Source organism: Serinus canaria, chromosome 17 (assembly GCF_022539315.1).
Source record: "Serinus canaria isolate serCan28SL12 chromosome 17, serCan2020, whole genome shotgun sequence".
Taxonomy (NCBI): domain Eukaryota; kingdom Metazoa; phylum Chordata; class Aves; order Passeriformes; family Fringillidae; genus Serinus; species Serinus canaria.
In genome coordinates this window covers 2,333,572-2,440,582 of record NC_066330.1, presented here as the reverse complement: position 1 = coordinate 2,440,582, position 107,011 = coordinate 2,333,572, and the positions used below count along the sequence as shown (strand labels likewise).

Below are 107,011 nucleotides of genomic sequence, written 5' to 3'. Positions count from 1 at the left end.
AATGAAAACGAAAAGGAAAGTGAATTGTTGCTGTTGTGAGAGTTTTGCTGCTGCTTCCCATTCCAGGCTGTCTTTGTCCAAGGTGGCATCTGCCCCTCCTCTGGTTTGTCCCGGCACAAACTGGGGCCGGGAGGCTCCAAACACCGAGTGCTGCAGCTCCAGTGTGCAGGCTGAGTTTGCCCTCTGCTGTTGGTTTATCAGACTGTGCCCTCCGATAACCCAAAACCTGGAGAACCTGAATGGTTACAGCCCAGATTTCAAATGCTTACACTTAAAAAATTGTGATGTTTAAAATAAGTGATACCCACAAAGAGGGAAAAGCTTCACCTGGGAAGTTGCTCCTGGTTGGGGTCACTTCCAGCTTAAGCAGTTTTTAAAAACATCAGTAAAAATCTGAGGCACACACACATGCAAAGAGTAAATAAAGGAGAGAGGTGATTTCACCTCTTACCTTCCCAGTCAATTGCATTCTTTCCAACTGTAGGAAATAGCACACAGAACATGCTCAGACAAGCCAGTATTTACACAGTAACTAGGAGCTGCAAAACTAATCAGAGAAGCAGCGGATGCCAGCAAAAAGCGTCTCCAGAAAAAACCCCAAACATATGTCTCCCTTCAAAAGAAAAATCTGCTTTTTCACAGCTACAAAGGATTGAAAACAAATTTTGTCATCAAATGTGGAGCTGTGCCAAATCACAGGCAGCCAGAAGAAAGCTTTGGCACGGAAAGAGCTTTGGTGAGTTCTGAGTTACTGGGAAACTGCTGAGATGGGACTGCTTTGGTGCTGGAGGGAAGGGAAGGTGACAGGAGATAGTGAAAAACCCTCTTTATTGAGACAAGTGTGTATTTTCATCAGCTTTCTGTGTGTTCCCAGCAAAAGATCACAATGCACAGGAAGTCACACCTTGCTGGGGAGAACTCAGGCAAAAGCTGCAGCATCAACACCCACCAGCTACAGCACAGAACAGCTCCCTGTGCTTCTCCTCTGAGGGTTCCTTCCCTAGAGATAAACTGATGTAAATGCAACGTTTTGTTTGCTAACTTTGGCAGGAAATACATGATGTGTTTAAAATAGTTTCTAAAAGATGAAGTGGGAGAAGGAAAAAGCAGGAAATTTAACCCAATTCCAGAACATTCTTACAAATTAATGACAAGAACAGACTTCACTTGTTATTTTTGCATCTGTTAAATATTTGTTTCTGAGGTGGTTTATTAGCTGGGAGCAGTTTCAGCTGCCAGCCTTTAATATTTATTTAATATTTATGGGCCAGGTTTTTGGGGGGATAGTCCCCAGTCAAAGTTGCTCTTTGAATTTAATAGTTAAGGAATATTTTTAACATTTTGACATTGACATAGTTTTGATGTGCTGTAGATGGCGAGAGGAACAAAGATGAAACAGCTTTGAGTGAGAAAAAGAGCCATGACATTCTTCCAGCCCAAAGGTAAATAATAACCTGAGTGTACAGCACTTGGGGGGTGATTTAAAATGTGGGATGCAGAACTTCAGAAAAAGTTTAGCACCTTACTGTTTATTATGGAAAAAAAGGATCAAAAGAGTCACCAAACAATTCCTCTCCCTGCTGTGACCAACAAGGCAGTGGAGGAAGGCAGTGTCTGGTATCAGTTCTCTGCCCATGCTCATAATTTCTCATATCAGATCACAATTTGCACTGCACTTCCCTAACATTATCTTCATTTGCCAGACTGCTGGTGGCAGGCAAAGTGCTGATTCTCTGGAGATGCTGAGGTCACACCAGAACATGAACAAACTCAGCAGTCACTCATATCAGTGTATTGACCAATTTAATAATTCCAACCCTACATACTGACCCTTGTTTCTCTTTTTCCAAAGAGAGAGAAGCTCTGCTGTTCTCTCCGCTGCTCACTCACAGACCTGTTTGCCTGGGAGCCCTGCTGTGATCTCTGGTCCATCCAGAATGTCCCCTCTGTCCCCCAGGACAGCCTCAGGACAGTGCAGTCCTGCCAGGAATTGGGCTGTGCATGGAAAAGGCTCAGCTGGGACGTGGGCACCTGCAAAGAGCCTGGACATCCCTAGAAGGGACAATTTCAGGGAGCTGGGAGATTCAAGAGGATTCCCAGCACAGAAGGAGAAATCTCCCTGCTGCCTGCATGGCCCACCTCGCTGCCCTGCAGGGAGCAGCTCCTGCTCCGTCCCATGTGGCAGCAGCACTCCCGTGCCCATGGTTCTCCTGCTTCCCACATCCCACCTGTCAGCAGCCAGCAAGGCCAGAGATCCAAGGCTGGAAGAGCTGTGGGTGAAAGCACCCCAAAATAAGTTAGAGCAACTCAAGAAGAGGATCCAGGAGCAGAAGAGAAAGCAGCAAGCAGCACCCCGGGAAGAGGAGCGCCTGATTTTTGCTAAGGACCCCCTGCCAAAGAGAGCCCTGAAAAGAAAGGTTTGCAGAGTGGCCTCTGCTCCTCCTGCTCCAGCTCACAGAGGTCAGTGGTGGTCTGGAATCTCTAGAGAAAGGCTGGAACTGGGTATTCCCTAGCAGTGCTTTGGCACAGCTGAATAACTTAGCAGAGATTCCACCCCTCCCTGTGGTATCTGGGGGACATCACCCATGTTCTTGTAATAAATCCATTTATTTCTGCAGGTCCAAACCTCCTTGTGCTGTACATCCCACCCTGCTCACTGACTCCACTAGATTTACTCTCCAGCACACACAAATTCATTTCCTCAAAATAGTAAAGAATTTGCTGCAAATCTCCCTTTTCCTCCCACATCCTTCCTTTTGCCACATATAAAATATGGAATAGGAGGCAGTACAGTAGTGAGGAGAGGCACCACAGGTATTTAAATCAGGAGTTGTGTAGTTCAGAGGCATTACAGGGGATTTAGCAGCTCATTCAGTGGAACTAGTGTGGATCTGAAAGCAAATATTATTAGCCCTTCTTATCCTGCTTTGCTGCTAAATTTGGGACTGAAGAACCATCCGTCTCCAGCTGTCACTTCAGTTTAGTGTGGTTCAGGATCTGGGACTGCTGGGAGCGAGGCGTGGGGTCGGGAGTGCCCGGGGCAGCCCCAGCCGGGGGGATTACTGAGGAACACGGCATGGGAGGAGCCGGGCTGAAAGGCTGCACCTAATAAATCTCATTGCTGTAATAGCATTAGTGTCAATTCACTGGGCACTGGCATCTCTGACACACCCTGCCAGCTTCCAGGGGTGCCTCCCTTGGATTTGCTTCCTGCCACATTTTGCAGGGATGCTGTGGTGCTGCCCTCAGGTCTGTGGCAGCCACGTGTCCCTTCCCAGCTGCATCAGGCAGCACTTTCTGTCACCAGTGCCTGCTGTTACCCCTCCTCAAGCCAGAAGCCAGAGCCACAGTCCAGGCTGAGCCTCCTGGGACATTCCCAAGGGAAGGCTTCTTCAGTTTGTTTCTAACCCAGATCATTTTATGTAACTGAGTGAGGGAACTGCCAGACAAACTGTTCCACTTGTGGGACACACACAGACTGAGGCTGGGGATCAACAGCTCCAGACACTCAGTTCAGCTGCATCTTGTTCACTGTGTCCGCCTGTCCCCTGCTACTGACAGGAGTGTGTCACAGCTGCTTTGCCAAGAGTTCCCTCTGCAGACACCTGGGAGCCCAGCGCTGCTCTCCACACATGCAGGAGCTCAGCTATTGAATCCCAGCATCTGCACAGCTCCTTGTAGCCAATGGCTCTCAAACACTTGTTTTTCTGGGTTTTAGTGCTCTGAACCCAGCTCTGTTCCCTTCTTGCCTCATGAAGAGCATAGAATACCAGGCAGAGAAGGATTTACCATCTCTGGACAAGGAAGGGATTATAAAAAAGCCCCAAAGATCCCAGGTTAGCAATGAGATATCATAACTGGGAACTTCCCCAACTATTCAGTGTTTGCTGTGCATGGAAAGGTCGGCCTGGATCTCCAAGGCACCAAGGGGAGGTGTCCCACTGCTCCCACAGGAGTTAGGGCAGGGCTGTTTCTTGTGTTGTATGGATGGACAAAGTCATGGCTAGAGCCTCAGGGATGGATCCAGGCCCCTGCTTCCTTTGCTGGGACATCTATACAACAAAAATTAAATAAAGAAGGAGTCCTGCATGTTTGGTGACCAGTTTCAATTAAAAGACTTCTGTTTTTGCATTCCAAGGGAATGGGGCTGGGATTGAAGTATTGGGTTCAGCAAGTTTGATTTTAGCTACACTAATTCTTTTCTGTGTTTTATTTTCACCTCCTGATTAAAGACCAAAGAGAGAGAAGCTCAGCATGGAGAATTCAAACAGAACACCAGAGGCAGCTTTCATCCAAGTCCTGTGTTCTGGAGAGAGCAGTGGCAGGGAAAGGTAAGGCTGAAAACCATGAGAAATTACAAGGGCTGATGGACAGAACTGCCTGCAGCAGTTGAATTCCACACCTGCCAGGATTAAAATTCATCAGAAATGAAAAATAAGTCATAGATCCTTAGTGGGAAGAGCTGTCTGTCACCTATTCAGTTCTGTTTCCCTAATGAATTAAGGGCGCCACCAAAGGCAGGGATTTCCTGGCCTGCCAAGCAGGGACTGAATGCAGGCAGTGAAAAGTCAGCTGAATTATCCAAGTCTCAATTGCTGCTTCTGTTTTATTTGACAGGTGTTTCTAAGGGCAGGTTGGAATTCCTGGTGTCATTTACCCACTTAATGCTATAGCTTTGCATAAAAATGGTCGCATTCAAATGTTGTGGGGAAGAAGTGGAAATGCTGTGGGTTGTACTTCATACCAGCCAAATTCCCAAGACACTTGTGTGTGAAGCAGAAAAAAAAATCCAAGCTCTCTAATCCAGATAGAATTATCAAGATAGTGTGCTGTAGTCCCTAAGTATGATTTAAAATTCATGAAATATGTAATAATTTCCTTCTCCCTCCTTTTTTTTTTTTTTTTTGTTTTAATGGATTGTTTGAAAAATGGCTTGCTCTTCCTCTGAGAGTGGGTCATAATAAGACCATGCCACGTGAAGCATTCATCATTGTAACTGCCAGTGTCATGGTGTCTTTATTGGCTATTAGTTTCTGTCACTGAAAGAGCCAAGGCAGGGCTACAAAGAGATGAATGAGGGGCAGAGGTCAGAGCCAGAGTACTCAGGAATTTGATGAATTATAAATTTGCTGTAGTTAACAAAAAATTAAGTCACCACAGCTATAAAATATTCATCTGCTCGTAGGTAGGGAAAAAACCCAGGAGAATATTTAAATCAAAAGAGTTTCTTCTATCAACTGTTCTCATCAGGAATGCAGACTGCTCATGAACTTTAGCATCATAGTTGCTGTAGTTAATGAACACAATACAGATAAAAAGAAGATTTAATTGAAATAAACAACATGGTGAGGCAAAGAGTGTTAGATCCACAAAATAATTTGTCTGGTGAGAAGAGATAAGGCAGGGTATAAAATAGATGCATTTTCAGTACTGCTAAAAACAAAGCCAAGTGACACAGCAAGGTGTTTCCTTAAAGACATGGATGGATCCCAGCTCTCCTGAGCCCAGCAAATTCTGGCAATTCCCTCTGTGCTCCTGCTGTGAACACCATGCACAGATCTGGTGATAATTCCTTCCAAAGGAAGTTCGTGGGATTCTAGGAAGTGACTTCAGCCCCACAGGGAGTGCAGCTCTTCCTTGTCTGAAAAGCATCATTCCCCCTGTGACACGATTCACAGGAGCTGCAGAGCATCTCAGAGGCTGCTGCAAATGAAGAATAAAAGCTGCTGGCTGTGACCCCTTCCGTGGCCATGGTACAGAGGAGAAGAGGTTGCCTTCCACTGTTCCCAAAACACAGAGGGGTCTCAGGGCAGTCCCACTGGCCCGTGAGTCTTTGGAAAGTCCTTTATGTCCAGCAGCTCCCCTGACCCTGACGTGCAGCACCATTGACTGAGAACTGAACCACACAAGCTGAGGCTGATTTCAGAGTAAAATCTTTCCTATTACAAACCCCCCTTTTTTAAAGTATTTTAATTGGGGGAGACTTGGTGGGGGGTAGAATTTCCATGCAAAACCCAACTAAGTACCTGTTCAGCCACCTTGTGCTGGAGGAGTATTTGCAATAAATACATAATTGTGGCAGTATTGGCATGCTGTGAATGCAATCTGAAATTATGAAGTAAAACAGTGATAAATGTTGTCTATTATGTGACACCATCTATTAAGCAAGAGTAATTTGTTTGTGTTGCATTCTGCACAGTTTATTTCTGCATTAGACATTGTCCCTCATCCTGTATTCTCCATTGATTCTTCCACACCACATCCTGCTGATTCTCACCGGTTTAAAAATGAATTAGTTTCCTCTGGTGAGTTTGAAGTAATCACTTCAAAGGAAGGAAAATTATAATTTTGTCATGCCCTTCTTTTCAGTTCTCAAATGTGCTGGTGCCCAGGAAGTCCTGACCTTTTCCCAGTGTTCTTTAGGCCTCTGGGAGTCAGTGATTTCTGAGTAAAACTTGTAAGACTGTGTGAACACACTACAAGTGTTCAATGATATTTTTGCTGATGGTAAACCTTAGGAAAGCACTGAACCTTCACATTTTACACTCATGAACTCCTCTGATTCATGGCCCTGGCAGCCTCCAAAGTTTGGGTGCTTTAAAAACTTTTTGTTATCAAAGTAGAACCAGTTTTTTATTTTAAACCTGCTCCGACTGAAACTTTTTAGATCTCCTCACACCTTGAGTGTGATTCCTGGAAATCACCATTAAATAGATTTGAATAAGAGAGTTAAAATAGTCTTTCAAAGACACGTGGGGCTTTAATAATTAAATACAAACTCTCTGTTTCAGGTGTGAATCTACCTGGTGTTTCTGCATGGAGAGAAGGTCAGAAGTTGTCTAGAAGACTGCTGGGTCCACCCCCTCCACTTCCACATTTGAGGAGCAGAACTGGAGAGCAGAGCACAGCAAAGATCTTTGGTAGAGCTGTCCTTCTACAGCACTGCCTGTTTTGGCACCCCCCCCAAAAAAAAAGGCTTTTTAAACCTAATTGAAACAAATTAAACCTAATTTAAACAAAAGCTTTCCAGGCCCTTCTGAGCACCTGAAATATGGCTCCTGAAATAACAATTGGCCACTGCAAACTTCAAATTCCACCTTTACAGGTTTATCCTCTCCCTTGACTATCACAGATTTTACAACAGACAATGCAAATAATCCTCAGAGCTGCATTAGGAAGCAGGCTGGGAAATGCACACTGTAGACACAGGAATTGTTACTCTCTGAAACAATTACATCACTGCTGTTTCCAAATCTTTCCCACAGAACCTTTGGAAGGAGGTCGAGGACTTGGGGCAATGCCAGTGGTGGAAAACAGCTCCAGAGTGAAGGGAAATGAGCCTGTGGGGAGGAGCCCTGGAGCCCAAAGCTCTGTGGTGGCTCCCAGCAAGGCTGGAAGGGGCAGCACTGCACCCACAGAGGGTACAAACCAAGCACTCAGGAACCTTCTCTTGCAAAGGCAGTCCTGTGAGGAAGACAGACATATCAGGCTCCCCAGAGATCCCCCAGTGAAACACCAGGGGATCCATTCTCCTTCCCCTGGAATTTCATCAAGGAAAGATGGAGCCAAGCCCAGCACCTCAGGAAGCTGCAGCAGAGGAAGAAGTGCATCTCCTCAGAGACAGAAAGAATCTGAGAAAGAAAACCTTATGCAACCTTCAAAGAGGAGGGCAAACCTTAAAAAACCTCACCCCTACAGCCCTGAAAGTGTTCAGGAATTTATGTATCGAAAAAAGGCAGAAAGAAAGAGAAAACTCCTCAAAGAGAAGAAGTCTTTGGCACAGGCTGCGGAGATGAAGAAGAGGAGGTTGCAAGAATTGTACAGGAGACAAAAAGAAGCTATTGGGAAGAAATCATGTCCTAATGAGATGTACAAACCTGTTGGGAAAACAGGTTCTGCCAAAGGAAATCCTCAGTGTGAGCTGGAGCAAGTAAGTCCTAAGGAGTGGCAGATTGAAACCCCTCCAATCTCAGTGCAGCATGTGCAGGACATGAAACATGTCATCCAAATGTTCTGAGAGAGAGAAAAATTTTTATCTAGAAAAGCAGAGCAATTAGCTTGCAATTATGGCATAAACTGCTGGGCTCGTTTGTAGGGCTGGAACCTTCAACTTCAGGCCAAAAACCTGGAAATCTCCAGTGCCTGAAAAGAACAGGTTTGCTGTGTTACATGAGCAAACTATTAGGTGGAATAAAAGCCAGACATTACCCTTCTGTTGCCAACTGTTGAGTGCTTACACTGCTGGGCTCTTCTCTTTCAGGAGCAAACCAGTGGGGGAGTATTGGAAAGGAGTTTCATGGCCTGGGTGGATGAAACATCCTCTCCTCTATCACCAGAAGATCACAGAGGCAGGTACTCAGACATAAAAGGCATCCTAGAAAGCCACTTTCTCAGCTCACACTGCAGACATCTCTCTCTTGTTTTTTCTTTTTTAACAGGAATCAACTCCTAGAAACAGCTCAATCACCTGAAAAAGGAGAAGCATCAGGTCTTCCAGCACCACTGGAATCTGAACACTGGTTTCTCAGTCCTCTGAAATGTGAAGACTTGAGGGACTGCTCTCCCCCAGCTCTGCATTCACCTCTGAACTTTTCTGTTCCTCAGAAAGATGCAAAACCTTTCTCCAAGGACTCATCTTTTGGACATTCTCCACAGAGAAGCAAACAGGATCAAGTGAGAGCCATCCACAGTCTGTCCAGGGAACTTGCAGAAAAGATTGACGTGGCGAGGAAGAGGCTGAGTGCAGCCAGCTGGGCTAAAGCCTCTGCTGACAAACAATCAACAGAGACAGCTCTGGACCTGCACAGTGATCCTCCTTCTGCCCCAGAACCTGAGACTTCCAGGGATAGGCAAGAGAGGACAATGACTGCACAAATGCCTCTGGACACCCCAGGTCCTGAAGTGCTTTGTGTGACATCCACCAGGGAATGCCGTGGACTGGGCAGGATTGGCCTGCTGGGCAGCACTGAGGGAGCAGCAGCCCTGGGCACACAGAGGGAAATGCCAACTCCTCTGCCTGGTGGGAATGCTGAGAGGGAAGAATTGCCCTGGATCACTCATAGTGCAGGACAGAGTCACCTCAGCCCTGCAGGAGAGCTGAGCAGCACCTTGCAAGGTAAATCCTTTCCACATGACACAACAGGGATGCTCAGGTGCCACTGCCCAGATTTTTCAAAGCTACAAGCAGGGGTTAAGCTTCATCTCCCCTTGGCTATTTATTGGAAATGTTGTGCCTTGGAAAATCCCTGAGCAGTGGTTCTCCTAGGTTTTACTTTCCTCCCCTCCCCTTGCACCTGTAAAGCTACATCTCATAATTTTATCTGTGGCTTTGCCACCAATTTTGGACATGTCACTTTCTGGTGCCTTTATAAAAGAATTATAAACCTAAGCCCATGTAGTTAAAAACCTGTGGATACAAAGAGCTGTAATGAAATGAAGTGCCCACAGGTAAGTAGGCAGTGAATAGATGCCAAAGCTTGGGCCATTTCATTTCTATGAAGAGCATATTTATTAAATGTCTTCATTTGTCTTTTTAAAAGGTTTCCCAGTGAATAAGGGCTCCAAGGTGGACATAAGTCTGTGGCATGAAAAGCCAATAACCAGCCCAGCCTCTCCAGCTCACACATTCCTCACTAGAAGGTAAAAAGTCTGGATATTTTATTCTCTGCTTAATGTGCCTTGCATGTATCTAAAATAAGGAGCACCAATTCAGCATGGAGCTAGACTCGGGGCAGTGGGTCTCCTAGACTTCCCTTTCCTCTCATTGCTTCTGTGAAATGACATTTCATCATTTTATCTGTGGCTTCACCACTGATTTTGGACACATCACTTCCCCTTCTGCTGCCTAGGTTTTCCCAGAAGTAAGACAGGAAAAATAAACCCGACCCCATGTAGTTGTAAATCTGGGGAAAACAAAGCTGGATGTATTATCCTTTACTGAATGTGCCACACAGACTTAAAATAAATAGCAGGAATGTGGATTCCCGGGAGCGGTGGATCCCTTGGAGTGGTTGGTGGATCCCGGGTTCGGTGGGTTCCTCAGGAGGGGTGGATCCCGTAGAGCAGTGCGTCCCCCTGGAGCGGTGGATTCTCGGGAGGGGTTGGTGGATCCCCTGGTGCGCTCCTGGAAGCGGTGGATCCCTGGGCTTGCTGGATCTCCCGGGGGCGGTGGATGCCCAGGTCCAGTCCATGAATCCCAGGTGACTCCGGTCGGTCGATCCCAGCTCCGGCCGGTGGATCCCGGGTGGTCCCGGCCGGTGGATCCCGGGTGGTCCCGTCCGGTGGATCCCGGTCCTTTCGGTGGATCCCGGGCCCGGTGGGTTCCCGGCCGCGCTGCCATGACGCTCTCTCGCCACCGGAGGGCGCCGCAGCCGCGGGCGCGGAGCGGGACGCAGCGAGCCCCGGGGTAAAGCCGCGGCCCCCTTCGGGCGGGGATTAATTAAAAAAATTAATTTCTAGTGATTGTTTTCACTCACTTTGCTACAAAAGCAGGTGAAAGAGTCCCAGCAGCTCTGTAGATTGTGTGCTGCACAGCAACACCTGCTCACACACAGCACCTTTCCTTGGGCAGCACATGTGTGATTATTGTGGAAAATTGGTTTGGTAGCAAGAAGTGTAGAAAAAATTATTACATCAATGTAGGTTGTTGTTAGCCTACGTTAATTAAATATTTAGAGAGAAACCCCTTTGAATTTGGCCCATCTTAGAGAGCAAACTGCCCCATTGAGTCCTCTCCGGTGACAGGGGAGACAGTGAAGGGACAATCATTAACTGCAGGTCAGAGCGTGTCCCTACCAGCCACAGAGAAGGACAAAGCCAGAGTTCCCACAGAGGCCACACGACTCTGCAGAGAAGAGAATAAATCCCCTGAGCCCTGGAAGATTAAATATGACCTGGACATGCTTTACCAAAGAAAGGACATGTGTGCAGCAAATTGGCCACCACGTCCCCAGTGTCCTGTTCAGAGACAAGGACAAGGAGCTGGTGCTGTGGGATCCAGAGTGCCCATGGAGCAGATCCAGGCAGGAATGGCCTGGATCTGCTCCATGGGCACTCTGATGGTGCCTGGGAATGAGCTGGCTGGGCCAAACTACCTGCAGCTAAATTTCTCCAGTGGGAAAAACAGTGTTTTTTCTCTTTTTAATTGAAGGTGGGATATTAGGCCCAGCATTCTTTTCAAGAAGATTGTTTACAGCTTTACAGTGTGAAGTAACCAGGAGGAAAATGAAAATTGGAGGGATAAGCCAGACAGATGAGCTTACCAAAGTTATGAGGAGTAATTACTGGAATTTCCTGGAGTTAAACCCCTGTTCTTTGTGCACAACCACCACACTCACAAAGGCTGGGCTGATCTCTGCTCCAAGAGATCAGTTGCAAGGATTATGGAGCTGCTCTGTCACAGAAGACAGCAAATGTATAAAACATGAGCAGCAGGCACTCCGAGTGTGCAGTGGAGACAGTCAGAGCTGTGTCTGCACTGCACCTTGGGGAGCACAGCCCCGCAACCATGGGCTCCATCACTCTTGTCCTGACACCACCCAAACTTACAGGAATGATGGTAGGTGCAGGATCCCCATGGCCCACTGGGAACAGCCCCCAGCTGTAAGGGACAAGCATCAAACCAAGGAGAAATAAGACAGATTGCACTGATCTGCTGAACAGTGCAATTACTGAGAAAGCAAAGCAGCCAGAGTCAAAAAGTCCTCAGAGCATCACCGAAAAAAACACCAATAAAACCTCTGAGACAATAAATCACAACCCTCTTGCAAGTGCTGCTTCAAAAGATGAGGAGAGCTACTTGCAGATAAAATATCGCTGTATTTAGAGATTAGAAGTGGAAAGTGTGGCTGTATTATGAAGGACTCCAGACTCATCTCCTGGTGGGCTGAGGGCTCCCTGTGATGCAAAGGCAGTGACAGCTGGGGGACAATATACAGGAAAGGGCACACCATGCCTAGCCCTTCCTTAGCTGCTGGTAAAGCACATAATTAATACAAAGGCTCAGAGTAGAAGCCTGTCTTTTGCCCTCAGATTTTATTTGTATATAATCTAGAGTCTGATTTTGCACCTCTCCTGAAGTCTGCACACTCATTGGAAGCAAAAGTGGATGAGTCCTTTGGCACACAGAGTGAGGCTCCCATGATCAAGTTATTCCTGAAGTTGGTCTGGTATCAACTGATTCACTACAGATCAAATCAGACCGAAAGTCACCAGATAAAGGAGCACCAGTGTGCTCTAAGGAGGTGACTGAGGAACTTTGAAGGGCTGTAATTTCTCCTTCTCCAGGAACATTTGCACTTTGAGTGCATGAACTCTCTGTGGGGAGTGTCAGCAGGCAGTGAAGGGAGCCTGCCTCTTAAGTTGCACACAAACTTCACAGGCTGTGCTAACAGGAGGGGTCCATGCTGTGTTCTTGGCCTTGTAAACCTGTTTCTATAGAGCTCTCACTGATGTAGCTAGAGTTGGGTTAGAAAATGTGATGGTAAAAGCAGCTGAGTTGGGTCTGTGCTCTGACTTCCACTGCTAAGGAGTTAGGAGTCCACATTTGGCTACAACAGCCCCAGTTCTGCCTCTCCAATAGCTCATCTGAACAAAGCCACCTGTTAAAACTGACTGTGTGCTGGCCTCATTCACAAACACAAAACATGCAGCGCTCCAAACCCAGCGCTCTTGAGCACGACCTTCTCCACAGCCAGTTTCAACAGCACATTTTGCTGTTTACATGTTTAATTATAGCTCTGAAAACAGCAGCTCATGTTCATGCAGGAAATCCTGCAGGTGCCTGTTTCCATAAGCAATGTTCCTATTTCATGCCTGGCTGCTCCCCTGTCTGCAGGGGCGGCTGGCAGAGGTTTGTTGCTGATGCAAATGACTCACTGATGGGAATTCTCCAAACTGCCAGAAAATGTGTGGGCAATTCCATCCTATTTTGTTTCTTTTGCCTCTATAAGTGGCTACACTCTCAAGAGTCAAAAAAAAATTATCCAGTTTTTGCTGTAAGTTCAGATTTGAAAGTGCTCTGGGTGGCTTCAGGGACTGGGATGGAGGGTGCTGGCTGGAGAGTCACCTGTTGGATCACAGCTCTGCCTCCTCCTGTGGACTCAGCAGTACTTTCTCTTCAGTGCAAACCCAAAGAGCCTCATCTGGGAGTTGTGGTGGTTTATGCAGAGCTGGCTGTGTCAGGCATTGCTAGCCCCTCCTGTGGAAACCCAGTGTTTTCTGTAGAATCTGCACTGATTTCCACTGATGTCCTTCCCAGGACACAAACCTCAGCATCAGTCTCCCCAAACAGAGGAGGCATTTCCCAAGAGCCAAAGAAAACAGTGCCTAAAAAACCATCACAAGACAATTGCAGAGACAAAACTCAGCACATTTAATCAATGAATATTAGAACTGCTTTGTAAGAAATCCCTGTTTCCTCTGTTCTTTCTCTCTCATGCACCTTTGCTCCTACTTTCTGAAGACTACATCCAAGACGCTTTAGTGGAAGCTGTACTAATCGTTTTAGCAGTTTCTGGGTCATGAAAAACAAAGAAAAGCTTATTAACGAGAAAAATGAAATAAGATTTCCCTAAGCTGATTGCTGATTAAAAAAAAAATTCACATTCATTTTTCTGTATAAAAAAGAAAACATCTGTCACCATTTCAGTGTCTCAGTGTCCCTGGATGTGGTTCAGCTGAGGCTTGATCAATAAATGCCCATTTTCACACCTTCTTTCTTAATCTTTTTAGTTAAGCTCACATAGTTGCAGACCAAAACCAAGTAAAATCAGTTAGCTGAGGTCTTTGTCTGTGAGACTTGGTGCTGAAAATGTTTTGAAATATTAAAGTATATGTATGACTCCCAGATCTTAGTTGGGCCACAGCCATGCTCAGCACAAGTCCCAGAAACACTAGAACAGAGTTCAGGACTTTGTGTTTCTAAACAGATTTCTTTGCCAAGGTTCAGAGCTGGATTGTGCAACCAAGTCCCAACAATGGCATGGATTGTACAATGCAGCCCCCATAAATTAAGCTTCCACACTGCAAGGTTGTTTGTATTTGCCACCAGGTTGAAAAATACCCAGCTCTTTCAGAGCAGCAACTAGAGTAGGTAGAAATGAGTGTTGTTAGCTTTCCTGACAGCATCAAGGTACCAGACAGGAGATTTTGTTCGTTGCCAGGTATGAATTCTCAAGGAGCCTTTTGTTTCCATTTGACAAAATGTAATAGTTCTGTTTAAATGAAATAACCTTTTTTTTTTGAAGTTCAAAAGATTGCTTTATACACATCTCAAAGCCATAGTAATTGTTGTTGTTACCTTGATGCAGCCCGCAGGGAGAACTCACGGCACGGAGGGATCAGTGTGGATGTGAGACTGTTTTGAAAGTTCAGAACCAAGAGGAAATGGCCAACCCATCTCCTGGAGAGAGCCTGAGGATCTGGGACAGCCTGAACTTCCAGCCCTCTGCCACTCTGAGCACTGGCAGCTTTGAGCAGGACTTGGGTAAGGTGGCATGTCCCAGAGGGTCACTCGGTGCCCTCCCAAAGTATTTCTTGTGCTGTGGCAATAGAACGAACAGTTCCTCATTGCAACAGAATTCTTGCTGATGGTTCTGGCTAGGGCTGAAAAATCTTCTGAAGTGAGGTTCTCTTCCAGATTTTGAAGATGAAAAAGGGTGGATGAAAAATCGTCCTCTCAATATTCATGCACAATCTAAGAGATTGTATGGAATTATTATTAAAATTGCATAAAATGCATAGAAGCTCTTTGCCTTTTCCATGCTGTGCTGTCACAGGTGTGAATTCAGCTCACAGTGACAGCTACGGGTGGAACAAACCCCATTTAGCTCAGAGACATTTCCAGCACCTCGTAGCTTTATCTGAAAGTCTCTGGAAGCCTTACAATTAACTCTTCATAATTACCCCATCTGAGCAGTGTGGGATATTTTCCTGCTTGGACAGGCCCTGGACATGAGCAGGGTGCAGGGGGAATGGAGGGATGTGCTGCAGGGTGCTGGGGGCTGGCCAGGGTGCAGCTTCTTGGCCACTTCTGCCGGGAGCAGAGGTTGGCACGGAAACAAGGGAAAGTTTGTGGCTGAAAGGGTTAAAAGCCGACCAGTAGCGTGCAGACCGCTCTGTCTGAAGAGATCTCTGCCTGCTCCCACCAAACAGGAGCAGATGGTGCATTGTTTTAAGGGCTTTTCCGAGACAAAAGAACAAGATCAGATAACCTTTCCTCAAAGAGGGTACTTACAAAAAGCCTTTGCTCTTATTAAGGATTCTTCATTGTTTTCCTCACAACATTTTATACATCATATTGGTTTTGGGGTGGTGGAGAAGTCAGCATTGTTTACTGTGCTCCTCCCTCCCCCCCAGGGACCAGGAGGGCATCTTAGACGACTGGGCAGCAAGGCTGTTGTCTGAAGTGTTTTACTCTAAGCGAAAGACAACCTATTTATTTACTATTAATAACTGAGGGCCTCAATTCTGCAAGGCCCAGCCACCCACTATTCACCCCAGGAACAAAAGGAGCTGCTGCCTCGTGTCTGTGCCAGGAGAAACCTTCCCATTCCCTGGGCACTTCCAGGAGCTGCCAGCCCAAAGCTGGACTGGAAGCAGAGCTCCCACCATGGCCACGCTGCTGCACAGGAGGCACAGAACTGTTGTGCTCAGCACAAAGTACATTTGAAATATGGGTCACAAGTGGCTCTGTCACCACCCAGAGCAGGGACAGGGCATTCAGACTTGAGGCTGATTGTCTGCTCAAGGCATCACCCAGCAGTTGGCTCTGCCCTTTCATGGGACACAGGAGTCACCGTGCACACGCAACATAATGAGGTGTAATTCTGCAACTGCTGCCAAATGCACATATTTACCTTTCAGAGGGACACACGTCACTTGACCACCCACTGCTGTGCCAAAGAAACATTTTCTGTAGTAAACACACTTGGTAAAATAACAAATTTCATTTCAAACATCTTAAAGCAGAGAGAAGTTCACAAAATATTTGTTTAGCACCTGGGGTAAGACAGTGAACTTGTCTTGAATTGTTGAATTTTCTCTTTAAACACAGCCTGTATAAAACCCAGAATTGCAAATCCTATAAGCTCATGCTGTGGTGAGCAAAAATTGTCTCCACAGGTAGTGTTGGGAAGTATTTCACATTGCACTTACATGAATTTCTCATCAGTTTAGGCACAAAACTTGGTACAAGCAATGAGCTGATAAGGAAGGGCTTTGCATATTGCACTACTATGTAAAATCCTTCTGTCATTCCTGCCCAGCCACCAGGGCTCTCCCACAGAGAGCTGAGGAGATGAACTGTACTCTCCTTGCTACTCCAGCATGTCCTCTGAATACAGCCCACAGAATCCAAATTTCTGTATTTCTATAAAATAAGAGAATGATTTTTTAAAATCCCAACATTTTGCCCATGCCCATTCCTACAGTCTAGGGAATGGCCTTTGAGCTGGATTGGACTGAATGAGCCAGAAATCTCATTTCATCAGACCAGACACTTTGTTTCCATTTTTTTTTTTGTATTTGAGAGATATCAACATTTAAGCTGAAACTAATTCTTTATAAAGTATTTTCTAAATGTTGAAGATTAATCATGGATAGTGCTTTAAAATAATTTTCACTAGGAAAGAAAATGGAATGCTTTCCATTGTTCTTGAAATGCAGAATTTTAACCTGAACTACAAGGAAAATGTATTTATATGTATCATCTTTCCCCTAAACTGCTGATTGACATATTTTCTTGTGTCACTAGAGGGAGCTGCCTTCTTGCTTCTAGAAGAGGGAGAAATTATTAAATTAGTGGAATAAGCACAGAAATGTATCAGCATGGCTTCAGTTAATTGTGCTCTGATGGAGAAGGTTGAGCTAAGGCAGCTCTGTGTTCCCCCCCAAATCTTGGCCGTGCTTTGTAATTTCCACAGCTCCAGTGAGCTCCAGGCCTGCCTTCAGCACCTCTGGAGTTGTCTGCAATGATGTTGTCACTGACTGAGAGAGTTTAGAATAACTGATGAGGAGCAGAAGGACTATTCCACAGAAATTCAGGATTCTGGTTAGGTCTGGGTTCAGGCCCAGCTCTGTTGCTCTCCTGAGCCAAGAGCTGCTCTGCAGTTCTGTGTGACAAGGGACAGCAGCAGGGTGAGGCACTGCCATGTGCTGCAACATCTGGCTGGGAGCTGAACTCAGGCCAGCCCTCCACACCAGAGGATTTAGACATAAATACAAAATATGCAGAGCACAGGAGCAGCACAGGCCACATTAATCCCCTTGTTTGGTAAGCAGCCATTCCTCAGTGCCAAGCAGGATACCAGACATGTTTAGAGAGGAAAGAAGGACCTGATCCAGCAGCTCTGGAAATACAGATTCTCCAAGGTACTCCAGAGTGCAGCTCAGCCCGGGGATTTCCTGAGGGAACAGGCAGAGCCTTCACATTAGAGTCTCTTGCTTGGGGATTGCTCGTGGCTTCCAGGTCTTGTGAAGGGCCAAACTGCCCTTTGTGATCAGAAGTTACCAAACCTCTTTTCTTCCTCCCCTTTTACCTGTCATCACTGTAGGTCCTTTCCTGCATAGAGATTGCTGAAGTCTGGGTGGTATTTCACCTTACCTGGAGAGCACCCTGAAATAATAAAGCATTTGAGATAAAGTGGTAATTTTGGAGAGGGGAAGGACTGCCCAAATGGGGGCTAATGGGGAAATTCCTTCTGGATCTGCTGCTCCACTCCACAGCAGCATTTCAGGACATTTTACACCCCATATTCTTATGCCTCCAGGCAATAATGCAGACAAAGTTGTGCTTACAGTTAAAGTTGCAACTATGTCTTTTTATAATAACTGGGTTGGTCTGATTGCTGACATGGGCAGAAAGAGAAAAAGCTGTCCTTGAGTAAAGCAGCAGTAAATGCTTCTGCCTTGCTTCAAGTGATTAGAAAAATGAGACTTTTAGCCGGGCTTTTTTAATTATATGTCAGGGAGATTCTACAGGGCTCTGCTGAGATTCTGCAGGTGCAGCGGAAAGTGATTTAATAAATAGCATTTTTTTCACAAGGCTGAGTGTATGCACATTGAAGCTATCTGGGTAGGCAGTAAATGCCATTCATCATCACCTAAAAGGACGTGAAGTTTAGCCAGATGGCATTTTCTTTAATGCAGGATGTTGCAACACAAGAAATGCATCTGGAAATAGCCACAATTAGGAAAATTACATTCAAAAGAAAAGAAAAGAGATAAGAGTGAACTTTTTAATCACTTTGAGGTCAATACCAGTGGTTGGGTTTTGGTCAGAATAACAAGAGCATTGTTCAGTTTGAGGCACAAATTGAACAGGTTTTAAATTATATCCTAATAGGTGATCATATTTCTGACTGGCCCAGATATTAGTATTAAAAGCTACCCAGACAACTTAGCATCAATAAATATAGCTTGGAACTTTTTTTGTAGAATGACCTTATTTGTTAGTATTGAAGGAGCTTCTGAAAGTGCTGTCTGTAGACCCACTGAGGAATTGTTCACGTGTATTTTCCTCTATTGCATTGCTTAAAACCATGAATAAAACTTCCCTGTACAAAACCCAGCTTTTTCATCCACTCCATTTTCCTAAATAGGTCATTGCACAAAATCATCTCTAGTTAACTATCAGCATTAAAGAGTCTGACTGAGTCCTCAACATTAGAAAGACTAGCTAAAATGAACATTCTTTCTAAAAATACGAACTCCTAATTTGGCATGTCTAGATAATTTAGTATGATTTTGCCTTTCCAAATCACCCTCCAAAACCAGGAAAGGTCCATTATCAAAAGAAAGGGTGAGATTTCTATCCAGTCTGTTGACACTGAAAAAGAGGGTGTTAAGAGGAGCTTTGTAGGAGAAGCCTCCTCCTCCTCCTCCACTGTAGGAGCAAAGTGAAATCTGCAATCAAACTGTTTATAAAAACAGAGCAGCATTCTAATAGAAAATCTGTACCATGCTCCAAGATTTAATATTTTATTTCACTTACACCCACATAAACACAAGCCCCATCTCTGCTCCTTCTGTGTTACAGACCCTTCAGTCTGTAAAACAAAAACAAACTCTGCGTGTCACGGGCTTATCCTGCACCATGGGGTAATTTGGATTCAGGTGACCTGAATAGAGACAGAGATTTTATCTCAAGTTTCCAAATCAAACCTATTTCTATTTATGACCCACACTTCCATTCTTTTATGACTCTGGTTGCTGTGACAGTGGCACAGCACAGAATAAACACAAAACCTGTTTGCATAAGCTGAGCAATTCATCTGAGAAGCTCAAGCAGCCAAGAACATTTCACTGGTAAACATAATATCAGCTGCATTGTCACACACAGGCAGGGGAGGTGCAGTGAGGAAGTAGCAGTGGAAAAGGTGAACCTGGTGCAAGAGAGGGAAAACTTGCCCACTTTAAAATGAAAGTTTTTTCCAGGGGTTTGTGTGCCCCTGTGACAAAAGAGAGAGGAAGCAGCCTGCATCCCAATGCAGATGGAGGGGATATGCAGGATGCTGTCTGAGTTCCCAAAAAGGTGACCTTTTTTCACTTGGGAAACCTTGTCACAAGTTTGGGAAGTTTTTCTTTTGTACCCAGTGGCTCTGATCCTGTTGGTGCAGCAAAGGAGCAGCAGGACCAAGAGTGACAATAAGTCACATTCTGAAATTCAGGCTTAGAATGGGAATTGTTCCTCATTCCTCTCTCCTTAAGTCCTGACAGTTCCCAATACTTGCAGGACTTTATGCTCACACATTTCTTGACATGCTGTAGGTACTGACATTTTCTTTCTACAGTTATGGTGGAAGAGGTAAATGTATGCAGAGAAATTATTTCAGTAATAAAGGCAGATGTCAGATTTGGGAGGCTTCCAAAAATAGGCCCAGGGAGGATTCAATAAGAAAATGCAGTTGGAACAATGTACACATTCCCCTTGTGATGATCCCTTAAACTTCTGCAGGTGAGGGAGATTTTGGTGGCACAGAGCTGGAGGACAAACACAGGAGACACCTGGACATTTTAAGACAAACCTCCTTACTACTGGCTCACAAACTGAAGGTCAGTGGGAAACCTGAGTAATGAGAAAAGGGAATTCCAGTTTTGCTATCCCAGGGAAAAGGTGCTCCCTATCCCCAGATTCAGGTGTGCTTAGGCCATAATCAGTTGGCATCAGCTGCCCTGAGTCAGGTTTATAAACCCTATGGACCATAAAGATGAGGTGCCAGGGCTCATTTGCTGTTTGGAGACCTCAGTGTAGCTCTTGTGGGTAAGAGGATGTTGCTGTACTTGCCCAGGGCAGCAGGATGTGGCAGGAGCTGGCTGTGCAGCTCCTGTCCTGCCCTTTGCCCCCCAGCCCTCAGGTGTTGTGTCACCTGGTTGAAGATACCATTTACAATGTGTCACTTCCTAACACAGCTCCAGCAGCAGCAGCAGAAACATCGGCTTTTGGTGCTGAGGGAGAAGGCAAAGCAAGAGGTTGAGGAAAGCCACAGGTTTTTGAGGGGCCTGCTGCAGCTCAGTTCTGAGGTAAGTTGTGATTTCAGACCCGGGGTTACACTTCTAAGCCCCAGCTCTCATGAGAGCAGTTCTAAACACGCAGCAATTTGTGAGCTGCTGTAGCACCTTACCCTCACATGCCCACAGAATTTTCTCCCAGCCCATTAATGAATCAACTCTCTAGGAATTGTTGGCATAGGAAAAGCATTATCTACAACCGGGGGCTTTCTAAAGAAGATGAGGAAATAAGGTTTAAAGGTTTTGCTTTTCAAATAGATCACTGAGGTGTGTGACAATTTTGGTGTGTGCAGGACAGCAGGAATTCCAAAGGCAGTGATCCTCCTGTGACAAGACCTGACCACACAGAGCAGACACAGAGAGGACACTGGCTGGGAGGTGACCTTGCTGCTGGCAGCTACAGGAGGTAGGATACAGTGAGGCACTCCAAGAATTTGGCTTGTGGTTTGACTATATTAATATTTTGGGGCACTAAAGTAATTGCTATATAGTATTTTAAACTCTGATTTATGCCCAAACTACAGTGTTAACACCTTTCCAATGTCGCGGGAGATCTTGCGCTTTTAAAAAAGTAGATACTCCTCTGAAACTTGTGTGAAAAGTATAATTTTCTTCATTTTGCTTTACTATCATACTGTGGACATAAATTAGAATATTGTATGTGTATTTTTTAACTTCCCTTGAAGTGGCATAAAGACTTGAGAATTGCTTCCAGGGTCTTATGGATGCAATTAGCAGAAAGGCACCTTTGCACAGGTAAAACTTTCAGTACCACATAAAAATGAGCAGCATTATGGTTCAATCTCCATGGAGGACTTGGCTGTGAAAGTAAGGAATTGAAATAATATTTCTGACTGCAGTAAGAAAATATTTCCTTTTTCTTACCCTCAGTAATCAAGAGATGGGTTTGCTGAGACACTCTGCATTGAAGATAGAAAGAGATCCCAATCCAGTGGATCCCAAAATATTGGGAGAAAGAAAACCTTTAGGAGGAGGAGGTTCATATTGCCCAGTGCTTCAAGGAGGTGAACATGGCTTTAAAGGAGTTAGTGGTACTGGGAAAATGCCTCATTCAACCTGGCCTGGAACACACTTTTCTAACTAATTTAAAAGTCTTTGACCTAAATATTTATGTTCATTAGGTATATTTAAACTATGACCATGTTCCTTTGTGCTGCTGGCCCTTCTAAGACAGTTGTGTTGGGAGCTGAGAGTTATTTACCCTGTTGATGGGCCCCTTTTTAAGTTTTTACCTGTTTGCCACGATTTCACTTGTAAGGGAAGTTGATGTCCATACCTTGCTCCTGGAAGTGAACAGCTGAGGGATGACTCCTCCAGCTCCTGATGAGGGCAGTGCATGGGCTCAGCTGGCAAATATTTGCCAAAGCATCTTGAGTTCAGAAATGGATGTTAACTTGTACTGGGGAGTTGTTTTTTGTGTCTTTTCCTTTCATATATTTTATTTTTGGTGACATTAACTCTTCGCCTTGGGGTCTCTGCCAGCAGATCACAGGCAGTCACAGCACAGCCATCACACCTCAAATCTGTTGTCACCTTGGGTGAATCTGCCCCATGGGGAGACCTGGGACAGCTCCGGGGACAGCAGTGACCAGGCCAGCTCCAACAGCCAGGTAACACCAGCTCCTGAAACAGTCTGAGGAGTGTTTCTCTCTCTGGGTTGGTTGGTTTTTTGGCTTTAGTCCCTCTATCAAGCTGTTCACCTGATGATGCCGATACTCTGCTCTGTCCCCAGCAGAGCACAGCCATTCCATGCTTCGGAGGTTCCAGCACCTTCCATGGTTCCAGCCTGGCCGTGGTGGAGCAGTGCCTGAGGGCAGAGGAGCTGCGGGCTCGGCACCAGGCAGTGCTCCTGCAGCTCCGGAGGAAGGCTCTGAGGGAGAGGGCCAGGGCCGAGTTGGCCTGGCTGGGCCATCACAGACGGTGAGGGCCACGGGGGCACCGCCGCTGGAGGCCTGCTAGGCCAGGACTGCTTTACCTCCTTTCAGGGGAACACAATAAATGTAAAACCTTCTTAGAAAGCAAGTAGCAAGTAAAAAAATTAAGAGAGAAAAGGAGCCTGCATGGTTTTAGTGTCTCCAGAGCAGAGTTGAGCTTCTATTGCAGCCTCCTCTGTGGTGGTGTGACGCATCAACCGTGCTGAGGAGCCCTCAGGGGTGGACAGTGAGGGGCGTCCCTCAGCGCTAATGAGGATAAGGAGCCCTTAGGGATGGTGAGGGGTGTCCCTCAGCACTGATGAGGATAAGGAGCCCTTAGGGGCAGTGAAGGGTGTCCCTCAGCACTGATGGGGATAAGGAGCCCTCGGGGATGGATGATGAGGGGTGTCCCTCAGCGCTAATGAGGATAACGAACCCTCAGGGACAGTGAGGGGCATCCGTCAGCACTGAACAGGCTGAGGAGCCCTTAGGGATGGATGATGAGGGGTGTCCCTCAGCACTGATGGGGATAACGAGCCCTCAGGGACAGTGAAGGATGTCCCTCAGCACTGATGGGGATAAGGAGCCCTCGGGGTGTCCCTCAGCACTGATGGGGATAAGGAGCCCTTAGGGACAGTGAAAGGTGTCCCTCAGCACTGATGAGGATAAGGAGCCATTAGGGACAGTGAAGGATGTCCCTCAGCACTGATGGGGATAAGGAGCCCTCGGGGATGGATGATGAGGGGTGTCCCTCAGCACTGATGAGGATAAGGAGCCCTCAGGGATGGATGACGAGGGGTGTCCCTCAGCACTGACCACACCGAGCCACTGTGAGGAACCCCCCAGTGCTCAGGAGACTCCATTTGCTTCAGGAGAGGTCCAGGCACCACAGCCCCAGGGTGGTGAGATGTTTTCAAGTCCATCAGAACTTTCTGCAGAGCCTTCCACACCTACAGCTGTTTTGAGAGCAGCTTTGCTCCCATCCCATCCAGAAATTCAAGGCATTTAATGATCTGACTCTCATCCTTGTGATCTCCAGTGTTCTGGAAAACCTGAAGGATAGTACAGGAGCCTCTGCCATGGCAGCAAAGCAGTACAAAATCCTGATGGAGCTGAAACGGGAGCAGGTAATGCAGCAGTGAGAGGAGCTGGCATTCATCTCATATCCACAGGGAGGTGTCTGGAGTTCCTGGAGCAAGTGGGGTTTGTGTTTAAAAAAAAAATCACCTTGCATCCATTATTCTGCGTGTTTCCTACATACCCACAGTGAGGTGGCTTTTATGCCAAAGTCAGCAGTCTGTAAATCTTGGATAAAAGAAAACATCTTTTTTTTCCCCTCTTCTGCTATCTCACTGTTATTGTGGATTTTTCTATTTATGCCATAACAAACAGGTCATATAATCTAGGTTTCCACTGATTTATGCTTGTGATGGTGAAATATATTAAATTAATCTGACAGCTAATTTTATAGTCTTGGTTATTCCACTATGCTAGGTTCATAATTACACTTGGTAGTCAGAAAATTTCTGTCCTGCTCCTTATGTAGTGAGAGCCTCTCATTTAAAAAAGGAATTCCTAGTGCAAACCACAAGCACCCTGTAGTTTTGAATGATCTGAAGACAATTTTTAAAGGTCTCACCACTTGACACACCATCAAAACATCCCTTTACCTGTCATCAGTTTTCACAGGTGAAGCCCCTGTTGAAAAATAAAACTGCAAATTTCTTATAAAAAAGGAAACTATTGTATTTTCAGGGTATTTTGGGATTAATAGTGCCCTATGTGAAGAAACATTATACATATTTTTAGGTATAGCTCTTCATTATCTGCACTCTGTTATGCTTCTTTCTTTTTGTGTAGGCAGAAATCCAGCACCTGAAAAACATCCACAGGGCAGCCCATCAAGAAAGGAAGCTTTTATTAAAGCAGCAGAGAGAAATCTTAATGATGCATCATTCAACAGCACAACTCCAGGAAAATCTGCACAGTTTGGCTGGGAAGCAGGAGGTTGTGAAGTCAGGGAGTCAAGACAATTGTGTCCAGCTAAAGCATAAAAAGAGCAAGAAATATGAGGGGTAAGTAAAACCTCTTAGTGATTGCTGAAGGTAAGACTGAATCCAGTGAAGATGGAGACAGGTATGGCCTAGATAATTGTGTGAGCTTTAGATACTCCAAAGAGGTAGTGAATGATGATAATTTTTTCCAACTTCTGTGTTCAAGCAGCTGATAAATCAAGGTCACTGCTTATCCTTCTGTCCCAAATGGCAAGTTCCTCAGGGCACCTTTAATGATGCCACACAACTGCTAATGATAGTTCATGCTTTCGTGGTGGCTTTTAACTACAAACCCAAACACTTTGCAACTATATATTAATTAAGCTTCACAATACCCATATGGAATGAGTTGAAATGTATTGATTGAATTGGGGAAATTCACTCCATTGTCACCCTCTGGCTCTGAGCCTCTGTGTCACTCAGCCCCTCAGAGCTGCTCTGTGCTTCACTGAGGATATAACCAGGGAAGGATTTTGTAATTCACAGGGCTAAATTTTGGGCTTAAACTGAAGCACAGAAGTGTCATGTAAAATCCTACAGTGAGCTATAATTCAGGAGTTTAGTCAGACTGAGAAATCCCCATCCTGCTGTTCCCCAGGAACATCCCTGTCTGCTTCCTGCTGGGCTGCAGGAGCTGAGCGGTGTGAATGAGAATCCCACAGCATCCACACTGCTCAGAACAAAAATCTAGTTTGCTTCAGGAAGAGAAAAAGCAGTTAAAGACATATATTTATCAATGTGAATTAAAACCCCCTTTCATTCAGTGTTACCCAGAGCTTTAGCAGGGTGGTGAGTCAGGTTTGTGCATTTACTTAAGTCCCCACAGGGGAAGGCTTTCAAATAAATCCCTGCATGGAACTGATCTATAATTCATGGTGTTATTGATTACAAGTCAAAGAAATCTTTAAAAGGTTTCTTGGCTGTGCTTTCACTTCTTATTACTGACAAGGCTGCTCGTAGGAGAACAGTGAATATTGGTGTCAGTCTGGAGCAGCCAGGGGCTGTGGAATCAAATGCACCCAAATTCTGGCTGATTGTCCATAGATCTCTGTCCTGTGTAGGAGTACAGAGGGGTGATTATGCTGTTTATCCACCTGCCATGGTATGTTCATATTTTATACTGATCAGGAGCAAAGCATTCCATGTCTAACTCTTTACAGCTTTTCTACTGAGAACAAGGAATCACTGGTACAACACCAGAAGCAGGTGAAGGAGTTGCCAGGTTTGGAGCAGTGCCTCAATGCTCAGGATGATGTTTTCTTACCTCTGGAACCTACAAATTCAGCTGGAATGGAACCTATAGCCACACTTCTTACAAGAAAAGGCCGAAAGTGTGTATTTCTGGTAAGGACCACCTCTGGAATTCCATTAATGCCTAAAGAAAGGGTGCCCCAGATTATATTGCCCTTAAAATAGGACCAGCACAGGACTCATTTGGCACTTAGGAACATGAAGTCAAAATAAGTGTGTTGGTTACATGCACTTTTTCCTTAAGACATTAACTCTGTCTCTTAAATGTTTACATTCTAGGAATCTGTGCTGGAGGAAAAGGCACTTCTTTCAAACCCTGATCCTGAAGATAATGAAGATATTAATCCATGTGGCAGAAAGAGCCCAGTGAAAGGCTTGGGGATGCTTCCTACTTGGTGTAACTTATGCCTGGTTCAGGAGGAAAATACTCTTGAAGGAACAGGTCAATCATATTTAATGCTATTATGTCCAATCTGTTTCAACTACTTCAATCAAATTTTAATCCAACAGAAAGAGAGACAATCTTCTCATTTATTACCAAAGTGTCTTGCTCACTATAGCCAATGTATAAATCACTGCTGGGCAAGATGGTGGGGATCTCTCAGGGGTTTATTAAGAGATATGATTATACTGCTTCCCCAGAACAAAATCATAACTTACTCTGATTGTGTCATTAACAATTTCCTCTCTTTTGATATGGTGTTTCAAGACTTTAAGGCTGTTCTTTTTAAAAGAACATACATCAGTTGAAGATAGACTTGGACAGGACATGCTGGAGTTATTTTTGTTTCCAGGTTTTATCCTCAGGTCATATTTCTTACTCTCAGTAGGATAGGTGAAAAATAAAACTGTCTGTTTATATATGAGTCAGTTATATCATTTACATAGTTCTGGGTATGCATAATTTCTGTAATATAAACATTTACATATTGTGGCAATATTTCCTATTTCTGTCGTTTTTCTAATGAACCATCTTTCTGTGTTTCATAGAACCATAGAATATCCTGATTTGGAAGGGACCACAAGGATCATAAAGTCCAACTCCTAATTTACTCCTAGATATCATAGTGAGGAGCATGATAGATCTGAGTGTCCTAAGTGATCTATCAGCAAGCTCTTCTATAAAATATTTTTCTATAAAGTGATGAATTAAAAAAATTTCTTTTAAATGTTCCAGTTAAAGAAGTGGAAGTGCCTGTTCCTTCTGAGATCCATCAGGTGGATGCCAGTCAGTGTTTGAAGCATTTGGACCATATTTCTCATGAAGCTTCTGATGAAGGAAATTTAAAAGCATTTTCTGATGGATCAACTTCCATGGAATCACTGTCCAAGTCAAATAACTACTTTTTGCAATATGAAAGTGCCAAATCAGACTCTTCTCACTCAGAATTTCAGAAAGTGTCTGCAGTTTGGATCAGCTTCTCAAAAAATTCCATTTCAGACCCAGAATTAGAGCTGAAACACGGAGAGGACACAGACATCAGTGTCCCAGAAGAGTTTGTCTGTGACAGTGCTGATGTGTTTGCTAATATCTCAAAAGAGATGCCAATAGCAATAAGAAATGGAAAGGAAACATCACCTAGTGACAAACACAATGAACATGAGCTGCCTGAAGATGACAGAGCTGAGACGTCATCCCTCTCCCAGAAATACCCTGGAGATATGTTGGGTCATGGCTGCACTGATCACCTGCTTTCCTTCATCCCAGCAGATGAAGCAATTGTTTCCAGAACCAAGTCAGCACATTTCTCCCAGTCAGAAAACCCTTCAGAGAGAGTGGATGAGCCACACCTGAGTGCCTCACAAAGCTGCAGCAGAAACAAGCCCTGTTCTCAGGAAATCCTAACACTGGGAAATGATGCAGCTGCCAGCCCTTCATGCACTGATGCAACCTCCAGCAGTGATAAGGGTCTCCCTCCAACTGACAAGGGTACCTTGTCGGAAATGCTATGTCCTGTGGGTGAAGTATTGTCCTCTGGAAGTGCTGACTTGCCATCCTCTAACAAAAAGGATTTGTCATTTCCAAGTGAAGATCTTCCTCCTCCCCCTTTAGGTGAAGATGCAATGAAAAATGGTGATCCTGCCTCCAGCATGGATGATTTCACATCTCCACTGGAACAAATGACAGGCTCAGAGTCTAGTCAGGGCATGGATGAAGATCTATTGCTGGAAATGGATGCATTACCCCCATTACCTGATAACACTGTGCCTGAAGAATTTCCCCTGCTCAGTACAGAGACAAGTGGTGCTTTTTCAGCTCAGGATGGTTGTCTCTCAGAACAATCTATTACAGCTCTTTCCAGCTGTTTATCAGAAAACCAGCATGGAGAACAGGAGATGCCTTTGCAGCATTTGGAGTTTCTGCCTGTGTCAAATACAGATTCTTCTGGTAGAAGTAAAAGTCCTGAATTCCCAATGAAACAATGCAAAATGTGTGAAAAGCTGCCCAGTGCTGAGGACAGTGATGACCCATTATCATCATTTGAAACTGGGGACAGAGTGTTGGTAAAGCAGAGCCAGCCTGGAACTCTGATGTTCAAAGGCCAGACTCATTTTGGCAGTGGCCACTGGGCTGGTGTAGCACTGGACAAAGCTGAAGGTCACAATGCTGGAACTTATGAAGGGGTGAAGTATTTTGAGTGTGCTCAGTACTGTGGGGTCTTTGTCAGACCTGATGAGATTTCACACCTGTTTGGGGTTAACAAAAATTGTTCCAGTTACATGGGGAATGAAGACTCTGACTCCTTCCATGATGATGACTCCCTCAAAGGAGACTGCAACTATTCTGAAGATGGTGTGCAGAGAGTGGGACTTGCAGAGGAGAAAGCAGAAGACACAAGCAGTGCAGGAGGTTCCGAAGTAAAAGAAAACCAGTCTGGATTACACCGGGCCTTGCTGTGTGGAAAAGGGCAAAAGCTTCCCCATTCCATTCAGTGTAACTGTACTGAATTCCTCTGTCAAATGAACTTAATGTGCTTGGGATCAGATAAAGAAAAACCAGAACTGGCACAAATAAAACAAACTATATTTGCAGATGCTCTTCCAAAGAAAAGCAAGACAGATGAGGTAAACACAAGCAAAAATATTTGTTGCTTGGTAGAGGATCAGAAAAGAATTAAACTTGCTGATGATATTGCAAGTGAACTCAGTGAAAAACTTCTGTTTGACATTTTAATTGCATTTTCTGAAACAGCTCAACACAAATATAAAAGTGCCTTTGAAAAAGACATGATGAATTATGGCAAAGGCCTGAGGCAAGAAGACAATCAGAAACCATTTCCCCTCAAAGAAAATTCAGTTGCTGCCTTATCTGAATCATCAGCAAAGGTTTCTGATGTTTTACTGGGTGATTTTGATACGCTTTGCATTCATGGCTGTCACACAGTAACAGACAGAATTGTAACTAAATTTATAGATGATGCAGTTAAAGAATATAAGAAGATTAAAAGAAAACACAGATCAAAAGCAGACAAGATACTTCATTTATCTCCAGAGACTTCTCCAACCACTTTGCCTGTAAGTACAGTGAGAAAGTTTTTATTTCAAGTGCTGGCCCTGAAGCTGGGTCTATAGAGGCAAGAATTTGTGTGGCCCAATTTTTCATCATCCATAGAAATTATATCAATGTTAGGAACCAGATTGCTCACTTCATGTGACCCATTCCTTATTTAAGGAATTATTCTGTAGCCATTAGATAGTACATGTATGGTCCAAACAAAGATAATGAGAGTTCTTTATTGGAATTGTTGATAATATATCAGTAAGCCTTTCTTTGAGCCCATGAATAAAATGGTTTTAAGTATAACCTTGATCAGTTGCTAATAATCTCAATACCTCTATGGAGGTATTGGGGTGAAAAATATGGATTATATCAGTCTTTTCTTTTTCTCTCTTGAAGCTCCTTTCAAAAATCCTTGATGCTGGTGTTTTTGGAAGCTCTGAAGATTTTGATCAGCCTAATTGTGACCAAAACATGCTGGTGAGACAGACACAAAAGCAACACTTGTACAAATTAGACCAGTGGCACTCAGCTCCTTGGAAGAAAACTGTGGAAGTTCCTCTTGTGATACCACATAACAGTTCTTATGTTAAAAATTTGTCTGCATATGCTGTGGAAGAATTATGGACCCCAGAGAACATGAAATCAAATTTCAGGAACATCAACGTGCCAAAGTACTTGGAATCTAGTGATCTCCCAGGGAATGATTTGGAAGCAGAAAGCAAGAGGATGTATAATCAGGTATTTTTAAAGCACTAACTGTTAATTAACTTTTGTCGTGTTCTGGAGGCTGAATCATATTAGCTAATATTTAATGTTATTCCAGTTGCTAACACTAAATATAACTAAAGGAACACTGAAAGGTACTACCCAGGAGTATTTTGCAATTTGCTGCAGAATAATTCCAGTAGAATAAATGTCCTTGCAGAGATTCCAGAGTTTTGCCAGAGTTCCACCATAAGCCCTTGGACGCCTGCCCCAGTGTCTGGTTTGGGTCTGTTCAGGGAAAGCCAAGTTCCATGGAAAGTGGGGACTGGAATCCAGTTTTCCTGACTTCAGTGTCCTGCTGAGTTTGTTACAGGTTATATTTGATTTGAGCCATGAGTTGCTGTGTGCAGAATATCAAGTGACTGCAAAGCCAAATATGCTCCCACGGATGGAAAAAACTGTGGGATCTCCCTGTTCCAGGCATCTCTGCAGAAGGACAGATGTCAGTGATGTCAAGGTATGTTCTGGCAATGCAAAGTACAGGAACAAGAGTGAAAAGAGCAGAGATTGCAATGACAAAAAGAAATGTAAAATTTGGGATGATTATGGTAATGTAACTGAGGTGATGGGAGAAGAAACAGTATTACCCTGAAATGCCTGAATAAATATAGACTGAGCTGATTCATTGAAACATTCCATATGTATGGCATTAAGAATGGGAATGGGCCTTTAAACTCTCCTATTTATTACTATTTTCTGTGTAATATTATGAGTAAAATGTATTGGTTGGCCAGTATTGATCAGCTACCTCTAGATCAGTCCCCTAAACTTTGGGATGTTTCTGGACTTAAAGCTGGATCTTCACACTGGCACCTGGCACTCCTCTGGAACCTTTCATGGCACCAGAATTCTTATGAGGAGAGTTCTTTTCAGCCTTCTTTATTTTGTAGATGTTTGTTCAGGGTGAAATTATTAAAATAATGAACCTGGAAAAGAATGACTTAGAAATGAAAAGAAAATTCCTAAATATGACCAAGTATGGAAACAGTAAGAGAGACAGAGTGGACCTTATTCTGGTAAGCAGAATTTCCAATGGGGATTTGTTTACTTCGTCTGGATTTAAACTAGAAATTCTCATCCTTTTGTGAGAATCACATTTACTTAAATTATCTTCAGAACTTCAAATTACTGCCTTTTAAAAATTGAATTAATAATCCATTATTTCCAGTTCTTGTGAGTGGTTTAAATTAAATAAATTAATGATGCAGATGTAAAATTGTTGGATTAGGTGCAGTGTCTCAGTACTTTTGAGAAACTCTTCTTTTTGAAGTAAAAATTTGTTTCCATGTTATATTTTAGATCCAGGAGCTCCGCAAAGAAGAATCTCAGTGGACTTCCTATGGTGATGATGAATTAACAGTGAAGATGAGGATGACTGAAGCCATATTTGATAGCTTGATCCTTGATACAATCAGAGTTCTTAATAAGATTTATCTGAAAAAAGCCTGTTTGAAAGGTGACTGTGCACCATCTTTTTTCTTTTAATACACCGTGCAACTGGTTAAAAGGAGCCTGGAGCTGGCACAGAGAATGTCAGGACCTGGAGCCAGACATTCAGGTTAAATGTCTATAATTTTATGCAAATGAAGTAAATAGTAATGTGATGCACTTTAAATTGGGGATTTTTCTATCAGCACCTTCAGTTCCTAACAATTAGATGTGTGCCTGTAATTGGGTTATTTATCATGCAATTCACAGGAGCCCATTGAATTTTTACAATATCCAAATGTGAGGTGCTGAGAATGTACTTTAATAGACAAAAGAGAGGAAATCAATACTTTTTATATTGGCAAAACTGGAAAAAAAAATCAAGATTTTGACAAGGAAATAGGAGCATAGTAATTGTTCACTATGCTAATTGCTGTGGTCCCACCTATTTTATACTGAGAGAATCAAATTTTTGTTAGTTCTTTCTAAAATAAATACTCTGCAAATATTTCTTACTGCAATTCAGAAACTGTTCATTATTGAATAGTTGATTGTTAAGAGATCAGTATTTTTTCCAATCCTATTCATTCAGAGTGTCTTTTAAATAAAATTAAAATCAGAATCAATAAAGATAAATTATAGATAAACTTAAGATTTAAAAATACAACACTTAAAATCTGCTTGGGGGAATAGAAAGACATTTTATGTTTGTATTTCTAAATACTGTTGGCTTAATTGTTTTTTGAATAAAATATGATATACACATGGCTTATTTTGTTTATCTTCACTAAAATCAGTTAGAATTACAGATTATCTTGTACACACTGTTTTCTCAGCAGTGAATGGGTGCATTTTTGTTTTGTTTTGCTGGGCACAATAAACCCTCCTGTGCTTGTTGCCATATGAACAGAAATAAAAAGGCAACTTCTGCCCCCAGTGCCTTAACTGCTGATCTTATCCTATAAACAATTTTCATGTCTCTAGTGGTACATTTCCTTGCCTCTGACTTTATCCTCATTGATTAGTTAATCCACATCAGTTACTTGTTTTCTTGTTGTCAGTTTATAGAAGAATTTAACTCCATCTTTTTTCTCCTGGACTTAGCATGTTGGATACAATGACAAATCTATAAACTGCAGCACTCTGGCTTTTCAGTTTATTCTCACTCGGTTCTGCAGCAGCAGGATCTCTGTGTTTGGAATGAAATCTATTAAAAATGTCACTTAGATATAAATAAATAGCTGAAGGACTTGTTTGATTTTAGCCTTATGCTACACCTGAGGCAGAGACCCATCAGATTTGCAATGAGGGTTGTGAGTGAAGCCTGAACCCTCACAGGGTGTTCTGTAGGGAAGGACACAGCTATAAAGTACCTCCTGCTGATGAGAATAAAAAGTGTACACAGAACATGTCAGACATGTTTAATATCCCCCACCATTCTGTGTTCAAAACCTGAGATTCTGGCACCCAGATATATTGACCTGTTCACTCAGTGGCAAGGTTTCAATATCAAGATTACTCTCCTTCAAGGTCTAATATTTTGTTTGCCTTGGGTTTGATCAATATCAACCTCCTGGGTCAATAAATCTTGATACTAGCCTCAAGAGGAGTCATTATCTTTCATAGAAAATGATTATTTCCCAGTTAAACCCTACATTTAATTCTCCTGTAATCCATCTCTTTCATCTTCATACATTTAACAATTCTTCTAAATAAAATGTGCTCTAAAATATCTTAGGCACTGCAGATTTTTAAAATCCTAATTAGCAGCTGCTACAAGGCTTTTCAATTCTTGGAAGCTGTTGTAGCTCTGCTATTGTAACCATCTATTTTGTTGCTTGCTGTACCCAGAAAAAAAAAATTAGAGAAAACCCCAAAGCTGGGATGTGATATGAGAAATCATTTAGGTTGTAGCTGTGAATATGGATCAAAAGATGTGTCTGAACCATTTTAGATTTAATGGTCAAATAAAAGAAATCTTCAGGAAAAAGCAAAAGTAGCAGAATTTTACTCTTGTACTGTTTGTGGATTGTTGGCCACAAACAATGATTAATTAAGTTCTAACCCTGAACTCCCCTGATGGGCCTGAAGTAAGAATTTAAACCCCTTTGTTCCCAACTTGTTCTTCATGGATTAAAAGAAGTGTTTGTGAGCAACACAAGCAAGCAACACAAGCAAGAATTATCTTTTCAGAGACCTCAATCTTTCATCATCTGAGTTTTAAAATCCTCTGAAACCCTTCTCTGGGGACATTATTGGTTTTCTGCTTCTCATTAACGTAATGAAAATTCTTGAGCCTGTATTTAGAAATGAAAGGAGACTTCCATACTGGGCCAGAGTGAAAAGGTGCTAAAATCGATGACTAGTGCTCATCCTGAATTTGTGGAAAGGACAGAGCTTCTCTCAAACCACCTACACACAGCCTTTTATCAGAGCTTCAGAGGAGAGAGGCTCTTCCCTGCCGAGAGAGGTGCTTAGGGATGAAAGAGCTCTCGACCCAAAGACTGCCCTGCTTTCATCTCTGCTCAGCGAGGAGGCTCGTGAAGTTCAAACTTCTCTTTCTATATAAATTATCACATGAATTTGGCCACCAAGTGATCTCACAGAAGGCCAGAATGGGTAAGACTGGAAGGGACAGCAGTGGGTCCGGCAGTGCGAGCTCCTGCTGCAGCAGGGTTATCCAGAGCACAGGATCGTGTCCCGATGGCTCTGGGATATCTCCGGTGAGGGAGACTCCAAACGCTCCCCGTACAACCTGCTCCTGTGCGGGGCCGCTTCGGGGACCAGCGCTTTTCTAACACTTGGAGCTTGTTGGTTGCTTGTTTCACGGATTGCATCAAACATCAAATAAAAATTTTATATATTCCGTATTTTGCAGCGCTCAGGGGACACGGAGAGTCCTTGTTCCCCTCAGGGACACCGGACGGTCCCTGCTTCCCTGAGGGACATGGACAGTCCCGTCAGGGGCACGGACAATCCCCGCTCCGCTCAGGGGACACGGGACGGTTCCCGATCCCCTCAGAGGACACGGGACGGTCCCCTCAGGAGCACGGACAATCCCGGCTCCTCCAAGGAACACGGGACGCTCGCCGCTCCCCTCAGGGATGCGGGACTGACGCCGCTGGCCTCAGGCCGTACCGCCATGGCCGGCGCGTTGCTATGGCGCGGCTCCGCCCCGCCCCTCTCCGCGCGTCCCAACATGGCGGCGGCGGGCGGGGGCCGGCGGCCGCTGCTCCCGGTCCCGCTCCCGGTGCCGTTCCCGGTGCTGCTCCCGGTGCTGCTGGCGGCCGCCACCACGGCGCGGCTGTACCGGCCCGGGCACGACCCGCTGACCGTGCTGACGGCCAGCTCCGTGCGGCCGGCGCTGCTCAACTCCTCGGCCGCCTGGGTGGTGCAGTTCTACAGCTCGTCCTGCGGCCACTGCATCGCCTTCGCGCCCACCTGGCGAGCGCTGGCGGGGGACGTCAAAGGTGAGGCTCGGACCGGGTCACCGCACACGGCCCCGCCGGCCCGGCCGCTGGCCCACGGCCCTTCGCGGCCTCCCGCGGTGCCCGGAGCCGGTGCAGGGCCGCGGCGGTGCCTGGCGGTGCCCCGGGGGGCGCTGGGCTGGGGGACCGCGGGGCCTCGGTCACTGTGTCACCTGCGGGCCATGCCGCGTGTGCCCGGGGGTGTGTGAGCATCACCCTCATCCCCTGCACTGGTGGTGCTTTAGCGTGTATCACCCTCATCTCCTGCTCTGGTGTGTGAGCATCATCTTCATCCCCTGCTCTGGTGTGTGAGCATCATCTTCATCCCCTGCTCTGGTGTGTGAGCATCACCCTCATCCCCTGCTCTGGAGGTGCTTTAGTGTATATCACCGTCATCTCCTGCTCTGGTGTGTGAACATCATCTTCATCCCCTGCTCTGGTGTGTGAGCATCATCTTCATCCCCTGCTCTGGTGCGTGAGCATCACCCTCATCCCCTGCTCTGGAGGTGCTTTAGTGTATATCACCGTCATCTCCTGCTCTGGTGTGTGAACATCATCTTCATCCCCTGCTCTGGTGTGTGAGCATCATCTTCATCCCCTGCTCTGGTGCGTGACCATCACCTTCATCCCCTGCTCTGGTTTGTGAGCATCATCTCCATCCCCTGCTTTTGTGGTGCCACACAGCCAAAGCAGCACATGGGACAGAGCAAGGAGTGGATGGTGGAAGCACACCTCCAAATTAAAGGTTTTGGAGGAATCCAAGCATAAACCATTACCTTGCACACACACAGCAGTGTGGTTTGCATGTAAACGTCCCTGTGAACCCGAGGTTTGTTTACATTGAACTCTTGAAGGCACGATGTTTACCTTCTAAATGTTTTATAAAGAGAGCAGCTTGTTTCAGAAGATAAGCAAAAAATACTGTGGTACTGCAGATGCCGTGCACACACTTGATTTATATCTTGCAAATTCAGTGTAGTGTGGATGGGCTCAAAGGGGGGAAAGGACCACCAGAAAATAATACAAAAATCAAGCAAAGTGAGAACCAGGTTTTCAGATTAATCAGTTAGTGACTTTAAAAGTAATGGTGGCATCTCCAGCTTATGCTGAGTGACCTGCCTTGCTATCTCTTAGCCTGCTCAGTTTTTTTGGCAGGTGCTGAAGAGTTTTACTCTATTTGTAGATGTAAGGAAACAAACAGGCCCCTGAGGTATCAATTGAAGTTCAGTACTTCTGCTGGGGAGGAAACCTGAGATCAGATTTGTAAGAAATGTTATGCTTAATACAGCAGTGTAAAAGGCTTTTAAACTACTCTTAATTCACATTTCACCCAGGAGATGTTTCCAGGATGGATACAGCAGTTTTTAATGCATCATGGTTTCACTTTGAGAGGAACTGAAGAGCTCTGGCTGTTCTGTGACACTCTGAAAAGCATTAACAGCTCATCTGAAATGTAGGTGAAATATTAAGGGTGCATTTAGATCTATGGAAATGGAAACCCACCCTAAAATAGGTGCATCACACGCTGAGGAATTGTGATTGGTGAGCAAAAACTCAAAAGCAGAGAAACACAGAACTGTCATGATTTTCAGAGCACTTCAAATGCTCCTTACTTGCCTGAAGGGTTTGTTTATAAACCAGTAATTTTCTTCTGTTTAATTTGCATAAGTTTATGTAACATTTTCTCTCCTGCTTCGATCTGCTCGTGGCCAAAATAATATTAGATCTTCTCCTGCTTTGAAGTAACAAGGAGGTCTTTGAGCACAGCAGTGGAGAGCATGAAGAGCCCAAACTGGCCAGAGCTTGGGTCAAAATAAGACAGGGATTTAGGTAGGATTACAGCAGTGTGATACCTTTCTAACTTGTAAAGACTTCCTAAAATACATATTTTCTTCCTCACCAGCAGACATGGTAACTGCAGGTGCTGTTATGCACTTGTATCACTGCAATCAGTTAAAGGCCTGTCTCCTTTAATCCACTGAGTTTTTATGAAAACTTTCATTTACAAAGTGGATTTTGAATGTTTGTGGACATTGGCACAGCCTGCAAATGCTATTGGCTTTGGTGTTATTTGTCAGCCAAATATTTCCATTTTCACATTGGATGAATGGGTTTTAGGATACTGGGAACAGTCACACTTTAACTGGTAGCTTCATCAAAGAAACCAAACCCAAAATATTTTGCCCACTTAATCTGTCTCAACATTTCTTTTTCAAAGATACTTACTCATCTGCTAGGATATTAAAGGATATCCTTGAGGATGCAGATTTTACATTAGGGAGCTCCTGGATCACTGGGGTTGTGTTTGCTGATTTGGTGTCCAAACAAAATCCTGTTAAATTGATGCAACAGCTTTGTCCAAAAAAGGCCTGTGCTAATAGAACTAATTTTAATTTTGTTTCTCATTTGTTAAATCTTGGCAATACTACCATTGCAGACTTCACAGCAGAACATAATTCTCCTGAAAAATAGGATCAGTGCTTGCTTTTGTGTAATTTATGTTTTTATTTTGATACTCCCTCTCAGAACAGGCTTTAAGCTCAGTCAGTGCTGCTGCTTTCCTAATCATACATTTCATTTTATTACAGCAGTGGCCAAAGTGGCCATTAGAGTTAATTATCCTTTTTCTGTCTAAAGGATGATTAAGTTTATCCAGCAAAATATCCACAGGCTGGAATTATGTGTAGTAACAAACCCTTGGAAATCCCATAGGACAACCTGTGAATTATACACAGAATAATTTCACTCCTCAGGATTGTAACTGTCCAAATTAAGCAGGTTTTGTTTCAAATCCATAATAAAGATTTCCTGCTAGAAACTGGTCTTTGAACACATTTGGTGGGGAACTGCAGTCAGGAAACAGCCAAGTGTCAAAACAGGCAACTCTCAAGTAGCTGTGAGAGAGAGGTGCTTGTAATCAGCCTTTTACCCCCCTGACTGAAACTTCCTGATGGAAAACAGCCAGGTCGATGGAAAGGAAGTGAATTCCCTGTAATTCTGTAATGCTCTGTGGCATTTCTCACATGGGATCTGTGGCATTTCCACCTGCAGGATTCCAGTTTGTCCAACACAGCCCTGTCATTCAGTGGAGCTTGTTTAGCATAACCAGAGATTGTGTTGGTTAATGCATCCCTCATCTGCCTCATTCCCATCGCTTGTGAGTCAGTATTTCAAAACCACTAATGCTAATTTCGAATTAATCAGCATTTTGAGAAAAGCCAGCCCATGCTACAGTGCTGCAGTAACTCCAGAGTGTCAGCTGTGCACTCCAGCAGCTCTGGCACCCCTTGGAAAGGAGAAGCTCCGTTTCCAGCAGCAGGAATGCTAAGCAGCACATCCCAGCTGGTGCTCTTTAACCCCGGTGTTTAGCTGGGGTGGGGCTGCTTTGTTGTGCCGGGTTATTTGCATTGACTTCAGAGAGCTCCCATTCACGGCGTGGAGGAGGATCCAGACAGGTGGAAAAAAGAGGAGGAGTGGTGAAAGTTGAATGGAGGAGATAACCAGAAGCCAAACTTTTCTTTTGTGTTTTGCATTTTATTTGATGAAATGGGCTGTTGTGTCCTTTGTGCTGCTGTGAATGGGTGCCCATCTGCTCTCCTGGTGCCCGCTCAGCTCTTGGCATGTTCAGCACAAGCCTCTCCATCAGCTGCCCTGGCCTCCTCCTAACACAAGTAAAGGTCAAGCTAAATTTCACAGACCAGAACTATCCATCAGCTCTTGAACTTGATGAAGCTTTCATGCTCTTGGCTATAAAAGGAGGTTTAATTTTAGTGCTTTTTAAATTTTATTGGAAATTGTAAGGGACCTTCAGATTCTGCCCACGGCTGGTTTGATTTAACTTTGCTTTAAAAAGCAGCTGTCTAAGGATTCTCTTGGAGTGGTTCTTCCTTAAAGTGAATGCTGCAGCAGATGCTGGCTCAAAAAGATAAATTCCCAGCAAAAAGAGAAGGAAAAAGCTGTAAGTTAGTTGAAAGCTTTTATTGAAGTTATATAAGTGTGTTTATGGAAATCCTTGAACTCTCATGGTTATTGCTGTAAAGGAAAGTCAGAGTGATGCTCAAACTCAACTGCTGAACACTCTGGTTAAAACTCAGGTATTTTGGGGGGTATAACTAATGTATTTCTGAACAATACTGTCAGATAAATGCAGCTTTCAGCAGACACTACATGAGCTGGGGTTGTGTGTAATTCTCAGGGCTCTCAGAATACTGGAAGTTGGAGAAAAAGCAGCTTGTTAAAAAAGCTCTAATACAAGGTGCATCAAATTTATGGGTTTGTAATTGACAGCCACGTGGATGAGTAACTGTTGGATGAATTTTATTCAGTTATATTCATTCTGCATGCTCTATTTTATGAGCACAGCTAATGGGAAATGCTGAGGAATTCAATCCAGTTCCTTGCAAGTGTTGGATCGGCCCTGATTTCATCTTCCTGGATTCACCCCTGGAACTGCTGCATTGTGTGCTGGGATTTCTCTAGTTCAGGTGCATGGAAAACACTGATGCAGCCAAGAAAAACAGGGAGGTTTTAGTTATTTTAAAAATCAGTAGATTGTATTACACTGGGGGATGGAAATGAATGGCAAATGAGAATCGACCCAGGGCTGGATTTTTATGCCACTGGAATCTCTCAGAGTCCTGCTGCTGGTTTCCATGGGAAGCAAGGTAATTCATCAGCTGGGATCCGTGGTCACTCCTGCTGCAAATTGAAAGATATCTTTGTTTGCAGACTGGGAATCTGCAATTAGAGTTGGAGTGCTGGACTGTGGGGAAGAAGGGAACTATGAGACGTGCAAAGAATATGGGATTCATTATTACCCAACCCTTAGGGTAAGTGCAGAACATCCTGCCTTAGGCAAATGTTTTCTAGTAATTAAACTGTGTCACTCCTTGTTCTGTAGCTGGAGTTTTTGCTTTGCTGAGAAAACTGCAGAGTTGATAAAAGATTAATTTGAGGGGGTTTTGCTGAATGCAAGAGCTGATGCAGCTGTTTTGAGCAGTAATTCAGTTCTGAATCTGAAAAATTCTTATTGAAAGAAGATACCATTCTGTAAAGTATCGTGTTATCACATGTATATAGCCCCTAGTTTCAATAGATTTATTAGATAATAAACATTTGGATAAAAAATTATCAAATTCAGAAGTTACAGGATTGTTAATAATGTTTTTAGTTTTGGTGTGTGAAAGTAAAGGGAACACATTGAAATTGCCTCATGAAAACAGCTGATTGCATGACCAATTAAAAATTTACCCTTGATAGATCCTTCGCTATTTTTGTGATTAATTTCATAATAAAATGCTTAAACTGCCTTTTAAAGAGGATGCCACATTAGCCAAAAGTATCTGCCATTGTTCATTTTTATGCAATTTTTACCTTCTCAGTCAGTCTGTATTAATCACATTATTAAGTATGAGGAGAATGTGGTGGATGGAGAGAGTTGAATAAACTGTGTTGACAGAAGAGCAAAAGAAAAAAATATATTGGTTTTACTATCAGGGTAAAAGATCACAAATCCTACATTGAAATATCTCCTGTTCCTTCTCCTAAGTTTTAGGTATAAATTGTGATATCCTCTTTATTAAGCACAGAATCTTTTCCATGTTATTTTTTTGTAGCAGGAGGCAGCCAAGCTCCCTTAGATCTCCTGTTTAACCACTGGAGGGAGTTGGGAAAATGTGAATAGTGTTCCAAGGACACACAGAGTTGTGGCCCAGATTTGGTGATCAGTTCGTTTGTGTTTGGGTTAAAGTTTGCAGTGCAGGATCAATACACACCATTGAATTATGAATTGAGGTATTTTTCCTCTTGCCCTCAGGTAGGTGAGAAGCAGCTTTTTGGAACTCATAGGCTAAGGGGGAAAACTGTCTACTGAGCAGATAAATAAAAATGTTTTGTAGTTAGAGCTGTAAAAGTAAAAACTCTTGAAAGCCGTTTTTGTTCCTAAACTGGGCTTTTTTGTCTAATACAGTGACTTTTCTCCCACACAGTACTTCAAAGCATTTACAAAACAATTCACAACTGGAGAAAATTACCAAGGTAAGAACATTTTACTCAGAGCAGTTTTCCTGTCAGCCAGGGCTGTGTCACACAACAAACAAAATCCTGTCAGTTCCTTTGGGCAGGGATGGGGTGGACACTAAATAGCTCTTTAAGACAGAATATTTCAAGTGCACTATGAAGTGTTAATCAGAATTTTAGGCAGGCAAAACATTTCTCCAAGAAACTTAGTAATTACATTTCTTTTTTTTTTTTTTTTAATGTAGCTCTTAATTTTCACAAATGGCTTGTTAATTTTTTTAATCCCTTTTTTTCCCCCACCACACTCCTCATCAGCACGAGATCCAATTTGCTCAGTCCTGACTTTTGATCCCTCAGCCATTTTCCAGGCATCCTGAGTTGCACTGGGAGAGCCCCTATTCAGATGGTGACTCCCTGAAAATAGGCTTATCCCAGGGTTTGTCAGGATCACAGCTTGAGGTGGTTTGTCTGGCACAAAAGTAATGTTGTCCTTTTCCATGGATGAACATTTAAAAGGCCAGAGGTCAGATAAGAGACCACCTGCACCATTAACCCTTCCTGTACAAGGGAACCTTAGTTTTATCTCTTGGGCATTTGAAGTGTTTTCTACTTTTTAATGTGGTTCTTTTAAAGCAAATAAAATATTCTCACACTTTAGTTATTTCCTCCTCTTGTTCCATGGCTTTATGGCCTCTCCATTTGGTAGGAATGATATATTTTGGCAGGTTTTAATTTGTGGTTATTATCCTGCTGAAGTTGCCCACAGCAACTACAGTGAAAATGTTCACATTGAGAATCAAGCATTGTTTGAAGAGAAAATCAGCAAGGCAGGCAGATGGCTACATTTGGAAAAGTCTTGAGGTTTTATTGATTTTAGGGTGGGATGACAGCTTGTAAATATGATCTCACAGCAACATTAAAATGAAGTCCTACAACCAAATCCTTAGTTCCTTCAGCCAAATAGTATGCTGAGTTTTAAGTCTGAATTTAAAGCAAAAACCTGGCCCAGAAAAGCATGCATAGCAAACCTTCATGTGAGTCATTTTTTCCCAGTTTTCTGAAGGGTTGTGTTTGTTTGGAACCTGTTCTCAGCAGGAGGAGATCGAGAGCTGCAGACCCTTCGTCAGATGATGATTGACTTCCTGCAGAACCATTCCCAGGAGCTGAGACCTCCTGCTTGCCCACCACTGGATCCAGTGTTGTAAGTTCCTTGTTTTCAAATGTAGCTGCTCTCTGTTCACTCAGTTAATTAAATAAACTGTAGATGATTAAAAATCTTTTAAAAGTTTTTTATTTTTTTAATACAGGTTCTGCTATGAGATTGTCAAAGGAAATTCCATGAGTAACAGTGGGTGTGTTACATTCTGAGCTTAATTTTCTTTTCTGTTCCTCAAAGGTCCAGTGATCTCCCATCTCTTTTTGACAAGAACAGCCACCACTACACAGCCATTGTGTTTGAGAGCAACAGCTCCTACGTGGGCCGAGAGGTAACGTGGGACCTGTGAGGGACAGAGTGACTGAGAATGATGTCACCAGGAACCAGCTGGATTTGAGTCTATTTAGCCAAGCAGCAGCTCCCTGAATGCAGCTCTAGAGCAGGTCACACATGTTTGGGGGATCCTAAAACCCAGGGATTTTGTAGGGCTCTGATGTTCTCTCACACAGAGGAACTTGCTTAGAAAAGAATGTGATGTCCTGTTAACTTCTTCCATTCTTATTTTAGTGGAAGGTTAATTTACCAGTTTCATTCTCAGCACAATTTTCTTTCAAGAATTTGAAAGATCACAACAGTATTGCCAGATTACAGTATTGTTTTATTGCTACTAGAGAACCATTTTTAGTACTCATTCTATTGGACAACTGTTTGTAATAATCTAAACTCTCCAGTTCCCTGTCTTCACATATAAATTTTGGGAAATTAGGATGGTAGCATAAAATTATTTACCCAGTTCAGAAACACAGAGGAAGTGGAAGTCTTTAGGTTTTGCTTCCCAATAAAATATTTGATTGGCACCATTTTCCTATCTAATGAGTTGGTTGTAAGCTCAGACAAGTGTTACTTTTCTCTTCCTGCTAAGGATAAGTGAAGAAAAAAAACTTCAAAATTACCCAAGCATAATCTGTGTGGAAATATCCAGTATCTGCAAAATGTTTCTAGTTAGATTTGATTTTGACATGGCCCAGTGTCATGAGTGGAGGAGGTTGTGCTGCCAAGAGTGGAATCACTTTGGGATCTGGCTGCTTCCAGGCACTTCTTCTCTGGGAGCTGCTGTGGTGATGCAAGTGGGCATTACTGAAGAAATGTGAAGGTTATAGAGTTCCTCAGCTTTTCATCATACTGGTTTTATTATCTGCAGTTAGAGAGGAAGACAGAGTCATTTGATTAACACAAAGTGGAGTCTGCTTTCAGGATAAAAAATTAGTGTTATGTAGTATTTAGGCTTTATAGAATAGTTTAGTGAAACAGAAAATAGCATTGTTTTCATGTTTACAACACAAGACAAAATGGACAAACCTAACCATACTGCTGAAGAAAAGGAGGCCATGTGTCATCACTGATGGAAGGAAAGAGGAAAAGAACAGAATAGACCAAGAAAAACTAAAATTGAAAAAAGGAAAATAGGAGTAATAATTTCTAGAGAAGAGTAAATCTTCTTTAAGTGAAATTGTTTGTGTGCACAGAGCAGCCATAGCTGCACTTCCTGCAAACAGCTTAATGTTTTTAAAGGATGATGCACATCACCTGTTTATGTGTCTTGTCCTGCAAGATTGGATATTCCCTGAACAATGTATAATTCATGGCATCCTCTCATTACCCAGGTTATCTTAGACTTGATCCAGTATGAAAACATCGTGGTGAGGAGAGCACTGAATTTTGATAAAGCTTTTCTGGAGAAACTGGGGGTCACCTCAGTCCCCTCATGCTACCTGATACAGCCCAATGGCAGCCATGGATTAATTAAGAAGTAAGTAATTATCTGTCAGAAGGTTGTGGAGATGTTCACTTAACTTATAAAAATGTCAGGATTTGATGTCCTCAATCAATGCATTGTACTGCCTGAACTTGTGTGTTCCCTATATTATCAATAAAAGACCTAATACTGCTTTTACTTATCAATGTTGCTTATTTATAGCTTCAGTTTATTACTGTGATAGTTCTGAAAGGAAAAAAAATCTTTGGAATAAAAGTGGAAAAATAAATGAAGCATCAGGTTCTTAACAAGAATTGACATTTGGATAAGCATTATTTGTTCTTATTTTGAATGGAATTTCACACCCCTAATCCAAGTGATTTGTTATTCATAAATTGAACATTATTTCTTTTCACATTGTATCCAAACAAGCCATGGTGTACTAGGACTGTAAAACATAAACCAAAGTGAATATCTTACTTTATAAATACAGTTATTTGCTTTGGGCATTGACTTAGTCTGAGATTAAAATGATCTCTCTGTCCATTTGCAGTTTGAAGCCTCTACGGTCTTTCTTCTCTTCATATTTAAAGTCACTGCCAGGTGTAAGGAAAAAACTCCTTTTGCCACTGCAGCTGCCTGCTCCAGAAAACAAAGAGGAGAGCACAGAAATCAAGGTGTGGAAAGAGTTTGATAAGTAAGTGATATCCTTGATTTTTAATAAATTTGGTTATTAAAAATCACCTGCAGCTTTTTCCTGCCACGTGGGAAGCTGTGCTGTAATTTATTATAAAATCCTTGTGCAGTTCCATATTTTACTTCATTTCACTCCATTCAGTTCAATTGTGAGCAGCTTTTCAAACAATTCCCAGGTGAAATTACTGAGGTATTTTGGTTTTAGCAGCAAATGTCTGCTGTGTTGTGAAATATTCAATTGCCTTGAAAATACCAAGGACAAATCAACCACTACCTGAAAGAAGTGATCAGTGTCCCTGAAAAAAATCATGGTAAAATGCCAAGCTGTAACATTTCTGTAGGAGAATCTGTGTGTGTGCAATGGTGAAACAGAGCCCACTGGAAAGGGCTTGTCAAATGCAAGAATAATAGAAAATACTAAAGTCACTGTAAAAGATGTTTATCACCCCAAATCCTCTGAGGTTTATCTTCACCCTCTTTCCCTCTTTGAGAGAAGGATGCAAAGCCTTTGCTGAGAGATAATCCCTGAGCATCTTTAGATGTAAAAGATGTGGGACTGAGTGCTTTAATATAATACTTCTTTTCCTTTCATGGACACTATTAGTGTCATCTTCTTTCAGTGACTATTATAAAATACTTTATATGGATCATTCAGTTGGCAAAACAACTTGGTTAAATTGAGCTGCATTCCAGCAAGGCAAAATCTTGTTGACATGAATCTCCACTCCAAGTATCTTCTAAATAGGATCCTTTTGGAGAACCTCCTGCATTCATGTGGATGTCTCTTTATTTAAGAAACTTGAAGCAGAATTGTGCTGGTTTTTATAACTTAAGTGAGTACTTTCTTCATTAAGGAGATGAATTCAGAATAAGTCTGTGGCTTAAATGAAATTATAGATGTAGTAAATATGATTATAGATGATTCTGTCTTTTAATATGTTCTTTCCTGCATGTTATTTAGGAGGTGGGAGCAGCCAGTTTTTTCAATGTTTGTTTTGTAATTGTGTTTTTTTAGCAACAGGAGTGCTGCTCTTACAAGAAGTGTGAGCTCTCTGAACTTCTGTTTGTTCAGTTCCATTGCTGTCTCACACTGCCTGGAAAGCATTGAAAGCTGGGGCTGTGTGCCTGCTGCATTTGTACTTTGTAAAGCAGGTTTAGTTATGAAGATATTTGGCTGTGAGAAGGAACATGGAAGATGTTTGATTTGGTTTATATGGTTTACTTGTACCTGTCAGAACTCTTGTCTCAAGAGCTGCTGTGTTTTAGCTGGGAGGTAAAGGACCTGCAGTAAAACTGCTGCATTTGGGAGAGGATTCCTATTTCAGTCCTTCCCAACACTGACATTTCCAGTCTGGTTTGCACCCCTGCCCTGTGTGGGATCCCTGCAGTTCAGGGCATGTCCTGTTTCTGTTTGTGGTCAGCCCAGCAGAGAAGCTGTAATTTCCTTACACCAGGGCTTTATTTTCATTACAAGGTAAAGCTGGCTGGGAAGCAAAAAGTTCAGTCAAATATAAAAAAAACTTTCTCATGTGTGGTTGTGCCTCAAATTTCCAAACTCTGCCTGTGCCGCTGAGGCTGGGCAGGACTGCAGTCACTCTGGGGGGGCTTTAATGACACCTCCTCTCATCAGTTTACCTGGGAGAGTGGTGAGGGAAGGGCTGGCAGGAGGCTGCCAGAGCCTGCCAGGATTATTGATGTGTGTTCCAGGTCCAGGCTCTACATGGCTGACCTTGAGTCAGGATTGCATTTCCTGCTCCGGGTGGAGCTGGCCACGCACAAGGCACTCGAGGGAGCTGAGCTAAAAACCTTCAAGGACTTTGTCACCATCTCTGCCAAGGTAGGCACTCCTGGGCTGTGATTATTTGTGAAGATGAAGTGACTCCACCAGAAAATTTATCGTGGGACATAAGTCTCTCCAAATGTCTTGCACGGTGTTTGAGTGTGTGCATCCTCAGTAGCTTCAAAAAGAACCTGGTGGGTTTATTTAAAGGCTATTTTTGAGATATTGTTTGCTGTTCTGACATACTTACAGGGTTAAAATGCAATTTAATTTTACCTTAGGGGGCTCAAAATTAAATAAAGCTTAAGTAGTCTGCAGCATATTGAACAAACACTGTAAATATATTCCATTTATCAGATTTTCAGGATAAGTAGCTATTGTTACTCAGTGGGATTAAACCAACCTTTGTTTTTCATTCTTGACTTTTGGATTTCATTAATGCATACTTGGCAAGTGCTGTTCTATTTAGAGATGTTAGTAGCTTCTGTCTGAATTTTGAATATAATTGAGGTACTGATTTTGATTAAATAGGTATTCAAAAATAACTGAGCTATTGAATATAATTGAGTATTTAAAAATTGGAAATGCTTATGTGTTTCATTTGCATAAAAAGAAAACACATATAATGTGATATGACTTGAAAAAATTTAAAATCATTTTGCTTTATACTGCCATCTCCCTGAAATGACCAATATATTTTTATTTTTACTCCCTGTGTAGCTAATACTTTGTTTTATTTTTAACAAGTGAATCAATAACTCTCAAAGGAATAATAAGGCCTATGTGAACCATTTCCAAATATCTGGGTTTATCTGAGAATCAGACAGACAGTTCCTTACCCAGCCAGCTCCCCCCTGCAGCCATCAGAGGTCAGAAATCTGCAGCTGGCCTCATTTCTTTAAGAAAGTGTGGTGGTAATCTTTCCATCATATTATCCCCAGAGCATCCTCTGCTCTTCCCATGGTTCCTGGCCAGCTGATGTCATTTGATTCCCTGGCTGTTGTGATAAATGGGGAATGTTCTCTTTTAGGTGCCTGCTCATCTCCCCCTGCCCTGTCCCACCAGGAGTTGCTATCCTTTATTTGCATTTTTTTGTTGTTTTTTTGTCATGTAGCACTTTTCTCACTTGTCTCATTCATATTTTCAGGTGTTTCTGTTAGGAATTTTTTCATATTCTTCTCTTGTCAATCCAAAGGCACAGAGGTCTCTGATTCCCTGCCTGGGGAATTTTCATGACTGAAATCCTCTGGAAGGGTCCTAAAGAAAGGCAGATACTTGACTTAATTCTGTAATAATTCCAACCCTAATTAAAGCAAAATAGCCTTTCTGCTGTAAAATAATGGCCTTGCCACTGATTTACAGGTCCTCACACCCATCTGCCAGGCTGTGGCTCTGTAAGGTCTGAGTTAAGGAAGTCCCTGATTCCAGATCACTTTGGAAATCACTGTTACACATGAAAGGAAAATGTTCCTCTGGATAACAACTCAAAACTCACAGAAATCTGACTAAAAAGAACTAATTTTTGTGGTTGATCTTCCAGAAATGAGAAGGATTTCAGCCTCTCTGTTTCACTGAGGTGTTTTGCTCTGTTTTGAGAAACATTCAGAACTGAATCACCTTAATGTGAAATCCTAGATAATGTCAAGTTGTTCTGCTAAAAAATTTTAAAAAATTTTAACATTTGACACAAAAAAAACTCATTTAATTTTGTAAACAAAAGCTGCTGTGAGATGGCCTTTTACTGCAAGCAAAGCAAGTAATTAATTTGCTCATCAGAAAACAAAATGAAGCATTTTACAGACAGCAAAAACATTTGAATAAAACCAAAAGCATCTCATTGCTAATGAGACTTGAGCTTGAAAATGTTCTCTTCTTTGTTTATTTTTATTTTTCTCAGCTCTTTCCTGGCCGTCAGCCTGTGGTGAAGTTGTTAGAGACCTTGCAGGAGTGGCTGGTGAGCCTTCCATTAGACAAAATCCCTTATGATGCTATCCTGGATCTGGTCAACAACAAAATGCGGGTAAGCTGTTCCCAGGCCCAGCATCAAACAGGGCATTAGGAAAGGATAAGATCCTATATCAATCTAAGACATCACTTACTGCTGCTCCCCCACTCATAATGGAGTTATAAGAAGGTTAAAATGAAAATAAAGTGAAATCATTAGCAGAAAAAAAAAAAAATAACCAACCCACATCCACACAAGGAAATTGAAATGAGGGAATTGAAACGTGCAATCCTGGCTGGGTTTTAGTGAGCAAGCAATACTTGTTCCCTAATGTCATCCCCAGGGATGCAAGATTCCCAGAGGATATTTCTGACTTTGCTGTGCCTGCTGTCAGCAGGATTCTCTTGAAGATCAGAGTTTAAGTGATGGGAAATTTACCCACTGAAATGTGTATTATTCCTGAAGAGTTTCCCCCAAATACTCTCCAATTTTCCTGCTGGAATCCCATCCCACTTTGGCAGAGCCCTGTCACAGGGTTGTCTTTGCACAGAACTTCACAATTTCTTCCCTATTTCTGTCTGAAATTTGAAAGCCTCCTGTGTGTTTTAGAAAGAGGAGAGAAAAGTCTCAGAAATTGAAATCCTGCACTGGATTTCAGGTGCAATGAATAAGTAGTGGCTCTGTTCCAAGAAGAAATAATATGGTATTTTACAGCCAGTTAAGGCTTTACACTGTAACTCATGTAAACTTTGTGGAGTAATAGGGAATTTTGGATGTGCCCAGGGGAGTTCTGTCAGTGCACAGGAATGTTTTTGTGTGTGGTGTTTTTAAAAAAAAAATCTTCACAGGTTGAACTACTTTGTGTGCTCTGTCAGACTGATTTTGGTAGGTTTGATGTCAATGACTGAACAATTTGTGTCTTGTCCAAAAGGGATAAGTTTTATAATGATGCTTCAGAGTATCTGAGACATGAGGATTTTTGTTTGCCTAAAGCATGAACTGATCAACAAGTGCAGAAAGTCATTTATTGCTCTTTACCCTGGATCACCTCAATTCCATGTGGGATCAGCAGTGCTGCCACACTCAGTGGTACATTTAGGCCCCAGAGCAGCACATACCTTAAATATATCTCTTTTTTTGCAGATTTCTGGGATATTTCTCCCCAGGAAAGTGCAGTGGGTTGGCTGCCAGGGCAGCAGACCAGAGCTGAGGGGCTACAGCTGCTCCCTCTGGAAGCTGTTCCATACCCTCACTGTTCAGGCTGCACTGAGACCAAAAGCTTTGGGAAACACAGGTGAGCAGCAAATATTTTTTGGTGTGTAAGTCCTCAAGGAATCAGTTTGTGGAGGAGAGTGGCTGCAGGGCTGCACCAGCAGGGGTCAGAGCTTGGCTGCTGCAGGAAGGTTTGGAAATGTGCTGAATAAAGTGGGTGGCCCTAAAGCTGGGAGTAATAACGCAGAAAAAGGAAAAAAAGAAAAAGAGAATTTCAAGCAAAGAAATGTTGAGCTCCCTGAAAAGGGATGAAAATGATTCAGGTTACCTGAGGTTGCACTGGGAATGAAATTTGAGGAAAATGAGGTTTTACCATCCAGTTCAGTAGCTATAAAAGATGTACAGCCATTAGCTGATCCTTCTGTAATGTTATTTCTTAAATACTGCATGTTACAACTTTCTGGTTTATTTTTTTTCCCAGCTGAATGTACCTGTCATTAATCCCTGCAGTGATTTACTACTTTGCCAGCACTCTGTAAAATTGCTCCTTTTTAGACTTGCAGCATCTTGTGAAGCTGAGTGTTAATATTCTGGTGATGATTCCTGTTTAAGAAACATTCTGGTTATAAAATCTATTCTCCTCACCCAATGAAAAGAGAATCACTAATGCTAAAACTTTGGGTTTTATTCTTACCAGGACAGGGCTTTGTTTGGTTACAATTCTATTTATTTTTCATTTAAAGCCTTTTAAATGTCTTTTCCAAGGAACATGAGAATTCTACATGGACATCATAAAACTCAGACATTTTCAATTTACCAGTTGTTGATTGTATGTTTAAAAGGATTTTATTATTTCACATTATAGATCCACACATTTGTCCAGCATTCTTTGCAGTCAGGGTGAAAATCCTTCAAATCTGAATAATTCTCCTGCAGAAGAGGCATTTTTTGATAGCAAATCATTCTGTTACTGATTTTTTTTTTTCTGTTTTTGTTTGAATTTCTTCAATTTAGTGCAGTGAGTTTGAGGGGCTTGTGCTGGATGATTTTGAGCTGTTCAGCAGGATCCTGCATAACTTTAAATTTCCCCTTTTTAGTCCCAAAGTGTTCTGATTAAATCTATTAATTCTTAATATTAAACAACACAAAATTGCCCCTCAAACTGTGTGTTTCAGGCATGAGCCTGAAGTTAAAAATCCATTGTAGGACCTGAGAACTCTTTGGCACAGTTAACCCTGGCTGTAAATCGGGCCAGATATGTGATGATCACTTCTTATGGTGAAAGAATTGGGTCAGTCTGAGACTGTGGGATTATGTCTTGGGAGGTTTTCCTCTCCTTATTGCTTGTTTAAATCCCATCTACTAAAAAGCATGATGTACTCCCTAATCCTTCCCACCACAGGTAGGGTTTTATGCTTCTTGTCCACTTTAAAGATTAGGGTTACCCTGAATTGCAGTAGTTTGGGAGGAAAGAGAAAAGGAGGATTACACAATGATACATGGCAGATGTTAATAGAAGATTCATCTGGGGGCTGATAAAAGAAAAAACAACCCAAATGAGCCATTTTGCAATTGTTTGCTTTCTGAAGCAGATGGATTTCTCCTGGTTGTCCCCTCTGCTCCAGGGCCTGGCACTCTGGGTGAACTCCCCGTGGCTTTTGATCAAATGATTTTATTGGGCTCTGTTTGATGCATTTTAATGCTGAAAGGGGAGATCTGAACCTGCAGTGGGAGTAGCAGGAGGGATCCAAAGGAACTCAGGACAGAGCTGCTCACGGCCAAGGATGTGTAAAATCATCAAAAAAATCATTTCCTGAGCACACTTCACAACAAGAAATGTGGTTTTAGTTAACAGGAGTAAATAGAACAGCCCTGTGGATTTTATAATAAAATTATCTGGCATTTTTAAATCTAGTGCTGAATTTGACAGATTTCCCCACAAAATGAATTTTCAAGGGTGTACCATTACACAGGAGATGAAATTAAATTTGTGTATCAATCTCTTGTTTCTCTACAAAGAGGTAATTTTCTGGTTGTGTTTATTGTTTTTCCTAAATACATATTTCAGTATAAATGGTAAAACTGTTCTGAAATTTGTTTTAACTTCCAAAATAATTTTCCAGCCTTTCTTTTAATGCAGTAATTTAATCTGCTTTAATCTCATAGCTTTTATTTATACATGTCTGTTCAATCACAGATATTGAATGGCTGAGGAGAAATCAGGGGGTTTTTAGGATTTCTTTTGGCCTTAAAAACTTCTTTTTGCTGCTGTGTTTGAGAATACCCTGTTGTTCTAAATAAAGGTGTTAATGACAATCTTTATATATTTCCCATATCTATAACAGATGAGTGCTCTGATAGTTTGAGCAGGTTTTGTTGAATTTTTTTTTCCAAGAAAACAAAGCAATAGTAAATTACTCGTGGTGTTCAGCAGCAGGAGTCTGTAATTTGATCAATCTGCACCATAAAATGTGTTTAATTTGACAAGTGTGTGCTCATGGTAACACACAGGGCATTTTTAAATACATTTTGACATAATTTACTGGGTCAATTAAGCATGAATCAGAAATTCTTTGTGACAGAGATGAAACCATTAGGATTTCAACAAATTATATCAGGTTTTCAAGGCACTTAGAGATGTGAGGAGCTGCCTGCTGACACAGGAAAGGCCACAAAGTTCTCAACCTGTGCAGGCCTCATCTTCCTGCTGAATTCATTATTCCTTTGCATTGTCTTTAGTGTGGAAATGTGAATGTTATAAAAATAATCACATGTTTGTGTTTATTTTTGGAGGAATTCCTGATTTATTCTCCAAAGTGTTGCTCAGCAGCTGCTCTGTGCATTCAGAGCCTGCCAAAAAAAGCCATGGAATTAATAATTCTAATGAGATTGTGGAGCTCCCTAATTCCTCAGAATTGAGGAGTAACAAACAGCCCTCACAGGCACCTTGGGCAGGACTCACCAGGGGGGTTTGACTCTTGATTTTTCAGTAGCAAAGTCACCAAAACTTCAGTGCCTGGGCATGAATATAGAGGTGAATGCATAATATAAACATTCATTTACATTTTGGGCAAGAGCTTGGAGAAAGTCTCTGATACCACAGCAGTTGTGACATACAGAAAATGTGAATTTTGTGTATTGTAACAATTTCACAATGGTCTCTGATAAAACTAATGTCTGTTTTTCAGTAACTAACTTTGGTTTTTCCCTAAAATTTTAAGATACTCTGAAAGGAGGAATTTTGGCTGTAGAGACCACTTGACTTTTATTTGGTTGTGGTGTTCAGGGTAGCTTTGAGCACAGTTGTACAGACTGAATGCTTTAGGTGTTGGTACAAACAGCCACTCCAAATTGCAAAAGTGATTTATTTCAGCTCAGGTGTCAATTCTGGGGAACAAGAATGGAGCAACTTTTCCTTTGCTTCTCCCCCCCTTCACTTCCCTGCTGTTGGAGCTGTGTCTGTGCCTTGTCTTTTAGGCCTTGAGGACAACCCCCAGATTGTGCTGCAGGTGATGAGGAGATACATCCAGCACTTCTTTGGGTGCAAGGCTTGTGCTCAGCACTTTGAGGAGATGGCCAGAGAATCCATGGATTCTGTGAAAAGCTTGGACCAGGCTGTCCTGTGGCTCTGGGAGAAGCACAACGTGGTCAACAACAGGCTGGCAGGTAGGGGAGAGAAACTCCTGAGCCAGGGCTGGTGGAGGATGAAAAACAACATCCTCAGAGCTGGTTTCTTCTGAGATTCCACCTGCTTGGTCAGGCTCTTCCTGGAGCACAAATCAAAGGAGCAATTCAGCTGCTTAGCAGTGGATAAAAAATAATTGCATTTCTTTCTGTACCAGTTTAGGGTTAAAACCTGACTGGAAAATGGTGAATGAACAAGAGGCTTCCTCGGGGTAAAAGAGCCTCAACTCTTGGCAGATCAGCAGCTGAATAAAATAAAATTACTGTGCAAAGGAAGTGTGTGCCCCCTCCAGATCCCTGTGTTCTCACTGAAAGTGCTGTTAAAATACTGGTTGTGTTGAATCCATTCTGTTATGGAGGTATCAAGTAACTAAAGCACTAAAGAAAATTGGTTTCTCTTTGCACTAAATCCCTGTCTGCTGTTATGGATCTGGGAATGCAGCATTAGTTACAATTTCAATATGCTACATTGTGTTCATATTATGCTCCTGCTGCATTCCCAAGATTTATGAAGAATTAAATACTGTTGTGAGTGCAAACAGTTTGCCTCCTTTCTCTGAGGAGAAAAAAGGTAAATAACAAGAGATTAAATAAAAACATCCTCTAATTTTGGTTCCTATAACAGGCAACTCCTGTGGACTTGGAGTTGCCAAGTGGTGGAGCAATGCACTTATTTAGAACATTAAGGTATTGGAAAACTCACATGGATATTGATTTAGGTGATGCAGCAGCCAGCTAAAATACCCTTTTAGTAAGAACTATAAACACACTGGAATAAATAAAAATGTTAAATTATGCTTTTTCAGTTTGCTAAAATTTCTCTGTGGGACAGTGATGTATTTTCACCCTTAAAAGCTGCCTGTATTTGTGGTGCTGAGTGAGAAATGATGTTTGGTCAATGAAAACACCTTGGGGTGGGGGTCAGGAGGTGCCTGGATATGGCTCTGCCCTGTTGAATTATTTCCTGTTCCTTTGGAATGCACAGGATTTACAGCATTTCCCTCTTTGGCAGGAAAACACAAAGTACAGGGAGCTTTCTGTTTGTAACCTTGCTGTGACACATTTTGTTTCTGCATTTTTATTGAAACAAATTGATTGCTGAGTGATCTTTAGGATAAAAAAGCCAATTTGCTCTTTAGCTCGTAAATATCAAGGAGGCAAATATTTTTAAATGTATTTTGAATCCCTATTTTACCCAAAATCATGGGGAAAGTTTCCTACTTTTAAAAAGAATAAAAATAATAAAATGAGAATAAAATGCAAAATTATTATTTCTAAAATATTTTAAGTGCTAGTGTACTAATCAGGTAAATAAATTAGGGGTTTTATCAGGTGGAGATTTTTTTTCTAAAAATTATCTCCTTTCCATTTTAAAATGTTGGTTTTTAGAGCAAAGTGTGAGACCAGCTGCAGTGTTCAGCTCAGAAACGTGGCCAGAGCTGTGAGCATCTGAAATGTTAAAATTAGATCTAATTCAAGACAGTGTTACATATTTAAAGACTTGGTTTTTTAGCTGAAAAATACACCTTAAACATGAACATGGCTTTTAAAATACTGCAAATGTTTGTCCTGGTAATGATGCAGAGCTGTGGAAAAGCAAGCTTGGGATGGAATGGTTCACAACACAGAAACATGAAAATATCTGAGTGTCTGGCCTTGGAGCTGCTCTTGCAAACCAGGCAGAAAACAGGGATTAAGGAGTGAAAAGAGCAGTTTGTTTTGCACCATAATTCAGGTTAACCCTGCAGGGCCCAGACTCTGCTGTGTTCCTGCCTTCTAAAAGCAGCAATTGCAGGATTTGGGGTTGGGATTGAAATGCTGCAGCTTTTACTGTGAGAAAAAGGAAATAATTGTGAGTTAGTGTTTGTATTTTGAAATGTTTGGGGTCAGAATTGATGAGAAGTTCCAAATTTGTGACTGTCTTTGTTTAATTCAGTTATTGTGCTGTGGTTTTTTCTGCCAACCTCACTGAAAGTGGGAAGCATTCCCTGGGCAGTGTCTGATGGTGCAGCTTTCCCTGCTCATCCCTCCTGACTTGTCTCCATTTCTCTTTTTCTCCTCCCAATTAGGTGATTTGACTGAAGATCCAAAATTCCCCAAAGTTCAGTGGCCCACTCCAGACATTTGTCCTGCATGTCACGAGGAAATCAAAGGGCTGCACAGCTGGAATGAAGAGCAAGTCCTGCAGTTCCTGAAGTCCCACTACAGCAGTGAAAATATTCTCTATCAGTACACCCAGAGCCAGGCTGACCCCAGTGACAACGAGCAGGGAGACACAAGGGAGGGGAAAGACAAAACCCTGCAGAAGAACTCGGGGGGAAATGGAGAAAACAAACTCCAGGAGAAGGAGAACCCAGGAGATCCAGGCTCCAAGGGGTTGGAGAAGCCGGTGGGAAATCCTGGAGCTGTCCAAGGTAGCGGCAAAGGCGCAGCTGCATCCGTGAGCCTCAAAGGGACCAGGCAGGCTGTGTCCTTCCTAGGGATTGGATTTTCCAACCTAGACATGAGTCTGTGTGTCATCCTCTATGTGGCATCATCCTTGTTTTTGATGATCATGTACTTTTTTTTCCGGGTGAGGTCCAAGCGCTGGAAAGTGAAGTCTCACCGTTCCTCGGTGTAGGAGCTCTCGCTGTTCGTGGCTGTTGGGTCCCAGACACAGCTTTAATATTTATGATCAGGGATTTTATATGCAGTATTCCTTGGGTCACACCCCTTTCTTCCTGAGGCATTTCCCAGGTGTTCAGCTGAACAGGTGGAGCTGGCCTTGAGATCCCCAGGCTTTGCCCAAGGCCACGTCAATGTCCTCACACGGGAGCGTTGTGTTTGGCAGTTAAGGTTTTTCCATGACTTCCCACCAACATCCTTTACTCATTTCCAGAGTAAACATTGCATTATGCAATCCGCTGTGCCTGCTGGAGAAGGAAATTGGATATTGTTTTGTGTATTTTCAAGTCAGGTGTTATTTTTTTTTTTAACTCATCCAGAGCTGATTTCACCTCCCTGAGTGCTGAGCAGTTCCACTGAATGGTACCTTGGCTGCTTCACTGGGAGAAGCAGGAATTCTGGTGATTCTTTTCAGGAAACATGAGTTCTCTTCAGATTAAATCAATTCTAAACCTCTGTGACTTTCTGAAATATTATTTACATATTAAAGTAGGAAGGATTTCATGTTCAAAACTTTCATCCATTCTTGGGTGCTGTCCAGCCAAGGATACGTGTGTGCCATGACTAGGATGAGAGTTTTGGGGCACAATTAGCAGCCTGATGCTGATTGCTAAGTAATTGTGGTGTTATCCAGGTGGAAACCAATCCTGATGAACTCTAGGAAAGGAAAACAACGTTTTTAGTGAAGGACAGCAAGGTTTGTGTTACTGTGGCAGAACAGATCAGAAAATCTACAAACCCTGACTTTCTTCTGATGAATTTCTCCATCACAAGAGAGCAATTAACACTTTCCTTGGTATTTCCACCTAGAGCTGCCCTTTTCTGGGGTGTCCAGTTCCCTCTAGAGCTCAGTGTGGGGTACTTGGAGCAGCAGTGAGAAGAAATCATGGAAACATTACAAAATCATCCTTGGGAGTAGGAGTTGCTGTGATCCTGGCTGGGGGGGATAATTCACATTCTGGATAGTGAAGTTTCTAATCCTATCCAATGTAATTGAGCATGTTCTAGTTATCCATTACCTAATCTTTAGTTAATCCTAATAGGTTTTGGCCTCAATGTTTTCTCGTGGCAGTGAGTTCTCCAGATTAATTATGTTATATAAAAAGGCTTTTCCTTTCAATTCTACATTTGCAACTTTTAATTTAATTGAATGTTTGCTGGCTCCTCTGTTACACGAGAAGGAATGAGGAGTCCCTGGCCAATTCCCTGCATTTGTACCACTGGTGTGTCCTCCTCTGATTCCCCTCAGAAGCCCCAGCATAGAAAGTTCGAAGCCTGGCAACACAAAATCCCCAAAACTCCACAGGGTTATTTTTTCATTATCAAACATTCACAAAATTGAGTTTTTCTGATGTGTCCCTGCAGCATCCAGTGGGAATGACAGAAGTGAGCTGCAAAGATTCACTGTCCCTTGTAGCTGAAGTTTGTCACAGTAACACCCACGGAGAGGAACAACTTTCTGGGGCTGCTGTGAATGTGTCAGGGGAAGAAATCTCAGTTCCCATGGCCCTGTCAGTCCAGCATTCCTGCAGAGGGGCTGGGTCTGTGTCCTTAAGGACCCTCAGAATTCCAGAGTTCTGGCAGGAGGAACCATCCTGGCTCTTTCCTCTTTAGGAATTTATGACTCCCCATCCTTAGAGCAGCTGGGCTTGGATATTCAGACACCCTGTGAGCACAAGGGTGGTGGTGAGCCCATGGGGAAGGGGCTCCAGGCTCATCAGGGCCCTCTGGTTTGGGCTGGAACCCAGTGAGAGATCCCAGGGCGAGGCTCATTCAGAGGAAAACCTGGAGATTCCACACTGACTTTTGAAAACCAGGTAACTTTGGGCTGTTCTCAGCCCACCAGCAAGGACCCTTAGCTTTGAAAGAAAATCCAAACACCAGGAAAACCTAACCCAGCACAGCAATGTTAGATCTGGAAAACTGAACTGCTTAATAATTCCTGCTGTCAGGATTGCACATTCTCAAGCTGAAATTCAGTCATTGGTTGTTTAGAATTCCAATACATGGACCTGGCTTCATAAAATTTGACTCATTCTGCTCATTTTTGTCTGCACATGAAAGCAAAAGGCCTTGGGGGTTTGTAGGGATGAATTTGCCATTAAAAACCAGCAAATGGAATGAAGTTGAACTTCCACATTGCTGTGACCCTGCTGCAAACACAACAAAATGAATCAGTACTCAAAATTCAGTGGCTTTTTTTTGTCTCTTCAGAGTATGAAAGTATGAAATTAATGAAATTAGGATATTGCTTGTCCATGTTGGTCCTCCAGCTCTTGCCAGTGAACCAGCCAAGGCTTTCACTTCAATGTCCTCATCTGGGAAGGTTTTCTTGACTTTGAATTCACTTGAGTAAATCTTGGGTTTGTTTTCTGTCTTTCTAATGACAAATTTTACTATTTTATGTCTCTGTACCAATACAGTCTGCGCTGGGGGATGGCTGATGCTGCCAGGAAAATGTTTCTGGTTTAAGAATTGCCTCCCAGCCCCACATCCTCAACCTTGGAGGCTTCATTTGTGTGGTGTGTTGTCCACAGAGGTTCCTGCAATGCCACTTCCCTGTGGGAATCGTGCTGTGCTGGGGCAGTCACTTGGCCCTTTGTAATTCATGGAGCTTTCTTTGCTCTCAGGGTGATTTCAAATAGGAAATAATAAAATAAAAGGAGTAGAATGTGCCAGGAGAGGCAAAAGCTGCAAATGCTAAAGAAACCTGATGAAGTTATTTGTGAGAACTCCTAATTTTCTGTTTTCAGCAGTGCATCCACCCTGCTGGATGGGAACAAAGGTCCCAGGTGTGGTGTTGCACATGAGGTGTTGGAAATAGTGACAATACCATTTCAGTAATTTAAATGTTCTATTTATTTGAAGTCAATAACTTGACATCTCCAAGTCTGTTCTGGTTGGGTTGGATTTTTACTGTCTCATTCCTCTCTTGGAAGGAAAAGTGACTGTTTTGTACTAAATTGTAAATTAATGTGCTTGTTTAAAATAAACTGCAAACGTTTGGGCAAAGTGGATGTGTTTGGGCTTGTTATCTGTGTCTGCAAATTATTTTAGGCTGAACTCTATTGCCAGGGCAGCTCATGAACATGTCCATGATAAACCAGATCCATCCTCTTGAGGAGGTGTATTTTTAAGCCCAGACTTCTCAGGAGCTGCTAAGGAATCTGAATGAGGGAAGAGAAAATAAACCAGGAAGAAACAAATGCTTGAGTGGGTTGTTTTTTATTAATGATTTTTTTTTTATTAATGGCAGAAGCCCAAGTGAGGAAGGCCATGGGCAGGTCTGGTGCCTGCTGGCCCCTGGGCAGGAGGGTGTGCAGGGGGAGATCAGCACAAGGGCTTCTGTGGGGTCTTGGATGTCACAGCGTGAGAGACCGTGGGGCTGAGAGGGACTTCTGATGGTCCTGAGTGGGACACATCCCCTGCCCTCTGTCCTGGTGGGACACATCCCCTGATCTCTGTCCTGATGGGACACATCCCCTGATCTCTGTCCTGATGGGACGCAGCCCCTGCCCTCTGTCCTGGTGGGACACAGCCCCTGCCCTCTGTCCTGGTGGGACACATCCCCTGATCTCTGTCCTGGTGGGACACAGCCCCTGAACTCTGTCCTGGTGGGACACAGTCCCTGATCTCTGTCCTGGTGGGACACAGCCCCTGCCCTCTGTCCTGGTGGGACACATCCCCTGATCTCTGTCCTGATGGGACACATCCCCTGCCCTCTGTCCTGGTGGGACACATCCCCTGATCTCTGTCCTGATGGGACACATCCCCTGATCTCTGTCCTGGTGGGACACAGTCCCTGATCTCTGTCCTGGTGGGACACAGCCCCTGATCTCTGTCCTGGTGGGACACATCCCCTGATCTCTGTCCTGGTGGGACACAGCTCCTGCCCTCCCTCCTGCCTGGACATGGCTGCCCCACCCCTGCCCCAGCACCACCACACATGGGTTTGCTTGAAGTGCTTCCTTAGAGACTCAGACTAAAAATCCACTTGAAAACCGAGCTTAAAAGGGACCGTGTGGGCCACCAGCTGTCCCCAGAAGATGTGCATGGCCCTGGGGAGGGCCAGGTGCTGGTTCTGGTGGCACCCGCTGTCACTGCTCACGGTACCGGTCCCACTCGGGCGGGACCTGGACCCCAACTCCCACCCGGCGTTCCTGGGTGCTTTATTTGGGGACCCCAGTCCTGGTCCCCAGAGTGTCCCCCTGCATTTCCCAGTTGTCCCGCAGACTGGAGCCGGTCCCCCGCCAGATGAACCATCCAAGGGGACAGCCCCGACCCGGCTCTCGGCCCCGCAGGACCGGGAGGAGGGCAGGGTGGTCCGGGCTGGGTGCCTCGGGGTCCGGGGCTCGCTGGGGGCTCCACGGCCACCCCCAGGAGCGGGCGAAAGTCCCGGTGCTGCCGTCGGTAGGAGCATATGTGAGTTTGGAGGCTCCCGCCCCTAAGCTGCTTTTATTAATTTGTAATCCCCTGCGAGCAGGAGGTAAAGGGATTCGGGGGATTAACGGGCTCACAGTAACAACCACAATTATCAGCTCCGGCTGCCTGCGGCAAGCGGTGCACACACGCACGGGGCTCTCCCCGGACAAACACGGCCCCACGCCCCTGGGAGCGCACCGAGAGCTCCGCACACGCGGGAGCGCCACAGAAGGTGGGACAGAGCACAGAGCACAGGCTCCGGGCACACGCACCCCACACTCCACACCCCATACCTGTGGGCACGGCCAGACCCCGGCCCGACCACCCCAGCGCTCCCGCACAGCCCCAGGAATGCCGCGCTCACAAAAACCCCGCACGGCCACTCGTGTTAGGCACGCACAACTCCGTCCGTGTCCGCCCCGTCTTCAATTAGCGCAATTAACCTCCTGCAGCCGCCGCTGGCCGCGGGTCAGGCACCCGCTACCTCTCCGCGTTCGTTAATTAATTAGCGGCTGGGGAAAAGCCCCCCTGCTGCCTAAGGGCGGCGTCGGGGGAGCCCCGCACCGCGGGGACAAACGAAATCTGGACTCGGGGGCGGCCGGCGGACAGCCGGGCCCGGGCAGAGGCTCCCCTCCGACGGCGGCACCTCCGACCCCCTTCGTGCAGCCCCCGGGGGGTTCGCGGGGGCCCCGGGGCCCCTTTGCGCACGAGGGTGGCGGCTGTAGCCCGAGCCCACGCGTCGGGCGCGGCCACGCGTGGGACGACGGGGACAGCGCTCCCTCGCCCGCTTTTGTGATGCTAAAGAGCCCGGCGCTGAACCGCGGCCCAGCTGCGTCCCGGTGCCGCCCCCGGCCCGCCCCCCGCACCCCCCCGCTCCGCCCAGCCCCGCGCCGCTCCCTGCGCGCCCCTCCGCGCCCCTCCGCCACTCCTCCGCAGCCACCCGCGCACTTCGGACGGCGCCCACGGAGGCCGCGATGCTGCTGGAGCGGGTCCGCGCCGGTTCGGAGAAGGCAGCGGAGCTCTGCCCCTTCCCGCGGAGCCCAGGTGAGGGGGAGGCGCGCAGATCTCCGCGTCCCCCCGCGGAGGCAGCGGCGGCTGCTCTGGGGCCGGCCGTGCTCCGTCTGTGTCCCGGGGGCACCGTCGGTGCCGCGATCGGGGCTGACTGCGGGGAAGGGCGGCCCGGCGGCATCGGGGAATCCGTCCCGCCCGTCCCGGTCCGTCCCGCCCGCCCCGCGCTCTCTCTCGCTCTCTCCTGCCTCGTCCCCGGTATCAGAGCCCCCCTCGCTGCCCGCCCCTCGGCTGCTCCGGGTTCCCGTCGATCCCGGGGAAAAGCGGCTCTCACGGGAGCTCTGCCCGGTCCGGCGGAGCCGCTGCTCCTGCCCCGGGGTTCCACCGCTGCCCGTTCAACGAGGACAGGGACGAGACGGGGACTTTCAGCTGCCCGACGGTTCCCTCCGACTGCGGGGACCACCCGCGCCCCCCTGCCCGGCTCCCACGCCGCTTTTCCCCCACTTTAGAAAAACTCCGTTAATTCTTCTCTCAAACGTTTTTTTCGTCCCGTTGAACGAACGGGGCCGGCCCTGGCTGGGCGGGGAGAACCGGGCTGCGCTCCCCAGGCGTGCCCGGTGTTCAGGGGCTCAACGGGAGAGCCCGAGCCGGATTCGGGGCAGCGGGTCCGGTCCCGGAGCGGGGCCGTCTCGGTTCTCGACAACATCGAAAACAGTCGATGGGGCTTAAAAGAAAAACAACTACGAACCAGGGCGGGGGCCCCGCCGGTGTGCGGGGACAGAGGTGTCACCGTGAGCAGGAGCGACCGCAGCCGCCGTGAACGGGCCGGTGCCCCCGGTCCTACCCCAGTTCGCCTTTCCGTGGCTGTCCCTGTGGGCTACCCGCGCACATCGTGGCCGCGGCAGCTGCGCCTCTGACCCGGCAACCGGGAGCTGCTCGAGCTCCCCAGGGGCGGAGGCGTCACTGCCGAAATCGAGCCCCCAGTAGAAGGAAGGACGCGCAAACTCCGTTTTCCCGCAGGACACGACGCTCGTTCACGGCCCCGCGGTCCTGGGCTCCGTCGGGGCCCGGGAAGGCAGCGGGAAGGGCTCGGCGGGGCTCGGCGGGGCTTACCGTGGCCGAGGGCCGGTCCCGGGGGGTTAGCGCCTCCGGGGGGGCCAGAACAGTGAGGTGCTTTGCCCGGGCCGGGGACAAATCCCGGGGTTGGCGGCTCTCAACGAGCTCGGGGCAGCGGCCGGCGCTGCCTCCCCCGGCGCGACCCCCGCCCGCCGCCGGCCCCGTCGGGGTTCGTTTCCGGGTGCCCCGGAGCCGCGTCCCTCCCGCCGAGCGCAGCCGGGAAGGGGCGGCGGGAGGGGATGTGCCGCCGGCCCCGGGGGCGGGGGGGATTAAATACAGAGCGCCGCGATGCCCTGCCCGGCGCTTCAGACCGGCACCGGCGGCGAGGGCCGGCGTCTAAAAATAACCCGCTTTAGCGAATTAAATCCCCGGCGCCGCGGGGGTGGCAGCGCCCGGAGCGGGGCACAGCAGCCGCTGATTTGGGGGGGCCCGGCGGGGGGAGAGCGGCGGTTCCGCGCCCGGCCCGGCGGCGGGGCTGGGGCCGGCGGCGGCTGCGCCCGCGGAAGATGCGCCAGAGCCCTCGGCCCGCCTGAGGGAGCGGAGCAGCCGGGGCCCGCGGATCGCCATGCAGCGTAAGAGCCTCGGACAGGGCTGGAGCGGGACATTGCCGGGCTGTGCCGGGCTACCGTGCCCGGTGCCGGAGCTCCGTCCTGGTCGGGGCCGCTGCCTTTAGCGCTGCCGCTGCTGGGGTTGTTTGTTTGGACGCGGTGAATTGTTAAGGATAACGATTATCACCTCCACCTCTTACCCCTGTGCACGGCGATCCAGCTTCTGTATCTACATAGAAATATCTTTACATAGAAATACTCTCGTGTCCGTGCCTATCTGTTCCTGTACAGCCGTGTCATACATCTCTCTGCCTCTATTTACACCGATATATCTGTATTTATGTCCCTCATATCCATATTTACACCTACTTATCTCTATCTATACCTATATACTGAAATCTATATATTTATGTCTATATATATATGTACATTTCATTCTCTATCTGCTGTATCTGTTTATTTTTATATGTTTATTTCTCCATAACTGTACCCTATCTCTTTCTGTGTAATCTCTGTCGGTATCTAGAGGGGAACAGGACAAGACTGTCGCGTTTTTATTTTCAGTGCAATTCTCGTAATTTTTGGTAGTTTCTTTACCCGACCCGTTCGGGCTCCCCCGCCGTTGCCCGCAGGTGAATTTTGGAAGTTTAGGAAAAAGAAAAAGCGCCTGGGATAATTACAGCTTTGCCGGCGGCTCGCTCGGGGGGTCAATTCCGTTTCCATCACTTCCTTTCTTGTTTATCCCCGTTCTCCCGGGCACTTCTCCCGGAGTGTGCTCGGCCCGGGCGTTCGCTGCTCTCCACGATGCCACGACAACGAATTTGAACGAATAATGCTTTTTTTCGTGCTGTTCCTCGGGCCACCCCCAGGTCCGCCGTCGGCCGGCGGCAGCCCTGGGGTGCCGGGCAGGGGAGGCCGAGGGGCCAGCGGGGCCATCGGGGCTGACTGGGGCTCCCTCCCCGCAGAGATCCCGCTGTGCGCCGGCTGCAACCAGCACATCGTGGACAGGTTCATCCTCAAAGTCCTGGACCGGCACTGGCACAGCAAGTGCCTGAAATGCTCCGACTGCCAGACGCAGCTGGCCGAGAAGTGCTTCAGCCGCGGGGACGGCGTCTACTGCAAGGAAGACTTCTTCAAGTGCGTGGGGATGGCGCGGGAAGGGACGGGGGGCGGCCGGGGCCGGGCGGGTGTCGCAGCTCGGGCAGCCCGGGCGCCTTTGGGGTTCAGCACCGGGACAGCGGCACCGGGAGCAGCACCGCGGACAGCGCCGGGGCCGGCGGGGACCGTGACCGGAGTTCCCCAGCTCAGCTGCCCCCGCTTGTCCCCCTTGCTTAGGCGCTTCGGGACGAAGTGTGCCGCCTGCCAGCAGGGCATCCCCCCGACCCAGGTGGTGCGCCGGGCCCAGGACTTCGTTTACCACCTGCACTGCTTCGCCTGCATCGTCTGCAAGCGGCAGCTGGCCACCGGCGACGAGTTCTACCTCATGGAGGACAGCAGGCTGGTCTGCAAGGCGGACTACGAGACGGCCAAGCAGAGAGGTACCCCTTGCCCCGTCCCTTCCACCCCCGAGGGCAGCAGGGGGGCGGCCCGGGGCTCTCCTACCCTCCGGGACAGGTTCACACACCGGGCGGGAGGGTCCCGGGAGAGCCGGGGGAGGGTCGGGGTTCCCGCGTCCCCCGTGGTAGCTTCACCACTAACTCGCCCCGTGTCGGCAGAGGCTGAGTCTACGGCCAAGAGGCCCCGCACCACCATCACGGCCAAGCAGCTGGAGACCCTCAAAAACGCTTATAACAACTCGCCCAAACCGGCGCGGCACGTCCGGGAGCAGCTTTCGTCGGAGACGGGGCTGGACATGCGGGTGGTGCAGGTGAGAGCGGGGTCCGGGCGGGCCGGGCCGGGGGCGGCGGGCGGGGAGCGGCCCCGCAGGCTCGGAGCTCCCCGGCGTGCCCCGCTCGCAGGTCTGGTTCCAGAACCGCAGGGCCAAGGAGAAAAGGCTGAAGAAGGACGCGGGGAGGCAGCGGTGGGGGCAGTACTTCAGGAACATGAAGCGATCCCGGGGGACATCCAAGTCCGACAAGGACAGCATCCAGGAGGAGGGGCCCGACAGCGACGCCGAGGTTTCCTTCACAGGTCGGTGCCCGCAGCCCCAGCCGGGCTTTGCCCGTGCTGCGTCCTCCCCGCAAAGCTGCTGCTGTGCCCCGGCTGCTTTCACCCCCTCGGGGCCGCGGTCGGAATTTTCGGCAGTGAAACAGTGGGTGAAACCGAGCGGCTGAGGCGGGAGAAGGGCAGAGCCGCGGATTCACCGCGGGGCGGAACCGGACAGCGGCAGCGAGGGCAGCCGGGCCCGAGGAACGGCGGGGGAGGCCCCGCTCTGCCTCCGGCCGGCCCCAGAGCTGCGGGAGGAGCAGGGAGAACTCCCCGAGCAGCGCTGCAGTGTCAGAGCCTCTGCTCAGACACGGCCTTTTCAAGAGATTCCTGGAAATACAAAAACCGGGAAGCCCAGACCCACGGAATGTTTCCATGGGAAAACGAGTGTGATTTTTTTGGTTGCTTTTTTTAGTCTTCTTTAGGGATGGTTTTATTTGTGCAGTTGCTCACTAGGACTCTTCAGTCCTGTGGGAGCTGTTCCGGTGCTGCAAAAAGGAAATTGTTGCATGTTAGTTGGTTTCTGCAGCAGTGTCCCCTTTTTGGAGGCGAGATTTCTGGTGACAAGCCAGGACAGACCAACAGCAGCTCACTCCGCACTCTCCAGACCTTCAGAGGCAGGGACAGGGCCCCGGGCCGGGTTACATTTGCAGGAACACGTTCTACACAATCCCAGCTCCATCCCAAATTTTGGTATCATTTTTAGGAGTGGGAGAGAAACTGAAATGCAAACCTCTGTATTTACACAGACTGTGTATTTATAAACACACACTTTTTTATCTCAGCTCCTCTCCCATGCTCCTAAACACTATTTGATTTTCGAGTCTGTTTATGCACACTGTGTATCAGCTCATTAAATATGAATAGTCTATAAATAATAACTAAAAAATGTCAAACAATTATTGAGAGCTCGATGCCACAAACAGGTTTGTATCCCCGGCAACAGAGCAGCTCTCACTGTCCATAAAGCCCCCAACGAATACAAACAATTTTTGCTGGGAAGTTAAAAATATTGCTCATTTTTCAGGAGTGTTTTAAAGCCATACAAATACATTCTGTGTTCCTGTGGTTTCATTAGCCTGTTCCTGCGCAGAAAAATATCTTAATTTAATATCTCTTTTCCTGAGCAACGGGGAATTTATCTTGCATTGGTTCAGGTGATCCTAAAAGTGATAACAAAATTCAAGATAAACCTCAAAACCAAATAGAAACAAAAGATGGAAAGACATTGAATTCACTTCCCCTTTAAAGAATTATTTTTAAATCACAGTCTTATATTTTAATATGTACTTTTCATGCATATTTTTAAAATCCAAGATTTATTAGATGTTTGTACTCAGGAAAAAAATAATCCCATGGCTGCCTATGAAGATTTATCAACGAGGATGGGAATAATAAGGAATTACAAGAGGAAGAGCGTGACTGCTCAGCTCCCATCCTTTTAATCTATTTATACCCAGAGTCTGCAGGAGTTCCTGGGTGACCCGTGCTCTCCCAGTGAAACCAGTCCTTTTCCCTTGCAGATGAGCCCTCCATGTCCGAAATGAGCCATTCCAATGGGATTTACAGCAACCTGAACGAAGCCTCCCCGGCGCTGGGGCGGCAGGCTGGCACCAACGGGAGCTTTGCCCTGGAGCACGGCGGGATCCCAGCCCAGGACCAGTACCACGACCTGCGCTCCACCAGCCCCTACGGCATCCCCCCGTCCCCGGCGTCCCTGCAGGCACTGCCAGGCCACCAGCCCTTAATCTCCAGCTTGGTTTACCCAGACAACTTGGCCATCATGGGACAGAGTGGACCAGGGGTGCCCCAGCCCATGAGGGTCCTGGCTGGGAATGGACCGAGCTCCGACCTCTCCACTGGCAGCAGCGGGGGGTACCCGGATTTCCCGGCCAGCCCAGCCTCCTGGCTGGATGAGGTCGACCATGCTCAGTTTTGATACTGGGGCCACCCTCAGGCAGTGGGAAGGGGAAGGACTCGGTGCTGTTAAATGTCACCTGCTCTTGGAAAGGACAGAGGGACAGCCGTGAGTGCCGAGCGGGGCAGGAATGTGGCACGGAGGGAGCAGAGGGGATTTCGGAGATGACCCTGGCAGATGGTGACGATGATGATGGTGGACAAAGGCCCTGGCACTGCAGCCATTGGCACCTGGAGCGTCCCAACCAAACAGAATCTCGTGTCTTTACCAAACACCAGGACTTGTGCTTTACAGATTTGATATGAGGTATTTTGCATTCTGTTGTCGGTGCATTCTCTAAAAGCGAGGACTTGCTCCGTCACCCATCCACACCGAAACATTTTTAAGGGAAAATAAAATCCTCATCCACGGTGAAAGGTGTGACAATGTCTATATTTCTATAGGAGAAATGTTCATAGTCAATCACTTCAGAAATCCATGGTAGGAAACTTCTCTGTTCTTCCAACAGATTTTTTAAAAGTACACCAATGCGGTATGTTTTGTTTTTCTTTGAATTTACATTAACTTTTCTAAAACAAAATGCTCTTTAATATGCCAATCATTTATCAACAGCCCTTTTCCTTTGTAAAATGGAAATCATATGTTAATTCTGCTTCTCCCCTTTTTAATTTGTAGATTGCTAGGTTGACTCTTCCATATAAGCATTAAACCGTGAATAGATGTATTTATTACCAAGTAATTCCACGTTTATCACGAGGTCAAGAGGTGAATTTTCTTGACCCAGGGACACCAGTGGTCGATCTGGGTTGTGGATCTTATGCTTTTCCTTGAAATTTCTTTGTATCAGTTTTACTGCAAAGTGTCTCAAAAATCACCCTGATGTCTTGTTGCCAAAAACCTTCTCGTGGGGTCGGGTTTAAGATGAGCCCTTCCCCAGGCACTGCTGGAGTGAGCAGCCCCTTCCCTGGGGACACATCCCTGCTCCAGACATTTGTGTATTTCCACGGATTATCGTGCAAACTGATTGTGAGGAAAGGCAAGACAATGTGTATATTGTTATCTGTAAAAATTATGGAATTAACTGTAGATTATGTGGATGTCCAGTGTCTTTTATTTATATTCTCGCTCTCTCTCTGATGATCAAATACTTCAAGGTTACAAATAAATTTGTCAGCTAAACTTTACATAGTCTTTTGCTAAATTCACATCAATATCAGTAAATAAAAAAACTGAAATTAAAAGCTCTTAAAACTTGATGCCATGATTGAACAAAGTGTTGAAATATTCCCCTTCAACAGAGGAGCAAACCTAACTGATGTGGAAATGCTTTGGAACAAAAAAAAATGAGGACATGGGAGGCTGGCAGTCCTTGGGAGATCTGAACAGGATTGCTCTGGCTTTGATCATATTTTTGATGGGACATTGTTCTTTTTCAGCATTTGTGGCAAAGGTGATGGCTGATGGAAATGGAATCTGATGTCGTCTGTCTGCAAAAAGTCGTGAATGTGAAACGCAGATATGGAAATATTTCAATGAGAAAGAAAGGGAAAAAATTCCTAAGGGAGACAGTTTGACCAAACATAGGCTTATATTTATATTTATATTTATATTGATACACACACAAACACATATCCAGATAAGCACACACATCACACTGCTGGGAGCACAGTGCAGCCTGTGCTGAGCTCTCTGCTTCGAGGATCTGAGGACAGACACTTTTTAACACACGTGGGCTCTGAGGTTCTCCCTGCCCTGGGAAGTCAGGGACTATTTGCACCGAGATTTCCCAGTGCCCGTGAAGCAGCAGCACAGCCCGGGGCGATGCCCTGGTACCTGCGGGTGCCCTGCGGGCTGCCAGTGCCTGGCACAGCCCCCGTGCCCCGGGGCACAGCTGGAACATCCCGGCTTTCACTGCTCACCTTTTCTAAAGGACCCGTGGGGGCTGCTGGGTGGTTTGGGGGCTGTGCTGCCCACGATGCCCATCGCCCTCTCCTGCTCTTTCCCTCCAGGTTCTGCTCTCAGGGAGCACAAGGAGCCTGGCAAAGCAGAGCAGCTCCATGGGCACTGCTTCAGGGAAGAATTGCTCACTCAACAGAGAAATTCCCTTTTTTCTCTCCAGGAGATTCACTCCGAGAGCCATGGCAGGGACGGGAGAAATCCCAGACAAAAAAATTGTTTCCTTCAGTTCTGAGCTCCTGAGTCCAAGCTCAGCAGCTTCTTCTTCCTTCTCCAGAAGTGAATAATAAAGAGACAACTGTTGCTGCCAGCCTGTAGTTACATCACAGGCACATTTCTTAAGGAAATTTATGGAGTAAATAGAAAACTGTGGGATTTAAAACAAGCAGACAGCAGAACTTCACTGAAAGAGAAAAGAAGAGTTTGTATTGTCAAGAATTCTGTGTCTAGAAATGCCCTCACCAAATCTGGGAAGGTGTTTTGCAACAAAATATTTTGGCAGTTCAAGTATTTATAATATTTTCATATAAAGGACTAAAAAAATACTTTGAAATACTCTTATTTGCTAAAAATTAAGAATTAACAACAGGAAGACAAATGCAGTTGGTTTTAGGATAATTCTGTTGTTATAAAAGCAGTCTAATAATTGTAATCAAACCTGTATTTTATAGATATTTTTCTCATAGTTTAACTCCCAGTAAATAACGGGTGCTGCTGCTCCTCTGCCCCTGGGAATTCTCAGGGGATGGCTGAATTTAAGAAAGGAAGAAATGCAAATCTCCCCCTGGCTTTGTGCTTTGCTCAGAAAGGCAGAACGAGGCTGGAAGTTGCCGGTGCTTGTGCTGTTCTGAGCAGGGAGAAGAGCTCTGAGTGTCCTGAGCTCAAATTCAGGGATTGCATTTCAGCCTCTCCTTTCAGGGCCGAGGCTCAAGGATTCCATTAATATAAATGCTTTCTTCCCATTAAAAAGAAAACCAATTTGAAAGAGGCAAATAAAACTAACACTGTCCAACTGAGTGACAGCTTGTAAAACCCAGGCAGAGTTAGGAAGAGGAGGTTTGCACTGCTCAATTTGCAGGTGGCTTTACAACCTCCACTGATTTCCATCAGTGCCTGACATGGGAGGCAGGAAATTTTTTGTCTTCTCAATGAGGAAAGTCTACCTTTTTCTTTTTTTTTTTCACCCAAACAGCATATTCACCTTTGTGCCTACACTTGTGCTCCCTACAGAAATGTTTGGGTTTTATGCCAAATAGTAAAAGCAGCTTGTTTTTTTCTTCTTTGGATTTCCCATGTGATGCCAACAAAACCAAATCCCTCATGCCCAGGGGACAGACACCTCCTCTCCTACCCAGTCTGATCCAGGGGAGGAGGTGACAAAAGGGGACCAAGAGCTTGGGGACCTCAGTGCCCCTTTTGGGGGTGTGGGCCAGGTGAAACCCCTCATCCACAGGGAGCAGGGAAGGTGGACATGGCCAGCTCACCCTCAGGTCGCTCTGGTGGCTTCTCCCAGATGTATCAGAGCATCTGAGCAGAGGTGTTCTCACCACCCTCTTGTCCCACCTCACCTCTCCCTGCCCAAATCAGCATCCTCAGGAACAAGGCAGCAAAACCCCTGGATCCTCCTCCTGCAGTGCAGGCAGAGCTGCTGGGTAGCACGAGGGAGAGTCCCAGAGATTTGGTCTCAGTAAATATTCCAGCAAAGGTGATGCCTGTCAACAGGAAACTTCATCACCAGCCACCCACACTTCAGCAAAAGCAAATTCCACACGTTTTTTAGCTCTCTGGTTCTTCTTCCACTCAGTTCTGAAGAGTGTCCCTGTCTCTCCAGGGAGGGCAGAGCCAGTGTCAGACTGGACACAAGTCCTGCATCCCACTCTCACCCAGGCCTGGCCTCTTCCAGTGCCTCTGCAGAGCCTGGAAAAAGGCTCCGAGTCAGCTGGAGGCGAGTAAATCATTCCTGACAGCTACATCTCTACAGGGCAGTTAGAATTAATGTAACAATTTGGCGTTTAATGAAGCAACAACATGCTGGGCTGCAGAGAATAGCTGGGACCTGCTGCAGTCATCTTATAATCCCTGAGGGACCCAAACGGCAGCGGCTCCATCAGATGCCGACTTGTCAGGCTGAGCAAACGGCCGGGAGGGGACAGCGAGGGACAGAGGAGTGGCCGGGAGCTGGCAGCCCCTCCAGCTGGGGGACAGCCAGCGTCAGGCAGCTGAGCACGGCCCCAGGGACCGAGCCCGGAGCCCAAATCCCCTGTGCTCCAGGGGAGGGCTCAGCCCGGGACAGCGGGAACATCCCTGGGCATCCCCCGGCATTGCCGGCCCGGAGCTCGGGGAGTGCTCGGCCTGAGGGGTCAAAGAGATGCTGAAAAATGTTGTTTGTGTAAAAAAAATCTTTTGTGAAGCTTGTCTAAGAGTAGAGAACTAAATTAGCACAGGAGGGGGGAAGTAGCAGAATGTTGTGTCCTAAATAAAAACCAGCTTGCCAGGTGCTCTGCACCCAAAGTCAGATTTCTGCACGAGTTGCAGGTGTTCAGCCCTTTGCAGGATAAGGCCTTTTAAAAACACTCCCTGCATGGAGGAGGAGGAGAGAGGAATGAATGCAAATGACTTTGGAGACAATCTCCCATTCCCCATGTATATACACACGCTCTCAAAGCACTGCAGGCTGCAGCAGCTTGGATGCTTTAAAATAAATCATGCAGGGCTTTTTTTTTTTTTTTTTTTTTTTTTTTTTTTTTTTTTTTTTTGCTTGCTTGCTTTTAAATGAAAGCACAGCACAAAACAACATCCCCTCAGTCCCAACCCAGCCGTGCTGGAGCTCCTCTCTGGGGCTGGCTGGTGTGTGTGTGGCCATAAACCTCCCCAGGTTTTGTTGTGAAGCCTCACGGTCAGCGGCTTTAAGGGCTTGACAGGTTTATAAAGTGCTGAGTGTCCCCCAGGGAGGGCAGCACTGTTTGCAGGGAAGATGAAGCGTGCCATATCCAGCTGGTCTAACAAGGCAGCGGGAAATCTAAATTAATTCAGGAATCACTTCTGTTTTACCCAGGGAGAATGTTCTCAATCTATGGAAGCAGCCCATTGGAATACTCATTAACAGCAGGGACGGGGTGCAAGGCTGGGCTCCCCTTACTGTGCTGGGGTAAATCAGGGCAGGGAACAGAAATGCAAAGCACAGGAGGGAAAAAGTGCAGGGCCAGGGCTTCCCTCGCACAGACACCCACACAGGGCTGGCAGGGCTTGGGATGGAGGGCTGATTTCTACTTGAAACAGCTGATTTCCCCAAACCTGCCTGGAAAAAGGGATGGGCCTCACCAAGGCCAGCCTGGGCTCTGCAGGTGAGGCCAGAGGGGAATTATTTAATGGCTCCTGGCTCCCCTTATCCAGGGCTGAGGCTCTGCTGATTCCCAATTGCTCTCAACGATCACAGGGTCGCTCTGTGTTGACCATGTAGGATCTGGGATTGAGTCTTCCCTCTGGATTGAAGGTCAGTGGTGCTGGTTGTGTTTGGGAGAGATGGTTGCAAGATCATGAGGTGTGGGGTTGATTTCATCTCAGGATGTGGTGCTTGGTGTTTCCCCAGCATTTGTCCTAGCATTTGTGGGGACCATAGATGAAACAGATGAAGAGGTTGGTTGGAACATGTGATTCTTTTCTCAAAGGGGAAAAAAAACCCCAAAAACAAAAAACCTAACAAAAACCAAAAATCCCCAAAGTTTAGATGATCTCAACTTGCTGTATAATGAGCCTTTATTTTACCACAGCCTGGTTTGAGAGGCTGAACTGGTTTGCTGGTTTCTTTTCCAAGGCCACTCATGAGCTGTGGCTGCTTTCCCTTCTGTGTGCTACAAGCTGTACTGGGATTTGTTTGGCTCTGTTTTGTTTTCTCAAACATGAATTATAATTTGAAAGGACTTATAATATTGTCTGGAGAGTGGATGCTGGAATTGCTACTTCCCTGTTCCTGGAGAGAATTCTGCTCTGGCTCTGCTGCTGCCTCATCTCTGGGGACAGGAGAGTCCTGGCACACAGAGGCACAAGCCCAGCTGTGTCTGTGGGTGCAGAAGAGGAGCATTGGTGTTTTCGTTGGGGCTGTGGGTCCCTGCACCAGAACCACCCCAGGGTGCACTGGGATGAAGGTCCCACAGCCCAGGTGGTGCCCTGTGGGTTTGACAGAGCACAGCAAGGCTGTGTGTGCTGGGCAGAGCCAGGGTGGCAGAAGGCAGCGGTGTTGAAGGGAAATTGCTTTGAAGTGTGTTTTTTGGAAAGTGAAGTTGAACATCCCGTGCTGTCCTCGGTGCCCTGTGTTTGTTGGTCATTGTGCAGCCCCCTGGGCCCCTCTGCAGCAGCACCTGCTCCAATGGCTCTGGGCAGCCCAAACCAGAGCCACGGGGAGCCCTCAGTAAATGAGGGAGGGTTTGGGCAGCAGGGCTCTGTATTTGGGAACTGGGCTCCAGTTGTTGAGTGTATCACGTTGAATTGGCTTCATAGGATGTGATTCTTTTATGAGAGTGAGAAGGAGCAGAGCCAAGTCCTGCCTGCTCCTTGCCACCAGCAGTACTTAGTACAGCCTTTTCATTTTCATTTCCTGAACATTGCCTCCTCACTGTGGCCTATTTCTGACAGGAGGCTGCCATGAACTTCAAAATTAATTTTCCTGGACTATCCTAATCATTCTAGTTGAATTATCCCCTTGTTATGCCTTTATTGGGATCTGACTCTGGGGGTTAAGGGTGTTTTGATGAACCTGCTCTATGTGGCAAAATTAAAACTTATTCTGGTTTTAATTTGTACTAATCATACACTCAGAAATAAAGAATTGGTCCCCCAAGTGTTTTTCTGGACTGTAGGACCAGGCTCATTTATTTGCAGGGATTAATAAGCTGCATGCTAATTGTGGGATGCTGATATTTGCCATGCCACAGCACCAGGGCAGCACAACCACCCTGAGCCAGTCTGGAGCCAGGCTGCAGCCCAGCTCCATTGAAATACAGATTTGTGCAGGTTTTTATCACTACATTGGCCAACAGAAAAACCATTATGTTCTGAAATAAATTCCCTTGTGTTAGTTGAAGCATCTCGTTAACTTAGATGAACACTAATTGACATGCTTTGATCAGGTGGGATATTTCTGTCCCTCTTCAACATGAGGGTCATGTCCTGTGTGTGAGCTGAAGTGTTTGGACCAAGCACAGGGATGCAGCGAGTCCTGAGCCACCTCTCAGTGCCAGCATTTGCAGGAGCTGTCACCACAATAACACTGCAGTGGCAGCTCAGACATTTGCAGTCTGTCCATGATGCCACAGGACGTGTCCCTGTGCCCTGGCACCTGTCCTGGTCCCTGCATGACCCTGGAGCCCAGGTGAGCCTGTGTCACCCCTTTGGGCACAGCACTGCTGAAATACGATCCCCTGGTGCCCCTGGGGGTTGACACATTACTTGTCATGAATATTAGAGGAAGCCAAGCAGGGCTCAGGTTGCTGTGGGGGAGCCTTGGTACAGCCATGCCCAGAGAGCTGCAGGGACAGGGCTGGGATGCCTGGGCTGGAATGGGCAGCAGGAATGTCAGGGGAGGCTGCTGGAATATCCAGGAAGGCTGTTGAAGGCTCACGAGTCAGGGCTGAGTCTGGCCCCACCAGCCCTGGCTTGCTGTGACTGTGGGGACAGGAGTCACTCAGGAGTCACCTCCTGCTTCCACCAGGGTAGATGTTTTACTTTCTAAAGCACCAAATGCCCAGCAGATGATGGAGGAAGGGAAAATCAGACTTCTCTTCATTTTTCTTAAGCCTGTCCCTGCTCCTGCTGGGAATTAGTGCAGGGGGGGGGTGCCAAACTTTATCCTACCCTGGAACAGCCTGCTGAGGTCACAGGTGTCTGCAGCAGCACTTTTGGTGTGTTTTATGTGTTGTGTGCACACCACAACACAGCCTCTGCCCAGGGAGCTGCCAGGGGCATGTTCCACTACAGACTGGAAAGAAAAGCCAAGATTTATCTTGGGTATTTTTGTGCTGTCTCAGCCCAGCCTGCAGCCTGCTGGGGATTATGAGCAAAATTCACCTTGGAAAAGCAGAATTGAAGGGACATGGGCTCGAGGCAGGGAGACACTGGTGGTTAAACCCCTCTTAGGTTTGTGGCAGCTCCCCCAGCTCACTCTGGAATCACCTCTCCACTATTAATTAAAGCTGGTTGGTGTGAGGAGGAATCAGGAAGGGCTCTTGATGCAGTCACACTTCCCACAGATGTTACTGTGTATCCATTATGGTCCCTGAAAGCCTTGTCAACGTTTTTCCAGGGAAGAATGAAAATGTAAATAACTTTAAAATGATTCAATGTCACTGTGGTATGGGGAAAGGTCATGCTGCTAAAGACCATTTATCTTTTTGCCGATTTAAAGAGCTTTTTTCCTATTACATTTTTTGAAATTAATGTTTTTAAACATTACCCAAAGTAATGTTAACAATTAGGGGTTTGTGGGATTGATCGTTATGCAGGCTGGGATTTAAATTGGAAAAGATTTGTTTTAGGTAGTCATTGTGGAGGGGTTTTAACAGACTTTTTGATTTATGGCTTATAAAAATGTTTGTGCAATTTAATGGAAAGACAAACTGAAATCCTGAATTCCCATGCAAGTATGGGGGTAGGATATTCTGTGGGAGTGAGTTTGGGATTGTGGAAGCAGAGCTCATGTGCAAGTAAATGTTAAAATGTACAAACCTGAGGTGAGCCTGGAGTGACAAGGACATCCTTATTTGTGGATTGGGGGGTTGGAGGAAAAAGGGGTTGGAGGAAAAAGAGGTTGGAGGCTTTGCTTCCCCTTGTCCATGTGTAATGCTGCTCCTCACTGCTGGGAGGGCATTTGGAGTTCTGTGCTTTATGGTGAAAAAAAGCCCTTTAGGACCATCAAGCCCAAGATCCACCACTAAACCATTCCCCAGGTACCACATCTCCTTGGATTTCCTTGGAAAGGTGGGTGTGAAGATACTCTTTGCATCTGTTCCACGGAAGGCAGCAGTGTCAGGTTTTTGGGAAGGTGGGACACAGTTCCTGGAGTCAAGGGGAGCCAAGACCTCCTTGCTCTCCTGTGAGCTCCAGCCATCCTGCAGCTCTTCTCTCCTTGAGCCACTGCCGATTGTGACACCTGAAAGTCTCCCAGCTCCTTTCACAGGAAGGATTTGGGGAAGGAAGGGCTGGAAATAGCTCTGCTCTACCACAACTCTTGGCCTGCTCAGACAGAACCACATTTTTCACCTCTGTTGCCCCTGCTACAGCAAGTGTGAGGCAGCGGGGATGCCACAGCTGGTGCTTTGCATGTAATTTTCACCCTCTTGTTAATGACCTTGCAGGGATTAGCATGGCCTTCTCCATATGCCAGTAGATTATGTCTGTTGGCAGCTGCTGCTACTGGAGCAAAATGGGATAGTTTTCATTAGGAGTGCTTGACATTAGGTTGCCCTGGGTGTCGTCAATCCTAAACTGTCAGTGCCTGTGAATAAAGCAGTGTACAGATGTGATTTATTAGATGTGCTGCTGCTTTGCTGCAAATGTGGCATTTTCAAGTTAGCAAGGTCTGGCAGAAGTGTGAAAGGACCTTCCTGGTGTTCCCTGCTCACACACAGGCTGTGTGGGGCTGTCCAGCAGCAACGGATGGAAAATCTGCCCTGAAATGACTGAGGGACAGGAGGACTTGGAGAAAATCCCCCCTGTGCTGCTCAGCAGAGTTACTCACTTGTATTTACAAGTGTGATTGTGTTTATTGGAAGGTATCTGTGAATTTTTCAACTGCTTTAACTTGCAAGAATGTTTTGGAAGAGCATTTCTATCCAGCTTGAATGAGGGGTGGGGGGAGCAGGCTGTTCCTCAGTGTGGGAACATGAGTTGGCCTTGAAATGATTTTATTTTGATGACTACAAAAATATTCAGATTTACTACACAGACCTCTTCCCTCCTAAATCAAGCAGTGCAAAGGAAAATCATCTTTCAGTATCACCTTATTCCTATAACTGAATCAAGGGTGTATCCTGAATCATTTTTGCAGGCTGAGGGGGACACAGCTCACTCCTGGGGACACAATTTCCAGGGTGCAGGGCAGGAGGGGGTGAGATCCTTGCCCAGCTGCTGGGGAGGGATGTTACAGAGGCTTCCCTAGGAGGAACCAGGCTCTCTGTGTTCTGCAAGGTTATTAATCCTCTGTTTATCCTGTTTTAAAATAAGCAGTTTAAAGGAGGCTGTCAAGATGATAGGCCACAAATCCATGTCATTCGTTTGATTTGCAGCAGCAGAGCTAAACCCTCATGTGTCCCTCCCTGAGCAGAGGGGGTTGTGCTCCCCACAAGCTGCAGGAATATCCCAGCCCACCCTGGCTGCAGAGACCCCTCCTCAGGCTGGAATGCTCATTTGAAAGTGCCAAACTCTGTTCCTGAGAGCATCCCAAGAGCCATTCCACAGAATTCAGGGGTGTTCTTTAGGGCTGTGCCCACCTGACAGACCATCCATCACTGATTTATTGAACAGCAGACTTGGGGAAGGGAGCAGCTGCTGGGGGGGAGTCCCAAAGCTCCTCACTCTGCTTGGCTTTGTGCCCACTGATGAACAGGTCACCAGCCCTGCTGGGCAGAACAGCTCCCCTGTTCTCCCCTGCAATCTAAGTGCTTTAAGGCTCTTTTCTCAAGTTCAGTAACCCCCAATTCACTATTACAATCAATGGGTAATTATTTAATCAGCAATAGTTCTACTAAATCTAAAATAATATTGAGACTTGGTTTGACAGTGGTGATGTAAAGTGAATTTTGCTTTTTGCAATACAAAAGCTTGGGGCAGAGCTGGAGCAGCCCAAATGCCCAACAAGTACAGCCAAAAAACAAAAAAGGAAACCTGAGGAAAAACCTCAAATCTGGATCAAGCTCATTGATTGGCACATTGTAGTGTGAAAACATCATAAACAAATATTCCCTGTGGGCAAAGCTCCTGCTGCCCTGAGGCTGAGGGAGGGATTTGGGCAGCTCTGTATGGGCTGGGTGCTGGGGGGGCTGGTTTGTGTCCAGATCCCCAGGGAGAGTGGGTGGGGACTGCAGGTACCTGGGGAACAACTTGCTCCGAGCCCCTGAGAGATTTCCCAGTCGGAAGAAGACGCTGAGGAGTGGTGAGAGGGTGTGGGCGGGGGATGATGAATGAGGGAGAAGGAAAAAAAAAGGAAGTGAGAATGGAGAATGTGAAAAGAAGTGCTTGAACTCTGACTGTGGCAGTGTTACACCCCAGATGGGTTTGACTTCTGTCTTTAGCAGCAGGAATAAAACATCTCCCTGGACAGTTAGAGACAGGATCACACAGCTATTCCTCTCCCCGGAAAAAGAATCCAGGTTAGTTCACAGGGGTAGTTCTAGAATTCCTAGGACATAGTTAGAACACCCTCTCATATGTATCCCAAGCTCCAATCCCAAATAAACACAGGGGAAAAAAGTAATAATCATAGCTGCTCCCTTGCCACATGTTACAGCAGCAGGTATTTGCAATATGAAATTTAGTAGGAAAGTTTTGTTGGTTTATTTCCTCCACTTTCATTCTGTTCTCATCAGAGAAAAGCTCCCTCCAAAGTTTAGCTAATTATTTAGGTTACTGGTGTTTTCAGCAAGGTTTCCATTCTCCTGACATTAGAGGTCTAAATTAGAGAGAATTTACATGAAAGCAGCTTTAACACCTTGGTTGTCAATACCTATCAGCTATGATGTGATTTTGGCAGAGTTAAATCCTGGATGCCAGGGCCACACCACATCAGCCTGGAGGAAGCAGCGTCCTTGCTCCAGTGGTCAGGGATGATTTCCTGTCCCAGAATCTGGCACATGACATTCTCATACTGCAGCTTCAGTGGCACACAGTCCCTGCAGCTGGGTTTATCAGGAGTGATAAACTACTTGGTGGAATATTTGGGAGGTGAGAAACAGCAATTCCCAATTTAGAGACTTTCCCTGGGGCACTGCCAGGTTCAAGCCAATCCCAAGGTGTCCTGGCAGCAGGAAGGCCTGGCTTGTGTGGTCTCAGAGAGGGAAACTTTGCTTAGCAGGTGCAGAGATCCCAGTTTCAGGGACTGAGATAACCAGTTAGTCCTGGTTTCAGGGACTGAAATAACTGTAATAACTCTGGATTAGGCTTACCCACTCCTTGGCTTATGACCATCCCTGGGTAGATTGTCACAAGCAGAACCAGAGGGTTAAAGCTGCTTTCCAAACCACCCAGGGACCACTGAGTTAGCAGGATGCTCCTGATTCTGGACTAGATTTTTTTTAATGAAGTGTAAGTCTGTAACCACAAGACACTAAAAAGCAATTGCATTAAATCAAGAACTACATTTGACTTTATGGATTGTTTATGGGATCTTTCTTTTATTAATTCTTTATCCTTTAATATTATAAAGGATTTGTGTCTACAATAAATAATGTAAAGTTACATTACATCCTCTTTGGCTTAAAATTTTAATATTCCTATTGCCCATGTCCATAAAGAAATTGTGTTTGAGGTCATTGCATATGTATAGCTGCAGCCATAACCCTAATGGAATTACTATTCAAGCAGAGCTGAGATTAGTATGAATGCCAAGAAACTACCCGGCTGTCAGGGGAAAAGGTAAAAGTTCAGAGTTCAGCTTGCATCCAAATTATTTATCTCCCTAATAACTTAATAGATTGAATATATTACTTGTCAGTGACCTTGATGTACAACAATAAAGACCCCTTGGTAGTGTCAGAAAATATATGAGACTATAATAAGTAGTACTTATGTAGTGGAATAAAAACATATTCTTTATGATAATGAAGTCTCTTCCCCCCAAGGACACCGCAAGGACATGAAACCATGTAAATATAAACAGCAGCTTGTATTTGATTATAGCCAGACAGAGGCTTCTCTCCTAAAATCAGCACCGAGGGAGCTGCATCCTGCAGGTGCCCTGGTGGTGCCACTGGTGCTCCCACACACAGCAAGGATGGTTTGTGCCCTTTGCTGCTTGCCCAGAGTGGCATCCTCCACCCCATCTTGCAGCCACTTTCTGCACAGAAGAGCCTCTTGTTTTTTCAGACTTCCTGCCACTTCTAATTATTTCCCCTCTTGATCTCCCAAGTGTTTAAAAGAATAATTTAAATTAGAGTTTAGGATCAAAGGTAATAGTGCAAACAGGCCTGTTGTAAACATGCCTAAAAATAGGGAGGTAATTTCCCTGAGTGCTGTGGTGTCTGGAGCAGTGCAACACAGTGTCTTTATTTCTCTCTGTTTCCAGGTCTATTTTTCAAGGCTTCGCACTCTCCAAAGGGGAAAACAATAAGCTCTCGAAGGATATTGTTCTTTAATAAGGCTTATGATTATGGATTTTTTTCTTCCTCAGCCAGCAGAGAATCACCATTAATATACTCAAATGGAATGAGTCTCTTCTCTTTAATAGGTCATTTTAATCATATATTTAAAGTTTCACTTGGGGATAGAGGGGGAGAGGGGACACAAGGGAAAAAAGGGACTTATTTGATCTGTTTAATGTTTTTCAATTAATCCTCCCAGTGTTTCCACCCGTGGTGTCCATGCCAAGCTGAGCAGGGGTTGTGCAGCTGGCTCTGATCCGTGTCAGGAGTAGTCCCCTCACATCCTGGGGTACCTGGGGTGTGGGACCTTGAAGTGGTCCCATGTCTGACAGGAGCATCATGGAAAACAGCTCTGCATCCTGTCTCTGCTGCAAATCCTTCTTTCCTCCTCCAGCAGCTGCATGCTGGGCTGAGCCTCCCCAAAATCACAGGACCCAGCCCTGCAGGCTTGTCCCTGCTCCCAGAAATCCCACTGGAGCTGGCATCTCTGTAGCTGGGCTCCTGCTCCCCCAGCAGCCTCACGTTTTTGATTGTATTTATGGCCCCTTAATCTGTGCTAGCAGCCAGGATCAAATACATCTCCAGGTATTGATCAGCTTTAGGCTGATAGAAGTTCAAGCTCACGAGGTCTTGGTCTTTGACCCTCAAATAGGATATGAATCTCAATCCAATAGACTGATATTCACACACAGTCGCTGCCCAGGGTTGCAGGCTGCAAGGGAAAAATCAATGAAGAGTGCTAATGATTCACAATTTATAGAGCAGCTGCCATTTTAATATTAGAATAAATGTTATATTGCAAAGGGATGGGAACATAGGTGGTGGCATGGAAAATATTTCTTTGGAGCCTCTTCTGTGAGGAAATGATGTGCACAGGATTTTATGAAGTATAATTTATTGGCCTCATTTAGACTTATAATTTAAAACTCCTTATGAAAAAGGTATTTAACTAGAGTGGATTGGGTAAGGAAACAGCAAGGGCAGAGCTGGCTGGCTTGGAGTGCTCCAAGCATGTGCTGGTGGAGAAAAGGAACCAATACCCTAATACATGAGATTGGATGTAAGAATTCCCCTTCTGCTTAAACCTCCCTGCAGCATCTGGCAGCAAAGAGGCCCTGTTCTCTGTCCTGGCTCTTGAGAGCAGATTTGTAAATGAAAATATGTGTATTGAACATGCTGATGAGGTACATAGAGCACATTAGGATTAAATAATGGATCATGGCAAGGCAGAAATTCTGCTGAGTTGGAGTGTGAGGGTTGGAGAGAAACTGGGGGCAAAGAGATGGGGCAGGTTGGAAGACAAATTTCAAACCACTGGAACATAGGAACTCTCTGTCCAGATCACACAGAGTTTGTTATATTCTCAAATAATTCTTGCAATTAATTAGTTTCCTTTGAGACTTCTTTACAGTAGCTCATGGGAGCAGGTAATTGCTAGACTGGCAGAAAGGCAGGAATTACAGGGATGTCAGCAAAAATGGAAGGTGCTGTGCCCTTCTGCCTTTTCCTGGGGCCTACACCAGGGAGGGAATGGGCAGGAGGGAATGAAATGTCCTTGGCTGCTGCAGTTCCCAGGGTGACCCAACAGCTGTGAGTGCAGTAAGTCTTCACCTGTAAGTCCAGTTCACAGGACACTATTTCAGTGTATAATAATGTCTTTCATGGCACAGATGCAAATGGTGAAAGGATTTTCAGCACAAAGAACCCAGGCTTTTTAGAACAGACAAGGAAAGATGGAAATCCTACATCAAACCCACAATTTATGGCATCTGTTTTGGCCATCTCTGTATTTATTTTTTTATAGAAGCGAAAAGAACTTAAATAATTCATCTGCCTGAGAGCTCATAACTCTCTGGCCTGTGTAGAATATCTTTCATATATCTCCTAAGCTGGAGCCTATTGACAAACTGTATGAAAAATAACAGCCCTTTCACTTGCAAAAGCAAAATCCAATTTATTGATTGTGATAGTCTAAATAATGGCATTTCTATGGACCAAAAGGTATTGCCCAAACAGGTTAGAGTTTACTTAACTCAGGGCATGAGGTGTCCCACACATAACATCATAAGCCCAGAATCTACTCCAGGCTTTTCTTTCCTTGTTTGTGCAGCCATTGTGACCAAACTCTTGAACTTTTAATGAAATTAAACTCAAGATTTCTGGGTAGGGGAGTGACAGGAGGAACAGACCCAGGGCATGACCACATTTTTATAGTTTGGTGAGATACAGCAAAGGTTTATCCACACAGCTGCAGAGCCAACCATTGGGACTTCTGGATTGACTAAGGGGATCACAGCTCTCCTCCTGACAGGCACAAATCCTATAGTTTGCACCCTGCTCTGATGCTAGAACTATCTGCAGGTCAGGGTGGGTTTGTTCCAGGGTCCTAAATTTGCACTAACTTTTGCTTTATCCCCATCTTGACAGATTTCTGCTTTCTTTTGTTGTTTTTCCCCCTTTACTCTCTGTCAGATTCTCTCTAATTAGGCAGCAAGGAGTTTGTTACAGCCTCATAAAATACTGAGAACCCTTCCTCATCAATTCTGCCTGTTTGAAAATGTTGTTCTCCAATTCCAGCCTTGCATACATTCTGTTATTTAATTCATAAATGTTGAAATAGGGGCCTAAGAGATCCCAACTGTGTCTTTTTACATAATGAAATTACAAGGAGTAATACGTTACTACCATCCATAAACTTATTGTGCACTTTACATAAAATTCAGATGGGGTGGCTCTGCATGCATGCAGATTTGATATTTTCAACTTTATTAAAGAAATGACTAGAGTGCTGGAAAGGCTGCTGTGCTGTATGGTCAATTCAGATCCTGGGGGCCATAAATCTGAGGGGCTGTGATTTGTTGTTCTTTGCTCACCATAAATTAAGGCTTTCTTGATGGAAAGGTTGGCTCCATTTGTAGCAGTTTAGGTCACAGGGTTTGGACAAAGATGTGCTGGGAAGGGAATCTGTGCTGGGTCCAGCAAGGCAGAGAGAATATCTTTATTTTATCCAGCTACTGGAGCTGGAACCAGCTCTGATTCTGCAGCACAGATTTTCAAGTCAGGATAACCAAGCAAGATATTTGGCTGAGGGCTGATTGCATATTAAATGCTTTGGATGTGTTCCTTGAAGATTTTCTTTCCCTGAATGAAGCAGTGGTTTAACCAACAGGGTGAAAGGCAGGGCTGGCTGCAGGTGGGATTTGGGTGGCCCATCCAGCAGCTGTGTCCTCATTTCCTGGCCAGGAAGAGGACACTGAAGCAGTTCTCAGAACACAGCAAAAAGCAGGGCAGCACCATGTCCTGGGCAAAGCCAGCCCTGGGTGGTGCACGTGACCTGGTATGGCAGAGACACGGGGGCATTGTACAAGTAAAATAACATAATTTATCTCCATCTCTAGTAATAAATGTCCCAAATTGCTACTTAATGGTGTCTTCACTGCGTAAGGAATAGGATGATACACAGGGGCTGAGAAAGCAAAGAGTATTACTGCTTCAACCCTGAAATCATAATATCATTTAAAAATCAATCACTTCAAAGTGCTTAAGTCTGTCATATCTAGCATGAAGGATGATTTAGTTGATAGTTATAATTTTCCATTAAGAAAAAATAATCACTATTCCTAGGTTTCCTTTTCCTCACTGAGATTTAAACCTTCCTTTAGTCAGGATGGGAAAGTGTTCTTGCCATTGAGCAAGACAAAGAGCTGTTGGTTAGAAACAATCTCAAAGCAATGCTGAAATAACCAGGTACTCTGAAAACACCCCAGAGTAATGACCCTTGCCTGCCACAAGTTGGCTCATTGTATGTTCCTTTCCTAGCACCAAATTTTGTAATTAATAAAGGAGATGAGCTGCAAAAGAGAATAGTGCAATTCAAAGAGGGGAAAAAAATAATCCAAGCAGGAACTTCTTTTACTCACCTGGGAGAAGATTAATACTGGGATAAATACAACACTCTCAGCCTATTGTCTCAAAACAAATCAAATGTAAAAAAATCCAGAATAACTGTTGATAAATTGGCATCTGACTTTTCCTTTTTTGTTGGAAACAGAATTATTCCAATATCTGTGTACCTGTGTGAGAGCTTAGAGCTGTTTAAGAATCCAGTAAACAGCTCAGGGATATTGGCATTAATTTTGCCACACGAAGACATAAGGAGTTTAATATTTTCTGTAGTATTATTGTAAGACAAGATGGGTAGGTGTGGCACATTCCAAATCTGCTCGGAATAAATATTGGGTGAGGAAGCTAAATGTTGTTCCAGGGAGGAAAATATTTCAAATTTATTATTGAAGTGGTGAGGTCAGCCTGGAATTCCCTCTCCCAGAGAGGCAGTGATGGCAATTGGATGTTAATCTGTGTTAGATCCCACATCTGCTCCTTATCAGCATCTCAACTGTAATTCAGGAGAAGTTTAACCTTGACCCTTGGGGGCAGTGTCTGGCTGGGCATCCTGGGCCTGCTAAGGGTGCCCAGTGCTGAGGCTTCCAAGGCTTTCCTGGTGCCAAAAATTCCCTGACTCGAGTCTGTGCACAGCTGAGCAGCGCCCAGCTGGGGTTGTGATGTTGTCTGTGAAAAACCTGATTTTCATGCTGGATGAATGCTTTACCCATTAATTGTCAGGTAGTATTTGCCTGGCAGGTGCTGGCTGAGGGAGCCAAACTTGCTATTAACACCCCAGCAAGAATAGAGGGATTAAAACACAAAAATCAGAGAAAAATGGGAAATCTGAGCTGGTACCTGTGAAATGGATGTGAACTTGTGTCCCCAGTGTGCAGGGAAAGCTGCTGTGACCCTGCAGACTGCACATTCCTCCAGTGCTGACACAGAGCACCTGGCAGGCTCTCCCAAACAGCAGCCTGAACTTGAGGGGAATTGCTTTTGCTGAACAGCGATTATAATTCCATGCTGTATATCCAGATTTTGACAAGTAAATCTCATATTTTAAACACAGGATTAAAAATTTTTATTACTACAGTGGGGATTAAGTAGTAAAGCCTCAGAATGTAAGTCTGTAAAGTAGGAAACAGGAAAATAAAGTGAAATCTATTGTTCAAAATAACTTGGGCTTAACCCTCTGTCCCCTGGTACAGACCCAGATTGCTGTGGGCAATAATTATCCACGGGTCTCCTATAGCATTTCACAGGACAGGTAGGGGATATGGGATTTCTTCCTGTTGTTTTCCAAATCCCTCCATTTCCAGACTTGGCTACACCACCGTGCTCAGAAATAACAGTGGCATTGAATAGCATCCGAATGAGAAACTCAAAGCAGCCAGGTTCATTTGCTGCTTTGACTTGGCTGATTACAAAGGAGCTCATTTCCGTTCCTCCTTGCTTGTTTTTAGAGGAAAGTCTCTTTATTAAGAGTTTCATTGTAAAAGTGCAGTAAATAAAACAATTTCTTTGCTGAAAAGCTTTCAAGCTTTTGGGTGAAACCCTGACCCACTGGAGCCAGCAGAAGGACACTGAGGACAAGGGCCAGGCTTCTGCTGCACCAAGGATTCAGCTATTTCTACCAATATTGCTTTTCTGAGCAACTAATGAACTCCTAGTTTCCAATTAGCTGTTTCTCTGGATACAGCTTAGGAATCTAATAAAAATCACAGGCACAATCCGAATTCTTATGAATCTGAAATCTTTATTTTTGGTTCTTCTGGACAGGGAGAATTCTTACAATTTTTAATGGCTTTCCACAAAATAATTTCTACATCTTCATCAAGAACTTGTGAGCTTTGGACTTGTTTTTAGAATTAAAAGTGAAGTGGTTGATAAACATAAGCCTTCAGATGTTCCCCCTGCTTTGCTAAGGGTCTAAATCTATCTGATCACAAGTTAATTACCAGCTGTTTTCACACTACCAAAACATCCTTAAAAAACAAATCAATGTGTAATAAATGATTTATGTGTGTCCAATAATTAAAACACGAATGCTCAGCAGTCACCAGCTTTTACCACACTGGAATTATCAGAGGGTGCTATTTCATTCTAGCAGTATCAGGTTTTATTTTACCTCTTGATTCTTGCACAAGGAGATAAAATCATTGAACATACAATTATTTAAACCCTCTTCATGGCAGGAGTTATAACTCTGCATTTATTTATTATGCCAACCACTGTTATTTTGCTTCCTGGCATTCTCAGCTACTCTCCTGTTTCTCCAGGTAAGGAACACGCAGAGATTTGGCTAAACCTCATACAAAGGGAGCTGCAGGCAGGAGTGGAGGTCATGCTGGGGCCAGAGAAATTTCAAGTTTTTCTTTCCATGTAATTTTAGCTGTCTTTTGATATGGTTCTTAATTAACTAGTAAACCTGCCCTTTCATTTCCAATGAAATGTATTGATGGTGCATTCTGACTTGGCTTCTAATCTATTTTCCCTTTGCTGTAATCAGTAGGAAGATGCCACAAAGCTACAGGTAACATTAAAAAGATATTTTCTTTATCCCATGTGATTAATTTGCTTCTCTATCTCCTTTCCATTATGTAACCAGTGTAACAAAATAGTCTAGAAGGCTGCCTTGCAGGCAAGGTGGATTGAGGTTTTTCGGTAGTACTGCTCATTCATGCTTGAAGCAGAGCTGGAGACAAGTCCTGGAGTTGGGAAAAACTCTGATTTTCCTCAAGAAAGAGAGCATCAGAGCCCATTGTGGGGGCAGTGTGTGCTGCAGTTTGTGGGATTGTTTTCAGGAGGAGCTCTGCAGTTCCAGGGAGAGGGGTTCTACAAGTGTACTGGATTAACTCTGCTTTGTCAAACGATTGACTCATCCTTTCTGGAATCCTCCATTTGTTTCTCAAACTGAAACTCATTATCAGTTTGCGCCAACTTCCTGGGAGAAGGTGGCACTAGGGTGAGCAGGAAGAGAAGGTGTGAAGCCTAAAGTAATTCTTTAATAGGAAGGGTTTATCTTTGCATTTTTTTTTACCAGATGTAGCAATTGTAACCTAGAGAATGAAATGCAGAGGTGATTGTGGATGCTGTTGCAGGAACTGAAGCTCAGGTTAGCTGGAACTTTAAAAGTTACTGGAAAAACTCCCAATTCAGACACCTTTTATGTGCAGGAGATGCCTGAGTTGTGCTCACTATGGGGGCACAACCATACAGTCACACAGCCCTTCAGGATCCTCAAACACAAGGTGGGGATGAAACGTGCTGTTCAACAGGTTGGCTCCATAGTGCTTCTCTTGTCAACTCTAAAGTTCTTTGTGATAAATAATAGATAAATACTGGAGGATAATGTTGCTCTGTTGTCGTGAATTGCACAGAGCTTTTATCGTATAATGCAGACTGTGTTGTGGGGCTATTGGGTAAAAGCTGTGGGATTTGGCACAACAGAAGGAAAGAACAAAAGACGACAGAAAAGGCAAACGAAGGTTGCAGTTTTTGTTAATTAACTTCCTCCCTGGCCTTTACTTTCACTCCTGCCAATAAGCCCATTCCTGCTTTGTCCATAAAGCCCTGTAGTCACAGGTGACTGATCCTGGGGGGAGTTTATGTTACATTTAAGATAAACATAATGCCACAGGTAAAGCCAGAGGTAATGAGTTTGGAACCACTCCCAGAGCAGCTGGGTAAGGGAAGACTGGGAGAATGGAGGTAGTTCAGAGAAGAGAAGGCTTGGAGTGAGCTAATTGCGATTTTCCAGTACGTGAAAGGAGCCTACACGAAAGATGGAGAGAGATTATTTTATTTTTGTCTGGAGTGATGGGACAAGGGGGAATGGCTTGAAACTGAGAGTAGGCTTAGGTTGGATATTACAAAGAAAAGAATTTTCTGTGAGCGTGGTGAGGCTGTGGCACCGATTTCCCAGAGAATTTGTGGCTGCCCCAGACCAGGCTGGAAGGCGACCCTGCCAACGGCAGAGGATGAGCTTTACGGTCCTTCCAACCCAAACCATTCCGTGACTCTATAATCACGCCAGCACCGCCACCATGATCACCACTACCCCGTGTCCCCGGGGGCCATATCCATGTTTTTTAACCTTTGAGGGATGTGACTCCACAGGCGGGAACAGCGAGAGGCGGGAAGGCGCCGCCGCCCCCCCCAGCTCCCCTCAGCCCTCAGGGCCCCGCGCCAACGGTGCCGCAGCCTCTGGCGCCCCCTGTCGGCCCGCGCCGCGCTCCCCTCACGGATCGATCCCGCTCCATTACCCGGGGCCAAACCTCGGGGTTTTAGAGCAGGTTCACCAAATTGTCAATTAAGTGCAAATCAATCCCCGGCCATTTATCACTGTGTTAATCCGCCCGCGCGCTGCGAGGCGAGAAATCGATCTGTTCGTGTCACCGGGGAGCAATCGCGGCGCGCTGGCAGCCCGGCAGCTGCCGGATCAGGGCAACCGCGGAAATTTATAATCGCGGAGAAAAATTGCGGCTTGCCAAGAGGCACATTAGGAACTTGGGGAAGTTGAGTGCGGGCAGGGGGAAGGGGCTGTGACAAAGAGGTTGTGTGGGGAGACCTGGCTCTGGAGGGGTCCTGCCAGGCGGCTTGGGCCTGAGGAGCTGCTGATTTATCAACGACATAAATAAAGATTATTGTTAACTCGGATCAATGCCTTAATACGAGGCTTTGGGGGAATGGCTCATTCGCCCTGCAGGGTGGGTGAAGATATCCTGCAGCCTTTGGCTCCAATCCTGGGAATCTCAAAGCGGAGCGACAAAATCTCTTCTGCCAAGTAACAAGTGAAAGGAGCAGAGGAGACGGCCTCAGGTGGTGCCAGGGGAGGTTTAGATTGAGTATTAGGAAAAAGCTCCCTGTGGAAAGGGTTGGCACAGGGTGCCTAGGGAAGAAGTGGAGTCACCATTCCTCAAAGTGTTCCTGGATGCTTCCAGAAATGGGGCAGCCTCAGCTTCTCTGGACAATCTGTGCAGGGCCTTGCCACCCTCATGAGAAAGAATTTCTTTCTAATATCTCATCTAAACCTATTCTCTTTCAGTTTGAAGCCATTCCCTCCTGTCCTGTCACTGCATGCTCTTATGAAAAGTCCCTTCCCATCTTCCTTGTAGGCTTTCTTCATCTACATTTGGACTTGATGATCTTAGAGACCTTTTCCGACATTAACAATTCCATAATTCTGTGCCCATCACAGCTATTTTTTTTAAATGCTCCCAGAAAATTCCTCACTCCAGATTTGAGGGGAAATAAAACATCTCAATTATTCTTCTGTGGAGCTCCCAGAATTGCTGGAAAGAGCATCAAAATGCCTTCCCTGGAGGTTTGCCAGAGGTCAGGGTGGGCAGAGCCTGTTCTGGAAGAGCCCGTCAAGAGAAGTGACTATTGGGGAGCTCATTTCTTGAGCTTTCTTTAGGGTCTTACTGAATTCAAAGCTTGAAATCATAAGCGCAAGCCAAGAGCTGGGGAATTAAAATGGTGAAGTGATTATTAGCTTAAAGAGGTGAACAGTTATTTCCTGTGGAAAAGAAGGGCTGTGCTGGACAACAGCCTGGAACTCCAGGGATGCAGCATCCTGGACTGACACTGCCACAGGATTTTGGGGTGGTGATTTCTCATTTCATAACTTCCTCTGGCTGCTTTTGGGAGCTGTCATTGTTTCTCACTAAGAGTGTGGAGGGATGAAACTGTGCTCTCATCAGCTGGTTTCCCTTGGTGCCATACTGGGAATAAAAGAGCAACTCAGCTTGTAAAGGGAAATTGAAACAGACAAGAAAAAGTGTAGTGAACCCTTGAGGTTTCATTTCTTTAGTCTGAGTGAAAAATCCGCCCTTTTATTTTCTTCATGGTTGTGTGAAGGTCAAGAAGTTTGGTTCAAGACTCAGATAAATAACTAAAAACCAAAATTCTGGTTTAAAATTTTACAACAGTTTTCACTGCTGTATTTCAATATAAACCAGACTGAAAACTGTCATTGTATGTCTCAGTTTGTTCCCTGCCAGGATCATAATTGGGTAGGCACAGCTTTCTTGCAGAAAGAAAATCTATGTCCAATCAGGATTTGTATTTTTTGGCAATGCCAGCAATCTGGTTATAGATTAGAAAAAAAATTCTACTGATTATATTATTGAACTGTTTAGAAACCCCTATATTTCATCTGAAGAAAAAAAATATTTGCTGACTTCTTCTGACATTCAGGTGCTCTTTATCCATAATGCTGTGTAGTTATTTGAGTTAAATGGCAGGAAGGCAGAGTCATGTGCAGCTTCTTACTCCCAGCAACTTTTATCAGAACCAAAAAATATATTGAAAATTAATCAACCCATGTTTGTGTGTGTTACATTTTTCTTGTAAAATCTGCTAAAATATCAGTCAGAATCAGGTTGGTTGGTCTTGGTTCCCAGATTAAGGAATTAAAGATCGACTAAACTCTTCTCAAGTATTTAAGAAACGAACCATCTGTATAAGAATCTAGGACAGATTACACTTAACCTTATTCTGAAGCAAGAGATTAAGATGAGAACAGCTACTGTAATTAAGATGCTGCAGATGCTGTTCACTAAATATGCAGCAAAGGAGATTCTGGATGCTTGTGCTGCAAGAGAGTGAAAAATAACACGGGGTCTCTTCTGAAAAAGCCTCAATATTTTGTGAAAACTGTGCCACTCCAGCAATTTTTGACTGAACCTGTTAAATTTTCTCAGCTGTACCAGTGTTTCACTGCTGGGCTCTTCCCATGGGCTGTGGGGATGTTCCCCACTAAGTCTTTCAAACCAGGCCAGGTGTCTGTTGGAAGGTTGTTCTCTTGCCCCACTACTGGAAAAGGATTTTATTCCTTTTCTGGGAGGCCAAAGGAAATGGGGAGGCTGTGCCATCCCAGATTTACAGCTTATTTTGGGATTCCCAGCTACAACAGGTCCTTATCTCACCTTTTTCTGGGCAAAATTTACCATTTATAATAGGGACTGTGACTCAGGAATAAGGAGGTCTTAGAACTAAGATGGGAAGAGGGTTGGGTTGAGTCTTTTGAGTTTCTTTTAGGTTTCAGGATAACCTTTAAAAACTGAAAACTAAGAAAAACACCTTTCTCGAAAGTAAAGTAAATAATCAAGTGTCAGTATGAAATACTGTGTGCCCTGTATAGAATCTGTTTACTTTCTATTTTCTGGACAAAAGGATTCCTTGCTGACGCCTGCAAGAACTCCAGGCTCCTCCTAACTGCACAGACTGTGAGCACAGGGATATTGCCAAATCAGGGATTTCTCATGGATACCCACTCAAGCCATTTCCTATGTGACCTTTGTATCTGGTATCTAATGACAGAATTTTGGCTACTCTGACTCTTGGACAGAGCTGAAATACCAGAGCATCAATCTATTGGCCTTGCTAAAACCACCAGCTGGGATCTGGTTCCCGTTGGGAAGCCCAGGCCTGGAAGTGAGCAGATCATTCCCAAGTGCTCATCTGTAAATCGTGTTGTAACTCATCACTCTGGTGCTTAATGAAGTGTTTATTGTACAGCAAGCTTCCAAATTGTGCCAGTAAGAGACAACTAAATCCCCAGCAGCCTTCTAGCAACTGGGACTCCTAAACAAGCCAGGAAGTAGAAATAAAACCAGGGTGTTTTCAAAAAACTAATTTACCAGCAGAGATCTAACTATTAGCAGTAAGAATTTTCTTTCACTGTCCAATTGGGAGATTTTTATTTAAAAAGAGAAATGACACTGAGGTGTTCCCTGAAGGAACTGAAGTTATTTGGCCATCCTGCCACTGCTGTGTGAACCTTTGCTATTCCAAAAGCCTCACCTGAAAGGAGGGGGGAACATCCTCAGAATATTATCTGTGCTTAATAGAAAGCAACACATTTGAAAGTACTCCAGAAATGAGTTGTGCATTATTTAAAAAGGGAAGAGTATTACTGCCTTCCTTGGGTCTCACTCTTCTTGCCTATCAGATTATTATTTTTTTCCCTGGGATGGCAGGGAGTTGCTTAAAATGAAAAATTGATCCCGATGAACAGCTGAAAACTGGTTTGTATAAGTCACAGTTATTATTCAGATATTACAATGCAAGGCAGCGAGACCCATGAATACTCGCATGGAAACATTTAAATATAAAAGCTTAGTACTTCCAACCCCAAACAATCCCTGCAGCCTGCCAACAAACGAGAATCTTACTGGAATACACATAAATCATCTTGTTTCTGACAAATCCTGAAGAAGCAGGGGGAGGGAGAACAGAATCCCTTGCTAATTCCCCCAAGCTGTTGTTTATTGAAATTAGGCAGCAAGGATAAACTATAGCTGGATCAATAATTATCTGTCTAATATAATCAAGTGCCTCCTATGAGAGCCTGTCGGTAAGCACAACTTCCTGCCAAAGCCTGGGACAATGTTTCATGCAAAGAGCTGTCGGGCGGTTCCAATGACGGGAATGCCAACTAGGATTGTCCCGCTGGATGGCCTCGGGGCGGGAGAGGGGCGCTCCCCTCATCTGAGCTGCAGCTTCCGCAGCTGCTGCTCGTTGTTTGCCCCGTGTAGGTGCAGCATCAGCAGGGAAAGTCTGAAGGACCCGCAGGAGGCAAATCCCCCAGCAGGTTTGGCACTGAAGCGAGGCAGGAGTGGACAATCCCGTCATGTAACACAAAATGCCCATTTCTTTAAATGCGTTTTTTGTGTTGCAACCCTTCTTTTCAGTCCATTCTTTCTCCAAGTCTGAATTCTCCTGCTACCATCTAGCCTTCATGTCCTTGGAGGGGTAGAGTTGAGGACCTGTTCCCATGGGTGCTCTGAAGGAGACTGACTCCATCTGTAGAGGAACAGGGAATGCAGCTGCAAATCCTGGAGTACAGAACACTTAACCAGCACTTCCATTGAAACAAATGAACTGGGAGACAGAAATAAGCAGGAGACATTTCCTGTAATGGCAAAATGAAGGGCAGAATCCATTTTGCCACATTCAAAGCCCTGTCACTTAAAACAACCCTCTTTACTCTTCAGATGATGGTTGCTAAGACTGCAGAATTTCCTGTGATTAGATACCTGTACAGACAGAGCTAATTGCAACTCTGTGATGAGGACGAAAGCAGAAAAGTATTCTGGTTGTTTTCTCCTTCTCTAAACTGCTTTTAACATTCATCAAGAGGTTCCTTGCATTTTTCTGATTTTTAGGCTTCCTACTTGAAGTTTCACATCTGAGCATTATTTTGACAGACAGCCCACTTACACTGTGAATTAGGCATTTACAAGTGACTTTCTTCTGTTTCCACAGTTCAGCTGCAGAATATTAAAGGCTTGTAGGTGTTACTGATAGTCATATATTGCAGCAATAATGTGTCCTACAGCGATGAACGTCGCTGCAGAATTCATCAGATCCATGAAAAATAGTTCCACGTGCACGAGTGTGGAAGTTCACTGCAGTGCTTGTGCCTGGCCTGTGTTGGCAATAGCCATAGATCACTGCATGACACTGCTGAATGCTTCCCCACATCCATATGAAAATGTCTCCCTGAAATGGAATTCACAATTTTGGACCCTCCCCGACACCCCCACAGGTACATATGTTCCTGGAGCAACTTAATGTGTGTTCTTGTGGTGGGCACAGCCTTATCTTTATATCTTCATTTAAGAGACTCTTTCCTGCCTCTTCTCAGCTTGGATCAGAGTGTGGTGCAGGGTTGGAAATATCCAGAAGTTTGGGGTTTTTATACGGATTCTTATTTTCTTTAACAATTTGTGTTTCTCCTAAATTAAAGACAATTATATAATGATCATAAAATAAAAAGAAATACAGAGGCAAGTGGTTGGTGCTATCTGTACACGTAGCCAGTCACTAGGTCCAGTCAGAACTATGTAATTAAAAGCTTTTATGACTAATAACAGTAGCTATGAAGGGTCTCTCCTGTTGGAAAGGCCACTTGTAATGCAGATGTGCTCTCCCCAGGGACCTTGCAGCAGACATTTAGACTTTACTAAAAGCAATAAGCAAATATATCTCTGTAACACATCCTCTTTGCTATTTGTGTTTCAGCTGGAAAAATAAAACCTGGTTTTCAGAAAAGGGTTCCCTAAAATCTGTCAAGAATGGGAGAGTTTAATGCCTGAGCAGATAAAATCAGCTCCCAGCCTGTGAGATCTGCCTCCCCAGAAACTGCCTGCCAGGTGACTGTGAGAAACATTTAATGTTTTGATGCTCCATGGCTACTTTCTGATCCAATTTTACACTTAGATGAGCAAGTTGAGCTGCTTTGAATTTAGCCAACAAATTTAAATCATTTTTTGTGGCCTCTTCTCTTCTGTACAGGTGTTGGGTAAAAGCTGGGATGCAGACCTGTGAGGGACAGGACAGGCACATCTGTGGCCTGAATAAATCAGTAGGGGAGGTGTGGATATCACCTGTGCTTTTTCACACTTTTCTTTATCATTTAGCTTTACTTAACAGAAGCTCTAGCAATAAAGGGCTAATCAACTTTTGATAGGCACCTATGATTAAAAATTAATTCAAATATTCATTATTCCAGAGGGAGAAAAATGAACTAGGATATCTCAGAGGAAATGGGAGTTTGCCTGTAGAGAAACCATGGGAATAGCTTTGAAACTGTTTGTAGTGCTTAAACCTGGTGATTTGTGGTTCTGCTGTTCTGAGAGCTCTTATACTTCAAGTGCTTTATACAGCCAGAGGTCAATCCTGGCTGACTTAGAAGACTATAAGTCAGCAGCAATAATATGTAACCTGAGAAAGATTTGACCTCTGGACTGTATTTAGGGATTTTCAGCTGTACCTCAAAATAGGAACGTGCAAACAATAAGATACCTTAAATTTGAGCTTTCCAGTCTTTCACTACTGGGCCTTTATCCTGACTTATACTGGAAAACCTTTGCAAACAGAACTCCAGTGTAGCAATAAAGTGGCTGGGCTCAGTAGGAATACGTGCAAAGCCAAACATGCACGTGTATATTTAGAAGTTGAAGCCCTCCCCAAACATCCTGCTCAGAGTATAGTTAAAGCCATGAATAAAAGATCTCCATTTGGCTCAGTGGTCTCTCCAGGCTGGGTTCATTTCCACTTACAGATTATTACTCACCAAATGTATAGTCTATGGAAATCTAACTAATTTGTTGTTGTTTTCTGGTAGCTGCATCCCGCTGAGTTATTGATTGTCTGGACTCAAGGTATGCGTGTTATTGTAATAGGCTCCTGAGCTGTTAGCACACCATTGATTCAATATTTCTCTGGAGCAAAAGTCTACTGCCAAGGAATTTCCAGGCACTGAGAGGCTGTAACTATTCCTATAAATTTTATTCTTAGCACTTTGAACTCGGACAAAACTCTTCTTGTTGTTGCCAAAACATTTCTCGTTATTAGCAGTAGAAGCGGGAAGCTGAATAAAAAATGGGAGCAAAAGAAACTCCTCTGCTGAAGAAGAGCTTCTAAATGTGCTTTACTGACCACCCCTCTGTTCTGTGTCTTTCCAGCCCCTAAATTAGGGAGGCAGGACATCCTGGTGAGGGGCAGAAGCAGTAACTAAGCTCATGGAATTTTCTCCCTACCTGCCTGGTGCCAGCAGTGCTCCCAAAACCGTGCCTCCCATTTCACAGGATTACACACAGAGGCTTTCTCACTGAGCAAGGGCTGAGTAAGGAGGCTGAGCAAGCCTTGTGCAATCTACTCCTCATTGTCAGTGGGACAATCTGGAGATACTTAGAACAGGAGTGTGTTCGTCACATTGGTTGTAGGACTCTGCAGGATCATGGACAGAGATTCTCTAATTTATTTCAGATACACTCATGCCCAGCTCTGTGCTTGGCTTTGCTTTTTTCCCTAGGCAGAGTGCTGTTTGCAGGGGGTGTAACATCTCCTGAGGAATAAGTGACACTGGGTGGGGTGAGGGCTTTATAACCATAAGTAAGGATCAGCTCGTATTTGTCCATGGCTAATCCCTCGCCTGTTTCATCACCGATTCTCCCAGCTGAGCAACAAAGCCTGCAAGGAACCAACTTAAAAAAAAAAAAAAACCTGCATGAAACTAAAGGAAATCAAAAGCAAATTATTTTCCAGATTATAGCCCTCCAGAGCTGCTGAGATATTGCCCATTTTTCACAGCAGACAAAAACATTTTCCTGGGGATCAATTTAGCTTCCAGAAGTCGGCTCCTTTCAACCCATAATCCATCATATTTCCCCATTTGCAATCTCTCTGTGTCTGAGTGTTTTAAGTTTCCTATGAATTATTTTATAAAGAGTATAAAGAGGCCTTTTTTCCTGCTGAAATGAGGGAGTTGCCTTTCTGCCCTATCAGGTCAGATACCATTAGACTGTTGTACAAGGGGGCCCTGCCATCCATACCTCCATATTGGCAACTACCTTAGTAGGCTCATCTGTCAAAGAGATCCAGTAATCAATCACTGCAGTGATCAATATGCAGCTTATGCATTCATCATTCCTTTGAGGAGACTATTAGGATGAAGTTGTCAGTGAAACAGGAACAAAGGGAGAAATATACTGAGATGGCTGAGGAGTGGGAATGCGTGTTGGGGCAAGAAAGAGGAGCTTAAAAGGAGGAAATACAGCTCTACTGAAAGAGGGAGAGAATTTTGCACCTTGAGGGAAGGAGAAGTTTGTGACAGATTTATCTGGATGCCCAGGAACGTGGTGCAGAAGGTGACTCATCTTTCAAGAGGCAGAGTGGTGTAAAAATTTCCAGATCTCTTGATTGGTGTGTCACTATGATTTGTGGGCTGCTCTGCCAAGGTAAAACAGGTACCATGAGGAGCTGGGCACAAGCAAGGCAAGGAGGAAGAGGCAGGAAAGCTTGGGAATGAATCCCTGAGAAGCACGTTGAGGCAGGGAGAGAACTATTTATTTATTGCTCAGAACTCATGCCTTTATTCCATTTAATCTGAGCCCAGGAATTATTGCAAACATTGATGACCACTTCTGCCTTGAAAAACACACCAGGGTCCCTCCAGGTCTCAGCAGCACAGACACTTGGAGGCATTTCTGATGAGCATAAGCTCCCTGCCTGGGGCACTCTGATCACAGAGCCCCCCAAAGCCCACACTAAATCTGCCTCAGAGACAGGACTATGTGTTTTCCAAAGGCACAGGAGCTGGGCTGGTTCCCAATCCTCACACCAGGTCCAGGGGAGTCAGGGGAAAGGGCTAACACAGTTGGACCTTGGGACTTTTCAGGCTCACTTACAATTATTCCCTTATCTGATGCAGAGCCATTATTTAGTCACTGTAATAATTTACATTAATTAGATGTAATGCATAACAAATTTATGAGGTTGGGGCTAGGCTCAGCTTTTGCATGAAACTCGTCTTTGTGATGTGCTGACCAAGCACAACGGGCTGGGATCTGCCAGTCAGAGAAGTGATGCTGGCCCACATTGCCCAGGGACAGCAGGGAATGTGCTCAGCCCCGGCTGGATGCTGCTAAAACCTCTTCAGCCATGGTTGCTGTGGGGCTCTTACAATCACTGCCAGTTTTGGGTAGGTCTTTCCAGCAAATGGCTCCCATAATTTGGAGAGAGGGATAAAGTTGTATTTGCCATTAATTGTCTCTTGTCTGGTTCCAAAATAAACTGAAAGAGGAAGAAACCTGGATGTTTCTTCAGCTGGGTGTCTGAGCCAAGCCACAGGTCTGCCAGCCAGAAAACTGGAGGAAAGTGGTGACTGGAAGGCTTTGACCAGAGGTCAGAGAGGACTCAGAAACAAAGAGGAAAGGGAAAAGCCTGTGATGTGATCCTTGGTGCTAATTAGCTTGACCTCAGGGATTGTGTCTTAAAGTAACACAGGTGACCTGTGACCATGAGGTTCTTCAGATGTGATCCAATAAAAGTTGCAGGGATGAATTTTGCTTTGCATGTGTTCCCAGGGTATTTGTCTCTTAACTGATTCATAATAAACATAGGGTCCTTCCCCTAACCTCCATATTCTTACAAGATGTGGTTTCCTTCTCATACCTGATAAACAATCATAAAAACTTTGGTCACCTTTAAGATCTGAAGTCCAGCGCATGCCAAGGGTCAAGTCCTGCTGGTTAGTTCCATTCTGGTGCTTTCTTCCCCTGGTACCTCCACTCTTTTCCCTCCTTGGGTGTCCCTACAGTGGCTGGTGACCCCAGTCTTGAGTCACCAGGGCTGGCAGGAGCAGGACTGGCTCTGCACTCAGCTCGTTCTGGAGGTGCTGTAGCTGTCAGTGCTGTACTTGCACACATTTCCCTTGCCCAGACTCTGTTCTGCTCCATGATGGTCCAGCCAGTGCCCAAGAGTCTCAAGTCCTTCTCTCTTGACAGTCTCTTCCAGGGTGCAATGCATCTTAGTCATTTGTCCTAATAATTTATTACAGAATTAAGTGTATTGCCTAGGAAGCATGCCAGTAATGCTCTGCCAGTATATGTACAACACTTTGTTAATTAAAAGTATCAGGCAATATAGAGTCTATTGTTGTGAATTAATCAGTTTAATTACAAAGAGGATCAAGTATCATAGTTAAAATAATAGCTTTTGTCATGCACCAAGGTGAACGCCTCACATTTGGCAAATATTTTTTCATCTAAGTAGTAAATCAATGCCCATGTTCATGTTTCCCTTCCTCGCCACACTGTGATTACCAAGCTGCTGTCAAGGTGGAGTGGCAGGGAATGGAATTCACTTTTTCCTGTCTTTAGCCCACCGGGGTGGGACTGTTCCGGGGCTGGGAAGGGCAAGTGGCAGAGGCAGCGCAGAGCTCTCCCTCTCCAGACCCGCCGCTATTCATGGGGAGGGCTGGGAGCGTGTGACAATCTCACTGGGCTGCCGGAGCTATGGAAATCTATTTCCCTTATTTATTTGGGGGATTACTCATTTCTCTCGGGCAGGAGTGGAGCGCAGGGGCTTGAAGGAGGTTTAATCCCCGAGACAAGAGGAAACCTTGGAAAAGGTTAATTGCTGGGCTTTGAGCGTTGTGTCGTGTGGCCGCTCAGGTTACAGCAGCGATGCCATCTGCTCAGCACCCCGCCCTGCATAATTCACCAGCCTGGCATGTCGCTCTTGGGCTGAGCGTTCGGATGAGCGCTCCTGGGCTATTCATGAGGAAGTTACCTTTAGGCAGAGCTCAGGTAACCGGTTACCCGACACCCCAGACTGACTTCTGCTCTCTTGTCCTTTTGCCCTTATTGTTCCCGTCCCCGAGTTGTGGGAGTTAAGAGCCAGTGGAGAGGAGCTGGCTGGGTGGTCTGTCCCCAGCCTCCTCCTCCCACGAAGGCACAGGGCCCTGTCCTGTCCCCAGCCATTCCTCCACAGGCTGAGGCCACTGTTCTGTCCCCAAACTTCTCCAAAGGCACAGGGCCCTGTCACAGGCAGTGCTGCTCTCCACCTTGCCCTGCTCAAGCACCACCTGTTCCTGAGTCACTCTTTCAGACTGGCCCAGCAGGTTTGATGCTATTCCCTATCCAACCCATCTCCTTTCCCCCTGTGTCTGGGCATGGTCATGTGCAATGCAAGGACATTTCATTTTCCTTTTCCCATTAAAAGCTCAACCTGTTTGGAAGTTCCTTCTGGCTGCTCTAACGGCCACAAGCTCACCACCAGAGCTGTGCTTTAGAGCTCCAGGCTGCCCAGGGTGCCACTTCATGGGTGACACTTCAGCAGCACAGTGTGACTGGGATGTTTTCCTACCTCTCCATGCCCAGACCTTATGTGGGGTAAACCATTTCCACAAAGTTTTTAACTTGATATGGAGTCAGTCTCCTCTGCCAGAGCACCCTTCTCATCTCTGCTGTGTAACCTGAGTTCAACTGCTCCCTCCCCATGAATATTTAACTGGGGATCTTAGCAGATGAGCTCCAGCTAACATGTGGCAAACAGATTTCCAGTACAAAAGGGCCTGCTAAAATGATGATGCATGAAAGAAACCCTGGAAGGAAAGGGAAGGTTCACCTTCTGGAGAGGGAAGTGCAGTTGAGCACAGTGAACTCCAACCAGCACTCCAAGGAGCTGAGCAAGGGGAGAAAGGAGCACCAGGGCTCTGGCAGAGCAACCAAGGAGGGCATTGGTGAGGGACAGAGACAAAAACAGCTCAGGCAGATAAACTGGAGCTCTTCTGGTTGGCCTAAACCCTTATTTATGTGAGCTTGGAGTGGTTTATTTGATATTGCAGCCTTCAGCAACCTGCTGATGAGAGACTCCTGGGTTAAAAGCAGTAGATGCAGATATAATGCATGAATTTGCATAGCCTTTTTAAGGTCCTTCATAGGGAAAACTTATACAGATCCTCCAGCAGAGAGTTCCATCGTCCTGTAATGCTCTGGGGGAAAAAATAATCAGCCTGATGATTTTACTGTGTTCCACTTAATTCTTCCACAGAAAGGAAACTATGTTTTATTCTTTTCCTTGGATATTATCTTGATTATTTGCAGACAACTACTGTGTACAATTTCTCTATCTACTCTAACCAGGTAAATCTGTGGTTCTGAAGTTCATTAACTACAAAATAGAGGATTAATTTCAGATCCAATGAGAGATTAATTTGGCAATTTCCCTTCACCCATGAGGTGAAAAGCAGTAGTACTGTCAATAGCAAAAGGTCTTTCTGCTCTATTGAACAGCCTCAATATTAACAGTAATCTCTGTTGCCAAAAAAGAGATGCTCTGACCCCCACCCCCCAAGGACTCATTAATGATAAAGGCCCCAGATTACCAAATTAAACGGAATTGCTTTGACCCAAGTAAGGGCAACAGGGTAATTTTTGCATAAACCACGACCGTGTTGGTGCCTGAATTGCTCTCCAGGCCCGTGCCTGGGTGTGGGGCTCGGGGACACTCAGAGGTGAAGGTCTCTGGGAGTCTGTGCTCCTGAAATATTGGCTGTTTCACCGGCTCTCCCTCCTGAGAGGGATGAGCAGGATTTACAAGGCAGGGCTGATTTGAACTGAAGCAGCCATTTGCACAGAATAATTTCCTTTTCAAGTCCTAAATTCAGACTTTATGGCTTCCCCTGCTTCTTTTGGTCTGCTGTGTGTCCTCCCTCTGATCTGACTTGTCATTCACACAGCTCAAGGCAGAGGCTGCCCTGCCAGGGCCAAGGAGAGGTGACAGGAACCTGCAAATTGGGGCCCTTATTTCCATGTGTAATCCCTGGATGTGCTTGTACTCCAAGAGGAAACACCAGCAAAAGCAGGCAGTGAGAAAGGGGCTGCACTGGACCCAACTTGGAGGCTGGAAACCTTTAACAGAGCTGGGGTTTGGGGCTGTGAACAGAGGTGCAGCTTCCTGGGAGAAAATTCCAGACACCAAGGAGATGGAGGCCTGGCCATGTCTTAGCAAGCCCAGCCAGGAATTCTGGCACAAAATCTGGGTTCACTCCTGTGCTTCTGGGACCAGCAAGACTCTCCTTTCTAATACATGTTTAGAATTTAAAATGAATCTGCTGCCAGAAGGGGTGAAGACATCCCTCGGGGGAAATGTGAGGCTTTGGAAAAGAACCCTCAGCACTTGGGGCTCCAAAGCAAGGAGCAGGATCTGCCTAGCCCAGCTGCTCCTGTCCTCCTCCTCTCCCAGGGCCTCCTTGCTCCTCCCCAGTTGTTTGGGATCCCCAGGCAAGGGATCCTACAGGGATAACTGGGATTCCTCTGTGGTGCAGAGCCTGTGGTGCTGCTGGAGGTGGCCCAAGGCAAGCAGGATTCAAGCTGCTCCATGAGCAACCTCTGGCTTTGTGCTAAGCTGGGAATTTATTGGTGTTAGTCAGGTTAATGTCCTATTACTTTGCATATTAATAATCTCTTATTACATTTGTTCTTAAGAGTGGTATCATGTTGAGGCAATGAGGATTAATGGCACCTCGGTAATATTTACATATTTACATTATTAAAAAGCAATACATCTTTTAGACAGCCCTGGGCATGGTGTAGAATTGCAGATACCGTTCTGAGCCCACCATAGCCTTCACCCTGTCCTGCTCAGAGTCACCTTTCCCAGGTGTCCAGCAGGTTCAGCCAGGGTGAGGAGGCTTGGGCACCCCCTGGGCAGAGCCAGCCCTTCCTGCTGTCCCACCTGTTCCATCCTCCTGGCCAGCCCCTCCTGTTCCATGGGCCCAGTGACCTCAGCTCTCCCAAATGGTGCTCAAACCACCCTCCCTCTGTGCCTGGGAGATGCTGGGGGCTGCAGCAGGTGTGGGTTCCCTCCCTGGTGTGCCTGAGGACAGTGGACAAGGGAACAAAGTTTTCTCCCCCGCCACGTTGCATCCCCAGGGAAAGGCTCTGTGACTCGGATGGAGGCTCCCAATCACCTCTGCAGTCCTAAACTTAATTAAAGCTGCCAGCTTCTAATTAAACTACTTAATTAAGTGCCACATTGTCACTAGGTAAAGATGGAACAGACTTAATTATTTAGCACAACGACATAGAAGAAAAAACCCACTTTAAAAGCATGACATCTCCTAGGTGGGCAAGAGCCCACCCTGCCCTGCTGTGTGCCACCCTGCAGTGCCAATGGCCCAGCCAGTGCTCCCAGCAGCAGCCTGCTGTGAGAAAGGCCTTTTAGAGCTGTTTTGAGTTTCTCCAGAAAGCAAACATCTAAAACTTCCAATGACATCACCAGCCCTTGCCAGGGACATTCCAAGCGGGGTCAGAGCCCATCTTCTCACCATCTCTTGGCTCTCCTGAACCATCCCAAATGTGGCTCATTAACCCCAGACCACAGAGGGGTCATCCTGACCCTGCTGAATCAATGAGCAGAGCCCATCAGCCTCCCCAAGATCAGGTTCTGCCTTCACACCCTGGCAGAGGCTGCTGGGTGGGTGCTCTCCCTACCCCAGGGCCTCTCAGAGCAGCACTTGGCTTCACCCACCACCTACTTCACCTCATTTCCATCTTCCTTTTAAAACTCTGGCTAAAGGCTCCTGCCTGCAGGGTGATGTAAGCTGAGTGACTCCCAGGCTGGCATTCTGCAGCGAAGATTAATGGGCACTGTCTTGTCAATAAATCCATAAAGACCCCAAACCTAGTGATGAACGTGCAGAAGGTAAAGGCAATGGTTAATATCTTCCAAATAGGCCCCAGAGCCTTTGAGTGCAGGCAAAGAGGAAAGCACTGGTGACCCTTGTTAATCTTTTCACTGGCTCCAGCAACTATTGGCACCTTTCTCTGGCCAGAAATTTGCAAGTCTTTGGGGAGCAATGATTCCACAGTCAGGGTCTCTTTGAGAGAGGAAAAAAATTCCCTTTGCTCCTAAAATGGGACCATTCTTCCAAATGAAAATTGACATTTTGGTTTGAACTTCATGACCTCCAGTAATCACACTAATGGCCTTAGCTGGCTGGCTGGGAGGGAGCTGGCTGTGGCCAGGACTGATGGGACCTGTATGGATCGTTGGAAATGGGAGATGAGGGTGGCAGAGGCTGCTAACCCTGGGCTCTAAGTGGCCAAGGGACTGCAGGGGATTTCTGACCTGCTCTGGAGACTTTGAACTGCAGCAGGTTTGATCTTGGGTATTGACAGGGCGGTCACTGAGTGCTCTGAGCCATCCATCCATCCACAGCCCTGTCCATCCATCCATGCTGAGTTGCCAAAGCTAAGGAGCACCCCTGGAGCTGGCAGAGGGCAGTGCCTGTGCTCTCCACAGCTCCCAGCCTTTCTCAGACACTGCCCCTGGGACTCCAGGACCAGCAGCATGGGAGAGGGGCTCCCTGCCAGCCCCTCAGCCTCAGGCTCTGAGTCCAGCTGTGCACACTTGTCCAGGAACAGCACCAGGATCCTGGTTCCCAGGGCAGAGCTGGAGCCAGGTTTCCCTTTGCCCCCTCTGTAGACACACAGTGAGCAAATGTCCCCCCTGTCCCCTCTCTTCCTCAGATGAAAATCCCCATTTCCCATTTGTTATCCACCTGCACCATGGTAGCTGGGGTTGGGAATTGGTAATAAGTAAATATGTAAGAATGCAAGAGGGTCCTTTTATTTTATTCTTTAAATACCTCATTTAGTAGGTTAATATTCCATGTTATTTTAGGCTGTTTGTTCTATACATCTGCCACCCAAGCCTGTACAGATGTTTTAGGATTCTTTAATCCTGACAAAGGACTTAGCGTTAAGGAAAAATGGGTTACATAAAGATCCTTATCTCCTTAAGAAATAAAGCATGTTTTGGGCATATTGTGTACAAAACAAGACTAAAATAGAGACAGAACATCCTGGGGCCACTTACCAGATGTGCAGGTTGGGAGATGTGGGTCTGGTTTGCCTGCAGTTTCCCTGCCTGGCTCCTGAACCAGAGTTACAGCCTGGGATGGGCTCTGCTGAGGGAAGAGGGAGATGAATCTGTGGGAAGCAAAAGTGCCAGCTTGGTGTGGAGCAGGGAATTACTGAGTTCATGTAACTTCCCACTAACAGCAGCCTCTTGGAGTAGATGGCAGGAGTTTTGCTTGGGATACGACTTTTCCCAGGACACCAGCTCAGGCTGATGCTCTGCCCATGGCAGGGAAGGTGATCCCAAGCTAAAACCTCTCCCAGCCAGAGCTGTTGGACTTTGCAGGCTCGGGTACAGTATTTCATCCCATAAAATTGACACAGTTCTCACATTTTTGTGACTCTGGTGATTGATCCAGACCCTGTAAATTACAAAAAGGAGTCATAATCCTCTAGGGTCTGAAGCAGAATATCAAAAGAGCATGGGCTCATGCTGCCTTAATTAAAACTTCATTTAATTAAAAACCTTGAGAGCTTTATTAGACTCAGTAATTGATTTAATTTTCTTGTGGAATTCTATTACAAAACACTTCCAGCACATTGGCTTTGGGATCTCCAACACCATCCTCCTCCCTGAGCAGCACCTCTGCCCTCTCCAAGGGACAAATCCCAAGTTCCATGGGCCAGCAGATCCCAGAGTCTCAGGGGACATTCCTGCTGAGTGTGGGGATGAGGTCCTGGTTGGAACAGGCAGCACCTCAAAGCTCTCCCTTGCCAGAGGAGTTTCTCCCTGTCCCTCAGCTGGTAGAGCAGCCAAACTGATCTCCTGCTTCCAGAAGGAGTTGGGGAGTAGCTGCATGTGAGATTTGTGCTCTCAAACACACTCTGATCTCTTTGAGGGGACAGAAAACCCTCCGGCTTCTCCCTAGGGCTGAGCCTGCTTTGGATTCACTGTGAGTTTTGCAAACAGACCATGTGCAGGGGGAGGGCAGGAAAACCCAATCCCCATCACAACAGTTTTGCAGCACTTCCCAAAGGTCAGGGTGCCCTGTGCCACCCAGACAGGCTGGCATTGACCTTCCTGAATTCCCTTTTTGCTCCCAGCTCTGCTCTTCACTTGCTGCCTCAGACCAAAGCATGTGGCTCTGAGCTAGGAATCAGCTGCCACATTTCCCCCAGGCCAGGCTGCATCTCTGTGCCAGGAAGGATTGGCAGGGGGCACAGCTCTGGGAATTGCCCCAACACCTCCTCCCCAGCCAGCTGGCAGTGGATACTCTGGAGAGATGATGGGTGTTAAAGCCTTTCTGGTCAGGACACAGGGAGTCAAACAGTAAAATAAGAATAATAAAAAAACCCTTGCCACCATACAATGATTGTCTGATCTATATCTATTTCACAACATCCAGAATTAATAGGATACAGGAGTTAAAGCAACCATGGCAACTGAATGCAGAAAGGGCTGTCCTTGTAAATAAATGAATTCATAAATAACTCACAAGTGCTGATATAAAAAGTCATGGGAATCTAATGCAATGCTAATGCAATTCAAGCCTTCCCTTTTTTCCATGCAGAATTAGAATATTGGGTGCACTGGCTTTGCTCTGTGCTACAAGTGTCATTCTTAAGATAATAGAACTTGCTAATTGTACCAGGAGCCAGGCTGTGATTGATGAGGGCTTTGGGTTTTTGTCTCCTTCATGTTCTTCCCAGCAAAATGTTGCACCAGTAAGTTACAGGCTGGAAGTGAATTACAGAAAGTTAGGGAGCAAGGAGCAGGATTCATCCTGGCAGAGACACTCCAGCAAAATAAATCCCCTGGGTGACCCTCAGTGTGGCATTTTTGGAAGAAATGTTCTCAGCTCTTCTCCCTGTGCTTCCTGTGATAAAATATATATCATATTATTGGTGGAGGGGCAATTTTGCCGTGGAGATCCACATAAGGAGAGGGGCAGTGCTGTGATCTACACCAAAATGAGCTTTATTTCCTTGCAATGATTTCCCCCAGTTTGAAAATCGTTCTTGATAAATTTGAAGGCAGTTTTGCCTTATAAACACTTTGTTCCTTTTCCTTGATGATTTTTATTGATATGGATTTTGCTACTGTTTGATGCTGGAAAGCCATTTTCTCCTTTGTACTACACAGTCTGTGCATAATCAATGTCCAAAAGAGTCTGAAAAGCTTTTGAGCACCAGAAGTTTCTCTCAAACTGTCAGCAAAGCATTTTTCCAGATTGCAGCCAAACCCCTCCTCAGACCTCTTGTTTTCCTCAGAGCCGATTGCTCTGGGAACACAGAGACAAAATTCCACTTAGCATAAGAGACAAAGGGTGCAGTTTGCCCCACAGAAACGTGAGAGTTCCACTTATCCCCCCAAAAGAGAGGTGGAGAAGGCTCAGGCGCTGCAGTGGAGGATGGAGGATCCATCCAGAGGGGTTCTCTCTGATGGTCCTACCCGCAGGCACCGCTCCATCCCGCAGCTTTGATGGATCAGGGGGAACGGGCCGGGACACGAGACGAGGGGAACATGCCTGCTTCACACCGAGAGAGCATCGGGGGAGAGGTTCTGCCCTGAATTCGAAGCTTCCCAACGTTTCGGAGTTGGTTTTCCCCCTCCCCGCCGCTCCCTGTCGGCTGCGGCGCGGCAGCCGCACATCCCTGGGGCAGGAGCACCGCCACGTGGGGT

General features: G+C 45.4%; 3 protein-coding genes across 3 annotated transcripts; all 3 read left to right on the top strand.

Annotated features, from left to right (window-relative positions):
• Positions 1-547: 547 nt before the first annotated feature.
• Positions 548-32,204, top strand: CCDC187 (coiled-coil domain containing 187). Its single transcript, XM_050981140.1, has 17 exons — positions 548-736; positions 1,373-1,442; positions 1,853-2,460; positions 4,233-4,331; positions 6,792-6,920; positions 7,266-7,930; positions 8,261-8,352; positions 22,222-22,449; positions 23,482-23,569; positions 24,303-24,517; positions 25,657-25,840; positions 26,027-26,189; positions 26,925-29,263; positions 29,646-29,987; positions 30,328-30,471; positions 30,905-31,030; positions 31,314-32,204. The coding sequence occupies exons 1-17, from the start codon at positions 676-678 to the stop codon at positions 31,497-31,499; spliced, it is 5,739 nt and encodes a 1,912-aa protein (XP_050837097.1). The 5' UTR covers positions 548-675; the 3' UTR covers positions 31,500-32,204.
• A 2,380-nt stretch (positions 32,205-34,584) lies between these two features.
• Positions 34,585-57,904, top strand: QSOX2 (quiescin sulfhydryl oxidase 2). Its single transcript, XM_050981034.1, has 12 exons — positions 34,585-34,912; positions 39,638-39,738; positions 40,897-40,945; positions 42,020-42,128; positions 42,324-42,414; positions 43,748-43,893; positions 44,393-44,536; positions 46,243-46,372; positions 48,213-48,335; positions 49,404-49,554; positions 52,950-53,138; positions 55,226-57,904. Exons 1-12 carry the CDS (start codon positions 34,585-34,587, stop codon positions 55,774-55,776), a joined length of 2,112 nt encoding a protein of 703 aa, XP_050836991.1. The 3' UTR covers positions 55,777-57,904.
• A 3,312-nt stretch (positions 57,905-61,216) lies between these two features.
• On the top strand, positions 61,217-66,998 carry LHX3 (LIM homeobox 3). Its single transcript, XM_030232594.2, has 6 exons — positions 61,217-61,286; positions 63,880-64,051; positions 64,250-64,452; positions 64,630-64,781; positions 64,873-65,044; positions 66,583-66,998. Exons 1-6 carry the CDS (start codon positions 61,217-61,219, stop codon positions 66,996-66,998), a joined length of 1,185 nt encoding a protein of 394 aa, XP_030088454.1.
• The last annotated feature ends 40,013 nt before the right edge of the window (positions 66,999-107,011 follow it).

Excerpts from the sequence above, each read along its gene's own strand:
- CCDC187 (XM_050981140.1), top strand. The coding sequence starts at position 676 with ATGTGGAGCTGTGCCAAATCACAGGCAGCCAGAAGAAAGCTTTGGCAC. Across the intron at positions 7,931-8,260 it reads CTCAGTGTGAGCTGGAGCAA|GAGCAAACCAGTGGGGGAGT; the intron begins GTAAGTCCTAAG and ends CTTCTCTTTCAG. Across the intron at positions 25,841-26,026 it reads GCCGAAAGTGTGTATTTCTG|GAATCTGTGCTGGAGGAAAA; the intron begins GTAAGGACCACC and ends TTTACATTCTAG.
- QSOX2 (XM_050981034.1), top strand. The coding sequence starts at position 34,585 with ATGGCCGGCGCGTTGCTATGGCGCGGCTCCGCCCCGCCCCTCTCCGCG. Across the intron at positions 34,913-39,637 it reads GCTGGCGGGGGACGTCAAAG|ACTGGGAATCTGCAATTAGA; the intron begins GTGAGGCTCGGA and ends CTTTGTTTGCAG. Across the intron at positions 39,739-40,896 it reads ATTATTACCCAACCCTTAGG|TACTTCAAAGCATTTACAAA; the intron begins GTAAGTGCAGAA and ends TCTCCCACACAG.
- LHX3 (XM_030232594.2), top strand. The coding sequence starts at position 61,217 with ATGCTGCTGGAGCGGGTCCGCGCCGGTTCGGAGAAGGCAGCGGAGCTC. Across the intron at positions 61,287-63,879 it reads CCCCTTCCCGCGGAGCCCAG|AGATCCCGCTGTGCGCCGGC; the intron begins GTGAGGGGGAGG and ends CCCTCCCCGCAG. Across the intron at positions 64,052-64,249 it reads TGCAAGGAAGACTTCTTCAA|GCGCTTCGGGACGAAGTGTG; the intron begins GTGCGTGGGGAT and ends CCCCTTGCTTAG.